The sequence below is a fragment of the Ascaphus truei genome, unplaced genomic scaffold, assembly GCF_040206685.1.
Source record: "Ascaphus truei isolate aAscTru1 unplaced genomic scaffold, aAscTru1.hap1 HAP1_SCAFFOLD_378, whole genome shotgun sequence".
In the NCBI taxonomy this organism is placed as follows: Eukaryota; Metazoa; Chordata; class Amphibia; order Anura; family Ascaphidae; genus Ascaphus; species Ascaphus truei.
This window is the reverse complement of record NW_027456709.1, coordinates 143,059-287,237: the sequence shown is the minus strand read 5'-3', so window position 1 is coordinate 287,237 and position 144,179 is coordinate 143,059. Positions and strand designations below refer to the sequence as shown.

Below are 144,179 nucleotides of genomic sequence, written 5' to 3'. Positions count from 1 at the left end.
CTCACCCCCACCTACTCACCCTCCCACCTACTCACCCTCCCACCTACTCCCCTACTCACCCTCCCACCTACTCACCTACTCACCCTACCACCTACTCACCCTGCCACCTACTCACCCTCCCACCTACTCACCCTCCCACCTACTCAACCTCCCACCTACTCACTTACTCACCTTCCCACCTACTCACCTACTCACCTTCCCACCTACTCACCCTCCCACCTACTCACCCTCCCACCTAGTCACCCTCCCACCTAGTCACCCTCCCACCTAGTCAACCCTCCCACCTAGTCAACCCTCCCACCTAGTCAACCCTCCCACCTAGTCAACCCACCCAACCAGTCACCCTCCCACCCAGTCACCCTCCCACCTAGTCACCCTCCCACCTTGTCACCCTCCCACCCCCTACTAACCCTCCCACCCCCTACTCACACACTCACCCCCTACTTACAACACTCACCCCCTACTCACACACTCACCCACCACTCACACATTCACCCACCTGACTAGTCACACACTCACCCACCCGACTAGTCACACACTCACTTCTTAGTAGCAATTACGCCTTTTTTTAAAAGTGGGGGTGGTGCTACGGGCGGGACTAATGGCAGGCTGGGGGAGGGGCTAGGTGGCTAGTAGATTTTTTGGTTGGGCGAGTAGATTTTTGGGTGATTTGTCGAACACTGTGTATATATATATATATATATATGTATATATATATATATATATATATATATATTTATATATATGTGTGTGTGTGTGTGTGTGTGTGTGTGTGTGTGTGTGTGTGTGTGTGTGTATATATATATATATATATATATATGAAAAACAAAAAAGAGAGCGCACGCCCCATAGTGTAACACTGTAACATTTAATAATAGGGAAGGGTGGAAGGGGGGATTAAAAACACTCAGAAAGTAAAGGTTAATTAAAAGCAGTATGTGATTTATTATCACCACCAAGGCAAGTCCAAACCGCAGCAGGGAGTCCAAGATTCGCTGGAAATAGTCTCTCAAACAGCGCTGTCCCTCCATGTGAGAGCTGCTGTGGACCCCTGGATTCTGTATATTTTTCTGGTGCTATCTGTCAGGACTCATCCTAGGGTTTGAACATTGGACTTTGATTTTGTTATCTTGTGTATCCATATGTTTGTTTAAGTATAATGCTGTTTACAGTATATTATTATTAATGCTTATCAATTTTTTAGGGTAATTATTTAATAACATTTATTGTCATTATTTGGTTTATACACTGGCGACACACTTTATTCGAGCTCGGCTAGTCCCACGAATTCGGGTATACCCGGGTGTATTGAGGTTTGTGACTGTTTTCTGCCCGAGTGCATTGAGGTATTTTCCAGGCAGGGATTGAAGCATTTTATTCCCGCTGGCTGCAATACTGCACAGTATATATATTTATACTGCATTACAATTCATGAATTTATGCCATCTGGTAGACACGCGAAGCATTGCAGCCTATTAAATCCTAATCATTATCATTTAACAGATCAGCCGCCCGTCAGCCAGGCATGAACCCAGGCTGGGAAGGGAAACGCAACGGGGCTTGTCAGAGGTGAGGAGCGGCGCATTCCAGGTATCTGCCAGGTACATACTGGGTATTTGCTCGAATAAAGTGTGTCGGTGCAGTAATTGAATACCTTTTGGCGCTACTTTCTTTTCTTTTATATATATATATATATATATATATATATAAGCAACTGAGAGAAAGCAACCTTGTAGAAAGCACACGGACATAGATTAAAGTGTAACAATATATATATATGCAAATACAACTGTATGCTCATCTGCATGTCTTAGGCAGGTCTGCAACCCCGCCTTTCCCCATTATCACCCAGCATACAGCACTTCCACTGCAGCAAGGGATTCTGGGAAATGACATGCAAATGAGCACACAGTGTCACTTTTTGCCTCAAAAACCATTTTTAACATGGTTCCCTATAGGCTTAAGCTTGCTGCATGGTCACAGCTTTGAGCACAGCCAGGGTTAAGGTGCATACCCAGAAAACCTCCCACAGACAGATGTTTCAACCTTAATGGGTCTCATCAGTGTGGGGTTGATTTTAACTGGGTATGCAAAGAGGCTATGGGATAGGCTATACCATAATACTGCCTAAGACATGCAGATGAGCATACAGTTGTATTTGCATATTTGCTTTCCTGTGGAGGGTTTTTGTCACTTTTTTTTACTCACCATAACTTAACTCAGTATTATGGTATATATATATAATATATATATATATAAATAAATATATATATATATATATATATATATATATATATATAAACAACAGAGGGAAAGCAACCTTTAAATAGCACACGAACATAGATGGAAGTGTAACAAAAGAAATTTTATTTTAGCCTAAACCAAGCATTGAGATGCATAGTAGCTGGGTGAGTCACCAGTGTGTGCTGGTACTGGTGTGTATCGCAGGATCACAAAGTTCATTAGTTCCCCGAACGGCCCACAGAGGAGATGGTGTAGCTACCCATGAGATGCTGAGGAGTACAGACAAGGGAGAGCCCCAACGCGCACGTTTCGCTGCCTGATTAATCCGTGCTTCGTACAAGCACACAAGTGATTGACCCAGCTACTGTGCATCTCAATGCTTAACCCACGAAGATGCCGCCAAGGTGAAAGGCGTAGGGTGATGTCATTGGAGCTAGTAGCCAGGAGGCGACACAGACGGAGACCGGACAACACATAGAGAAGGAGCTGTTTTCCAAGTTGAACAGTGGAGAAATCTTGCGAGAGTGGAGTGATGCGGGAGGACATGACACAGTCGGTGGAGAGATCAGACGGTACACAGACTGAGAATCTGGTAACGTGGAAGCGTGGATATACATAGAAAACACGGATGCCCAAAGTTACCAACGAAGATTCAGACCACAGAGACTGGTAATCTAAGGCTAAGGCCCCAGTAACTCCGCTGCAACGCCCGCCCGCGAGATTGGCAGCACGTGCAGCCGATTCCCTGGTCTGCAGCTCACTGCAGGAAGAGAGACCGGGGGGGGGGAGGCGTGGCGGGGGAGTGACGGGGGCATGGCCATGACATCACCCGCAGGTTCGCCGTCATTGGCTGAACCGCCGGGGGGTGTGCCGTATCGCTCATCGTGAGTCCTGCTCTCAATTCTATTGAGAGCAGGAGCAACTCTCGCCCCAGCGCTGCGGCCCTCCCTTGCAGTGGGCCCGGCGCCATTGAGGGGAGGGCTCTCGTCCGTGCAGCGTCCGCCACAGCGGGCGCTGTAGTAGGCAGCGGGGGCAAGGCCTAAGAGTTGAGAGTCATACAACGTGCATTATCTCCCACAAGAACGTGGGTGATTGCTCCCAGAAGGGGAACCCAGTGGTGAGATTAATCCCACTCCGCTATACAGTACAATAGTGTGCTTCCCCTCACGAACTGTGTTACTATGTGAGGCTCTGATTCAGACTCAATAAACAGGCTAAGCTTGTTAACAGACTAACAGGAGACTGTTTCAATACACATTAATAGCATTAAGTAATAGCCAATACCCATTAATAGCATTAAGTAATAGCCAATACCCATTAATAGCATTAAGTAATAGCCAATACCCATTAATAGCATTCTGTTGGGTTTGAGATTGTATTGTTCAGAGGTTCCGATTAGTGTGTGATATCTAGCATATTCCATTTTATTCTCACCAAATAGTGAGGTTTTTTATTACACCAATTAGGTGTTTTTTTCTTAAAATAGATAGTATTATACTAACCATCCTTGTCCAGTATTAAATTAGATTTTTTGCTTTGGAAAACTTTTGGAAATTCGAGTATCCCAAAGATTCTGACCTACTGTACTTGTAAGAAGACCCAAGAATAAGAAATTGCGTTCATTACAGTAGGTTGCTGGAGAAGAATATTCTTGCAAATGTTCCTGATCCACAATATTGGATCAAAGTTCTAAATATACTCATCTTCGTGCAAGTGCAATATAAAGCACTTTACTGCTGCGGCAGCTTTTATTCTAACAAATCACCGGGTTTTCCCTGGCATTTTCCTGGAATGCGAATAGGCTGCAATTCTTCGCGTGTCCGCCAGATGGCAGATATTCATGAATTGTAATGCGCATGCGCTTCAGTAATGTGTCGACTTGCAGGTGTTTCGTTTAAAAAAGATACCACAGTGTGCTATTGTAACTTGGCCTTGAGACTGAAGAAAGAGGTTGCAAAAATGTATCAATTTAGGCTTTTCATATTAAAGAAAGACAAAGACCAGTTTCGGTTACAGTATTCTCTAGAGACCCGCCCGCCATGAGTGTTCAAGTGCAGCCCGCTTTCCAAAAACCCGACAGAAGTTACGCGTATTTGATATGGGCCGCGATTAATGCAACAGAGGATAAGATGGCAACAGTTGTTCAAATTTATCAGTATTTTATCGAAAACTATGACTTTTACAAATTTTCTCCAACTCCTCATACGTGGAAGCGTGCAATAAGGAAAAGGTTATGTAGCGATCCCTGTTTTTATCGTATTGAGCCACAATTTGTTGGAGGGTATTGGTGTGTATCACCGGCTTTTTCCTGTATCTATGATCATGATGACGGCAAAAGGCGAAGGGTCGTGTTAAAACCAACTAAGAAACGACAGTCTCTGCCAAGCAATGCACCAGCACCGGCTTCCAATGCCGTCAGTAACAACCCTGAGCCTGAGCCGGATTTCGCGTGCAGTTTCGCTCAAGCTTGCATGTAACTAAGCAATTTCCAGCCTCATCAGCTGACTACAGGTGGACTAGTCCCACTGCAAACTATCGACGTGGATGATCAAGAACGCTGGACTGGCAGTGGACCGGCGCCGGCTTCAGCTGAATGGGAAATACTATGGTGAGTATTGTTGCCGTATTATTTTCTGTGGTTTTTTTATTTTGACAATACAGTATCAATATCGGTGCGATTCCAAAGTCAAGCGATTCTCCTGTAAGCAATTATCATTGGCTGAGCGGCTTCTACAGTACTGTACTGCAGATACTGAACAATTGGTGGAACGCTAGGCGCAAGCGCAATAGAACCTTCTTGAAACGCATATGCGTGTCATCGCGGTAGGCGCATGCATGCGCATGTGAACAGGAGAAAATTATTGGTGGGACTGGCTGGGAACTTCTTTAGACCATTACAGTAAAACTTTTCTTTTTGTTTTTCCTCAGAAAAGAAAACGGCTAATGGAGGGATTTTGATGGATAATATCGCTTTGTGTAACAATGCCTGCATATTGCTGAATCGGATTTAAAAACCCACGTACCGGAGTCTACAGTTTAGTTGCCGTTGTTATTGATTAGGATAGAATACTGTACCTGAAATAGTATGCTGATGTTTTCCGGCCGTACAGTATACTGTACAATACTTTTTATATACAGTACAGTAAACTGTGTAATAAACCCGAAAAAATTTAAACTATGCATTTATTCTACATGTATCACATACATTATGTGTCTTCTACAGTATACAGTGCCAGTACATACAATACAGTACAGTTTGTGTATTTCTATTCTTCTATTTTTTTTTTAGCGCGAAAATAACGCAGTTCACTCCGGGCGAAAACGACACAAATCCGCACATAACCGGGATAATCTGAAATTCGCGGATCTAGCCGATTTAGAATAAAGGTTGTCGCCACTGTAATTTCAATTGCACAGATATACTACTCTGTGTCCCGCCTTCTTTTTTCCCCTTTTCTTGTGCACCTAGGTCACCTTCTACAACATATATATAACAAACAGCGCAAACCAATACAATGTGTTTAAAATAATAAACACTGGTGTAAATAGTCCAAATGTCCAACTGTAGAGGATGAGGGTGTAGTATATCTAAAAATAAAGAGAAGAAGCCAATATGGTGAAGTAAGTATATTCTGGACTTTCACAGCATAAGCACTGATTCTACTTACAAGATAGTAAATAAAATAAGCCTATCTGTAGGAGTACAATCTTTAACCGCAGACCACGAAGCTCTGGTGTAGGTTTTTAAAAAAAATATATGTGTGTGTGTGTGTGTGTGTGTGTGTGTGTGTGTTTGTGTGTGTGTGTGTGTTTTTCTTTCTCTTTGCGTTTAGAGAAATGCTTATTAATGAGGATGAGCCTCTAAAAATTGGGTTTTGGTATTTAGAAAAAATTATAGAATATTTTTTTTCGAAATCTGAACTAGTAATCATTTTTATATATAAATATACAGTGCGCCTTTGTATATATATTTAGTTATCTACATTATTTATCTATCTATTTTTGCAAATTGGAGAATCCCCTTTCTAACATTGGATAGAAAAGAAAGGGGTTTAGTAACCGGAGACAAATAATGGCTGTGAACCAATTTGTCGGCTAATTTTGTTCCCCAAAACTGCACTGAGATCCCGGTGGTTACATATTACCGTTTTGTTCATTACATTTTGTAATGTATCTGACCAGCAGGTCTAGTGTTTTGTGTGTGTGTGTGTGTGTGTATATATATGTGTATAGAAAAAAAGAGAAAAAAGCGCACTCCCCTAGTGCATTATCTTATAATGCAGATGAAATTACATGTATTTAAATAAATGTAAGGTAGATAATACACACTTACAAGACATAACGAGTAAAATTCACGTAAAGGTATCTTTACACACAGACTCCTGGTACAGATCAGCTGAGATGGATGGGGGAGACCTTTATGTATACCCACTGAAAGCCAGTTGCCTTTAGACCTGCTGCTGGATCGCTCACACACAGCAGAAACGACCGCAGACAGAGTCATCTACCTTACATTTATTTAAATACATTTTATTTCAGCTGCATCATAAGATACTGTACTAGGTAGAGTGCTTTTTCACTCTTTTTTCTATACAGTACTGGTTTGGGAATGATTCTCCTGTGGATGAGCAGCCCCCCTCCTACAATTTGGATTGGATCTGGCTATTGGGAATCTTTCCCCTTTGTTTTTCTAATCAATACCCTTTTTCACTGGACTTGTGTTTGATGGACTGAACTCTGGGATTTGTACCTGGTACTTAGAGATAAGTGTATTAGTGCATGACCTGTATGTGTTAGCGCTGCTTTGTTTTTGTGTGTATATGTATCTATATATAATATAATCTATATATATATATATATATATATATATATATATATATATATATATATATATATATATATACAGAAAAGGACTGCGCTTGGGTATGGTGTGACAGCAATAGTATAATAATAAATAATCAGAAAATGTATAAATATATAAAAAACCTAAATGACAATAATAATATTTAACTGTGCAATCAATACGTTCACCAAATGCATATATAGTTATAAAATTTTGATTCATTGTTGATTTTGTCTATTTTAGGTTATATTTATATTCATTTTTCCTTTTATTTTATATATTTTTTTATAATTTTCTTTTTATTTTTATATAGATTATAGATCTAGTATTATTATGAAGTCCATTCTCCTCAAGCTAATTATTGATAACATTGCAATGTTTTTTTCACTGTTCACTCAGTTGATTTCAGATATTTATTATATATAGATATTTTATGGACTGTTTACCTCAGAAATATTTTGACAATTGCAAGCGTAGTAATTTTATGTATTATACATTATTTACAAGTTTATTCTGTGTAAGATTAAGATTGTTATGGTTTAAATCTACAGCTGCATATGTTTTTCTTATGTGGGGGTATCAGATTCATTCTCATTATGCTAATTGTTTACACCTGATTTTTTAATCTATCTTTGCATAGCTAATTGGATGTGTGGGTGTATATATATGTGTCTAGCACACCCATAGTCCATCCCCTGATGAAAACAGTTTAGCTGTTGAAACACGTAGGGCCAGGTGTGCTGTGGATTCCTGCAGCATTGATTTATGAGTTCTGCCTGACTTTCTCCTGCTTGCCATCTCCGTGCACGGCGTGACGTCATCTGTTCGTTCCGCCGCAAACATTGTCCCCGGTGGGAACCTAAACTATCTGGAGGTGTGTTCCCAGGGAAAGAATACTGTGAGGAGACTGATGACGTGAGTTCCTGCTGGCAGAGATACACGAGGGCTATACTGGTTGCAGTGGTGTCACGGAGCAGAGTAGCAGAGCAGCAGCGCTTAAAGATTCTTTGGAGCATGAGTATTACTCATACAATGCTTTTTTATCTTTTATGTTTGTGAGTTCATTTTATGAGCCTTTTATTGGGAATTAAACCATTTTTTGCACAGTAATGCACTAGGATTGGGCGCTTTTTTCTTCTATTTTATATATATATATATATATATATATATATATATATATATATATATATAATCTTTTGTGAGCACATTCACATCTTGGACAGGTCTGCAACTCTGCAGCAAGTGATTCTGGGAAATGACATGGAAATGAGCACACAGTGTCACATTTTGTCTCAAATCCATATACTATGTATGCATGTATGTATATATGTGTGTGTGTGTGTGTGTGTGTGTGTGTGTATATATATATATATATATATATATATATATATATATATATATATATATATATATATATATGTATATGTATGTATGTATGTATGTATGTATGTATGTATGTGTGTCTAGGTGTATATGTATATGCAGTGTTCGACAAACCTATACATTTGCACGCCCAGGGCGAGTGGATGTAACATCGTGGCGAGCTCCTATTGGCCCAAGCAGCACACGTGTGGTACTAGGTGGCGAGTAGATTTTTTTGTTCGGCAAGTAGATTTTTTGGTGATTTGTCGACCACTGTGTATATGTATATGTGTATATACTTAGTTAAGTTATGGTGAGTAAAAAAAGTGACAACCCCTCCACAGCAAAGCATATAGCAAATGGAAATATTACTGTATGCTCATTTGCATGTCTTAGACAGGTCTGCAACCCCGCCTTTCACCATTATCACCCACCACACAGCACTTGCACTGCAGCAAGGGATTCTGGGAAATGACATGCAAATGAGAACACAGTGCCACTTTTTGCTTCAAAACCATTTTAAACATGGTTGCCTATAGGCTTAAGCTTGCTGCATGGTCACAGCTTTAAGCACAACCAGGGTTAAGATGCATAGCCAGTAAACCCACCCACAGACAGCCATTTCGACCTCAATGGGTCTCATCAGTGTGGGGTTGGTTACACTGTCTATGCAAAAATGAAGCAATGAGGATGGGTTTTACCATACTTAGTTAAGTTATGGTGAGTAAAAAAAGTGACAAAAATCTGCGACAGTAAAGCATATAGCAAATTGAAATATTACTGTATGCTCATTTGCATGTCTTAGACAGGTCTGCAGCCACGCCTTTCACCATTATCACCTAGCACACAGCACTTCCACTGCAGCAAGGGATTCTGGGAAATGACATTCAAATGAGAACATAGTGCCACCTTTTGTCTCAAGCTCACATTACATGAACAACTCTTAAGCCAAGCTGCTTTAAACAGCTTTTAAACATAGCCTGGGATGAGATGCAAAGCCAGTAAACCCACTCACAGACAGACTGTTTCGACCTTGTGGGTCTCTTCAGTGTGAGGTTGGTTGTACTGGCTCTGCTTGTTTGAGACTAAGAGTAGGTACAACCTACCTAAGAGTACAACCTACTCTTGGTAGACTGCAATCTATATGCCGCAGAGACCACAGGAAATGGATTCCCATAAGAATTGTGACTCCTGTTTTGAATACGCCAACCGACGCTGTGGAGGAACAGAACAGTTCTAATGGCTCCGAGAGACAGGGGAGTCCTGCAACAGTACCCACGGCCATGAGACCTGAAAGGCGGATGAGCCTACCCCTCGTGGAGGTGTCCAGAAGCCGATCCAGGGATTCTCCGGTACAGATGGAGGTACCTTCCGGTGCCGATGTCCATGTGGCAGAAGCTGACAAAGGCAAAGACAGCACCCCTACGCTGCGGCCAGATGTTGATGCCCTTCAGGTGTGGGTCCTGGACTTACAGCAGGATCCTGCGATATCTTCTGGCAATGAAGCCACTGCTATGGTGATCGCTGGGGCGGATGAGAAGCCTTCGATTCCCGCTTCGGTGAGTACCACTATAGCTCCGGTGAAAGGAACTGTTGCCTTTATCTAATCCATGAATGAATGTTTGGCCCGTAAACAAGCAGCTGCTGCCGTGGCCAATATGGCATTGGCCCCTGAGACTTATAGTCCTTCGTTGCGGCCGGATGTTCTCACTTCTGCTTTTCTGGCCCGTTATCAGAAATAGCTAATGGCTCATAGGCCTATGCCCAAACCGCCCTGGGACAGTGAGATCATGGTGGGGTACCAGTCGTATGAGGGGTTAGGAGGATCGCCTACTCTGTCTACATGGGAAATGGACGAGATGCTTCACAAGATTCCTGGATGGGATATTGATAGTTCTGAGGTAATTGGGGGTCCAATAGTTCTAGAGAGAACTGGGATTCTGAGGTCTCCAACAAGAATTGGTATAGTGCAGAAGGAGGGATGACAGCCCAGGAGAATGCCCCCAGACCCATAGCATCCATGCCTAAAGTATTGCCTGTTGTGGGTGTTCAGTATGCTACCACAAATATCGTTATACTCTTGCTTTGAGCCAGGTGGATCATGCTATGCACAGACCACAATAAGAGGGTATTTTCAGTAACAGTGCCCGACAGTACTGGAGCACTAGAAAAACCCCAGAACCGGAGCACTATTATTGATAAAATGGTTCTCCATGTTGGGAGGAACCTGTGTTTCAGTATGGCAACCATTTTGTGGATGTATATGTATTCACAGGGAATGTATATCATGCATAATAATGTGATATTAATTATGTGAAGTGTTATCTTGTTTTGTCAGGTTACATTCTAGGATGGTACCCGAAAATGTAGAACCCAAGCGGGTTTGTTGGGATTCCACCAGAGGGAGAGTGTAGCCAGGCTACCTAATGACTACTATTCTTCCCTTGGGCTGGCAGTAAACCCTGGTACAATCAGGTTGCCAGTAGTTGATATGAGGTTTTCCCCCTCCGAGGAGCTGCATTTGAGTGACAGTAGGAGGCGGTGACATCATGCCTGGGCATGACCAATCATGAGCAAGACTTGGTGCCCTCCTCCTGGCAGTACTTAAAGGCCGGACTGCTCTAAATTTGTAGAGTGTCCTTCCCCACTGAGGAAGACAGGTCACACAACTGGTAGCCTGAGATTGGGGCCTTCCCTTGTACTCTTCCCTCCGGGGGAGAGTGAGTGTGGATCATACATCTGTATCTGCTAGGGAGGTGGGGAAGGGCTAGGACGGCTGCGGGTGCCCTTGGCCTGTAGTGGCGGTTCAGGGACCATAATTCAGTGACAGCTGAGAGTACTGCATCGGCAGATGCCTGCCATGTAACTGTGCTGTACAGAATATAATACACTGTTCCTGTTGTTATATACCACCTGCCTGGTGTATGACCTTACTCGGGGGAGAGGTAATAAGTTCTACCGTGGGAGATCACCTTCAGTTAATGGAGCCTACGGTCGATGGAGGCGCTGCACTGCTAAAGAGATATGTGGGGTTTGAACCCGAGAAGCCTTGCCCTGTGTCCCCACTACCATCGGCGGAAGACTCAGCCCTCCTGTTACCAGCAGGTATATGCACCATACACCGTAGTAATGGACAAATCTCCCACTGGGTAGGTATGCAATATGGCATCTCACAGAAGTGGTCAGAAAACCGACACTGGACAAAGAAATAGAGGGGAAAATTGTAGGGTCTGCATGGGTTAGCTGCCAATCAGACATCCTGTGTATCCTGCTTCCCCTGCTGATTGGATCCTGATGTTAGAGGAGGCGGGGTCAGCACCATACAGGAAGCATCAGACAGAGCTGCAGATGTTAGTGACCAATGGAGATGGTTCAGGTTCAGGTTTGGGGAGTTTTGGATTTTGAACCTGCAAATGTGTTCTTCCTTAGTTATTGGTGGGATGGACAAACATGTCAAATCATACCTTCCAATCCTGGATGTCAGGACTGGATGACTGGGTTTTCTTACCCTATAAAACAGATGAGATTTGGATAGTGACCTGCAACATAAATACCACTTGTATCTAGGAGGTTGTTGCCATTCTATTCACGTGGCTGTTACTCTGTTTTTGTCTTTTCTCAGGGGTAGCTGACTGAGCTGAGTAAATGGCCAAGGATGCACATAAAGTTGGGATCTTCTCAAGAGGTGGAAGAGACCACTACAACTGGTTGTATCTCCTGCTACTTTCAGGGTTTTTCAAGAGTGTGGTGACAGAGGTTCACCCCATATACATCGCCAATGATAACTTCCACCAGTTCATGAACAATGTCTCCCAGTGCACGTTCACCATCCTGTACCACTCTCGGAAGAGAGGTAGACTGAACGTCACCAATGTGACTGACTCTTTGTATGATGAGGAGCTGGAACATTTAAGTACTTCACTTTGTGAGAAGTAATTTTCTTATACAATCCCCCACCTACAGTATAAGGGAGGGTAGCAAAATGTATTTTAGACAACTGTTTGACAGTAAATAGCACAGGGACAGTAACTTCTTGCCTGTAAGATAACCTAATTTTGGGTCTTGATACGCAAGAGATAGATTGAAAATGAAGATGCCAACATTTGAACAATCTCTCTGCCATTTTATCCTACATAATGCAAAATATGAAATTTACAGTATTAGAAATATGAGTGTAACTGCTGTTCCTCATTCAACATCGGTTTATCTTACCAATAATACATATACACTAATATCATTATTTATTAGCACACTGCATAAACCATTAAATCAATGACAAGAAGTGACAAATACTACAAATAATATATTTGTACTCAGCCCTTGTTACTGCTGCGGCAGAGTTTATTCGAGCATTTGCCCGTTCTCTGCCGCAGCAGTAGCCTGGCGCGCGCCCGAGAGTGACGGGCGCGCGCCGAAGCAGCGGAAGAGCGCCCTCCGATCGGGGCGCTCTCCCTACCGCTGCCGGGTCCGCCGGGTCCCCCGGAACCCCCTGCCGCTGTCCCGCGATCGCGGGACACCAGGGCTCCCTCGGGGAGCCCCTGGACGCGCGTGCAGGGGGCGCACGCTCCCAAAGACGCGTGACCGCGCGTCTATGACGCGCGGCACGCCGAGGGGCGGCCACTAGCAAGCCGGGAGATTTCCCGGCTTGCGGTACCGACCACACTCGAATAAAGTGTGTCGGTACTGTATATTTCAGAACATTATGAGTCTAACAACTGTAAATTCACTATATAAGGATCTACATTTGCATGGAATCCATCCATGTATCCTTCTTTCCGAGGTGTGAGGATTCGCCATCCTGGCGGTCGCAGACCGTCTCCTCACCCCAACAAGCCTTCCGTGACGGATACCCAGGATGCGCGGATTTGTGGTCCCAGTACGCGCGCGGACGTTGTGCGTCCTGATCCCCCGCCCGCTGATTCGGATCCCGCCCCCACCTCTGTCGCACGATGGGTGCTTTCGGCCAGCCTCCGTGCTGAAGCTCGAGTCAAGCCCTGCCCCCACTCTGGGGAAAGTCAGGACCACCATGGGAATGACACATATTCTCGGCTCTGCCCCTGACCTCCGTGAGGTGCGCAGGTCGGCGCGGGATTGGTCCCGCCCCCTCTTGCCTCAAGAATCGGCATGGGAGTGACACTCGCTCCAAGCTCCGCCCCCTGACCCAGATTAGGCTGAATCATAGGGCACACCTGTGTGCACCAGCAGCCTATTGGCTTACTTTCTGGTTCCGCCCTGGCTGGCTATTAGAGGCTCCTCCTATATATAGCTTCAGTCTGCTCTCTATCATTGCTGAGCATATGACTGAGTGTGACACTGTGCCTTGCTACATCCTTGTTCCTGAGACCTTGCCTTCCCTTGCCTGCCTGTTAACCTCTTGTTGCCTGAACCCTGCTAGTATCTTGGACTCCGCTTCTCTCCACTCCTGATCCGCTTCTACGACCATTCTCCTGTCTCCAGTCCTGACCTTGGCTAAGTACTCCTACGATCCGATACTCTCCTATCCGGAACCTGGCTACGCACCCCGACGATCCACAACTCTCCGCTCCTCAACCTGGCAAGTACTTTAACCATTCTCCAATCCGTAATCCCTACCTGGTTTGAATGACTACTCTACATCCTAGGCGCGCCCGTGTGGCTGTGGGTCGGCGTTAACCAATCCCCTACCTCAGCACCGCGATCGCGCTTAGTTTGTAGTGAGCTACGTGTTACAGTATGCTCAGCCACACAAACTTCGACCCCGCTGAGGTAGGAAGAGTCCTGCGCATACACGCAAGCTACCTAACTACCTTAGGATCATGCTATGCACAGACCACAATAAGAGGGTATTTTCAGTAACAGTGCCCGACAGTACTGGAGCACTAGAAAAAAGCCAGAACCGGAGCACTATTATTGATAAAAGGGTTCTCCATGTTGGGAGGAACCTGTGTTTCAGTATGGCAACCATATATGTATTCACAGAGAATGTATATCATGCATAATAATGTGATATTAATTATGTGAAGTGTTATCTTGTTTTGTCAGGTTACATTCTAGGATGGTATCCGAAAATGTAGAACCCAAGCGGGTTTGTTGGGATTCCACCAGAGGGAGAGTAAAAAATTGTGGGTAACTAGCAAACCATGCTCTCCCTTCAGGAGGATTTTCACACCCTTTCTCGTGCCTTACAGGAACCGCATTCCCCTCTTGTGCCTGCTGCTCCTGATATTCCCACTACTCCAGCTTTGCCTTTCTCTCATGAACCTCGCTTACATACCCCCAACCATTATGGGGGCGACCCTCATGAATGTTGTTTTTTTTTTAATCAATGCTTTATACAATTTGAAATTAACCCTTCACGCTTTACTGCACCCCACGCCAAGGTGGCGTAAATTTTTTCTCTCCGTGTAGATGACGCTCTTGCCTGGGCATCTCCCATCTGGGAGCGAAGATCCGACCTCACACAGGATATCGGAGACTTTGCCCAGGAATTCTGGAAGGTGTTTGATACACCCAGTCGCAAGGTATGTGCTTCCTCTGCACTTTTTCATGTTTCCCAACGCTGTTGTTCGGTCGCCAAATACGCTCTTGAGTTTAGGACTATTGCTGCCGAGACCGACTGGAACGACGTAGCCCTGGCTGCAGTCTTCTGGCAGGGTTTAAAAAAAACTTTAAAGGATGAATTGGCAGCCTACGATCGTCCCACCGATTTGGAGGAACTAATTGCTGTCTGTATCAAGGTGGATCGTCGCCTCCTTGAGAGACGTTCAGAGAAGGTTCAGTCCTGGTCAGGTGAGCTCCACTGAGGTTTCCATCCCGGACACATCCGAACCTATGCAATTAGGGGGTACTAGTCTTTCCAAATCTGAGAAATTACATCTCAAAAATGCTAGCCTTTGTCTTTACTGTGGTGTTTCTGGACATTTTGTCCCCAAAAGTCGGGAAACGCAAAGCTCCCATGAGTCCTGGGGGAGGCTCATTGGGAACGCTTTTTCTCTCCCCTATTTCTACTGACAATCCATCTCGCATTCTTGTCCCCATTACACTCTTTGGGGAGGGATCTCAAGAATCTACGCTTGCTTTCTTCGATTTCAGGTGCCGGAGAGAACTTCATAGATCAAACTTTCGCATCTGGTTCCTATCAGGCACTTGAATCCATAGACGGAAGACCTCTGCAGCCGGCATTCATCTCCTTGGAGACAGAGGTGCATGACACACACCTGGAAAAGATCCAATTCAACGTTATCCATACTCCTTCCATCAGCGTGATTCTCGGACTACCCTGGCTACAGATCCACAACCCACGGGTCGATTGACTCAACAAGGAACCCATCCAATGGAGTGCCTTTCGCCATAAGAACTGCATTCTGGAAGCAAGTAGCATAGGGGGTACCAACGTGTCCGAGGAGAAGGTACAATTGCCAGACGAGTACGCTGAATTTCGGGACGTCTTCGATAAGGTCAGATCGGAGGTTCTTCCTCCTCACCGCCCGTTCGATTGTCCCATCGATCTGCTCGAGGCACTACACCCGCCAGAGGGACTTCCTATCCGTTGTCAATGCCTGAGACCAAGGCAATGAAAGAGTACATTGCAGAGAACTTACAGAAGGTGTTTATCCATAAATCCACCTCTCCTGCGGATGCAGGGTTTTTCGTTGTGAAGAAGAAGGATGGGACCTTACGCCCTTGCATAGACTACCGGTCCCTTAACAAAATCACGGTAAAAAAACATTATCTCTTGCCCCTCATCAATGAACTGTTTGATCGACTACAAGGAGCAAGTATCTTTTCGAAGTTGGAGTTACACTGGCGACACACTTTATTCGAGCTCGGCTAGTCCCACGAATTCGGGTATACCCGGGTGTATTGAGGTTTGTGACTGTTTTCTGCTCGAGTGCATTGGGTTATTTTCCAGGCAGCGATTGAAGCATTTTATTCCCGCTGGCTGCAATACTGCACAGTATATATATATATATACTGCATTACAATTCATGAATTTATGCCATCTGGTAGACACGCGAAGCATTGCAGCCTATTAAATCCTAATCATTATCATTTAATAGATCAGCCGCCCGTCAGCCAGGCATGAACTCAGGCTGTGAAGGCAAACGCAACGGGGCTTGTCAGAGGTGAGGAGCGGCGCATTCCAGGTATCTGCCAGGTACATACTGGGTATTTGCTCAAATAAAGTGTGTCGGTGCAGTACGAGGTGCTTAAAATCTGGTAAGGATTCATCGGGGTGATGAATGGAAGATGGTTTTCAACACCAAAGATGGACATTATTTGTACTTGGTCATGCCTTTTGGTCTGTGCAATGCCCCAGCCGTGTTTCAGGATTTCGTAAATGAAATTTTCAGTGATCTCCTCAACTCTTTTGTAATCGTTTATCTTGATGACATTTTAATTTTCTCCAAATCCAGACAGGAACACATCTCCCATGTGAAACAGGTGCTCCTTCGCTGATGCCAGAACAAACTTTTTGCTAAACTGGAGAAATGTCATTTTCATCAAACATCCACCACATTTCTAGGCTACATGATTTCGGCCTCAACATGGACCTGCCAAGGTCAAACCCGTCCTAGATTGGCCACAACCTACCACCCTGAAGGCAGTACAATGCTTCCTTGGATTCTCAAACTATTACCGTAGTTTTATCCAATTTTTTTCTTCTCTAGTGGCTCCGCTTACGGAATTAACCAAGAAGGCAGCAGACACTGCTTCTTGGTCCGCTGACGCCATTCAGTCTTTCACCCATCTCAAAAGAGACTTTGTATCCGTCCCATTTCTCATTCATCCTGATCCCAAACTTCCTTTTACCCTTGAGGTCGATGCCTCAGATGTGGGCGTAGGCGCCATTCTGTCCCAAAGGAAGAATTCCCGGTCCAGGTTGCATCTTTGCTCATTTAAAAAAAAAAATTCTCCGGCCCAATGCAACTACGATGTCAGGAACCGGGAAGTGCTGGCCATGAAGCTAGCTCTCGAAGAATGGAGACACCTGCTTGAGGGCACTGACGATCCGATAACCATCCTCATGGATCATAAGAACTTGCTTTATATTGAAGGTGCACGCCGCCTGGAAGCCCGTCAAGCCAGATGGCCACTGTTTTTGTCTAGGTTTAATTTCATAATTTCCTACTTTCCCGGATCCAAGAATATCAATGCTGACGCTCTTTCTCGACAATTCTCCCTGGACAACAAGACTTAGGATCAGCAAAAACTCATTTTACTGCCCAAATATATTCTCTCGGCCACATCATTTGCGGCACTCAAGGACATCGTCTGCCAACAAAGCCACATCCCTCCTCGCATCTAGCCTCCACAAGACCATCTCTTCATTTCACCCCTACACCATAAATAAGTCCTCGAATGGAGTAATTCGTCCAGATTTGCAGGCCATCCCGGCACCAAAAGGACCTTGGACCTCATCTCTCGCACCTTTTGGTGGCCAGGAATGCAAAAGGACATAAAATTTTTTGTAGCTGTGTGCCCTACGTTTGCCAGGACTAAAACTCCCAGGATATCTCCTGCAGGCCTCCTTCAACCTCTACCTGTTCCGGATCGGCCATGGACACATCTGCCTATGGATTTCATTGTGGACTTGCCTTGTTCCAGGGGTATGGACACGATTCTTGTAGTAGTAGACCGTTTTTCGAAGCAGGCCCATTTCATACCACTCAAGGGCCTGCCCGACTCTCCCAGATTAGCTGACATCTTTATCAGGGAGATTTTTCGGCTACATGGAGTACCCTTGGAAATAGTTTCAGATAGAGGATCGCAATTCATTTCTCGTTTCTGGGGCTCGTTTTGCCTTCAGCTAGGAATCGTCCTTCATTTCTCGTCGGGGTAACACGAAAGTAATAACCTACCTGCTAACTTTTATTGTCATCTTCTGAAGTGGACAGGAATAAGAGGATGATGCTGGGTATGCACCTAACGAAACCCTTTAAATGCAAGGACAAGGGCATCAACACTTTGTGTGGCACTGGGAAGGTTAGCAGAACGTAAGGGGTACCAATGGTCAAACAGATAGGACCAATGGTCAAACAGATACAGTAGGACCAACCAGTCCCTGGAACAGTATCTACGTTGCTTTACGTCGGATTCCCAAGATGACTGGGCGGAACTCTTACCATGGGCAGAATTCGCCCACAATAACGCACGAAGCAGCTCGACCCTGGAGTCACCGTTCTTCGAAAATTACTGTTTAAACCCTTCCACTCTTCCTCTTGTTTTACCTTTCTCAGGGGTCTCAGCGGCGGATGACAGGATTAAAACCTTACAGGACCTGTGGAGAAAGATTCAGGTTAACAAGCTGTCAATAGGCAAAAGAATCAGGCAGATCGCCATCGCAGGCCTGCTCTTGACCTTAAACCTGGCGACAAGGTCTGGTTGTCATCCAGGAACATCAGGCTGAAAGTACCCTCTATGAAGTTTGCACCTAGATTTCTTGGACCTTTTGCGATTTCCGAAAGGATCAACCAGGTGGCATATCGTCTCGCTCTCCCGCCTTCCATGAAGATTCCTTCTTTTTTTCACGCCTCTCTTCTCATACAGGGGGGGGGGGGCGGGTACTGTGAGGAATCGCCATTCTGGCGGTCGCAGACCGTCTCCTCACTCAAACAAGCCTTCCGTGATGGATACCCAGGATGCGCGGTTTCATGGTCCCAGTACGCGTGCGCGGACCCTGCGCGTCCTTATCCCCCGCCACGGATTCGGATCCCGCCCCCCCATCTCTGTCGCACGACGGGTGCATTCGGCCAGCCTTCCTGCTGACGCGGGAGTCAAGCCCCGCCCCCGCTATGGGGAAGTCAGAACCGCCGTGGGAATGACGCACGTTCTAGGCTCTGCTCCCTGACCTCCGTAACGCGAGTCGGAGCACGATTGGTCCCATCCCCTCTTTTCCCAAGATTCGGCATTGGAGTGATGCTCTCTCCAAGCCCCGCCCCCTGGCCTCCGGGACGGCGTGCGAGCAGTTCCTCCCTCATCCCCGATTAGGCTGCATCATAGGCTGCTGGTGCACACAGGTGTGCCCTATCGGCTCTTGCTGGTTCCGCCCTGGCTGGCTATTGGAGGCTCCTCCTATATACAACTGTGGCCGCCTTTATCCTAATGCGGCCGTAGCGGCGCAACTCTGATAACCGCGGGCAGATGCAGTATATATATATATATATATTTTTCGGAATATGTTCCGGTATTTTAGCGCTCGTAATATTAGCATATTTTTAGCGTTGTCTGCAATACTGCAATACCGTCTAAAAACTCATGTGGGCGTTCGTGAGCTGTTGTCTTCAAAGTCTAATACTGTAGCAGTTCAACCTACGTCAGTACACAGTCTGTGTGTGCGCGCGCAGTAATTGTAAATTTGCATATTTACTGTATACATACATGTATGTCTCATTTGAACATTGTTGAAACGCATAGGCGTGTACTGTAATAGTATCACATTTTGGCGTATAAAGCGCTCTTCCCTCGCTCGCCCCCACACACACAGGATAATGTACTGCACTGTAGTATTTCAACTTCTTATCTACAGTACACCTCTCCCACGCCATTCCTTTGAACGGATGGCTTTCTGGTTTCAATCACATTCCTGTCATCACATTCCTGCGTGTATAACGTTCAGTTTTGATTTACTGTATTCTTCTGTGTTGATTATTAATGCTCATTGGGGGAAAAAAAGTTCAAGAGTGACCAAAAAAAAAAATATTTTAATTTTCCTATTGTTGGCTTTGAGTCACCTCTCTGCGCCTGTGTGCAGTCCTCTTTGGGAAGGGAGCTGTAGTTGATTCTTATTGCGCATGCGTGCATTGCTTGCAAAGTTCAAGAGTAACCCCAAATTTTTTTTTCTCGTCATTTTTTATTATTATTTTCTCAGCATGAATGAACATTTTCCTGCCTCAACCATCTTGACATTACGATATTCAATATGTGCTGTAGCTTTTGACTGTGACACTGCGTTTGTCTGCACATGATTGATTTGTGTGATTTTTATGTATTTGGGGGGGTGGGGATCAAATTATTATGATGACCTGCCTGTTGCAAATATGTCATGTCTTTGAACGACAGTACAGCTAATCCTTCATGCAGCTTTACCCACCTCCCCCATGCACACACATACAAGGCTCGTCAAGGATTTGAACCTTTTATCGACACCTCTACAAAACCATTCATTAATTTTCCTATTGTTCGCTTCAAGTCACCTCTCTGCGCCTGCGTGTAATCCTCTTTGGGAAGGGAGCTAGCTGATGATTACATGGCATGACTCACCCATCAACCCCCCCAAGCCTTTGAGGCTTTGTTTACGGTAACGCTTGTGATAATCCCTTCTCGAATTTGATATGTAAATCTGATTTGCATAGCACTGTGAAATTGAGAGTAAAAAAAACCATAATCTGATTCATGTTTTTGATGCAATAAGTTACCAATTTTTGTCATTCTTTCTTTTTCTTTGGTGTAGAGGGGGGGGGGGGGGTCAATGATTATGATTATCATGAATGTAGAAAATGCAGTCTTTATTCAGTTTTCTTTTATCAGTTGAAAATTGAGGGCCGGTGGATAATCATGAATAATGCACATTGACAATAATATTAATTAATAATATATAATATATATAATATATTTATAATAATATAACATTTTCCGTCTTTATCTTCTTCCTCATTCTGTGTAGTTCATTGAGAAAGGGGAGGTTTTCTGTAAATCATGACTGCACTTTAGATACACTTTACAGTACACACAGTTCACACAATGTACACATGATACGCCCCTCCCCCTTTCCATCCTTTTTTTCTCTGAAAAGACAAGAAAATAAAAAATTGGTGCAGTTAGGTGCATATTATGGCATTGTGTACTGTATAGCTACTCCATATTGGACTACAGTATGCAGTTAGTACTGTCAAACTAGTCTATACTGGAACTACTGTATACTGTAACTACTGTTAAATACTTTGTAACCAGATGGCTAGTGCTGCTCTCTCATGAAAGAAAAAATCTGTGCCATACTTACCTGTATCATACAGTACTGTACTTGGTGTGTTTGTACTTACCATACTACAATACAGTACTATACCATACTACCTTCCTGATGCTTGCCCATTACGTTCGATCACAATGGGCAACACAGTCGCAATATGGTCAATATATTTATTGCATCGCTCCACGGTGAGTACATCGTTCCAAAAAGTCATTATGCCTTGCGCCAACTCATCCTTTTTGGAGGGTTTCACGACTTTTCGGATATGATCCTTCAGCTGATGCCAGACCATTTCGATAGGATTGAAGTCTGGCGATCTGTCATTGGAGGGGGGAAAAAAGGACAATTAGTTAAAGAGATACAGTACACAGTAAAAACAGTGGGAAAAAATGAGACACGGTTACCGCACTTACTCCGCTGGCGTCTTCACCCAGTTGATACCGCGCTCAAGAATATGCGCTGTTGATGCGGTGTGCTTCGGATCGTTGTCCTTGAAGAAACGGTGACCATCTGGGAACTCACGTGTGATGTATTCCACAATCTCAGGCACAATTTTCTCTTGGAAAAAAGCTTTATTCATGATTCCTATAACAAGAAAAGAAAAGTGCTCAAAAAACTGCACACTAGTACAGTGCATAAGGCAAAAGCGTGTGACTTATTTTACCTTCAAAGATGACAATGCCTCCTGGTCTACGCCTAGAGATGGCACCCCACACATGCATCTTCACTGGGTGTTTTGGACGCGGCTTCATAGATATGCAACATTTTTTGTGGAATGCAAAGGTTGCAAATCTCTCCAGCGATTCAGTAGACTCGTCAGTGAAGATGCAATGCTGGAAAGTTTCTCCACTGTCGATCCATGCCTTGGCCTGGACCATTCTCTTGATCTTGTTAACGTCCCTTATCATAGGGTACGCTCTGTAATGACAAGGAATAATTTTATAGGTACAGTACAGTTTCTTAAACAACACTTTAATCTCCTGTTCTGTCCAGTACTAACCTCACACGTCCATATTTCCATCCAATTCTGCGTCTCATCTTCTTTATGCTGGTCTCGGATACAGTGAGATTGTGATTTTGCTGCAGAGTGTATTTGACCCTTAATGCACTCTCCTCATCCTTCTCTTCACTTATTTTGTCGACCAGATGTGTTGTCTCCCTACAGTGTACAGAAAAACAACAATCCGGTAAGTTACAGTGCAGTAGGCCACAAGTACAGCACATCATTTACAGTAAACAATTATAGATGCAGCAATATAAACAATAATAGATAGATATACTATCTTATATAGTAATATAAATAAACAGAAATAACCATAATGTTTGATAGATCTATACTATATAGTTATATTTATATGCAGCAATATAAACAATAATAGATATACTATATTATATAGTAATATAAATATACTTATGCGTTAGTTACCGTTGTTGTCCTCGTGCGTTGTTTGGTCTTTCCGTGTGCATGATAGCACACGGTGGTTGATGGCACAAAGAGGCCAGAAGCAGCTAACCAGCGTTGGATATTATAGGCATTGCTGCGAGTAGAGGGCGGACAGTTTCCCCATCAGAATCTGTAATGGAGAAGTTTACCTACCTGATGTCCCTACTTCTGGACCTGAAGATGGCGGCAGCCAGGAGGCGGTTGGAGTGTCATGCTGGAATGCAGACCCCGGATATCCAAGTGGCTGGGGAGGAGAGCACACGCTTACCTCCAGCCTGGTGCGAAATGGGATCCAAGATGGCGGAGACCGGACATCCTGTGACGTCAAGAGGCGGAGCGCGAGCGGCCATCTTGGAGGAGGCGGAAACAGCACCGAGCGGCCACAGATGCGGGCAGATCAGTGGCGGTGTCGTCACGGGAAGTAGCTGAAGAAGCTGATAGGCAGCGGACGAGTGGCGGAGGCAGCGGCAGACGTGGCAGCCCCGCACGTTCACGATACCGCAATCGCGGAGGAGCTAATGAGAGGGGCAACGAGTGGACAGGGGGGGGAGGTGGTTAACAACAGAACAGAGGTCGTTACGGAACTGACGACAGGCTGGGGGCTAGTTTGTAAACAGAAGAGGGAAAGGAGTAGAGTAGGGATATAAGCAGGTTAGTGGAAAGGTACGTGGTAGGTTGATAGAATGGCAGGGGAATGTAGCAGAGTTGGACGAGGGTAAGTTATGGTAGGTGAGACATGAGAGGGACAGGGGAAGTTGATCGGATATATAGAGGGAGTCAAGGGGAGCAAGTAGAGGCGGGCAAGGAAGGAAGGAGGGTCAAGGGAGAGGCTTGGAGGGAGTAGGAGTGGGGGGTAGGCAGAGGGGGTGGAGGGTGGGAACGGAAGGGTCAGATAGGAAAAGAGCAAGGAAGTTATGAGAAGACAGGTATAGCAAGTGATAGAGGGAGTAGAAGGACAGCAGCAGCACGTGATGAGAGAGATAGATGCAGAGGAAAGGCAATGAGTAAGTGGACAAGTGTCACAGACATATAGGTATAAAAAACAGAGGGAGCGGAATGGGTAGAAGGAAGGAAGAGGGGGAGTAGCAATCTGGACGAAGCAGGTCGCCTCAAGAAAGAAAGAAAGGCAGGAAAAACAGGTGGAAGAGGGAATTATGCAGAAGGGCGAGATAGTACAGCTTAATACGGTAGACTTACAAGCAGCACGGTAGATCTAATAGTCTCAGGGGAGAGAGAGGGGAATAGTTGCAATAGCCAAAGTTAGTGGCGATGTTACATAAAGTGTTGGGGTAGTAGATATAGTTAGCGCTACAGTTAGCAAAGGTTTTTTGTACATAAAGTACTGGAAGCGGGGCAGGGGTATCGAAGCAGGGACCTGCTCCCTGGTCCATATGGGCCAATGGCCTGAGCCTGGTGAATTTCTTATCCAGTGCTCTGGTGAAGTCCTTTGGTGGGGGGGGGGGGGGAGGAGAGGTGCAGAACGGGGAGGACGGTACCCCACCTTGGCCCTCCTGCGCCCAAAGGCGATGAAATCGGACTCCAGTTGGCTGGGCCAGGGACCCAAGGACATTATTTGTGTGTTTACTTTGTGGTAATCTGTTTGTCCCTCCCCACTTTCCCTCTTGTATTTCCCCAGCCCCCATCCTATCCAGGCCAAAGATGCCCGAAAGGGGAGAAGAATGAAGGAGTTACCTCACAGATGGGAAATCACAGGTGCAAAGTCAAGGTACACCACGGGAGCAGGTCATAACTATAACATAGATGAGTAAGGAAATACCCCTAATCTCCCATAATTTAAAAGGCTTCAATAATCCCATTAAAAGAAAAATTGCATTTAGGGATTACATCCGCAAAAGGGCTGATATCGTCTTCCTACAAGAAACCCACTTTTCACTGAATAATCACCCCAAATATTTAGACAAACATTACAGGACATATTATCTGGCCTCGGCGCCTGTTAAAAAAAGAGGGGTGGCCATCCTAATACATAATCGGTTATCCTTACAAGTAGCTAAGACTTATTTAGACGCTGACGGTAGATACATCATAATAACAGGGACACTACAGGGTCAACTGTTAACGTTAGCCTCAGTGTACGCTCCCAGCGAGCAAGCCCCAGAGTTCTTCACGCAATTCTTCAATACACTACACAAGAAAGCACAAGGCAGTATTCTGTTAGCGGGGGACTTCAATAGAACGTTGGACCCTGACTTGGACAGATGTACGGGGGCTAACCAATCACAGAAACAGGACATACTAACAATAACCCAGGGGATGAGGGAGTGCCAGCTAATTGACATCTGGAGGGAACAGACCCTATAAAGAGAGAATATACCTTCTTCTCTCATCCCCACAATAGATACAGCAGGATAGATTACTTCCTGATATGAAACAGGGTGGTTCCGGTGGTCTCCCGTACAGGGATTCATGACATTTCTTGGTCAGACCACGCGCCTATAGAGTTGCGGTGCCCACTAAGTTCATTGGACAGACCCGGAGGGAACTGGAAACTGAACGAGCTCCTACTTAAAAACCCGATATCCGAGAGGGAAATAGGGGATAAAATCAAGGAATATTTTGAGATCAACGAGGGGAGTGTTTCTTCACACTCGACACTCTGGGAAGCCCATAAGGCGGCCATGAGAGGGATTCTGATTAATTTGGCCGCCAAAAAAAAGAGAGAAAAGGAGACTCGGATAAAGGAGCTGCGAGAGAGGCTAGCACACCTCTCAGCGCTTCATATAGTCAATAAACAGGACAATATCCTGAAGGAGATCTCGGACACTAAAATCAAACTTAATCTGTTGCTGACCTCCCATGCCGAAAGGGAGTTGACCTGGTCTAAGGGTAAGTTTTATGAAAAAGCCAACAAGCCAGATACCTTACTTGCCAACAAGCTACGCAACAGGCTTCCAAATTACTGTATCTCATCAATTCGAACTCGGGGGGGGACCTTACCTCCAATCCTAGATTGATTGTGGAGGAATTTAAACGGTACTACGAAGCTCGCTACGATGGAGATAAGGTCAGCCACACATAACAAACAGGAGAGAGACTAAAAGATTTTCTAAAAGAGGCACAATTATCCAAATTGAGCAGAGGAGAGAGAGAAGCGCTACAGGGGGACTTTACCCTAGAGGAACTAGTAGAGGTAATAAAATCACTCAAGCCGGCCAAGGCACCAGGTCCAGGTGGCTTCTCAAATTTATATTATAAAAAATAGCTGAAAACTCTAGCCCCACAACTATTGAAATTATTTAATGAAATTCTCGCAGGGGCCTCCTTCCCAGCTCAAATGCTCCAAGCCTCCATCTCACTGATCCATAAGACTGGCAAAGACCCGGCAGAATGTAAGAGCTACCGGCCCATCTCCCTGATCAATTCTGATGTAAAAATATTCTCTAAACTATTAGCCAACGGGGTGGGTATCGTCCTTCCCAGATTAATACACCCGGATCAGGTGGGGTTTATCAGAGGCAGGCAAGCGGCAAACAATACCAGATGGATAATAGATTTGATCGATCTGGCTAAGAAACGTAACATCCCGTCAATGGTATTGTGACGGTTCAGGGGATTCCTTCCCCTCTATGTGTCCCTGACGTTCCGCTCATGCCTGCCTCTCCTGTACCTTCCTTGCCCGTTTGCCCCTCTGCGGCAGCCTCTGATGCTCTGTCGGCGTCTGCGCGCGCTCCCCGCAAGACACGCGCACCTTCTCGCTCTCCCGTTCCCCGTTGCGGTGCTTCCCGCTCACGGCCCCCCTCAGCTCCCGTTCCTGCCTCCTTACCTACTGCGGTCTCCCCTCCTGTCCTTCCTCCACCCTCGGTAGATCTCCCCGCGGCGCTCCAAGCACCTCGTGACGCAGCCTGTGCGCGCGCACTCTCACCTTACAGAGGGCGCATGCAGACGCTCCTCTTGTAGGCTCTCTCAGATCCTTGGCTCCTCCTCTCATACTCTTCAGGCTATCTCCCTCACTGGCTCACCTGTCTCCTCCTCACCTATCCCTGCTGTCTCCCACTTCACCTTCTGCTCCTCCTCTCTCTTGCATTGGTGTTCCCTCCTTTATTCCCCTGTCTGTCCTTTCTATCATTGCTTTGCATAGTTCTATGTAACCTCTGTGTGTGCAGTCCTATGCTTGGCTCTCCTGTGTTTTCAAGCTTCTGTTCCTGCTCCTGCTTACCCCTGGACTTCCCTGGCTTGACTTCTGCTTGTACTGGATTACCCTGCTCGCTACTGCCCTTGGACCCTGCTTACGAATACGACTCTGCTGACTTCTGTGATCCCTGGACTCTGGCTTATGAACATTACGATCCTGATCTCTATATCCCTGGACTCTGGCACACGGACACCACTACTCTTACTCTTAACCCCAACGGCATTGCAAGTATTATTAACCATCTTTCTACAGGCCCGGCAACGCCATACCACACTCCGGGCACGCCCTCACTGTTGTGGGTGCGTGATAATACCCTTCTGTCAGGAATCGGCGTTCTCCTCGCTCCCCACACAGAGCACTCCCTCCCCGCAGGGAGCCCCTGGACACACAAAACAATCCTGCCTTACCGGCCTCCACGGCTCCTCGCCCCTGCCGCCGTCGCGGGATCACTCCCCTCGGCGATTCCTCTGCTCAGCGCCGGGCGTGCCCACGCCCTCCTGCACGCACACCTGCACGCACACCTGCACCATCCACTGGCTCGGTTCACATGCATACACGATTTACGGAGCACGCTCAGTCTGCACACTCTTATTCCCATCCCCCGGACCTCAGGCTCCGCCCCCGCACACTGCACGGGCATACTCAGGTTACCAACAAGACTCACCTGGCCTGTTATGCCTGCACCAATCTGCAGTGTCTCCCTGTAGCTCTTCCTGTCCCGCCTCCGTTCCTAATTGGACCTTCCTGCTTTATCTAGCTCCTCTCTGCTCTCAGTCTTTGCTCGACATAGTCTCTGTATGGAAGTACTTCTGGATTCTCTCAGTGTTTTCACAGGTTCTGACGTGGCTTGTACGACTACCCCCTCTGGCTCTCGATCTCGGCACTCCTTGGACAATGCACACTCTGGTAACCCCTTGAACACGGCTTGGACAACGACCTATCTCCACTCTCCACTCCCTGACTTCGGCGAGGCATCCTTCACTCTATCTCTTCAAATGTTACCGGCAAGTATTGTCTACCTTACTACACCTGGCCTGGCAACACTTCATACCACACTCCGGAGACGCTCCCTTTTGCTGCGGGTGCGTGTATTACCACTTCCCCTTCAGCTCAGGGGACGGGTCTGGTCTGCGGGCAGCACCGGGGTAACACCTTCCCACCTCAGTATTGGGGACTGGTCAGATCTGCGGGCATACAGGCGTTACAGGTATTAAGTCTGGACGCGGAGAAGGCCTTCGATAGGATAGACTGGCCATACCTGAGGGAGGCATTGAGAGCATTTGGCTTTGAAGGATGGATACTTGAAGCCATCCTGGCATTATATAACGGCCCTACAGCAAGGGTTCGACACCAGGGCTTCCCCTCGGAACAATTCAATATCTGTAGCGGGACAAGACAGGGGTGTCCCCTGTCCCCGCTGTTATTCGCCCTGTGTGTCGAACCTCTGGCGGCCCATATTCGCTTAAGCCCCGATATCTCAGGGATAGAGGTAAAGGACCAAGACCACAAGGTGACATTGTATGCAGATGACGTGATCCTGACACTGTAAACCCCTCAACTCCCTGCCCAATATCTTTGAGATTCTGGGAAAATTCAATCAAATTTCAGGGTTCAAAATCAATCAGACCAAATCAGACGCCCTCAACATAAACCTACCACGTCCGGTAGAAAAATTAATAGAAATACACTTTAATTTCAAATGGCAAGCCTACTCTATCAAATATCTTGGGTATACATTACCAAAGATTATAAATCACTCTACAAAGCAAATTACCCGAAACTGTTTAAGACTCTACGGGAGGATCTCAGAGTATGGGCAGGATATGGCATTTCATGGTTCGGGAGAATTCACAGTATTAAAATGAACCTCCTCCCAAAGGTGCTTTATCTGTTCCAGACCCTACCGGTACCTTTAGTTCATGCTGACATCCTATCCTTACAGTCTCGAATACTGAATTTTATTTGGAATAACAAAAGCCTGCGAATCGCGAAGGGCATCCTAAAAAGGCCAGTGACGAAAGGGGGGTTAGCGGTATCTTGCTTGTTGGCATATTACAAGGCAGCCCAATTGAGCCAAATTGTCCAGTGGCACTCAGACCTTTCCTTGCGGAGATGGGTGGCACTGGAGAGAGACTGCTGTGCACCAGTTGAGCTGCACGATTTAATCTGGCTACCCAAAAGGTGTGGAAACACAATAAAGATGCTGCTACAGGCCGTGGGGGAATACCAAATTTAGACATCAGCTCACCACCAAACAATCCCTGATGACCCCGTTACTAAAGAATCCGGATTTCAATCCGGGGATGCTCAGTAATAATTTTCTAATCTGGGCACAGTTGGATTATAAACGACTAAAAAATCTGGAGGGGAGAAAATTTATTAAAACATTTGGGCAAATCCAATCAGAAAAAGGGGTGCCAATCACTGAACTATTTAGATACCTCCAGATCAGAGCTTTTTACAATAAATCTTCAATTCCGCCACCTAGAACAAATTTTGAGCAGCTGTGTTCTAGGGGAACGGACACAAGGGGACTGACCTCTAGGATCTACATGGAAGTGATCTGTCCTGGGAGGACTGACGAACCCTGACTTAACTACATGACGAAATGGGAGACAGACTTAGGGGAGACACTAAAAGACGAAGACTGGGATCATATCCTACAGGCTGCAGCCAAAAGCTCAGTTTGTGCCACGTTAAAGGAGAACGCATATAAGGTCCTTATGCGTTGGTACCACACCCCACTAAAGCTATCTAAATTTGTTAAGGGGTAGTCGCCGCTCTGCCCAAAGCAGTGCGGGGAGTCAGCGGACTTAAAACATATGCTGTGGTCCTGTCCGAAGGTGGTCCCGATTTGTGAAAACATTAGGGAATGGTTACAGAGGATTCTCAATTTGAAGATCCCCCTGGATCCGTGGCTGTTCCTACTAGGCAGGCGGATCCAGGGATTGCCGAAAGCGGCACACAAGCTGGTTGCGCATTTCGCAACCACCACCCGATGCGAGATCACAGCAGTATGGAAACAGAATGAAATACCAGTTATCCCCAGAATTCGGAATATAATTTGGCATGTTTGCCAGATTCAACAGTTGACTAGTTGGGTCAACGACACTGGCTTAAATTTCCTAAAAGTCTGGGCACAGACAGACATCCCAGGGGTAGAGGCTGATGCAATCCTGCATTAATATCAATACGTAAATGCGTTCTCCGATGACTTGGCAAGACTCATGACCAATTGATTAGGAGACAGGTAGGATCCACCCCGAGACCAGCTGACAGGGGAGCTAAGCAATGAATTATAGGAAGGATTCAGCCAAAACGATGCAGCCGTAGAAGCAACATTAATTCACTGGGCTCAAAGCGGTCCCGCCCTACCCCTCCCTCCCCTTCTCGTTTGTACCTTTTGTTGTCTTGTCCAGGTCATGTAGGTCAGGTCTGTCACGTCTTGTGAATAAATGTTGTTTGTCAAACGAAAAACATATTGGTACACTATCCCAGAATATGTTGGGATAGGGGCAGTACTGATATGGGTAATGTGGTACTAAACAATGGATTGTGTCACATTGTATGCTCTGTAAAAACCAAATAAAAATTTCAAGTTGAAAAAAAAAAAAAAACTCCACCTTCTCCGTTTACCTTAAGTATCTAGCTTCTTAACCTCTCCCTGTACCCTTCCTCCATTAACCTATCACCTATAACTTGTCTGAATTACGCTGCCTGTTTTTCCTAGTCAACCCTATTTAACTCTACCTAACGCTATGTCCAAGTCTGTATCTCATCCTACTGACCTCAGCCCCCCGCGGACCTTGCCTCGCTCCCTCGCGGCGTTCTAGGGGTCTCCTCTCTCTTTATGCCTCCATTTTCCCTGCCCTCCCCTCTCTTCGTCATAGTCCCGCTCTTGCTCTATTTAATTTGGTTTCTCCGCCCCACTCCCGCTATTGGGCCGTGTAGAGGGAGAAAGGGGGTGGCCCGGTATTAAAGGGGTTGCACCCCATATGGCCATCCCTTGACCTCACCAGAGAGACAAGGGGTTAACTGGACTGCGGTCCAGGGATGTGGTTTGCACCTTGTTATACCTTGAAAATGTATGTTCCCCTGTTCCCATGTTTCACCTTTAATGTTGTTTCCCAAGGCAGGGATAAAATCCTGCAGAGATTCCTTTGCAGACGCCATCTGCTAGGCTAATAGGTCATGAAGGGCAGCCAGCTGAGTAGCCTAAGCACGGTGATCAAAAAGTTAACTGCCCTGATTGTTTACCCAATGTCTAGAGATTAAGTATTAATCAACAAACTCTGCCAGTCTAATTGTTACCTGAGGGCGGAGAATCATCAAACTGGAGTGGTTTGTAAGTGTCATGTCTACACCTACAAACAATGCAGATACTTAATTTGGTAGACTGGTCCTAGCCCCTGATTTAATTATGGGGCTTCCCATAGAGTCCCAGTACACCTTGGCTAATTAGCTGGGGGGCATGGGTTAATCTGTGTCTCCACGTTAGGGATTGGATACAGATAATTGTTCACCAATGGTCTGTATTCAATGTTAAGAATAGGGTTGCACAGGTATATAAACTGTGTCAACCCTACAGTTTTTAGTTGTGCTTCTGATTCCACCTGGAATGTCACCGGATTGATGGAGAATTGCTAGCTGATACTTCTCCATTCCCCAACCCTAAGTAAGTGTTATCTTCTTGCCTGTTAATTGTACTATATTGCGGTGTTCACCTTCTTTAAGGAATAAATTATATTTTATTATATCTAAGCCTCGTTCAGTTCAACACAGATATTTGGTGTTCATTATATCTTGTCATAAGCTACCGTGACAAGCTCTATAATTAACTGGTGGCAGCGGCGGGATTGAACTGAACCTGTATTACAGTGTACTGTAATTACCCTGTAATGTAGTGGGAACTCGAAGGGAATTGCGAGTTCCTGGGACTAAAGATATTGAACACACAGTAGTGCAACAGTTAACACAAGTTGTAAACACCCCCTCACTGCTGCGACCGCGAACCATGAGCGAGGCGGAAGGCTCATCCAACATGAGGACCCGAGCTCAGCTGAAGGACAAGTGCCGTGAATATGGACTGCCCTATGAGAACCAGGAGGTCGCAGACATGGTTGACGCAATCGGTAACTATGAAGCCCGGCTTGCAAAGCCTCAGTATACAGCTCAGCTTGCCTTTATACAGCCACCCGGAGATCAGGGTAGGAACCCAGTGCCGGGGCGGCGGAATCTCGGGGAGGGAACGAGTGCACCTCCCGGGAGCAGTGCAACAGGAGGTGTACTGGTTGCTGCGGCTACCAGTCCGTTCACCCCTGAAATGTTGGCACTGATTACTGCATGGGGAGACAGAGGGACACCGGAGGAGCGGCTGCAGTTTATCACTATGCCAGTGAACAGACCCGCTTATTGCCCCCCTGTCCAACCCAACACAGATGAACTCAAACTGGATCAGCACAGTCTCACCAAGTTCGTGGAAGGTACTAATCAGATAGACAGTTTTCTAAAGAACTTTGAGACACAGTGTCGGCTGTACAAAGTGCTTCCCCAGCATAGGGTTGCACGCTTGGACCCCTTACTGTCCGGATTGGCTAAGCAGACGATGATGGCACTTCCAGATGAGTATGCTGATGACTATGACCACCTGAAAGAACTGTTATTGTTTCAGTACGGTTTTACCCCTGAAGCCTACCGGGGTAAATTCCGGCAGGAAGAGAGGCAGCCCCAGGAGTCCTATGTTACCTACGTGACCCGCATGGCTTTGTACGGGATACGTTGGGTGGAGGGCTATGAGGCACGGACTTACCAACGCCTGATGGACCTCATCTTTCAGGAGCAGCTCTTTTTGGATTGGGGGAGGGCCAGGGTGTGCGGGAGGTGGGGGTTTTACCCGGTTTGGATGCTGAAGTTCTTCTTGGCAACGATCTGGGTCCGATGACCTGCACCTACGACCGAGTGCCCAAACCCGCTGCAGTGGCGGCGGTTACCTGGAGCCAGACAGCGACAATGGCGGCGGCGCCAGTCCCCCAGCCTTTGGGATCAATGTTAGCGGAGGGCGCAGAGGAGCCCGGGGAGGTAAGTCAGGATCAGTTGCAATCACAGACTGACTTACTGTTCCCCCTCACCCTTCCCCATTCTCCGGACAATGACATGACTGGGGGGTGGCCAGATTTAGGAGCCCAGTTTAGGGAGGCAGTGAAGACAGAGCCTACCCTGGCCGGCGTGAGACTTCGGGCGTCCGAATCTCAGGCAGCGGAAGGCACTGAGCACTGCCTATGGTATAAGGGACTCCTGTATAGTGAAGAAGGGAACCCAGGGATAGAGGAGGGATTGACCAGTAAGCGACAGCTAGTAGTGCCCCAGGGGTACCGGCAGCAACTGTTACGGGTAGCTCACTCTATTCCGTTAGCGGGACATCAGGGGGTCAACAGAACGCGTGCCCGGTTATTACAGCGTTACTACTGGCCGGGGGCATCTCAAGATGTGGGCAATTTCTGCCGCTCTTGTGATGCCTGCCAGCGAGTGGGTAAGGCGGGCGACCGTGTGAAGGCACCCCTGAAACCCCTACCGATAATAGGGGAACCCTTCCAGAAAGTAGCGATGGATCTTGTAGGACCCCTTATGATTCCTAGCAGGTCAGGGAAGCACTACATCCTCACGGTGGTGGATTTTGCCACCCGGTACCCTGAGGCGGTAGCGCTTGACACCATAGATGCCAAGACAGTGGCAGCAGCTTTGCTGAACATTTTTACTAGGGTAGGTTTCCCTAGTGAGGTCCTAATCGATCAGGGGTCGCAGTTCATGAGTGGACTGTTACATTGTCTCTGGGATGCATGCGGTGTACAGCACCGGCGCACTACCCCTTACCATCCCCAGACAAACAGATGTGAGAGGTTTAACGGGACCCTGAAGCAGATGCTTCGGACCTTTATAGAGGCGGAGGGGAAAGACTGGGAGATTCATTTACAGCACTTGCTGTTTGCCTACCGAGAGGTACCGCAGGAATCTACAGGCTTCTCCCCCTTCGAGCTACTATATGCCCGCAGGGTACGTGGACCTCTGGACCTATTCCGTGAGGGATGGGAAGGGGAGACTACTGCTACTGATGCTTCAGTGATCCAGTATGTAGTAGATCTCCGAGACCGGTTAGAGATGCTCATGGGGGTGGCCCAGGACCACCTCAGGGCCGCTCAGACCAAGCAAAAGCAATGGTATGACCGGAATGCCCGAAGCAGGGAATTCATCCCAGGACAGCAGGTGCTTGTTCTCAAACCCACTCGGGAGAACAAGTTGATGGCTGCCTGGTCGGGACCGTACCCGGTTATCCGAAAGGTGAATGAGTACAACTATGTTGTACAGGTAGAGCCTGAGAGGCACAAGACATATCACATTAACATGTTGAAAGAGTATAGAGCACCGAGTATGGGAGCAGTGATGGCCATTTGTAGCCCACTGCTGGAGGATCCGGCGAGCAATGCTCTGCCTGATCTCCTAGGGGAGGCTAGGCAGGGAAACACTGTGAAGCAGGTAGAGATAGGGGCACAGTTGAGTGCTAGGCAGCAGCTAGAAGCCAGGGACATGCTAGCTAAATATAGGGCCCTCTTTACTGACATGCCAGGGACCACACATCTCACAAAACACCCAGTGCACACAGGGGACCTGCAGCCTCTGCATAAGCACGCTTATAGAGTGTCAGCAGAGGTCAATACCAGTATGGAAAGGGAGATACAGGAGATGCTGACCCTAGGGGTAATTACTCCGCCCCAGAGTCTTTGGGCAAGCCCGGTAGTTCTAGTCCCTAAGAAGGACAAGACCACCCGGTTTTGTGTGGACTACCGCTTGCTCAACGCTGGAACGGTGTCAGATGCCTACCCCATGCCCCGCATGGATGAGTTACTGGATGAACTCGTGGGGGCAAAATATCTGACCACTATGGATTTGAGCAAAGGCTACTGTATTGGCAAATCCCCCTGACCCTGGAGGCTAGGGAAAGGTCAGCATTCATTACTCCAAGTGGCCTCTATGAGTTTTTAGTGATGCCATTTGGGATGAAGAATGCCCCGGCTACCTTCCAACGCCTGGTCAATAGGTTACTGGAAGGGATGCAGAGCTATGCCAGGGCTTACTTAGATGACATTGCTGTCTTTAGTAATTCCTGGGACTCCCATTTAGGACATGTAGCTGCGGTGCTAGATAGGATCAGGGAGGCTGGGCTTACCTTGAAACCCACTAAGTGTATGGTAGGGATGGCAGAGGTCTTGTACTTAGGGACAGGGTGGGTGGAGGGCACCTCAAACAAGAGCCAGCCAAGGTAGAAGCCATAGTTCAGTGTCCTGTTCCAAAAACCAAGAAACAGGTCATGGCATTTTTGGGCACCGCAGGGTACTATAGGAAGTTTGTCCCACAGTACAGCGCCGTGGAAAAACCCCTGACTGATTTGACTAAGAAGCAACTGCCTGTGCTTATCACCTGGACTCCTGCCTGTGAAACTGCTTTCCAGGCACTGAAAACTGCGCTTGCTGGGGCCCCCATACTGGCTGCCCCAGACGATACCAAACATTTCCTCATACAGACTGATGCCTCGGACTATGGCATTGGGGCTGTGTTGAGCCAAGTGGGGGACGACGGTAGAGAGCACCCTGTGGTGTACCTCAGCCGAAAACTACTCCCCAGAGAGGTGGCCTATGCCACCATTGAGAAAGAGTGCTTGGCCATTGTGTGGGCACTCAAAAAACTGCTGGGGGTATTTGACTTAAAAGGGGTCCCGCTAAGCCGGCGACCCTCAGTCTAGCAGAAGTGTCAGGGATGAAAAGCCCCAGAGCACCAAACTATAAACATGTCCGGAATTCTGAAAAGTACCAGATTCTGGGCCATTGACACCGTAGGGCCAAACCCCAGACTCAGGGACGCCAAAAAGAGGGTGTATCTCAGGTATGCAAAGTTGCATAGGTGTCAAGCTTACACATGCGCCTTGCTAACCGGAAAGCCTTTTTGCCCGGTTTTGCCAACTGCGGCCAAAACGGTGATTGGTAGGTTAAGAAATCACATGGCGGGGATTGGGTGTACATGTTAAGGATACCCTGGATCAGCCTATAACTGTGCCCCCCGGACTATCCTCAGTGTGATCCAGATTTGATTCATGATGTAACTACGCTTCACACAGGATTTCATTCAAGCACTGTGGTAGCGGTTCCAAAAGAGAAGGGGTTAATAACATCGCAACTAGGGATTTACGGAATTCGTTAGCCCTGGTGACTCCCGAACAAATTCTAACATAGTTCTACGAAATTCTTTGATTTAGCCAAGTTATTAGATCGGCAAGTTGTGATCTAGCAAAAGTGGACTTTTAACAGAGACTGCATTTCTTGCGCTTTCACGCAAAGGAGAATTTATTTTGTTTCCCCATACCAGTAAGTGTTGTTTTAAGTGTATTCTTAAGTTGTCGTGTGTTTGTCTATCAAGGAAATAAATCACAATTTATTTTGCGTCTTGTTCTGTTCAATCGAGTACCCAGAAATATAAAAGTGTTGGAAAAGTTGTGCCCACCGTGACTATATAATATTGGATAAAGGATTCTCTATGGACCCGGCCAAACTCAAGGTCATATTAGAATGGCCACAACCCACGTCCTTGAAAGCCATCCAGCGATTCCTGGGATTCGCAAACTATTAGCAGAAATTCATCAAGAACTTTTCTTCTACTGTGGCTCCCATCACACTTCTGACAAAGAAAGGAGCGAACACGACAGTCTGGCCACCTAAAGCACTTCTAGCCTTTGAGACCCTTAAAAGGACATTCTCCACCGCCCCGATCCTACGCCACCCAGATCTCAGACTTCCCTTTACCCTAGAGGTTGACGCTTCGGATATCGGTGCTGGCGCCATCCTTTCTCAAAGGCAATCCCTACAGGATAAGCTCCAACCCTGCGGGTTTTTCTCAAAAAAAATTCTCCAGCAGAACAAAATTATGATGTCGGCAATAGAGAACTCCTGGCCATCAAACTCGCCCTACAGGAATGGAGACATGTCTTGGAAGGTTACTGAAAACCCCATTTCAATCCTTACCGACCATAAAAACCTGTTGTATATAGAGAGGTGGTCTCTTTTCTTTTCTAGGTTCAATTATTTGATCTCTTTCATCCCCGGGTCGAAGAATCAAAAAGCGGATGTGCTCTCATGGCAATTCATGGTCGAAGACAAATCCGAGGTGGTTTCTGAAACGATTCTACCCTCCATTTCGGCCAACTCTTTCAATGTCTTGGATAAGGTTCTGGCAGCACAGGTTAATCTTCCCAGAGATCTCAAGGTGCCAGAGGGTCGTTTGTATGCTGCTCCATGCTTCCAAATGAAGATACTAGAGTGGGGTCACTCATCCAAGTCCGCCAGTCATCCAGGTACCAAGAGGACTTCCGACCTCATCAAACAAACCTTTTGGTGGCCCAGCATGCTGAGAGACACGGAAGAGTTCATCAAATCCTGCCCAATTTGTGCCCAGGTCAAGACGACTTGCAGCAAACTGCCAGATCTTTTACAGCCATTACCCATTCCGGAACGCCCATGGAGCCACCTATCAATTGATTGTATTGGAGAACTTCCCACTTCTAGAGGGATGAACACTATCCTGGTGGTCGTGGATAGGTTTTCCAAGCAGGTCCATTTTATTCCCCTCAAAGGGTTACCCAATTTTGCCACCTTGGCAGATGTCTTCGTCAAAGAGATTTTCCGCCTCCACGGGGTCCCACTGAACATTGTTTCCGACTGAGGCTCGCAGTTTATCTCTAAGTTCTGGCGAGCCTTCGCCCAAAGGATGGACATCACCCTTCACTTTTCTTCAGGGTACCACCCTCAAACAAACGGGCAGACCGAGAGAACAAACCAAACACTGGAGCAATACCTGCGCTGCTTTGTCTCCGATAGTAAGGATAATTGGGCTGACCTCCTCACTTGGGCAGAGTTTGCCCACAACTCTTTAAAAAACAGTTCCACACAGGAATCTCCGTTTTTTTGTAAATTACGGCTTCCATTAAGTACGACTTCCGATTTCTACAATCCCATCCGAGATCCCGGCAGCAGACGACCGTATTCAAATCCTACTGGAATCTTGGAGGAAGATCCAAAAGGCACTGGCAGAGGCAATTCATAGACAAAAGGCACAAGCGGACCGTCACCGCTGAGAGGTGCCTGATTATAAGCCAGGGGACAAGGTATGGCTCTCATCAAAAAACATCAGGCTGAAAGCTCCAAGCCTGAAACTAGCCCCCAGATACCTGGATCCTTTTAACATCTCGGAACGGATTAATCCTGCTGCATATCATCTCCAAATTCCTCCATCTATAAAGATTCCATCAGTCTTTCATACCTCCCTCAAGAAACCCATGTCCCAGAACCCGAGCTTCCATAAAACAAATACGATTCGCAAACCCGTGATAAAACAGGGCCAAAAAGAATACGAAGTCTAATCCATTAGAGATTCAAGAAACTCGAGGGGATCCGTTCAGTACTTGATCCACTGGAGGGGTTTTGGACCTGACGAGAGATCTTGGTTACCCCATCAGCAGATACACGCCCCCAGGTTATTGAAACTCTTTCATACTAGGCATTCCCACAAGCCATATTGGAGCCGTCCTGAGGCTGCACCTCAAGGGGGGGGTACTGTAAGGGATCTGGAAGCCTCCTCCCTTACCTACAGCCGCTCGCCACCCAGGTGATGCTCCTCTGACAGCACGGACCTCCTCCCTGCAGGGCAGACTCGTGCATTCTGTGCTACGCGCACAGCCCTGGACTCTTCAGCCTCTTGGCTGAGCATAGTTTCATGGTCCCTCCATGTTTCGTCTCCTCTGCCTCACCTTGTGCTTTAACCTTGTTATCTCCGCTCGTGTACCGACACGGGCTTGGCTTTAGGACCCCTCTTTGGATTTCGACCCCGGCTTGCCCTTGACCATCCGCTACTCTCCAATCGTCGATCACGGCTCTCGGACTACTACCTTCCCCCTGGCTCCTACCCACGACCTTGGCTCTTGGACTACGACCTCTCTCTCGGTTTCGCCCAAGGATTTGGCAAGTACCATACCATTACCTTCTCCCACCCGCACCCGGCAATCTCAAACCATCCGCCTACCAAGCCTGCTCCTGTTGCCGTGGGTGCGTGGTGTCTATATCCCCACCTCAGTACCGGGATCCGGTCTAGTTCGTGGTGAGCGCCGCCAGACATTATGCTCAGCCCAACGAACATGGATCCCGCTGAGGCAGAACAGCCAAGCCCCCTAGACTGACTCTACCGGTTGGAAACGCTAGTCTCTTCTCTTACCTCTGAAATCTCCAAGTTGGTTCTTTCACAGCACCCACCTTCTCCCGCTGCTGCGAGCGCAGCAGCTCAACCTCCTCCGGACTCTCCTCCATCCTTGAAGCCACAGCTACCTACCCCAAACCACTACGCAGGAGATCCCCACAAATGTAGAGGATTCATCAACCAGTGTGAGGACCTCATCTCTGTGTGTATCCGGGTGGATAAGCGCCTCCAAGAAAGGAAGGTTGAACGCTCGCTTCGTCGCGGTGTTCCTACTAGATCCACTAGTCGCAGCCTGGTTCCACATGTCCCTCCATCTCCCGACGATCCCGAACCTATGCAACTGGGAAGTCACCGCTTATCCGTGACAGAGAGACAGCGCTGGCGGGACGTCGGCTTACGCCACTACTGTGGTCATCCTGGACATTGTTACGCTTGTGCTCCTACAAACAAGCCGAGAGAAGGGAAGGGACCCGATAGCGAGGTGGGGAAGCCATAGGAGACACGAAAAAGGAGTAAGTTGCACAGTAACGGTGCACATAGTCTCGTGAGCGCGCCGCGCGCAGGAGAATGTGCAACACGTCCGGAGGAGCAGAGCCAAGCTCCGTGACACGACTAGCCCAGCTGCCAGTGCGCGCATGCTCTGGCAGCAGAGCGGGGATGCGTGCGTTCTCAGGCACCAACGCGGGGGTGTGAGTTTAACACTAGTGAGGAGCAAGGGAGGATAGAGTCCAGAAACAGAAGGGTGCAGCAACACTAAATATAAAGAAAGGGTTCTTAGTTTAATCCTTTGGCCAAAGAATTATAAGCCTGCTACCACGTCAAGGTAAACCCTAATCAGCAGGTCCTACACTACCCGCATGTTAAATTAACCTCAGCAGTAAAATGAGTGACTGTCCCAGTCTTCCGGAAACCAAAGGAGATGAGTAAGTGTCCCAGAGGAAGTCCAGGCAGGAACAGCATGTGATGGCAGGCACGCGAAGCATAGAGTACTGGGGTAGTACTATGCAGGACCCAGGGCAGGTAGCAACTGACAGTATTTATAGGCAGCGGCAGCTATTAGCAATGAGGAAGTCAGAAAGAGGCTTACTTCCTGTCAGGAGGAAGAGGGCAGGATTTGACAGAAAGCAAGATGGCGTCGCTTGCCTCAGAATACTTGAAGACACAGAGGAACTTGACTCGCAGCTAGAGGGTGGCGCACGCCACACAGAGAGACATACTCTCAGCTAGAGGGTGGCGCACGCCATACAGGGAGACATCAGAGAATCTTGACTCGCAACTAGAGGGCGGCGCACGCCGTCACATGTACGCGCCACGCGTGAATGCGCGACATGACCGGGGGCTGGCCGGGCTCCGTGGTACGAGTAGAGGAACCGCGGGTGCGTGAATGTTCTATAAAGAGAGCGGGAACTGAGATGTGCCAGGTAAGGAGGGAACACGACGCAGGGGGCGAGTTCTCCGATTCCTTACAGTACCCCCCCTCCCTTTAGGATCAAAATCTGAGCGATCCTTACTAGACTAGGGGGGATTTATTCCAGGGAGAGTTCTTACCAAAGGCGGCAGGCACAGCTGGGTTCTGGAAGATTACAAGGGCGGTCAGGCCGGAGTCCAGCATGCTGTAGGGACAGGAACTAGAAACAGCACGGCCTGGATACTCCCGGGGACGGCACTCATGGTCCGTGACTCAAGGCGCCCTCCTGGAGTATGAGGAAAAAAAATTCTGGAGAGAAGAAAGCAGAGAAATTCAGATTTCCCAATGGTGAAGGGGTTCAGGAACAGCAGACAAGGCGGGGCCAACTCTGGGGGTCCGTTTGTTTTTTGGCCGAGCATAATGTTACGGTTATGCTCCTACACACAAGCCGAGAGAAGGGAAGGGACCCGTTGCGAGGTGGGGAAGCCGCAGGAGACATGAAAAAGGAGTAAGTTGCTGCGCAGCTGGGGAACGGTGCACGTAGTCATGTGAGTGCACCGCACGCAGGAAAATGCGCAACATGTCCAGAGGAGCAGAGCCAAGCTCCGTGACACGACTAGCCCAGCTGCAAGTGCGCGCATGCTCTGGCAGCAGAGCGGGGATGCGTGCGTTCTCAGGCACCAACGCGGGGGTGTGATTTTGCCACTAGTGAGGAGCAAGGGAGGATAGAGTCCAGAAACAGAAGGGTGCAGCAACACTAAATATAAAGAAAGGGTTCTTAGTTTAATCCTTTGGCCAAAGAATTATAAGCCTGCTACGTCAAGGTAAACCCTAATCAGCAGGTCCTACACTACCCGCACGTTAAACTAACCTCAGAAATAGAATGAGTGACTGTCCCAGTCTTCCGGAATCCAAAGGAGATGAGTAACTGTCCCAGAGGAAGTCCAGGCAGGAACAGCATGTGATGGCAGGCACACGAAGAATAGAGTACTGGGGTAATACTAGGCAGGACCCAGGGCAGGTAGCAACTGACAGTATTTATAGGCAGCGGCAGCTATTAGCAATGAGGAAGTCAGAAAGAGGCTTACTTCCTGTCAGGAGGAAGAGGGCAGGATTTGCCAGAAAGCAAGATGGCGTCGCTTGCCTCAGAATACTTGAAGACACAGAGGAACTTGACTCGCAGCTAGAGGGTGGCGCACGCCATACAGGGAGACATCAGAGAATCTTGACTCGCAACTAGAGGGCGGCGCACGCCGTCACATGTACGCGCCACGCGTGAATGCGCGACATGACCGGGGGCTGGCCGGGCTCCGTGGTACGAGTAGAGGAACCGCGGGTGCGTGAATGTTCTATAAAGAGAGCGGGAACTGAGATGTGCCAGGTAAGGAGGGAACACGACGCAGGGGGCGAGTTCTCCGATTCCTTACAGTACCCCCCCTCCCTTTAGGATCAAAATCTGAGCGATCCTTACTAGACTAGGGGGGATTTATTCCAGGGAGAGTTCTTACCAAAGGCGGCAGGCACAGCTGGGTTCTGGAAGATTACAAGGGCGGTCAGGCCGGAGTCCAGACTGCTGTAGGGACAGGAACTAGAAACAGCACGGCCTGGATACTCCCGGGGACGGAACTCATGGTCCGTGACTCAAGGCGCCCTCCTGGAGTATGAGGAAAAAAAATTCTGGAGAGAAGAAAGCAGAGAAATTCAGATTTCCCAATGGTGAAGGGGTTCAGGAACAGCAGACAAGGCGGGGCCAACTCTGGGGGTCCGTTTGTTTTTTGGCCGAGCATAATGTTACGGTTGTGCTCCTACACACAAGCCGAGAGAAGGGAAGGGACCCGTTGCGAGGTGGGGAAGCCGCAGGAGACATGAAAAAGGAGTAAGTTGCTGCGCAGCTGGGGAACGGTGCACGTAGTCATGTGAGTGCACCGCACGCAGGAAAATGCGCAACATGTCCGGAGGAGCAGAGCCAAGCTCCGTGACACGACTAGCCCAGCTGCAAGTGCGCGCATGCTCTGGCAGCAGAGCGGGGATGCGTGCGTTCTCAGGCACCAACGCGGGGGTGTGAGTTTAACACTAGTGAGGAGCAAGGGAGGATAGAGTCCAGAAACAGAAGGGTGCAGCAACACTAAATATAAAGAAAGGGTTCTTAGTTTAATCCTTTGGCCAAAGAATTATAAGCCTGCTACCACGTCAAGGTAAACCCTAATCAGCAGGTCCTACACTACCCGCACGTTAAACTAACCTCAGAAATAGAATGAGTGACTGTCCCAGTCTTCCGGAATCCAAAGGAGATGAGTAACTGTCCCAGAGGAAGTCCAGGCAGGAACAGCATGTGATGGCAGGCACACGAAGAATAGAGTATTGGGGTAATACTACGCAGGACCCAGGCAGGTAGCAACTGACAGTATTTATAGGCAGCGGCAGCTATTAGCAATGAGGAAGTCAGAAAGAGGCTTACTTCCTGTCAGGAGGAAGAGGGCAGGATTTGCCACAAAGCAAGATGGCGTCGCTTGCCTCAAAATACTTGAAGACACAGAGGAACTTGACTCGCAGCTAGAGGGTGGCGCACGCCACACAGAGAGACATACTCTCAGCTAGAGGGTGGCGCACGCCATACAGGGAGACATCAGAGAATCTTGACTCGCAACTAGAGGGCGGCGCACGCCGTCACATGTACGCGCCACGCGTGAATGCGCGACATGACCGGGGGCTGGCCGGGCTCCGTGGTACGAGTAGAGGAACCGCGGGTGCGTGAATGTTCTATAAAGAGAGCGGGAACTGAGATGTGCCAGGTAAGGAGGGAACACGACGCAGGGGGCGAGTTCTCCGATTCCTTACAGTACCCCCCTCCCTTTAGGATCAAAATCTGAGCGATCCTTACTAGACTAGGGGGGATTTATTCCAGGGAGAGTTCTTACCAAAGGCGGCAGGCACAGCTGGGTTCTGGAAGATTACAAGGGCGGTCAGGCCGGAGTCCAGACTGCTGTAGGGACAGGAACTAGAAACAGCACGGCCTGGATACTCCCGGGGACGGCACTCATGGTCCGTGAAAAGGCGCCCTCCTGGAGTATGAGGAAAAAAAATTCTGGAGAGAAGAAAGCAGAGAAATTCAGATTTCCCAATGGTGAAGGGGTTCAGGAACAGCAGACAAGGTGGGGCCAACTCTGGGGGTCCGTTTGTTTTTTGGCCGAGCATAATGTTACGGTTGTGCTCCTACACACAAGCCGAGAGAAGGGAAGGGACCCGTTGCGAGGTGGGGAAGCCGCAGGAGACATGAAAAAGGAGTAAGCTGCTGCGCAGCTGGGGAACGGTGCACGTAGTCATGTGAGTGCACCGCACGCAGGAAAATGCGCAACATGTCCAGAGGAGCAGAGCCAAGCTCCGTGACACGACTAGCCCAGCTGCAAGTGCGCGCATGCTCTGGCAGCAGAGCGGGGATGCGTGCGTTCTCAGGCACCAACGCGGGGGGGGGTGATTTTGCCACTAGTGAGGAGCAAGGGAGGATAGAGTCCAGAAACAGAAGGGTGCAGCAACACTAAATATAAAGAAAGGGTTCTTAGTTTAATCCTTTGGCCAAAGAATTATAAGCCTGCTACCACGTCAAGGTAAACCCTAATCAGCAGGTCCTACACTACCCGCACGTTAAACTAACCTCAGAAATAGAATGAGTGACTGTCCCAGTCTTCCGGAATCCAAAGGAGATGAGTAACTGTCCCAGAGGAAGTCCAGGCAGGAACAGCATGTGATGGCAGGCACACGAAGAATAGAGTACTGGGGTAATACTACGCAGGACCCAGGCAGGTAGCAACTGACAGTATTTATAGGCAGCGGCAGCTATTAGCAATGAGGAAGTCAGAAAGAGGCTTACTTCCTGTCAGGAGGAAGAGGGCAGGATTTGCCAGAAAGCAAGATGGCGTCGCTTGCCTCAGAATACTTGAAGACACAGAGGAACTTGACTTGCAGCTAGAGGGTGGCGCACGCCACACAGAGAGACATACTCTCAGCTAGAGGGTGGCGCACGCCATATAGGGAGACATCAGAGAATCTTGACTCGCAGCTAGAGGGCGGCGCACGGCAAAACATGTACGCACCGCGCGTGAATGCGCGACGCGACCGGGGGCTCCGTGGTACGAGTAGAGGAACCGCGGGTGCGAGAATGCTCTATAAGGAGAGCGGGAACTGAGATGCGGCAGGTCAGGAGGGAACACACAGCAGGGGGCGAGTTCCCCGATTCCTTACAGACATCTGTTGGCAAACTGCCCTCTCCGGCCGGAAAATGCCAGAACCCAATGAGGTATAAGGGGATCACATTGGGTACCATCTCTCCTTCCCCTTCTCCCCAGGAAAAATTCCCAAACCGAATCATGCTGCCCATTCTGCTCTCTGGAGACAAATTCCAAATCTCTACTTCTGCATTTATCGATTCTGGTTCCGGTGGCAATTTTATTGATCAGGAATTCACCACAAAAAATAAGATTCCCCTTCTCTCCAATTGGAGACGATTCTACCCTCCAAATACGTCATTTCGGCCAACTATTTCAATGTCTTGGATAAGGTTCTGGCAGCACAGGCTAATCTTTCCAGAGATCTCAAGGTGCCGGAGGGTCGTTTGTACGCTGCTCCACGCTTCCAAAGGAAATACTAGAGTGGGGTCACTCATCCAAGTCCGCCGGGCATCCTGGTACCAAGAGGACCTCATCAAGCAAACCTTCTGGTGGCCCAGCATGCTGAGAGATATGGAAGAGTTCGTCAAATCCTGCCCAACTTGTGCCCAGGTCAAGACGACTCACAGCAAACCGCCAGGTCTTATACAGCCATTACCCATTCCGGAACGCCCATGGAGCCACCTGTCAATGGATTTTATTGGAGAACTTCCCACTTCTAGAGGGATGAACACTATCCTGGTGGTCGTGGATAGGTTTTCCAAGCAGGCCTATTTTATTCCCCTCAAACAGTTACCCAATTCTGCCACCTTGGCAGACGTCTTCGTCAAAGAGATTTTCTGCCTCCACGGGGTCCCACTGAATATTGTTTCCGACCGCGGCTCGCAGTTTATCTCTACGTTCTGGCGAGTCTTCACCCAAAGGATGGACATCACCCTTCACTTTTATTCAGGGTACCACCCTCAAACAAACTGGCAGACTGAGAGAACAAACCAAACACTGGAGCAATACCCGCGCTGCTTTGTCTCCGATAGTCAGGATAATTTGGCTGACCTCCTCCCTTGGGCAGAGTTTGCCCAAAACTCTTTAAAGAACAGTTCCACACAGGAATCTCCGTTTTTTGTAAATTATGGCTTCCATCCAGTACGACTTCCGATTTCTTCAATCCCATCCGGGATCCCGGCAGCAGACGACCGTATTAAAATCCTACTGGAATCTTGGCGGAAGATCCAAAAGGCACTGGCAGAGGCGATTCGCAGACAAAAGGTACAAGTGGACCGTCACCACTTAGAGGTGCCTGATTATAAGCCAGGGGACAAGGTATGGCTCTCATCGAAAAACATTAGGCTGAAAGCTCCAAGCCTGAAACTAGCCCCCAGATACCTGGATCCTTTTACCATCTCGGAACGGATTAATCCTGCACATATCGTCTTCAAATTCCTCCATCTATGAAGATTCCATCAGTCTTTCATACCTCCCTCCTGAAACCCGTGTTCCAGAACCTGCGCTTCCATAAAACACCTACGATTGCCAGACCTGTGATGATACAGGGCCAAAAAGAATACGAAGTCCAATCCATTAAAGATTCAAGAAACTCGAGGGGATCCGTTCAGTATTTGGTCCACTGGAGGGGTTTTGGACCTGAGGAGAGATCTTGGATACCCCATCACCAGATACACGCCCCCAGGTTATTGAAACTCTTTCATGCTAGGCATCCCCAGAAGCCATATTGGAGCCGTCCTGAGGCCGCTCCTCAAGGGGGGGTACTGTAAGGGATCTGGGAGTGCACCGCTCCAAGATGCCTCCTCTCTTACCTACAGCCGCTCGCCACCCAGCTGATGCTCCTCCGACAGCACAGACCTCCTCCCTGCAGGGCAGACTCGTGCATTCTGTGCTACGTGCACAGCCCAGGAATCTTCTGTCTCCGCGTGGGACTTAGCTCCGTCCCCTTCTGTGATGCGTACCCGCTCCCTCCACACAAGACGCGCGCAGGGGATGCACACACCGCTCCTAAGCTGCACACCCACACAATCAGTCCCAAAGCTGATTCCCCTGTCCTGACCTATCCCTGGCATCCTGTGGCTGCTCATCCATTTCGCCCCTTTACCCAATTGGACCCTGGTACCAATATTATGCTGCTCAGCCTTCTCTTCTTTGGCTGAGCATAGTTTCATGGTCCCTCCGTGTTTCGTCTCCTCTGCCTCACCTTGTGCCTTGTGCTTTAACCTTGTTATCTCCGCTCTTGTGAACCGACCTGGCTTGGCTTTAGGACCCCTCTTTGGATTTCGACCCCGGCTTGCCCTTGACCATTCACTACTCCCCAATCCTCGATCTCAGCTCTCGGACTACTACCTTCCCCTTGGCTCTTACCACCGACCTTGGCTCTTGGACTACGACCTCTCTCTCTTGGCTTCGCCCCACGATTCGGCAAGTACCATACCATTACCTTCTCCCACCCGCACCCAGCAATCTCAAACCATCCGCCTACCAGGCCTGCTCCCGTTGCCGTGGGTGCGTGGTGTCTATATCCCCACATCAGAACTGGGGTCCGGTCTAGTTGTGGTGAGCGTCGCCTGACATTATGCTCAGCCCAACGAACATGGACCCCACTGAGACAGAACAGCCAAGCCCCTTAGACCGACTCTACCAGTTGAAAACGCTAGTCTCTTCTCTTACCTCTGAAATCTCCAAGTTGGTTCTTTCACAGCACCCACCTTCTCCCGCTGCTGTGGGCGCGGCAGCTCCACCTCCTCCGGACTCTCCTCCATCCTTGGAGCCACGTCGACCTACCCCAAAGCGCTACACAGGAGATCCCCACAAATGCAGAGGATTCATCAACCAGTGTGAGATCCAGTTCGAGCTGACTCCCTCCCGATTCCCTTCAGCAAGGTCCAGAGTCGCTTATATCATCGCCCTGCTGACTGGTGACGCTCTGGCTTGGGTATCTAGAGACCCTAAATCACGCACGACTACCCTCGCTTCCTCCGGGAATTCAAACAGGTATTCGATACTCCCGGCCGCAAGTTCATGGTGGTCTCTTTTCTCTACCAGGGTTCCCGATCTGTTGCTAAGTATGCTCTGGAGTTCCGGACCATCGCATTCAAAACCGCCTGGAATGATGAGGCTTTATCCGCAGCAGGGGCTTGCAGAGCCTATCAAAGATCAGCTGGCGGCCCAAGAAAGACCCACCAGATTGGAGGACCTCATCTCTGTGTGTATTCAGGTGGATCAGCGCCTCCAAGAAAGGAAGGTCGAACGCTTGCTTCCTCGCTCTGTTCCTACTAGGTCAACTAGTCGCAGCTTGGTTCCCTATGTCCCATCATCTCCCGACGATCCCGAACCTATGCAACTGGGAAGTCACCGCTTGTCCGCGACAAAGAGACAGCGCCGGCGGGACGGCTGCTTATGCAACTACTGTGATCATCCTGGACATCTGTTGTCAAACTGCCCTCTCCGGTTGGAAAACGCCAGAACCCAATGAGGTATAAGGGGATCACATTGGTTACCATCTCTCCTTCCCCTTCTCCCCAGGAAAAATTTCCAACCCGAATCATGCTGCCCATTCTGCTCTCTGGAGACAAATTCCAAATCTCTACTTCTGCATTTATCGATTCTGGTTCCGGTGGCAATTTTATTGATCAGGAATTCACCACAAAAAATAAGATTCCCCTTCTCTCCAAAGCAGTTCCCGTCAGGTTGGAAGCCATTGACGGACGTCCCCTTCAACCTGCTTACATCTCTTTGGAGACTTGTGCTCTTTCCCTCAGTACTAAGGACGGCCATCAGGAAAAGATCACCCTAGATGTAATCCATACCCCATCGTTTGAGGTGATACTGGGGCTCCCATGGTTGCAACTACACAACCCTCAGCTGGACTGGACCAACAAGAAATCCATACAGTGGAGCTCCCAGCGCGCCAAATCCTGTCTTCTTTCCAAACAACAGATCGGCAGGTTGAAGATACCTGAGGGGAAGAGAGCCTTGCTCCCAGTCGTTTACGCGGAATTCACAGACGTATTTGACAAGGTACGCTCCAAGATTCTTCCTCCCCACAGACACTTTGATTGTCCCATCAACTTCTACCAGGTGCAGTCCTTCCCAAGGGCCGATCATACCCCTTTTCCATTCCCGAGACCGAAGCCATGTCTGAGTATATTCAGGAGAATCTGAAAAAAGGGTTTATCAGGAATTCCTCTTCTCCAGCCAGCGCTGGATGTTTCTTTGTAAAAAAGAAAGACGGCACCCTTCGCCCCTGTATAGACTATCGGGGTCTTAGTAAGAACACGGTAAAGAACCGCTACCCGCTTCCACTTATTTCTGAACTCTTTGACCGATTACAAGGGGCTACCATTTTTTCTAAACTCGATCTCAGGGGAGCCTATAACCTTAATCGTATTCGCCAAGGCGATGAATGGAAGACAGCTTTTAACATCTGGGATGGGCATTACGGATATCTTGTTATGTCTTTCGGTCTCTGTAATGCCCTCGCTGTCTTCCAGGAATTCGTTAATGAGATCTTTTGGGACCTCCTCAACACCTTCGTCATTATTTATCTTGATGATATTCTTATTTTTTCAAAATCTCTTGCAGACCATATCCAACACACCAAGCTGGTTTTGACACATCTTTGAGAATATTTCCTGTATGCCAAGTTGGATAAATGCTTATTCCACCAATCCTCTGTTGCCTTCCTAGGCTATATCATATCGGATAAAGGATTCTCCAAACTCAAGGCCGACTTAGAATGGCCACAACCCACGTCCTTGTGTCGGGAATCCACTCCTGGCTTTTTAGGATTATCCCTCATGGAACTTTCTGTACTACCTCATGTGTTCTCTCTGAATTTCACGTTGTCATCATCAAAGACTACAACGCTCCTATTGGACTTCCTTGCCTTGCCTGAGGTGCCCGTCCCTGCTTCTTGTGCTCTCACTCTGGACACGGGCATGCTTCTCTCTGCTTTTTCCTTCGTGCCTACTGCGTTCTATGTAGATGCCCAGACATCGGTCCTGATATTCTCTAAACCTCACCTACCTAGGGATGCTGACCTCCTATTGATTGCAGTGCCACTGCTTTTCTGTTTGAAAAAAGCGCTCATTGACAAACGCCCTTGGCGCAGTTCTACAACTATACCCAGAGGGTTCAGAAATAATTCCATGTCGCCCAGACGTCTGTGGGATCCTATCTCTGCTCGTCCGGAGGCCTCGCGTGAAGGGGTGGTAATGTCAGGAATCCACTCCTGGCTTTGGCTGGAGCCCTTCCATCCGGAGCTTTGCAGGTTCCAGACAATCTATTCCCTGCTTCTGCAATCACCTGCCTCTTGCTGCCTCCTGTGCAGCTCTGGCCTGATTGGCCTCCTGTCCTATTTAGTGCCTGCCCCGCCCTCAGGAAGTTGTTGGACATAGACTTTGCAATCCAAGTTGCAAGTGACTGTGCTTGTCACAGACTCCGTTTGGCCTGCTAGGCCTCCTTGTGCCTGGTATCCTGCTTCCAGTCCCCTGCTTCACAAGGCCTTCTTGCTTAGCAGCCCTGGCGCTGCTTTCCTTGTTCCTGGCAGACTTCGCTGCCGCACTGAAGCGGCTACGCTGGTGTCCCCAGTGTTTCCTGTGGCGTGTCTGCACCCCTGGTTCCTGTGGCCTTCCTGTTGGCAGTCCTGTTCCCAGTGGTCTCCACCACTCTCGGCTGTACCCGGCTAGGGGGTGCCGTTTTGTGCTGAAGCACTGGATTCTGCAGTCCCTGTTCCCATTGGTCTCCACCACTCTCGGCTGTACCCGGCTAGGGGGTGCCGTTCTGTGCTGAACCACTGGATTTCCAGTTCCTGTTCCTATCCCTGAAGTACCTTCACCCAAGATTTCCTGTTGATGACCTCGGCTTGTTTCCTCAACCACCGCTCCTGTGCCGCCTGCCTTGACCTGTGCCTGGATAACGTTAACCCTACCTTCTCCAATCCTGACCTGGCTATGTCTGATTATGGAATCCGCACTCCGGACCTGACTCCGTGGCCTAAGGTCGGTGTTTATATATCCCCACCTCAGCCCCGCGGTCCGGTACCAGTTTGTGGCAAGCACGTACGTTACACCTTGAAAGCCATACAGCGATTCCTGGGATTTGCAAACTATAATCGGAAATTCATCAAGAACTTCTCTTCTACTGTGGCTCCCATCACACTTCTGACAAAGAAAGGAGTGAACACAGCAGTCTGGCCACCTAAAGCACTTCTAGCCTTTGAGACCCTTAAAAGAACATTCTCCACCGCCCCCATCCTACGCCACCCAGATCTCAGACTTCCCTTTACCCTAGAGGTTGACGCTTCGGATATCGGTGCTGGCGCCATCCTTTCTCAAAGGCCATCCCTACAGAATAAGCTCCAACCCAGCGGGTTTTTCTCAAAAAAATAAATTCTCCAGCAGAACAAAATTATGATGTTGGCAATAGAGAACACCTGGCCATTAAACTCGCCCTACAGGAATGGAGACATCTCTTGGAAGGTACTAAAAACCCCATTTCAATCCTTACCGACCATAAAAACCTGTTGTATATAGAGAACGCACGCCGTCTAGGAGCCCGTCAGGCCCGGTGGTCTCTTTTCTTTTCTAGGTTCAATTATTTGATCTCTTTCATCCCCGGGTCGAAGAATCAAAAAGCGGATGCGCTCTCACGGCAATTCATGGTTGAAGACAAATCCGAGGAGGTTCCTGAGACGATTCTACCGTCCAAATACGTCATTTCGGCCAACTTTTCAATGTCTTGGATAAGATTCTTGCAGCACAGGCTAATCTTCCCAGAGAACTCAAGGTTGCCAGAGGGTCGTTTGTATGCTGCTCCACGCTTTCAAAGGAAGATACTAGAGTGGGGTCACTCATCCAAGTCCGCCGGTCATCCTGGTACCAAGAGGACTTCCGACCTCATCAAGCAAACCTTTTGTGGCCCAGAATGCTTAGAGATACGGAAAACTTCATCAAATCCTACCCAACTTGTGCCCAGGTCAAGACGACTCACAGCAAACCGCCAGGTCTTTTACAGCCATTACCCATTCCGGAACGCCCATGGAGCCACCTGTCAATGGATTTTATTGGAGAACTTCCCACTTGTAGAGGGATGAACACTATCCTGGTGGTCGTGGATAGGTTTTATTCCCTTCAAAGGGTTACCCAATTTTGCCACCTTGGCAGACGTCTTCGTCAAAGAGATTTTCCGCCTCCACGGGGTCCCACTGAACATTGTTTCCGACCGCGGCACGCAGTTTATCTCTACGTTCTGGCGAGCCTTCACCTAAAGGATGGACATCACCCTTCACTTTTATTCAGGGTACCACCCTCAAACGGGCAGACCGAGAGAACAAACCAAACACTGGAGCAATACCTGCGCTGCTTTGTCTCCGATAGTCAGGATAATTGGGCTGACCTCCTCCCTTGGGCAGAGTTTGCCCACAACTCTATAAAGAACAGTACCACACAGGAATCCCCGTTTTTTGTAAATTACGACTTCCATCCAGTACGACTTCCGATTTCTTCAATCCCATTCGGGATCCCGACAGCAGACAACCGTATTAAAATCCTACTGGAATCTTGGCGGAAGATCCAAAAGGCACTGGCAGAGGCAATTCGCAGACAAAAGGTACAAGCGGACCGTCACCACTTACAGGTGCCTGATTATAAGCCAGGGGACAAGGTATGGCTCTCATCGAAAAACATCAGGCTGAAAGCTCCCAGCCTGAAACTAGCCCCCAGATACCTGGATCCTTTTACCATCTCGGAACGGATTAATCCTGCCACATATCGTCTTCAAATTCCTCCATCTATGAAGATTCCATCAGTCTTTCATACCTACCTCCTGAAACCGTGTCCCAGAACCTGCGCTTCCATAAAACACCTATGATTGCCAAACCTGTGATGATACAGGGCCAAAAAGAATACAAAGTCCAATCCATTATAGATTTAAGAAACTCGAGGGGATCTGTTCAATGCTTGGTCCACTGGAGGGGTTTTGGACCTGAGGAGAGATCTTGAATATCCCATCACCAGATACACGCCCCCAGAATATTGAAACTCTTTCATACTAGGCATCCCCACAAGCCATATTGGAGCCATCCTGAGGCCGCACCTCAAGGGGCGGGGGGCTCCTGTAAGGGATATGGAAGCGCCCCGCTCTAAGAAGCCTCCTCCCTTACCTACAGCTGCTTGCCACTCAGCTGATGCTCCTCAGACAGCACGGACCTCCTCCCTGCAGGGCAGACTCGCGCATTCTGTGCTACACGCATGCGCACAGCCCAGGACTCTTCCGCCTCCGCGTGGGACTAAACTCCGCCCCCTTCCGTGTCGCGTACCCGCTCCCTCCACAGAGGACGCGCACACCACTCTCAAGCTGCACTCCGACACAATTAGTCCCATAGCTGATTCCCCTGTCCTGACATATCCCTGGCTTCCTGTGGCTGCTCCTCCGTTCTGCTGCTTTACCCCATTGGACCCTAGTACCTATATTATGCTGCTCAGCCTTCCCTTCTTTGGCTGAGCATAGTTTCATGGTCCCTCTGTGTTTCGTCTCCTCTGCCTCACCTTGTGCCTTGTGCCTTAACCTTGTTATCACCGCTCTTGTGTATCGATACAGCTTGGCTTTAGGACCCCTCTTTGGATTTCGACCCCAGCTTGCCCTTGACCATCCGCTACTCTCCAATCCTCGATCTCGGTTCTCAGCCTACTACCTTCCCCCTGGCTCCTACCCACGACCTTGGATCTTGGACTACGACCTCTCTCTCGGCTGCGCCCCAGGATTCAGCAAGTACCATACCATTACCTTTTCCCACCCGCACCCGGCAAACTCAAACCATCCACCTACCAGACCTGCTCCCGTTGCCGTGGGTGCATGGTGTCTATATCCCCACCTCAGTACTGGGATCCGGTCTAGTTAGTGGTGAGCGCCGCCTCACATTATGCTCAGCCCAACGAACATGGACCCCGCTGAGGCAGAACAGCCAAGCCCCCTAGACCGACTCTACCGGTTGGAAATGCTAGTCTCTTCTCTTACCTCTGAAATCTCCTAGTTGGTTCTTTCACAGCACCCACCTTCTCCCGCTGCTGTGGGTGCGGCAGCTCCACCTCCTCCGGACTCTCCTCCATCCTTGGAGCCACGGCTAACCTACCCCAAACCGCTATGCAGAAGATCCCCATAAATGCAGAGGATTCATCAACAAGTGTGAGATCCAGTTCGAGCTGACTCCCTCCCGATTCCATTCGCCAAGGTCCAGAGTCGCTTATATCATTGCCCTGCTGACTGGTGACGCTCTGGCTTCGGAATCTCCAATTTGGGAGCAGAGACCCGGAATCACGCACTACTACCTTTGCTTCCTCTGGGAATTCAAACAGGTATTCGATACTCCCGGCCGCAAGATCATGGTGGCCTCTTCTCTCTTCCTTCTCTCCCAGGGATCCCGATCTGTTGCTAAGTATGATCTGGAGTTACGGACCATCGCATCCGAAACCACCTGGAATGATGAGGCTTTATCCGCAGCCTTCTGGCAGGGGATTGCCAAGCCTATCAAAGATCAGCTGGCGGCCCAAGAAAGACCCACCAGATTGGAGGACCTCATCTCTGTGTGTGTCCGGTTGGATCAGCGCCTCCAAGAAAGGATGGTCGAACGCTCGCTTCCTCGCTCTGTTACTACTAGTTCCACTAGTCGCAGCCTGGTTCCCTATGTCCCTCCATCTGCCGACGATCCGGAACCTATGGAACTGGGAAGTCACCGCTTGTCCGCGACAGAGAGACAGCGCCGGCGGGACGGCAGCTTATGCCCCTACTGTGGTCATCCTGGACATCTGTTGGCAAACTGCCCTCTCCGGCCGGAAAACGCCAGAACCCAATGAGGTATAAGGGGGCCACATTGGGTACCATCTCTCCTTCCCCTTCTCCCCAGGGAAAATTTCCAACCCGAATCATGCTGCCCATTCTGCCCTCTGGAGACAAATTCCAAATCTCTACTTCTGCATTTATCGATTCTGGTTCCGGTGACAATTTTATTGATCAGGAATTCACCACAAAAAATAAGATTCCCCTTCTCTCCAAAGGAGTTCCCGTCGGGTTGGAAGCCATTGACGGATGTCACCTTCAACCTGCTTACATCTCTTTGGAGACTTGTGCTCTTTCCCTCAGTACTAAGGATGGCCATCAGGAAAATATCACCCTAGATGTGATACATACCCCATCGGTTGAGGTGATACTGGGGCTCCCATGGTTGCAACTACACAACCCTCAGCTGGACTGGACCAACAAGAAATCCATACAGTGGAGCTCCCAGAGCGCCAAATCCTGTATTCTTTCCAAACAAATGATCGGCGGGGTGAAGATACCCGAGGGGAAGAGAGCCTTCCTCCCAGTCGTTTACGCAGAATTCACAGATGTATTTGACAAGGTACGCTCTGAGATTCTTCCTCCCCACAGACCCTTTGATTGTCCCATCGACCTTCTACCAGGTGCAGTCCTTACCAAGGGCTGATCATACCCCCTTTCCATTCCCGAGACCAAAGCCATGTCTGAGTATATTCAGGAGAATCTGAAAAAAAGGGTTTATCAGGAATTCCTCTTCTCTAGCCGGCGCAGGAATTTTTCTTTGTAAAAAAGAAAGGCGGCACCCTTCGCCCCTGTATAGACTATCGGGGTCTTAATAAGATCACAGTAAAGAACCGATACCCCCTGCCACTTATTTCTGAACTCTTTGACCGATTACAAGGGGCTACCATTTTTTCTAAACTCGATCTCAGTGGAGCCTATTGTATAACCTTATTCGTATTCGCCAAGGCGATGAATGGAAGACTGCTTTTAACACCCGGGATGGGCATTACGAATATCTTGTTATGCCTTTCGGTCTCTGTAATGCCCCGCTGTCTTCCAGGAATTCGTTAATGAGATCATTCGGGACCTCCTCAACACCTTTGTCATTATTGATCTTGATGATATTCTTATTTTTTCCAAATCTCTTGCAGATCATATCCAACACACCAAGCTGGTTTTGACACGTCTTTGAGAAAATTTCCTGTATGCCAAGTTGGAGAAATACTTATTCCACCAATCCTCTGTTGCCTTCCTAGGCTATATCATATCGGATAAAGGATTCTCCATGGACCCGGCCAAACTCAAGGCCGTATTAGAATGGCCACAACCCACATCCTTGAAAGCCATCCAGCGATTCCTGGGATTCGCAAACTATTATCGGAAATTCATCAAGAACTTCTTTTCTACTGTGGCTCCCATCACACTTCTGACAAAGAAAGGAGTGAACACGGCAGTCTGGCCACCTAAAGCACTTCTAGCCTTTGAGACCCATAAAAGGACATTCTCCTCCGCCCACACCCTACGCCACCCAGATCTCAGACTTCCCTTTACCCTAGAGGTTGACGCTTCAGATATCGGTGCTGGCGTCATCCTTTCTCAAAGGCAATCCCCACAGGATAAGCTCCATCCCTGTGGGTTTTTCTCAAAAAAAAAATTCTCCAGCAGAACAAAATTATGATGTCGGCAATAGAGAACTCCTGCCATCAAACTCACCCTACATGAATGGAGACATCTCTTGGAAGGTACTGAAAACCCCATTTCAATCCTTACCAACCATAAAAACCTGTTGTATATAGAGAACGCACACCGTCTAGGAGCCCGTCAGGCCCGGTGGTCTCTTTTCTTTTCTAGGTTCAATTATTTGATCTCTTTCATCCCCGGGTCGAAGAATCAAAAAGCGGATGCGCTCTCATGGCAATTCATGGTCGAAGACAAATCCAAGGAGGTTCCTGAGACGATTCTACCCTCCAAATACGTCATTTCGGCCAACTCTTTCAATGTCTTGGATAAGGTTCTGGCAGCACAGGCTAATCTTCCCAGAGATCTCAAGGTGCCGGAGGGTTGTTTGTACGCTGCTCCACGCTTCCAAAGGAAGATACTAGAGTGGGGTGACTCATCCAAGTCTGCTGGTCATCCTGGTACCAAGAAGACTTCCGACCTCATCAATCGAACCTTTTGATGGCCCAGCATGCTGAGAGATACGGAAGAGTTTGTCAAATTCTTCCCAACTTGTGCCCAGCACAAAAGACCGCAGCAAACCGCCAGGTCTTTTACAGCCATTACCCATTCCGGAACGCCCATGGAGCTATCTGTCAAAGGATTTTATTGGAGAACTTCCCACTTCTAGAGTGATGAACACTATCCTGGTGGGCCTGGATAGGTTTTCCAAGCAGGCCCATTTTATTCCCCTCAAAGGGTTACCCAATTCTGCCACCTTGGCAGACGTCTTCATCAAAGAGATTTTCCGCCTCCACGGGGTCCCACTGAACATTGTTTCCGACCGCGGCTCACAGTTTATCTCTAAGTTCTGGCGAGCCTTCGCCCAAAGGATGGACATCACCCTTCACTTTTCTTCAGGGTACCACCCTCAAACAAACGGGCAGACCAAGAGAACAAACCAAACACTGGAGCAAAACCTGCGCTGCTTTGTCTCCAATAGTCAGGATAATTGAGTGGACCTCCTCCCTTGGGCAGAGTTTGCCCACAACTCTTTAAAGAACAGTTCCACACAGGAATCTCCGTTTTTTGTAAATTACGGCTTCCATCCAGTATGACTTCCGATGTCTTCAATCCCATCCGGGATCCCGGCAGCAGACGACCGTATTAAAATCCTACCGGAATCTTGGAGGAAGAGCCAAAAAGCACTGGCAGAGGCGATTCACAGACAAAAGGCACAAGCGGACCGTCACCGCTGAGAGGTGCCTGATTATAAGCCAGGACAATCTGAAAACAACGGTTTATCAGGAATTCTTGGTGGGGGCCTCTCCTATCGGCCTCTCCTGCACCCTATCCATCGCCACAGGGCTCCAAGAACGTTCCCCCCTCTCTGCCTTGGCCCCTCAGATGCATTCACATGGGCTCTTCTCCCCAGCCTGGGGAAAGGGAAGCAGCACTTGAGTCCAAATCTCACAGGCTCTTCCTCTTCCTCGGCTTCTTCCTCTTCCTTGGCTCCCTCCTCCTCCGCTTCTTGCTCCTCTTCCACCGCTTCTTCCTCTGATTCTTCCTCCTCGGCTTCCTCTTCAGTTTCCTCCTCCTCTTCCTCATCCTCCTCCACAGCTTCTTGCTCCTCTTCCTCCGCTTCTTCCACTCCTGCAGCTTCGTTGTACTCACATTCCTCTTCATCCCCATAATCCACAGATGGTATATCGTGCACTATGGAGCTGGAGCCGGAGCTGCCGCAGTCCCACGTTGATAGGCTGAATGTCTCTACCACCGTGTGCTCCCCGACCTGCAGGAGACATAACGTGTGTGTAACCAGGACAGAAATATTTTGTATCACAAGAACTCCTGTGCGACTAATACCCCACTCCCAAGACTATATCTAAAAGACACTAGATGGCGCTCAAACACTATATCTAAATTAAACCGTGCAGTAAATTTACCCATGAAGTGAAACAGTGATAAAAAAACAAAAATTATATTAAACAGTAAAAAATAAAAAATATAAACATTCAAACCCTTAGAGGACTGTTTCAAGGTCCACAATCACAGCACAAAAATAAGAATCAGGGGAGCGTCAATACCTGGAAGAAAATAAATAAAACTACCATAGTGCATAACGTATTAAATAAACACATAAAATGGCAGAGCTCCTAAAGGAACATATATGCTAGATGATGAAAAAATGTCCATCCATAGATAGCAATCAGGATCAAAAGTAGGAGGTTTAGTAGACCCAGAAGAGAGACACAGAGCCAAAAAATTACAAATGCCAAAACATTTATCCGACAATGATAAAATTGGAAGCTTACAAGATACCAGATGGTTTACAGCATTGGTGTAGTGTAACGTTGTTAAACCGAGTCGCGTTCTCGGGAACTCTGCACACCGACGCTTCCTCCACCGGTCTCCGTCCTGTACTGCTGTTTGGAGCCGATACGTCACTTCCAGTTTTTCACACGTGTAGCAGACGCCACCGGAACTCCAGCCGCAGACTCTCTCCCTCTGGATCTCACACTGAGGGTTACGCTCTACGCGTTTCGCCGTGCGGGATGACGGCTTCGTCAGGAGTAACGTTAACCCATAAAAGGATACCTTATATACCTTCTTTACTTACAATGACCTTTCCTCCTATAGGTCAATGTACAATTGGATCTAATTAATTGGGTGATTGGCTCTATTAGCCCTCTCCCACATAAAAATATCACAACAATGTTATACAATTTATATTAAAATACAGCCTTTATACTTTAATGTAGCTTTTATACATAGTTTTCAATTATGGTATTAAAATACCTACTCGGTATTAAATTAACACATACAATACGTATTATAAAATTTAACACATATCACTAATAAAATATCCCCATTATCTCTCAAATAAAGTAAAAACGACGATCGATGAATCTCAAAAACAAGAGAAAAAAACAAAGTCAGTACAAAATATAACAATAAAACACATTAGCACGACCCTATCTCATACATATTATTTATTGCATACACATCCATACAAGAAGTATACAGATAAAAAATGCCTTAAATCTAAAGGAAAGCGCTTAACTCAAAATCCACATTTAAACCTAATGGTACAAGTGATTTCAGAGTGAAACTCCAGAAACTTTCTCTCTTTCTCAGAGCAGTAATTCTGTCTCCACCTCTCCAGTGTGGTAACACTTGTTCCAATACTGTGAATTTGAGACCTGATGTATCTCCATTATGCTTTTGAATAAAATGGTTTGACAAATAATGTGTGGTAACACCTCGTCTCACATTACCAATGTGTTCGAGTATGCAGGTTTTAACTGTTCTTGAAGTTTGACCTACATACTGTAGCCCACATGGGCAGTAAACAAGGTATATGACATACTGTGATTTGCATGTTAAAAGTTGTTTAATATGAAACCGTTGTCCTGTTATGTTAGATACAAAACTGAATTTGTCATAAACATAGGTCTGATGACAAATTCAGTTTTGTATCTAACAGTATGTAGATCAAACTTCAAGAACAGTTAAAACCCGCATACTCGAACACATTGGTAATGTGAGACGAGGTGTTACCACACATTATTTGTCAAACAATTTTATTCAAAAACATAATGGAGATACATCAGGTCTAAAATTCACAGTATTGGAACAAGTGTTACCACACTGGAGAGGTGGAGACAGAATTACTGCTCTGAAAAAGAGAGAAAGTTTCTGGATTTTCACTCTGAAATCCCTTGTACCATTAGGTTTAAATGTGGATTTTGAGTTAAGCGCTTTCCTTTAGATTTAAGGCATTTTTTATCTGTATACTTCTTCTATGGATGTGTATGCAATAAATAATATGTATGAGATAGGGTCGTGCTAATGTGTATTATTGTTATATTTTGTACTGACTGTCTTTTTCTCTTGTTTTTGAGATTCATCGATCGTCGTTTTTTCTTTATTTGAGAGATAATGGGGATATTTTATTAGTGATATGTGTTAAATATTATAATACGTATTGTATGTGTTAATTTAATACCGAGTAGGTATTTTAATACCATAATTGAAAACTATGTATAAAAGCTACATTAAAGTATAAAGGCTGTGTTTTAATATAAATTGTATAACATTGTTGTGATATTTTTATGTGGGAGAGGGCTAATAGAGCCAATCACCCAATTAATTAGATCCAATTGTACATTGACCTATAGGAGGAAAGGTCATTGTAAGTATAGAAGGTATATAAGGTATCCTTTTATGGGTTAACTTTACTCCTGACGAAGCCGTCATCCCGCACGGCGATACGCGTAGAGCGTAACCCTCAGTGTGAGATCCAGAGGGAGAGAGTCTGCGGCTGGAGTTCCGGTGGCGTCTGCTACACGTGTGAAAAACCAGAAGTGGCGTATCGGCTCCAAACAGCAGTACAGGACGGAGACCGGTGGAGGAAGCGGCGGTGTGCAGAGTTCCCGAGAACGCGACTCGGTTTAACATCGTTACCCTACACCAATGCTGTAAACCATCTGGTATCTAGTAAGCCTCCGATTTTATCATTGTCGGATAAATGTTTTGGCATTTTTTATTTTTTGGCTCTGTGTCTCTCTTCTGGGTCTACTAAACCTCCTACTTTTGATCCTGATTGCTATCTATGGATGGGCATTTTTTCATCATCTAGCATATATGTTCCTTTAGGAGCTCTGCCATTTTATGTGTTTATTTAATACGTTATGCACTATGGTAGTTTTATTTATTTTGTTCCAGGTATTGACGCTCCCGATTCTTCTTTTTGTACCCCACTCCCAAGGTCGAGTACCCCTTTATACCCCCCTCCCCAGGCCCAGTACCCTGTTATACCCCCCTCCCCAGGCCCAGTACCCTGTTATACCCCCCTCCCCAGGCCCAGAAGCAGTAAGTGCTGGTTGTTGAAAGTGTGTGCAGTTAGAATCAGAAGCAGTAAGTGCTGTTTCTTGAAAGAGTGTGCAGTTAGAACCAGAAGCAGTTTTAACAAGGAAGCGGTTAAACAAGGTATAGTTTATTGAAGTACAGTTTACTGTTAATACTTTTAAACTTCATAGTTGCTAGAATGAGCAGAATTGAAAATGCCACTCAATGCACATCTTGCCACATGTATGTGCACTTGGAGCAGCTGTTCCAAGGAGCATACCGCTGTGAGAGGTGTGAGCGTGTGGTCTCTTTAGAGTCAGAGATTGCTGATCTGAAGAGGCAACTTGCAATATTTAGGGACATTGGCAATCTTGAAAGGAGTTTAGAGCTCACTGAGCAGGCCCTTGCTTCAACTAGTTGTGCAGATGGTGGCGCTGTTAGTGAGGAGCAGGTAGGTAGCTTGGTTGCTGTTAGTGAGGAGCAGGTAGGGGTCACCATATCATTTAAAATTCTAGCTGCTTCTTTATCATAATAGCTCTTGTTCATGATAACCACTCCCCCTCCTTTATCCACTTGTTTAATAACAATACTATCATCGTCCATCAGTTGTTTGAGAGCCGTCCTTTCAGCGGGACCTAGATTATTATAAAAAGCTTTCTTATCACTTTGTAATTTTTCAAAGCCTTTCACTACTAGATTATAAAAAGTATCTAGATAGGTACCCTTATTAAAGCTAGGGTAAAAGGTTGATCTGTTCTTAAGTTTTGTATGGATTTAATGTGGGCCTTCATTAATATCTACTGTAGTGTTAGTATTGTATTGTATGTTTTATTTATATAGCGCCATTAATGTACATAGCGCTTCACAGTAGTAATACATGTGGTTATCAAATAAATAACAGATAATATAAATAACAGATCATGGGAATAAGTGCTTTAGACATAAAAGTAACATTAAGGGAGGCGCATGCGCGAAGCCGAGCTGCATGGAAGTTTGAGCCGTTAGCTCCGCTCACAGCCTGCGGCATACTTAATAAAAATAACCCTAAAGTGAAAAAAAAAACATCCAAAACCTCCCCTAGATCTGCCCCAACTACCCAGGATGTCCCGATCGACCCGATCAAAGCGAACCTCCACGGTTCTGACGGACTATTTTGCCAAAGGAGTTTCAGCCAGGAACAAAAGCCAGGAAGAAATGGTGCGAAGCGACTCTGAATCGGAGGAAGAAGCCGACAGAGAGGACACAAGCAGGGACAACCAGATCATGCGAAGAAGGGACATGCGGGAGTTCTGCTCAGACATTAAGAAATACTTCCAGTCTGAAGTGGCAGCCTTAAGGGCAGACATCCGCTGGATAGGGGATCGCACTGACTCCCTGGAAAAAAAAATGGACTCCACCATCAAAGCCCTCCACAAGACTGATAAACAGGTGGCACAGGTGAGGGACATGGTTCGTGATCTGCTGGACAGGCAGGAGGACGTGGATAACAGGGACAGCAGGAACAACGTGAGGGTCCGGGGGGTCCCAGAGACTGAGACAGACCCAGAGGAGTTCATGGGCCGATGGCTCCAAAACCTAATGCCAGACCGCTCGGAGCAGGACCTTCACCTAGACCGCTGCCACAGAGCCCTGAGGTCAAAGCCGCAACAAGGAGACTCCCACAGAGACATCATAGCAAGATTCCACTTCTTCAAAGTAAAAGAGACATTCTGTCAAATCACAAGGAGCCAAGGGGACTTTGAGGGATATAAAATACAAGTTTACCAAGATATTTCTCCTACTACCCTGCTCAAAAGGAAACAACTTGCTCCGATCACCAAAGTCCTAAGAGAAGCAGGGACCCGGTACTGCTGGTTATACCCCTTTGGCCTGCTGGTTATTCAAAATGGAGCAGCCAACACGCTGCAGGGCCTGGAAGATGGCGGAAACTTCCTAACCAGGCTGGGGCTCCAGGACAAGATCCCTGAAGAAGCGAGGGCAGGCGAAGCAGCACCGGATCCCTAATGGAAGGAAGCCAGGAAGGGCGACAAAAAGAAGCAGCCCCGCAGCCCAAAGTAAGCTGTCGAACGGACAACCTCCACCTACATGTTCCAGTTGTAGTTCCCCCAGTTGAAGCCCTTCCGTCCTGAGCCCAGGTTGAGACCCGCTAAGGTCAGTGAACTCACCGCTCCCCAGCTCCTGCAGCGATCCTCCGTGAATGGCGGCCATCTTGGATCGACTCTCAACCCTCACTGACAGCGGGGTGGAGCCGGGTGACGTCAGATGAGGTTGGGTCAGATCTCGCGAGAGCCCCACAAGGATCAAAGGCATGGGAGGGGCAATGGTCCTGGATCATTGAGTCCCTGCCAACTACATGTTTTTTCCCTTATGTATCTTATGTACCTTCTGTGTCCCCCTCCCCCCACCCTACTTTCTACTTAGGTGGTGCAACGCTGTAGTCTGCTGAGCTGCGGGATGTCGCAGGGGGAGGAAGCCCCCTGGTGGCTCCCCAGCACGTGCATTGGGTACTCATCGAAGGATAGGTGAGAACAGAACCAAACCATGACACTGACAGTTATATCCCATAACGCCAAAGGGTTAAACTGCCCCCGTAAAAGGAAGGTGGCCCTCATTGATTATAAAAGAAAAAGGGCAGACATAGTCCTAATCCAGGAGACACATTTCAGCACCTCCAGCTTCCCGAAATATTTGGACAAGCACTTCAGACAGGTGTTTCTATCCTCTGCAAAGGAGAAGAAACGTGGAGTTGCAATATTAAAACATAACAAGGTGGGGCTGGTGGTGGATACAGTAAGAAAAGATAAGGAATGAAGGTTCCTTTTACTGGTAGGGACTATAAACCAGCAACCTATTACGATAGCGACAATCTATGCCCCGAACGGACACGACTCCGCTTTTTATACCGCTACATTCTCCTCTATCCAAAAACATACAAAAGGTGCCTTGATAATGGGAGGCGACTTCAACACTGTACTAAATCCGGTCCTCGAAAGATCATGCCCACCCAGATTGGGCACGCCACAAGGTCCAAGGCCCTAGAACAGGGGCTGAGGGACTTGGGGCTGGTGGATATCTTGAGGAAATGTCACCCCTTAGACAGAAATTACACTTTTTACTCACACCCCCATAACTCCTTCAGCAGAATCGATTATTTCTTTGTCACTAGTAGACTGGTCCCACAGATCTCCCATACTGGGATCCACGATATTTCGTGGTCTGATCATGCACCAATAGAGCTTAGGTGCGCATAAATAGGGCTGGACAGGCCGGGAGCAAATTGAAAATTAAACGAGTCTGTAACGGGAGTAATCCCTGTTCAAGTAACGTGCCTTTAATCTAGCAGTGTGGTGGTTAACTGCTGGTAGTCAATTAATAAACACCACCTGCCTGATTTAGATTGCTTACAAAAGCCTGTCTGTTGAGACAGGAAGTGACTCCTTAGCTCACGTGAGCTGAACTTTGGAGACAGAGCAGAGGTTCTTGAGTCTCCCAGGAGAGACGGACCAAGAGAACACAGATCTCTGGAGCTCACAAATAAGACTTCTAAACCTGGATGCTGACATTTTCTGTGCACACACGGGTGCGGTTCCAGGAGAGCAGAGAAGCTTACTCTACAGCAGCTAACAGATAAGACTTTTATTAACAAGACTTTTTATATCTGTTCATTTCATGCTATGTGTTTGGGGCTGGGAGACATGCTTATCTAAGGGAGTTGTGAATTAATTGCATAGTATTCACTAGAAATACTCCCAAGTGAATAGAAGCTTTGTTCCCCCTCCCCCCCTGTGTTTGGATGATTTCCTGATATTAAGGAAAAGGCACAATAAAGCCTTGTTATAATTTCACCTTACAAAAGTCTACAATTGTGTACCTCTGTGAGCGTCCGTCTACATATGGTGTCCGAAGTGCGACGAGAGGTCGTCTTTGAAGTTAGAAAGGACCGGAGATTTTTTTGTGAATTTTTTTATGCTTTTTGCCTACAAACAGTCTGAACAACTTAAAAAAAAAAAAAAAAAAAACCTCTCATGCAGCAGAGACTAGAGTTAAAGGGATACACACCACTGAAACTTACAAAACCACAGATGGACTCTTTTCCCCAATCTCAAGAGGAGAGAGACTGCTGAAGCAGCTAAACCTTATTTGCCTATCACAAAGTGTAATATGGTCATTGAAATAGGGGTTTTGCCTTCCAGCCATAGTCAGGGTTCAAGAAGTGAGTCAGCCCTTAAAAAGGGATAGGTGTTTGTTGTTTTCAAAAGTTTCGCTGAAGCAGTGAATACAGATGGTGACCCACGAGTGGTACTGATTTTGCAAATAAAGGTTGCCACACCGCATAGGGCTACCAGCTGTGAATGGAGTATATGCAGAAAAGTGTGAAAATTGATACAAGACTGTGCTGAAGCAGGGGAATTTTTAGCAAACAAATGCTGACCGTAAAATTGCCCTATAGGGGAAAAAGGGATTGCTGAACTGTGTAAAAGGTATTTCAAAGCCAATTGCTGAGTGTTGAGTCACCCTGCCGGGAATGAAAGAAATAGTCCACTGCAAAGAATGTTTTTTTTTCTGCAAGTAAAAAAGTCTGCCTATATATATCTTGGGAGAAAAACAGACACCCAAAGTGTGAAGTGTGAATGCCATAATACCCAAAGATGAGACTGAAAATTACTGAACTCAGGCAGAAAACCAAATTCTGTTGCTGAAGCGGAGGGATTGCACCTAGCAAGTAAATGGTGAAAAGCAAACAGAAGTTTTTACCTAGCAACCACACATTCAGCATACCTAATGAGAGATTACACCTAGCAAGTAAATGGTGTAAAGCAAATACAGGCATACCCCGCATTAACGTACGCAATGGGACCGGAGCATGTATGTAAAGCGAAAATGTACTTAAAGTGAAGCACTACCTTTTCCCACTTATCGATGCATGTACTGTACTGCAATCGTTATATACGTGCATAACTGATGTAAATAACGCATTTGTAACAGGCTCTATAGTCTCCCTGCTTGCGCACAGCTTCGGTACAGGTAGGGATCCGGTATTGCTGTTCAGGACGTGATGACATGTGCATGCGTGAGCTGCCGTTTGCCTATTGGGCGATATGTACTTACTCGCGAGTGTACTTAAAGTGAGTGTACTTAAAGCGGGGTATGCCTGTAGACGTTTTTACCTAGCAACTGCACATCTTGTATACCTGATAAGAGAAAATGCATGCACAGTACTGCTGATATTGAAAAAAAAAATTTTTACCCAAGAAAGAAAAGTCTACAGAGATGCCTGTGAGAGCTACGACCGCTACAAGCAAAATATGCCCACCTGTAGGACTATCACAATTGGGGGTTCTAGCAAATACAGTGGCAACAGCTGCAATAGCGCCTCCTGAGGTCAGGAAGAAAATTACACCTGATAGCCTAAAAATGGAGGACAAGATGCAGCGTTCCTGTAATGAACCCTACCCCACGGAAGAGTGGCCCTTCCAGTCCAATAAAGAGGAAGACATCTCTTACGGGGAACCCGAACCGAGTCACACCCACAAAACACCCCAAGAATGGTGGGGGTGCCTGAACTCGGCACGAACAGAAAAGACCGCTCCTTATGATGATGAATATGATCAGCAGGAGAAAGAGCGGGAGCAGTGGATCACCGAATATTTCCGTCAGCTATTACAGTTGCAAGAAAAGCCGGGTGGATCCAGTGACGCTGCTAAAATTATAAATAAAGGAGACCCCAGTATTCCTGATGGGACGGAGTCATCCAAAACAAAAAAGCAGAAAAAGAAAAGCGGTTCTTCACTTACTGTGGAAGGAACAGACATGTCCGCAGATCGTGTGGAGGAAAAGGGGGACCGAGTTGCCCTGCAGCCTAGAGAAAATGGAGAATTCGTCCCGCGGTTAACCGAATATCCAGAGGGCCCAAGGCAGAAATCGTGTACCCCAAAGAAGTGTCTGTCCGGTGCCAACAGTGAGGAACCCTCAACCAACCATCCCAGGGAAGTGGAGCCGGAACTAGTGAGTGACGATCCCTTGACCAGCCCTGAAGATGCCCTGAAAAATGCCAGGCATGACTGTGATATGCTCCGTGAACAATTGAAACAAAAGGAAGATGGTTACACAGAGCTACAGAAAAATAACGTGAAGCTACAGGAATATGTGCTTGCAATGTACTCTTTAGCCAGGACAGAATTGGATGATCTCAAGACTGAGCTAGATACTGCAAATGCTACTATTTCCGCCATGAATGAAAAGCAGAGCCAATCTGATAAAATGGTGGCTACGCTAAAGCGGAAGTATGAGGAGGCACTGAAGCAGATGACAATCTTCCAGCAAGAGGTTCACACTCTTCGCATAGAGCTGAATGCCTCACGACAGGAGGTCAACAGTGTCCGGATAGAGGGGGACGTATCTCAGAAAGAGGTTCAGACACTATGCAGAGCACTGGATGCCTCACATCATGAGACCAACAGCTGCCGCACAGACCTGGAACTTTCCAGAAAGGAACTACACAGTTTCACTGAGGAGCTGGACATTGCTAAAGAAACTATTGCCAATCTTAATACAAATCTCCAAGTCTCCCAGAAGGAGCTTCAGACCCTCAATCTAGAGAAGAATGTCTCACGCCAGGAGACTGTCAGTCTCAAAGCAGATGTGCGTAAATGGAAGGAGGACTGCAAAGAGGCCCTGAATAATACAGAGACTGAAAAAGAAGACCATTTAAGATTACAAAGAAAAAACGTAAAACTCAAAGAAGAACATTTTAATTTGACAAACGACGTCAAGGAAAAAAATGAAAAGCTGCACGAGCTTAAAGAAATAAATAGACTTTTGGAAGGTGAGAAGTTTGAAGCAGAGCACCGACTGCAGAACCAACTGCAAGGTCTGCGTACGCACCTCAAGAAGGCAGAGGAGAAGCAGCGAACTATGCAGGATGACAATCTGCAGGCTGTTAAAGAAATTCAAGTGCTGCAGGAACGTCTGATGACCCAGTATGTCCCCGCAAAGCAGCATGAGAAACTGAAGGCTACCCTGAGCATCACCAAAGCAACGCTAAAAGCCAAGCTTAGAACTCAGGTGACGCGGCACAAAAGGGAGCACAAGAAGGTCCAGAAACTGAAACAAGTAACTGTGGCCCAAGCAAAGAAGTTCATAGTGCTTCAAAATGCAATAAAAATGTGGAAGCAAGCTCAAAAAAAGCAAAGCATGCAGATAAATTCCCTGAGAAGAGACTTGAAAGACGCACTCAAAAAACAGGGATCTCTCGCGGATGAGATTACAGTCCTACAAGGACAAGTATTGACCCTGACTAAGCGTCAGTATCCCACAGCCTCAAAAACCCATGAAGGCAAGGGTACAGTGAGAGCTGGGAATACCGCTCATCTGAAAGACAGGGTTGCAAAATTTGAACCACCTAAACAAGCACTAGCAAAACCTTCAGCCACTCAGAAGGCAACAAAAGAAGGTACACGTGCTGAATTAAAACCAGAAGAATCCTTAGCTGATGAAGCTGAAAAGATGGGACATTCTCTGGAAGTGGGTGTGGAATTGCAACTTAATCTCAAAGAGGCTGAACTAGCAACCCCATTGAGTGGGAAAAGGGCAGAGAGATAGCTTCAAGAGCGGAAAACTCAAAGGGCTGTTTTTAAACGCTCTGCAACTGTTGCCATACAGTATGCCTACAATAAGACGAGCACCCGACGCGAGGGAAATCTCATGACCGCGCACATAGAAAAAAGACTATACTTGGAAAAAGTCCTCCTCGAGCGACTGAGGGGTGCTGATCTCAAGCACCTTCAGGAGGAGACACTAATAAACTGGAGAAAGGGCTCCAATCCCAGCAGGACTGAGGGTTCTCTTCCTCCATCCACTCTCATTCAAGTCACAGAGATATCTAGAATGAGAGTGGAAGGATTGGCTTTGGCCGTGGCAAGCCCGAGCTTCCCACAAACAGGGGAGGTATGTAACAGGGGAGTAATCCCTGTTCAAGTAATGTGCCTTTAATCTAGCAGTGTGGTGGTTAACTGCTGGTAGTCAATTTGTCCATTGTTCAGAGAAAATGAAGGTAGTGTCCGCTCTCATATCACCCTCTAGGAGGCGTATAAAGCAACACCAAGAGGGGCTCTCATTAGTCTAGTGGCCAAGAGAAAGAGAGAGAGAAACGCAAAAATTAAGACAGTTCAGGAGGAATTGAAAAATTTATGGGATCAACATAAGAGGTCTCCAGACCCAGTTATCCTCCAAAAGATTAGAGACACTTAGACAAAGCTGAATCTGTTGCTGACAACCCAAGCCGAGAGGTCGCTGACTTGGTCAAAGAGGAAATTTTTTGAAAAGGCAAACAAGCCAGATACCTTATTGGCCAAGATGCTTAATCCCAAAGACAAGTCCAATCATAGCCAGGCCATACGAACCAAATCCGGCATAACCACCGCCAATCCTAAACACATAGTAGGAGAATTTAAGCACTTCTATGAAGATCTATATTATGAAGATCTATATGATGGTGGAAAGGTGACCCGCTCCACAGGTACAGAGAAAGCCCTGAGGGACTTCCTAGGGGGCTCGAACCTACCTAGTATGAGCGAGGATGATAGAGAGGTGATGGGCAGAGACTTTACAGCAGAGGAGGTCTCCGAGTTTATCACAAACTTGAAACCCTCTAAAGCCCCAGGCCCTGACGGATTCTCAAACTTATACTACAAAAAATTCATGAAACAATTGACCCCTTATCTTCTCCGAATGTACAATCAAGTACTAGAGGGCACCCCCTTCCCCCAGCACATGCTCCAAGCGTCAATCTCAGTGATTCACAAACAGGGTAAGGACCCGCTGGACTGTAGAAGCTACAGGCCAATATCCCTGATAAATTCGGACATTAAAATTTACGCTAAACTGATGGCCAACCGTTTTAGTCTCATCCGCCCAGACTAGTGCATCCATATCAAGTTGGGTTTATCGCGGGTCGACAAGTGGCAGATAATACCCGACTAATTATTGATCTGTTAGAAATAGCCAATACACGATCAATACCGGTTATGGCGCTTAGTCTGGATGCTGAAAAAGCGTTCGACAGGATAGACTGGCCATACTTAGAGGCCACGCTTGGAGCATTTGGGATGGGCACGAAATTGACAAAAGCCATCCTCTCATTATACTCTGCACCGTCAGCCAGGGTGACCCACCAGGGATTCGCTTCCGACCCCTTCATGATTAAAAGCGGAACGCGGCAGGGCTGACCCATCGCCCCTACTCTTTGCATTATGCATGGAGCCCTTGGCCGCTCAGATTAGAGATAGTAACGCTATCTCGGGTATTGGCATTGGAAACCAGACGCATAAGGTGGCACTATATGCGGATGATGTATTCCTGACAATATCGAGGCCCCTCACCTCTCTGCCAAACTTGTTTGACCTCTAGGGGAGGTTTAACAGGATCTCCGGTTTCAAAATAAACCAGGCTAAATCTGAAGCCATGAATATAAATTTACCAAAACACATGGAGAAACTGACCACCCTCAATTTTAACTTCAATTGGCAACAGAAACAAATTAAATACCTGGGAGTCAATGTCACCAAGACTACTAAACAGTTGTACCAGGCAAATTACCCAAAGCTTATACAAACCTTGAGAGAGGATGTTAGGCGCTGGGCCAAATATACAATCTCATGGATAGGGAAGATTCACTGCATTAAAATTAACCTGCTGCCTCGCCTACTATACCTTTTCCAGACCCTCCCAGTGCCGCTAGGATTGAGGGATATCGTCTCGCTTCAATCCGAGATAGATAAATTTATCTGGGGAGGGAAAAGAGCGCGAGTGAGTAAGCAAATAATGCGCAAACAAACAGGGGCGGGAGGGCTAGCGGTACCTTGCTTGTTATCCTATTACAAGGCGGCACAATTATGCCAAATTGTGCAATGGCACACCAACCCGGACTCAAAAAGATGGGTGGCTCTAGATAAAGAACTCTGTTCCCCAGTTTAGCTGGAACACTTAATTTGGCTCCCCAAAAAGATGCAATTAAGCACCAAACAGCCGCTTTCCTCAATGACCAACTCACTCACGGGGTGGGACAACACCAGGCTCAAATGCAACCTGACCCATAAATCATCGGGAATGACCCCACTCTGGGGGAATCCATTATTTGCTCCAGGGCTGACCAGTATGGATTTCACAATCTGGAAAACGAATCACATTTACAGATTGGTAGACCTGGAGGGCAGAAAAGGCATACAAACTTTCGAAATCCTAAAAAGTAGCAACAATATCCCAAATGCCGAATTCTTTAGATATCTCCAGGTCAGGGCATTCTATCAAGCCAAGCAACCTATAAATCAACTATCGAATTTCGAAAAGGTCTGTTGCTCAGGAACGACCACTAAGGGACTCACATCGCAGTTATACAAAGACAACGGATTCTGGCTCGACTGTGACAGAGAAACTTAGCTACATGACCAAATGGGAGGCGGACCTAGGGGAGACACTCGACCCGGAAGAGTGGACAAAAATTGTGCAAGCAGTGTCCAAGAGCTCCATGTGCACGACCCTAAGGGAGACGCATATAAAGTTATGATGAGATGGTACCATACTCCCTCAAAATTGGCTAAATTTCTGCCCAGTTACTCCCCATTGTGTCCTAGACAATGTGGACAACAAGCAGACCTGTTGCATATGCTGTGGTCTTGCCCCAAACTGACCGGGACATGGGACTTAATCAAAGATTGGCTAACAAGAATTATAGGCATACAAATCCCGTGGGACCCGTGGGTTTTCCTACTAAATAGAACGTTGCAGGGCTTCTCCAAAGCAACAAATAAATTGATAACGCACTTCGCGACGGCGGTGCGTGGAGAGATCGCAGCAAGATGGAAACAAAATGAGATTCCACAGATTGCTTCCATTCGGAACAGAATTTGGACAGTATGTCAGATGGAGAAACTGACGAGCCTGGTCAATGATACCGGTGAAAATTACCTAAAAGTCTGGTTACCTTGGCTGGCCCAGACAGACATACCAGGGATAGATGGGTCCACGATTTGGCAATGATAGGATGAAATGCGTTCTCCCTTGGTGCCTAGGCACAGCACCATACACATAGCACAAGTTCGAAGTGAGGGGATAGTATCAGATGGGGCCCCGTGGCGCGGGTAGTTGGAGCGGCCAGGGATACATCCGACCCCCCAAGAAGCAATGAGCCGGAAGACACGGAACTCCCAGCGGAACCACAGCGGAAGGTTTCCCCCCCTCCCCCTCCTACCCTCCCCCCCTCTATCCCTCAGGTTTGTCTAGGTTATATGTCGGTCTGTCCCCCCCAGTCTGTCCTTTCAGTCGGTTGAAAGTTTGGACACATGAACAATGGACACTACAAAATGTTGGCTTTATATGGAAATGTTTGAAATGTCTGTAGAACATGTGACTTACTAATAAAAAAAAAATTCCAAGTTGAAAAAAAAAAAAAAATAACATTAAGGAAGAGGAGTGATAACAATAGAAAAGAGTGATAGTGCGCAGCTAATAACTAGTGACAACAAATATCAAGTGAACTGTGCACTGTGATTAAACAAACAATGTTGTGGACCCTAAATGTGGATCTGGCACTAATCGTGGGTCTGCAGCCTTTCTTGGAGGTGGCTCGACACCCCAGGAACAAAACAAAAAACAAAAGAACAAGGCGCACAACGCACATAGTGTATTAAAGTATAAAATGTGACTTTATGGTTAAAAGTAAATAGTTCTGCGTACATCAAGTGAGAATAAACAAGCAGTTGGTATATAGGTTTACCACAGCAGGAGATGACACTGTGCGACACCCTCGGATGGATCTCAGCATGCAATGGGTCTGGAGTCGTCTCATCTGTCCCTTACAGCGTCCTCCATTTAGGGATGGTAGGTGGATGAGTCCCTTGTGTGGAAAGCCCCACAGCACACAGCTCACAGGGTGGTAAAGAAGCCACAGGAATCAGCGTTCGTGGATCACTGCACCGTTTGCCGCCACTCCTCGTTCTGCGCTCGGCGATGACGTCACGAGTCGCTCCTCCACTTCCGCAATGCCTCTCGTCCACGAGAGGCATTGTGGAAGTGGAGGAGCGACTCGTGACGTCATCGCCGAGCGCAGAACGAGGAGTGGCGGCAAACGGTGCAGTGATCCACGAACGCTGATTCCTGTGGCTTCTTTACCACCCTGTGAGCTGTGTGCTGTGGGGCTTTCCACACAAGGGACTCATCCACCTACCATCCCTAAATGGAGGACGCTGTAAGGGACAGATGAGACGACTCCAGACCCATTGCATGCTGAGATCCATCCGAGGGTGTCGCACAGTGTCATCTCCTGGTGTGGTAAACCTATATACCAACTGCTTGTTTATTCTCACTTGATGTACGCAGAACTATTTACTTTTAACCATAAAGTCACATTTTATACTTTAATACACTATGTGCGTTGTGCGCCTTGTTCTTTTGTTTTTTGTTTAGTTCCTAAGGAAGAGGAGTCCCTGCCCCGAGGAGCTTACAGTCTAATTGGTAGGTAGGGAGAACGTACAGAGACAGTAGGAGGGAGTTCTGGTAAGTGCATCTGCAGGGGGCCAAACTTTATGTATCATATGTTCAGAATATCCACAGTGCTATTCATATGCTTCTTTAAGCAAGTGTGTCTTAAGGTGGGTGTTAAAGGTAGATAGAGAGGGTGCTAGTCGGGTACTGAGGGGAAGGCCATTCCAGAGGTGTGGGGTAGTCAGTGAAAAAGGTTTAAGACGGGAGAGGGTTTAGATACAAAGGAGGTAGAAAGAAGACATCCTTGAGAAGAATGCAAGAGTCTGGATGGTGCATAACGAGAAATTAGGGCTGAGATGTAAGGAGGGGCAGTAGAGTGTAAAGCTTTAAAAGTGAGGAGAAGAATGAAGTGTGAGATGCGGGATTTGATCGGAAGACAGGAGTGGGATTTCATGAGGGGAGATGCTGAGACAGATCTAGGAAAGAGTAGAGTAATTCTGGCAGCAGCGTTTAGGATAGATTGTAGGGGAGACATGTGAGAGGCAGGAAGGCCGGACAGCAGGAGGTTACAGTAATCAAGACGGGAGAGAATGAGGGCCTGAGTCCGAGTTTTAGCAGTCGAGCAACAGAGGAAAGGGCGTATATTTGTTATATTGCGGAGGAAACAGTACTCTGTAAAACAATGGTACCCGTCAAGGACTGATCGATATTCCCTTTCAATAAAAATAATCTTTTAATTGCTAATTTTCTCAAATATTTATTCGCATCAATAAAAAGCTCAAAATTGCTAGGTCCTATTGTGGGAGCAAAGTTGAGACCTTTACTTAAAAAAGAATTTTGTGCGGAGTTAAAATGACAGAACTTAGGTTAAAAATGCTACTTAATGGTTTATCTTCTTTAGCCTTTTGCCTCCCTCCTCCTCTCTTTCCTCTAGGTTGATTTATATGTTCTATTAGTTTTAATCCCACCAGGTGACTGGGTTCTATTATTATTTTAGTTGTCTGTTTTATCTACACGAGAGTACCTTTATTTTAGGACCATTTTAGTATATTCAGACAGGGTTGCACTATGTGTGTGTTTTCTGTTTTGCATATTCCATATCGGTGAACTGCGCTCCCTGACTCCGCTCCACAAGTACACTCCAAGGATCAACTAGGAAGATCCAGTGAAGGTTGAGCTGCATCGTGTTACCGTCTGTATTATCTCTTTGTTTTCATTATTGTAGTTTATTGCTGTTTATTCATTCAGCCAAGACACCTGTGGGAGCGCCTGGTAAATTTCTGCTTCTACCCCAGGTCCAGTACCCAGTTATACCCACCTCCCCAGACCCAGTACCTGTTATACCCCATACACTGGCCCAGTACCCCATGATACACCCCTTTCCTGGTTCAGTACCCCGTTATACCCAGTCCCAGTACCCCGTTATACCTCCTCTTCGTCGGCCTCCTCCTCACACTCCTCATCGTCTTTATCCTCCCACACTATTGATGGCATATAGTGCCCTGAAGAGCTGGAACTGGAGCTCACAGGGTACCACACTGACAGGCTGAACAGCTCCACCTCCGTATGCTCCACGACCTGCAGGAGACATAAAGTCTGTGTAACCAGGACAGTGATATGCTGTATCGCAAGAGCTCCTGTGACACTTATACCCCACTCCTCGGGCCCAGTACCCCGTTATACCCTCCTCCCAAGCCAAGTACCCCTTTATACCCCCATACCCAGGCCCAGTATGCTGGTATACCCCCAAGCTCTGGACCAATACCCCTTTATACCCCCAGGCCAAGTTCCCCATTATACCCACCTCTCCAGACCCCAGTTATCCCCCTTCCCCAGGCCAGTACCCCATGCTACCACCCTCCCCAGGCCCAGTACCCCATTATAAATGAGGCCCAGTAAACCATTATACCCCCCCTTCCCCAGGCCCAGTACCACATTATACCCACCTCCCCGGCCCAGTACCCCTTTATACACCCATCCCCAGGCCCAGTACCCTGTTATACCCCCAAGCCCTGGACCAATACCCCATTAAACCCCAAGGCCAAGTTCCCCATTATACCCACCTCCCCAGACCCAGTAGCCTGTTATCCCCCCTCCCCAGGCACAGTACCCAATGCTACCACCCTCCCCAGGTCCAGTGCCCCGTTATAAATGAGGCCCAGTACCCCATTATACCCCCCCTTACCCAGGCCCAGTACCCCGTTATATCCACCACCCCAGGCCCAGTACCCCTTTAAACCCCCTCAACAAACCCAGTACCCCGTTATACCCCCCTCCCCAGGCCCAGTACCCCATTATACTCCCTCGCCAGGCCAAGTACCCAGTTATACCGTAACGTACTATTCTATAAATAGTGTCCTGTACAACAGCTAAAAGTACTATATGTGCGGCTGATTCACAGCTCAGTGATTCCCATTTACCTGTAAAGTGCTACTTTCAACATCCTGTTGAGGGGTATTCTCCGCCCATGCCTGTGATACAGAGGATAGTAATGTGAGCACATGTATTCCTCACTCATAAGCATGTCCTGGTGCTGTATGGGAGGTTTGATGGTTAAACCAATTGTCCACAGCACTCAAACAGTAACAATCTTCGCAACGCAACGTTGCTTTGCAATGTTTGCAACTATTCGGAGTAATAGACCCCTTCAAGGCCCATTTACACATCACACTAATGGATTGTGGTACTTCCTTTAATTAATCCTATCTAAGGAACCTGAATGGTCCATTTGACTCTCCCTTGCAGTCACATATAGGGGCCTATGCTAGTAGCCTTCATAAAGGTTCTATTACGCCGGAGCAGAACCGTGTTCATTTGAGGTCCGGGACCCACTGCTTCCTGAGATACTGGCCCCGTTATGGGGTGCATGTATCTCCTATGCATTTAAATGTCTTGTGTCACATGACCGTGGGATTTAAATGCATAGGAGATACCGGCACGGCATAACAGGGCCTGTATCTCAGGAAGCATGGGTTCCCGGACCTCAAGTCAACGTGGTTCTGCTCCGGAGATCTCCTGCTCACACGCACTAGTATTACATTTTTTATTAAAACAGCTTCATTTCCTTAGTGGGTAGCCGCTAAGAAAGGAAGGGATTCAACCTCAATAGCCTGTTTATTGGGGGCAGAGGGGGTGGATGAAGGGGTTAGTAGCCCCAGGGACGGTAATTAGGCTTGCCTGGAAGGTTGCGGGAGGAGTTAACCTGCGGAACCGCTATGGTAATGAAGGGGTTAACCAGTGCTAGCGGTAGGCCTAAACATCCATCCTTGGGGCAACTACCCCCTTCATCCAATCCCTATACCCACAATAAACAAAAACACACAACAACCCTACTACCCACTCCTCTACCTCCAACAACTCACCCCCCCCCCCCCAACACATACCGCACAGTAATGGGCACAATTACTATTATCGAGATATGGATAATAGTGCATTTGCCCATTCTAAAACCAAAAATTAGCGTCATGATGTCACATAGCATCCGGTTGCCATGGCAACACAGTGTCATTTGACGCTGCGCAGTCATGTTCACTGCAATTGGAGGGGGAATTGCAGAAGAATAACGGAGAATGCCGGAGTTGCCTCCACCACACCACACCGTCACCCGGAGATTGACAACGGCAACCCGTAGCCCGGAGGTAAGTGCCCAAAACCCGGAGTCTCCGGGTCAAACCCGGAGAGGTGGCAACCCTGGCTATTATCCATATCTGGATAATAGTTATTTTGCCCATTACTGTACTGTATGTGTTGGGGGGGGGGGGTGTGTTGGGGTTGCCATGGCAATCGGATGCTACGTGACTTCATGACGCTAATTTTTGGTTTTAGAATGGGCAAATGCACTATTATCAATTTTCGATAATAGTAACTTTGCCCATTACTGTACTGTATGTGTTGGGGGGCGGGGGGGTGTTGTTGGGGGTAGAGGAGGTGGGTAGTATGGTTGTTGTGTTTATTTTTCTTTATTGTGGGAAGAGGGTTTGGGTGAAGGGGGCAGTAGCCCCAAGGATGGATGTTTAGGTCTATCGGGTGGTATCGGGAGTGGTTAACCCCTTCATTACCTTAGCGATATTAACCGCTAAGGTAATGAAGCGGCTGACTCCACCTGCAAGCCCCCAAAAGCCTAAACACCCACCAAGGGCCAAATACCACCTTCACCCACCCCCGCTAAACGCTCACTTGGCGATTTGTTTTTGACAGCTAAAAAAATTGGCGATTCAACCCACTTATCGACACTTACTGAATTGCTGTAGGCTTTTTTGGCCGATAACAGCTAAAAAGCCTTGATAAGTGGGTTATGAAGGCTAATAGGCCCCATAATCTCCTATAGTCAGTAACAGCACACCTCCTGGAGGTCACATGGGAACGGGCCTTGAAGGAGTCTCTTACTCCGAAGCGTTGCCCCCTATTATAATCACTGGTTTCTGTTTGTGTTTCCATAGTTGTATAGTGTTTTCTCCCTGTGTTAGTCCTGTACTCCTCATTATGTTTCTGTACCATTTATTGGTGATTTGCTGTATAATACATCTTTTCTTTGCACCTTTCTCTTCATGTTCTGGCATTTAGGTGGCGGATGTGCACTGCAATTCTGTTGGTATATCTTATGGCTTTCAGATACCTTATAGCAGGGGTGCGCAAACTGGGGGGGCGCTACATTTTCCAGGGGGGCGCGTGCGGTTGCAGAGGCCCTGCGCTCTCCGCCAAAGCATTTAAATGAAATACCGAGGATCGCGTGAGGCCAAGGTAACTCACTTACCGGGATTCAGATGCATGGTGTGACAAGTCGCCATGGCAACGTAACATCACATGACCCGTCGCCATGGCAACGCGGCGTCAAATACCGCTGCGGGGTCACAACGGAATGTCACATGACCTGGCGGCGTCATTTGACACTGGAAAACGAGGTAAGGAGGTGCGAGCACCGGGGGCAGCAAGCAGGGGGGCGCAGCTCCAATAGTTTTCGCACCCCTGCCTTATAGTATACTGTGATTTATTTTAGTGTTCCTTTACCCAGTCTCATCAGTATGCTCCTGTATGCTCTGGGTAATTACACTTGCAGCAGTTAGGCTCATTGTAGCTAGTTCTTCTGTGTATAACTTACACTTATAACTATGCTGTGAGTGGTGTACTATAGATGGTGTACTGATGGCTATTTGTGTGCATTTTAGGCACTTGATTATGCATTAAGGTTGATAGCACAGATTGTATACTGGGTGTGTTGTACTTTCCACCTGTTATCATTGTACAGCTTTATTATAGATGTGTTGTTTATTAAACTCTTTTCATTTAGAATACTAGTATTTTTTTATTTCGGGGGTCTTAGTTACCCCAGTGAGATTGTTACAGCATGAGTGCTGTGGACAATTGGTTTAATTCTATATATTGCTGGAGGAATTAGGGATTCCTCATGTACACTGGTACCGATTCTCATCTTTAAGATTCTTTGTTACTTGCTGTAACAGGGGACTTATCCCTGTTCACAAAGGTGCCTCTAATCCAGCAGTGTGGTGGTTAACTGCTGGTAGCAAATCAACTAGCACCACCTGCCTGATTACAGGTAGTAGAAAAAGCCTGCCTTTGAGACAGGAAGTAACTCCTCCCTAGCTCTGACTGAGAGCTGACCATTGGAGAGACAGAGCAGAGGTTCTTGAGTCCCAGGAGAGACTGACCAAAAGAAACCCAGATCTCTGGAGATGAGTGGTCTTGAGCTCTGCACAGCAGAGCTGAATTCAAGACACAGGGAAAACTACTGCACCTGAAGCTGAACCAGGAAGTGAGATTTTCCCTCCAAGAAACAGATGAGACTTTTATTCTTAAGAGACTGCTTATATCTGCTTATTTTCATGCTATATGTTTTTGGGCTGCGAGAACTGCTTGACTAAGGGAGATGTGAACTAATGGCATAGGATTTCACTAGAAATACTCCCAAGTGAATGGAAGCTTTGTTCCCCCCCCCCTGTGTTTGGATAATTTCCTGATGAAAAGGAACAGGCACAATAAAGCCTATTATAATTTCACATTATAAAGCCTCCTAATTGTGTACCTCTGTGAACGTCCGTCCACATATGGTGTCCGAGGTGGGACAAGAGATGTCTTTGTAGTTAAAAAGGACCGGAGAGTTTTATGTGAAATTTTTTGTTATGCTTTTTTGCCTACAAACAAGTCTGAGAAACTTAGAAAAAAAAAAAAAACCTCATGCAGCAGAGATCAGAATTAAAGGGACACACCACTGTACTGAAACTTACACTGCATTGAAACTTACAAAAACACAGATGGACTCTTTACCCCAATCCCAAGAGGAGAGAGACTGCTGAAGCAGCTAAAATCTTATTTGCCTATCACAAAGCGTAATATGGTCATTGAAATAGGGGTCTTTGCCTTTCAGCCATAGTCAGGGTTCAAGAAGTGAGTCAGCCCTTGGTAAGGGATAGGTGTTTGTTGTTTTCAAAAGTTTCGCTGAAGCAGTGAATACAGATGGTGACCCACGAGTGGTACTGATTTTGAAAAAAAAGGTTGCCACACCGCATAGGGCTACCAGCTGTGAATGGAGTATATGCAGAAAAGTGTGAAAATTGATACAAGACTGTGCTGAAGCAAGGGAATTTTTAGCAAACAAATGCTGAGTGTAAAATTGCCCTATAAAGAAAAAGGTTTTTCAAAGCCAATTGCTGAGTGTTGAGTCCACTGCAAAGAATGTTTTTTTTTCTGCAAGTAAAAAAGTATGCCTATTATCTTGGGAGCAAAACAGACACCCAAAGTGTGAAGTGTGAATGCCATAATACCCAAAGATGAGACAGAAAATTACTGAACTCAGGCAGAAAACCAAATTCTGTTGCTGAAGCGGAGGGATTGCACCTAGCAAATAAATGGTGTATAGCAAATAGACTTTTTTTTACCTAGCAACTGCACAATCTTGTATACCTGATAAAAGAAAATGCATGCACAGCACTGCTGATATTGAAAAAAAAAAAAAAAAAATTACCCAAGAAAGAAAAATCTACAGAGATGCCTGTGAGAGCCACGACCTCTACAAGCAAAATATGCCCACCTGTAGGACTATCACAATTGGGGGTTCTAGCAAATACAGTGGCAACGGCTGCAATAGTGCCTCCTGAGGTCAGGAAGAAAATTACACCTGATAGCCTAAAAATGGAGGACAAGATGCAGCGTTCCTGTAATGAACCCTACCCCACGGAAGAGTGGCCCTTCCAGTCCAATAAAGAGGAAGACATCTCTTACGGGGAACCCGAACCGAGTCACACCCACAAAACACCCCAAGAATGGTGGGGGTGCCTGAACTCGGCACGAACAGAAAAGACCGCTCCCTTTGATGACGAATATGATCAGCAGGAGACAGAGCGGGAGCAGTGGATCACCGAATATTTCCGTCAGCTATTACAGTTGCAAGAAAAGCCGGGTGGATCCAGTGACGCTGCTAAAACTTCAAATGAAGATGGAGACCCCAGTATCCCTGAAGGGACGGTGTCATCCAAATCAAAAAGGAAGAAAAAGAAAAGCGGTTCTTCACTTACCGTGGAAGTAACAGACACGTCCGCAGATCCTGTGGAGAAAAAGGGGGACCGAGATGCCCTGCAGGCTAGAGAAAATGGAGAATTCGTCCCGCGTATAACCGAATATCCAGAGGGCCCAAGGCAGAAGTCGTGTACCCCAAAGAAGTGTCTGTCCGGTGCCAACAGTGAGGAAGCCTCAACCAGTCATCCCAGGGAAGCGGAGCCGGAACCAGTGAGTGACGATCCCTTGACCAGCCCTGAAGACGCCCTGAAAATTGCCAGGTGTGACTGTGATTTAGTCCGTGAACAATTGAATCAAAAGAAAGATGGTAACGCGGAGCTACTGAAAAATAACATGAAGCTACAGGAATATGTGCTCGCAATGTACTCTACAGCCAGGACAGAATTGGACGATCTCAAGACTGAGCTAGATACTGCAAATGCTGCTATTTCCGCCATGGATGAAAAGCAGAGCCAATCTGATAAAATGGTGGCTACGCTAAAGCGGAAGTATGAGGAGGCACTGAAGCAGATGACAGTCTTCCAGCAAGAGGTTCACGCTCTTCGCATAGAGCTGAATGCCTCACAACAGGAGGTGAACAGTGTCCAGATAGAGGTGGACGTAGCTCAGAAAGAGGTTCAGACACTCCACAGAGCACTGGATGCCTCACATCATGAGACCAACAGCTGCCGCACAGACCTGGAAGTTTCCAGAAAGGAACTACACAGTCTCACTGAGGAGCTGGACATTTCAAGGAAAACTATCCTACATCTTAACTTAGATCTCAAAGTCTCTCAGAAGGAGCTTCAGAACTTAAACCTGGAGATGGAAGTCTCACGCCAGGAGACAGCCCGCCTCCAAGCAGATGTGCAAAAATGGAAGGTGGACTGCAAGGAAGCCCTAAATAGTAGAGAGACTGAAAAAAGAGAAAATTTAAGATTAAAAAAAGAAAATTCTGAGTTGACAGAATACGTCAAGGGAAAGAATGAAGAGCTGCAGGCTCTTAAAGAAATAAATAAACTTTTGAAAGAGGAAATGTTCGAAGCAGAGCACCGACTGCAGAACCAACTGCAAGGTCTGCGTACACACCTCCAGTATGCTGAGGAGAAGCAGCAAACGCTGCAGGAAGAAAAGCTGCAGGCTGCTAAAGAGGTACAAGCGCTGCAGGAACGTCTGAATACCCAGTACGTCCCCACAGAGCAGTATGAGGAGCTAAAGGCCACGCTGCATGTCTTCAGAGCATCATTGGAGGCGGAGCTTCGATACCAGGTGACTCTGTATGAGAGGGAGCGTGAGAAGGCTCAGAAACTGGAGCAAGAGCTGGAGAGACAGAGAGACTGTTCCATTCCCTTGAGTCAGTACACCAAGGAGGAAACAGACGCACCGGCAACCTTGACAACAAAAATTACGGAGCTCCAGAATATGAAGGAGACTCTAATACAGCCACCTAAGAAAGCACTAGCCAAACCTACAGCTGCCCAACAGGCAACAAACAGAGGTAGGAGTGCGGAATCAAAGCCAGAAGAATCCTAAGCTGAGGAAGCTGAAAAAATAGGACGTTCTCTGGAAAAGGAGGTGGAGGTGCAACTCAGTCCCAAAGAAGGTGAACTGGCGACTCCGTGGTGTGGAGAAGAGCAGAAAACTCTAAGGGCTAGTCCTAACTGCTCTACAACTGTTGTCATACACTTTGTCTATAAAAAGAGGAGTGCCCGACGCAACAGAAATCTCATGACCACGCAGGCGATAAAAAGACTTTACGTGGAAAAAGTCCTCCTCGAGCGACTGAGGAGTGCTGATCCTTCGGGAGGAGACAAAAATAAACTGGAGAAAGGGCTCCAATCCCAGCGGGACAGAGTGTTCTCTTCCTCCATCCACTCTCATTCAAGTCACAGAAAGATCTCGAATGAGAGTGGAAGGATGGGCTTTGGCCGTGGGAAGCCCGAGCTTCCCACAAACAGGGGAGGTATGTAACAGGAGACTTATCCCTGTTCACAAAGGTGCCTCTAATCCAGCAGTGTGGTGGTTAACTGCTGGTAGCGAATTAACTAGCACCACCTGCCTGATTACAGGTAGTAGAAAAAGCCTGCCTTTGAGACAGGAAGTAACTCCTCCCTAGCTCTGACTGAGAGCTGACCATTGGAGAGACAGAGCAGAGGTTCTTGAGTCCCAGGAGAGACTAACCAAAAGAAACCCAGATCTCTGCAGCTGAGCGGTCTTGAGCTCTGAACAGCAGAGCTGAATTCAAGACACAGGGAAAACTACTGCACCTGAAGCTGAACCAGGAAGTGAGATTTTCCCTCCAAGAAACAGATAAGACTTTTATTCTTAAAAGACTGCTTATATCTGCTTATTTTCATGCTATATGTTTTTGGGCTGCGAGAACTGCTTGACTAAGGGAGATGTGAACTAATTGCATAGGATTTCACTAGAAATACTCCCAAGAGAATGGAAGCTCTGTTCCCCCCCCCCCCTGTGTTTGGATAATTTCCTGATGAAAAGGAACAGGCACAATAAAGCCTATTATAATTTCACATTATAAAGCCTTCTAATTGTGTACCTCTGTGAACGTCCGTCCACACTTGCCAAGAGGGTAGGGCTGTTTTTGTTTGTATATATATGTATATATACATACATACATACATACATATATATATATATATATATATATATATATATATATATTTATATATATATATATATATATATGTTAGGTTTGAGGGTGTTAATCTCAACATTCGTGGGCCTACACAGATAAACCATTATGATGGAAACATACTCACTACAAACTGTAGCGTCACATGTGCTACACAGAATGGGTACGTGTGTAGTGAGAATGAGGGAGCATGTGTCTGTATATAACCATAAGTGTGTGTATCTGAGGGAGTGTGTGCTACTGTCTAATAGTTACTGTTTTTGTAAAGCATAACGAGAAGTGTGATTGTGTATTTATATATATTTCTTGTGGTGTGTTTGGGCTTCTACAAGAGTTTCAATCTGTGGCATTTTAGTGTGATTGTGTGTGAATATAACTGATTGTGCGTTTGTATTTTTGGAGCAGGAACCTGTTAATTCTCCGTTCCTGCAGTTATTTTAGGAGCAGGTGTCTGTGTGTATCCTGAAACTAGAGTCACGTATTGAGGTACGAATAGCTTCAGTTAGCTTTAACTCATGTCTTCCCTCTTCCAAAGCATGACAAGTCCTTAATGTCTTTCTTAACTTTATTGCAGACGTAGAAAACAACAGGAACTTGTAGGTGTAGTGTAGGCAGAGAGTGCTTCTCTATGTGGAATGCTTCTATGAGGTTAGACTACGGTAAGACAGAAAGGCCTTACCAGGGGTGGATGCAGACAGATCTGTACTCACTGTGATCTTAGGTGGAAAAGGAAGTGAGGGGGAATGTGGGTAGCAGGAATAGCCTTGGGACAGACTATCTGGAGACAAACAAGAGGGGAGAATCTCAGAGGTTGCTGTAGCAACTCACTGGCTGCCTGCTCACAGGCAGAAAGGGCAACATACAGTATTGATACATCACACAGGCACGGTGTGTGTATGTGGAACAAATGCCTGCAGCTGAACTTAAGGAGCTGACAAGCAGAAGGGGGGTCGGGCAGAAATGTGATCCTTGTTCCATGATAGTGTGTGTGTAAGTGGGAGAGAGTGTGCGTGTGTAAGTGGGAGAGAGTGTGCGTGAGCGTGTGTGTGTGTGTGTGTGTGTACGTATACAGGACCGAAACTCTCATGCTGTGCCAATATATTCTCTCTGTGTGTACTGCTGCGGCACAGTTTATTCGAGCATTTGCCCGTTCTGTGCCGCAGCAGTAGCCTGGCGCGCGCCCGAGAGTGACGGGCGCGCGCCGAAGCAGCGGAAGAGCGCCCTCCGATCGGGGCGCTCTCCCTACCGCTGCCGGGTCCGCCGGGTCCCCCGGAACCCCCTGCCGCTGTCCCGCGATCGCGGGACACCAGGGCTCCCTCGGGGAGCCCCTGGACGCGCGTGCAGGGGGCGCACGCTCCCGAAGACGCGTGACCGCGCGTCTATGACGCGCGGCACGCCGAGGGGCGGCCACTAGCAAGCCGGGAAATCTCCCGGCTTGCGGATCTGGCCGCAGTGTAATAAACTGTGTCGCCAGTGTATGTATATATATATATGTATATGATATATATATATATATATATATATATATATATATATATATATATCAGTGCTTTTCAACCGGGGTTCTGCGGCCGCCAGGGGGGGAGAGCTTGGACTCTCCCATGCTGTCCCAGACCCAGCGAAACCCCCACATAGCAGTGACCCGGAGCTCAGCAGCAGCAGCCGCCCGGTCACTGCTATACTTCCTCTTCCTGCCTGCTCCAGTCGGTGCCACTGAATAGAGGGAGAGAGCGGATTGGGAGCGTGCGCTCTCGCAGGGGTCTGTCTGTGTGTAAGTGTGAGAGTGTGTGTGTGTGTGTGTGTGTAAGTAGGCGAGTGTGGGTGCACGCGCAAGGAGGAGAGTGTGAGGGGTAGAAGGAGCATGAGGGGGAGATGGAGCATAAGGGAGAGTGTGTGAGGGTGAAAAGGAGCATAAGGGGGAGAGTGTGAAGGGGAGAAGGAGCGTAAGGGGGAGAGGGAGGGGGAGAAGGAGCGTAAGGTGGAGAGTGAGGGGGAGAAGGAGCATAAGGGGGAGATGGAGCGAAAGGGGGAGAGTCTGAGGGGGAGAAGGAGCGTGGGGGGGGAGAGTGTGAGGGTAGAAGGAGCGTAAGTGGGAGAGTGTGAGGGGCAGAGCGTGAGGGGGAGAAGGAGCGAAAGGGGGAGAGTGTGAGGGGGATAAGGAGCGTAATGGGGAGAGTGTGTGGGGGAGAGGGAGCGTAAGGAGGGAGCGTAAGGAGGGAGAGGGGTAGAGTGTGAGGGGGAGAAGGAGCGTGAGGGGGAGAAGGAGCGTAAGGGGGAGAAGGAGCGTAAGGGGGTGAAGGAGCGTAAGGGGGAGAGTGTGAGGGGGATAAGGAGAGTAAGGGGAAGACTGTGTGGGGGAGAGGGAGCGTAAGGATGGAGATGGGGAGAGTGTGAGGGGGAGAAGGAGAGTAAGGGGGAGAGTGTGTGGGGGAGAGGGAGTGTAAGGAGGGAGATTGTGAGGGGAAGAGGGAGCGTAAGGAGTAAAGTGAGGGGGGAGAGAGACTCGGCGACAGACAGGGGGCGAGGGTTGGGGTCCCCCATTATTTCAAATTCAAAGTGTGTGTGTATAAAGAATATCACTTGTGAGCACATTCACATGTCTTAGACAGGTCTGCAACCCCTGCCTTTCAACCATTATCACCAAGCATACAGTGCTTCCACCGCAGCAAGGAATTCTGGGAAATGACATGCAAATGAGCATATATATATAGAAAAGAGAAAACAGTTGGCACACTACTAGCCACGCAAAAACAGATGCTTATCCCATATGAATAGAACAAAAAGTATATTTACCAGATTGGGGTCCAAAAAGAGACAGCCCACTGTCAAAAAACTGTATTGAATCACAGGGCACTGCAACCAGCGTTTCGGTCACCCAGAGGGGCAACCCTGATGAAGGTCCTTCTGGGTGACCGAAACGTTGGTTGCAGTGCCCTGTGATTCAATACAGTTTTTTGTCTGAAGACTACATACAGTGTGCTGTCTCTTTTTTTGCTGGACCCCAATCTGGTAAATATACATACATAGATACATACATACAGTACATACATACATACATACATACATACATACATACATACATACATATATTACCATGCAGCAGGGCAGTGGAACAGCAAAGAGAGGCAGCACTCAGAGGTAAGTGTACAAAGAATTGTATTGTATTACAGATACAAAAATCCAATGTTTCGATCCCACAGAGAATTTTCTTCCTGGGGTGCGCCTCTCCCTGCTGTTCCGCTGCCCTGCTGGATGGTAATGTACTCTTTACATTATTTATGGGACTAGCACCAGGCTTATTTGGATTACAATGTTGGAGTGCTTGCTGTTTTCTTTACCCATATATATATATATATATATATATACAGGTAAACCCCGTTATAGCGCGGTCCTCGGGGTCCACCCCGAGACCACCGCGTTAGTAACGGGGTCGTGCTAATTTTTTTTAAAAATGGCCGCCGCGCGCCTGATCGGGAGGGAGTGAGGAGGGAAGGAAGGAAGAGGCCTGCACAACATGCAGCCCGTCTGGCCTCTTTGTGGGGCCCGCGATGACTCAGGCCGGGCGCCAGTTAATTAAATAATTAAAAAAAAAAAAAGTTTAAAAAAAAGTTTTAAAAAATGGCAACGATTCATCCCTCCCCCCTCCCTCCCAGCCCCCTCCCTCTCCCTCCTCCCTCCCTCCCAGCCCCCGGCAGCCGTGTGTTTTTTGTTTCTTCCGGAGAGGTCAGAGCATGAGGGGGCGGGGCTTACGGGCTGGTGGGGATGTGTGTGTGAAAAACAGGCTGGTGGGGGGTGGGCTGCTGACATGTGAGGGGGGGTGGGCTGCTGACATGTGAGGGGGGGGTGGGCTGCTGACATGTGAGGGGGGGTGGGCTGCTGACATGTGAGGGGGGGTGGGCTGCTGACATGTGAGGGGGGGTGGGCTGCTGACATGTGAGGGGGGGTGGGCTGCTGACATGTGAGGGGGGGGTGGGCTGCTGACATGTGAGGGGGGGGTTGGCTGCTGACATGTGAGGGGGGGTGGGCTGCTGACATGTGAGGGGGGGTGGGCTGCTGACATGTGAGGGGGGGTGGGCTGCTGACATGTGAGGGGAGGGGTGGGCTGCTGACATGTGAGTGTATTGTGAGAGGTGTGTGCAGTGAGTGTGTGTGCAGTGAGTGCTGGGAGTGTCTGGTGTGTGCAGTGTGCAGTGGGAGTGTGTGCAGTGGGAGTGTGTGCAGTGGGAGTGTGTGCAGTGGGAGTGTGTGCAGTGGGAGTGTGTGCAGTGGGAGTGTGTGCAGTGGGAGTGTGTTCGTGCAGTGCGACTGTGTGCGTGCAGTGCGACTGTGTGCGTGCAGTGCGACTGTGTGCGTGCAGTGGGACTGTGTGCATGCAGTGGGAGTGTGTGCGTGCAGTGTAGAGTGTGTGCGTGCAGTGTAGAGTGTGTGCGTGCAGTGTAGAGTGTGTGCAGTGTGCTGTGAGCAGTGTGCAGTGAGAGTGTGTGCAGTGAGAGTGTGTGCAGTGAGAGTGTGTGCAGTGAGAGTGTGTGTGCAGTGAGAGTGTGTGTGCAGTGAGAATGTGTGCAGTGAGAGTGTGTGTGCAGTGAGAGTGTGTGCAGTGAGAGTGTGTGCAGTGAGAGTGTGTGCAGTGAGAGTGTGTGCAGTGAGTGTGTGCAGTGATTAGTGTGCAGTGTGTGCAGTGATTAGTGTGCAGTGTGTGCAGTGATTAGTGTGCAGTGTGTGCAGTGATTAGTGTGCAGTGTGTGCAGTGATTAGTGTGCAGTGTGTGCAGTGATTAGTGTGCAGTGTGTGCAGTGAACAGTGTGTGCAGTGAGCAGAGTGTGCAGTGTGTGCAGTGTGCAAAAAAAAACGGGAGCCACGTGAAAATCGCGTTATAACCGATTCGCGTTATAACGGGTCGCGTTATAACGGGGTTTACCTGTATATATATATATATATATATATAGAGTGGTCAACAAATCACCAAAAAAAATCTACTCACCACCTAGTACCAAACGTGTGTTGCTTGGGCCAACAGGAGCTCGCCACAATGTTAAATCCACTCGCCCGGTGCGTGCAAATGTATAAGTTTGTCGAACAATATATATATATATATATATATATATATATATATATATATATATATATATATATATATATATATATCCATTTGCTATATGCTTTGCTGTGGAGGGTTTTTGTCACTTTTTTTACCCACCATAACTTAACTAAGTGTATATATATATATATATATATATTATATATTTGTGGGAGAAAAGGAGGACCCCGCATCCACAAGATAAATAAATGCAACTAAATACCGACACTAAAATTTCATCAATATACAGTGATAAGTCGGTGGTGCTATAAGGGCAAGTAAATACGGTGAGAGAAGGAAAGGGCCCCAAACAAAAGCACTCTAGTATGCCTGTAAAGTACAAATTCACATAATCTTTATTAGAAGGTTGTCACAGAACAAAAGTTAAAAAAGCACAGAAAGTATAAAATTGGGCATGGATCCCCTGTACGTAGCAAAACTTGACAAATCCTCCAGCAGTTAAATCCCAATGGGAACAAAACCAATATCAAAATTGACAACAATTGCACTCTAAAGTACCTGACAAGGTTAACAGAATAAAGCAGACAACAGGCCAAACTGGGGTGGCTATGGCTAAGTGGTCAAATCACATTGTAACAACACACTCTTATCCCCATAAGTCTCTAGGGTATGTCTAAAGCAGTGGTGGGAAACCTTTTTTCTGCCAAGGGCCATTTTGATATTTATAAAATCATTCGAGGGCCATACAAAATTATCAACTTAAAAATTAGCCTGCTATATTTGGTCAAACATTTAATGAACTCACCACTAATGAAATGGCTGGAACTGCTTCTCTTTGGGTGACTGACTGACTCTTGGGTGGTGGGTGACTATGACTGACTGCAAGTTGGTGTCTGTGCGCGCGCACACACGCACACACACACACGCACACACACAGACACACAGAAATCGGGCAGGGGGGAGGGAAATCGGACTCTCAGACCCACTCTCTCTCTCTCAGACTCTCAGACTCTCAGACCCACTCTCTCTCTCAGACCCACTCTCCCTCAGGCTCTCAGACCCACTCTCTCTCAGACTCTCAGACCCACTCTCTCTCAGACCCACTCTCTCTCTCAGACTCTCAGACCCACTCTCTCTCAGACTCACTCTCTCTCTGACTCTCAGACCCACTCTCTCTCTCAGACTCTCAGACCCACTCTCTCTCTCTCTCTCTGACTCTCAGACCCACTCTCTCTCTCAGACTCTCAGACTCTCAGACCCACTCTCTCTCTCTCTCTCTCTCTCTCTCTCTCTCAGACTCTCAGACCCACTCTCTCTCTCTCTCAGACTCTCAGACCCACTCTCTCTCTCTCTCAGACTTTCAGGCCCACTCTCTCTCTCTCAGACTCTCAGGCCCACTCTCTCTCTCAGACTCTCAGGCCCACTCTCTCTCTCTCAGACTCTCAGGCCCACTATCTCTCTCTCTGACTCTTAGGCCCACTCTCTCTCTCAGACTCTCAGGCCCACTCTCTCTCAGACTCTCTCTCTCTCTCAGACCCACTCTCTCTCTCTATATATATATATATATATACTTAGGGAGGATTTGTTCCTGTAAAGTACCCCTAGTTTGGCATAGGTATGAGATAGGCCCCCCTGATGAAGTCATCATAGATGACGAAACGCGTAGGGCGTGGTTAGATAGAAGCTGTCACTTGTCAACGAACTCTACTGCTGCTGTATGAGAGACTCTGTAAGCTGTGAGAGAGACGCTGGTTCCTATTCCCCTGGAACATTGTTGCCAGCACGGAGAATTTGGAGTTGCTGGTTTCCGGAGGGATTTCTTGTGCTGGGTGCCGAGATGGAGGGACGTCACTTCCGGCCATCCGGCAACACAGAGGAAAGACACGAGAGGACGCCATTGCCTATTTCAGACGGTGTTGCTGGCACATGAGAGCCTATCTCATATCTGCTTTTAAGAGTGGGCATTTGATCGATTTTAATGTTTTATAAACACTTGTTATTACGTTAATGCACTAGGTGTGCGCCTGTTTTGTTTTCTTTTTTCATAGGTACAATCAGGGAGTTGTGAACCCTTTTGAAACGAGTTGCCAAATACCTGGATGTCATTATTTTTGGAACGGGACTTGGGTTTTTCAGAGGTTATTTACAAAGGTTTTTTTGTGTAATATGTTTTATTATTATTATTATTGATTTTTATCCTTGTTATATTATTAAACTATTAGGTTGGTGTTTTAATAACATCACACATAAATAAAAAAAAAATTATATTTATTTTTAATACATTTTTTTAAATTTCTTTGAAATACTGGTTCACAATTTTATTTTTGTTATCTTCTTATCAACCCACTGGATGCACTTACAGTTGGGCTAATTGATTTACAGCTTTGATTAGGGTCATTTTTATTTTTATATATATATATATATATATATATGTAGCCCCCTGTAAACAGCTCAGGTTATACCTATCTTCCTTCTACTGTGGTAAGTCCTGTTAAGATCAGGCGCCAGTAATCATTATGGGTTTTCCCCCTTCATAGCTCTAACCTGAATGGTAGATGCCGACCTGGACTCTGCTGCAGGCGTGAGCAAGAGGGAGGTTCTGCTGACACCAAGATGGGAGGGGCTAGCTCTATATTTAGCAGCCCACTCCGGCGAGTAGTTGGTTCTTCGTCCTTGCTGTGTGCCATGTTCCTCTCTGATTGATGGTTCTTCAATAGAGATAGTAGCGTGAGAAGAGTTCGAGTGAGCAGTGAGACCAAGAGTCTAGAGCGCGGAGTATAAGGCCGTAAGCCACGAGTCCTGCGGAACGGTCCGAGGAGTATCAGGAGGCTACGGGCTCCCTGGCGCAGCATGCCGGTTGAGAGCGAGAGGAATCAAACCGATCAGCGTCTATAATTAGAGCTGATAGAACCATAGACTGGTGGACCAATGCCCTCACCCCGCTGCCAGGGGTGATGGGAAGAGAATTCAAGACCCACCTCGAGGCTAACCTCGGGGGTGGGCCATGGGGTATTGCTGCCCTAGCTCAGACCATCCTGTCGGCCGAGTGACTTGGAGGGAAGGAGAGGAGGAGGTCGTGGGAGTTGAGCAGGTTGTACTTGGCCCTGGCGATTTATGTGTGGCTTCTGGAAGCCTTATCGTTGGGATATCGTTGCATTGTCAAATAAAGAGACTGTTCTGCACCCGTAAAGACTGTGTGTGATTTGGAGAGTATAACCCTGGGACCCGAGGGGTTCTTCTATACCGGTCCTATCCCATTACCCTGGGAGTATAGAGGATGGAGGCGCTGCACCACTAAGATAATATGGAGGCTACTACCCCAGAAGCCCGGTCCTGGCTCCCCCACAACATCGCGGGAAGCTCAGGCCCTCCTGTTCCTCACAGGTACGCACCACACCGCATGTAACCAGCCCCCATGCACCCCTCACACTCCCGTAGAGACTGGGGGGGGGGTGAAACAGCAAGTATATTAAGCAGGTAGCGTGAGGCAACTGGGGGGGTCATAGCGGTAACCAATCCGGGGACCATGGACCAGGGCCGCGTTACGGTGGGGTGGATAGTTGGAGCTGATCAAGTCCCTTGAGGCGGGTAGCGTGAGTCACTGGGGGGGGGGGTCAGCCTGGTAACCAGACTAGGGACCATAGCCCGGGGTCCGCTATAGCGGCCAAAAGCAGGAGACGCCCGTACCTAGACAAGAGGTATCTTAACTATCACACACACCACCGAGCACTTGCAAGTAGATATGGGGAGTACAGTGTAGGAGAGGAGTTCCGTTGAGCCTGGGGTACCAGCCACCTCAATTCAGTGGGTCACATACAGTATGAAGAAGCAGCGTTCACATTTGAAGGGAAAGCATGGACTAGGTACGAGATACCCGTCAGACATGGAGAGTAGGGCACAGGTACATTTGGAGAGAATACCCAAGATGGCTGCCACCCCTACATGTGCTTCGCAGAGAAGCGAGCTAAAATGGCGGTTCCCGCCGAGCCTGGAGCAAGCACGTAAGGTTTGCAAAAGGACTGTGAGACAGTTGTGGCGGGACATGTGCAGGAGTCTGGCGCCAAACCCAGATTCCTTGCAGAAGGAGCTGAGTGGCACGAAAGCTGACCGGCCACGTCATGCTGACAAGGAAACGACCCCGCCTCTGGATTCCACCAGAGGGAGGGGGGCCACCCAGAACCAATCAGGAAGGTCCACCCCCGCCCCAGCGAAGGGAGGGACCGGAGACCTGAGTGAGGAGCGTGACTTATGTCTGGCGTTCAAGGAGCAAGGAGCTAGAAACTTGTGTTGTCTTCCCTCCGAACGAACTATGTCAGAAATAAACACCTCTATTCACAAAGTACCGGGAGGCCTACTGGTCGTGGCCGTAGCGGAGCAGGAATATGTCCGGTGCTTGTGTGTGCACTGCGGATTGCCCGGCGCAGTACCGAGTACCAAGGCCCGATGCGCCAAGTGTGGCACGTTTTACTTGTGGCCAACCGAGCCGCGGGATTTGTTCGGCACGCCCCGGGGTGCCTCTCCAGGAACTTTGACGGAGGTGGCGGACGACAAAGAAAAGACTGCTTTGGGTCCCCGGTATACAATATCGGGAGGCACCAAGGCTCAGCTAGTTATCGAACTCAGCAAGCTGGCCACCCAGACAAGCACGACCGCAGTGGAGGTACACAAGCGAGGACATTTTGTACCTATATCCACTGGTTGTATCACTGAAGAGCCAGGTGACTCCCCAACAGAGGAACCGATCGTGATTTCTTCAGAGGAGGAGGAGATGGGTGTGACATTGGTGGCGATGCGCCTACCGGCGAACCACCCCAAAGGCATCAAAAGAGAGCAGACAAGCCCAGGGACAATCCGACGGCGAACACTGGTGCGGCCGGAGGCCCGTACGAGTCCCACCGCCGTGGTGACTCCCAGTGCAACGAAGACGGAGGCCGAGACGATCCTCGCGGAACCAGATGTCATCAAAAAGCAGCAGAGTGGTAAGGAGACCCCACCACCCCCTTACTCCCGCCAGGCACAGACCGCACTCACGGTGAACGAGAGAGGCTTGAGGCCTACTTGTTCGATCGTGTACCGGAGGTGTCACCCCCGCCCCCACCGGTCCTCGACGCACGGCCGGTGCGTGACCCCGGGGCGGATGGGAGCTCTGCAGGCAAGTCGGATAACCGCTGTTCCCGTTTCACTAAGGGAAAGAAAAGTCTGGGCGGAGTGTTCTCCTCCCAGCGCATAGACGGCGCCATTGCCCTGGCTATTCTACAGAGTCGAGGTCCCTCTCGAGAAACCCAAAGCCTGAGGGGGAGTGCCGCTAAGAAGAAGTTCATTGGGCGGGGTGTTACCCGGTTGCTGGACAATGTTCTGGACGTTTCCCCTACCCCGGCCCTTAGCCCCCCTGCCCCGGCCCCGTCACGAGTGGTGCCACCGGGACCTACCAGGGATAAATTATGTAAATCCCCCAAATACGCTAATGACTTGTGGGATTGGGAGTTGAGTGATGGGGCCTCTGAAGGAGAGATACCGTATTCGAGCGTAATACCTGTGCCTAACCCTGTACCGTTTTGTCCTACAGCTAGAGGGAAAGCCCGTGGATCACCTACACTTGCAGAGGCTGGGTCTACTAGTCCAGTATTGTCCAAGATGAATCCCACAAGGTATTATAATGCCAAGGGACGGAGAGACTGCTCGCGATCTACTGATGTGGGTACATCCGGGGTATCATCACAGGTAAATTCTGATGCTGAGCGCACTAGTCAGGCCGCTAAGTACGAGCACCGCGATAAATGGTGGGCGCCTTTGTTCACCGGTTACCACGAGGGTATGGATCGTACGCGATTCTTATTGATTAAGAACGATGTGGTAGACCACTGGTGGGCGGCGGGTTCTTTCACTCCGCAGGAGATGGGGGATGAGTTGGATCACTGTTTGAGGGAGATAGAACAGAAACGTATTGTACCTCAAGGCCCCAGTATACTGTATGACGAAGTAGCCCCCGAGGAACCATTGTTTTGGGTACTGCCAAGCAGGGCAGGGCAGCGTACGCTTACCAAGCTAAGTCGAGCTGACAGGGCCATAGTCGCTAGGTACCGGCAGTCACACGGTTATGAATATCCCTATGTGCCGGAGCCCATCATTAGAGAGGTTGAGGATAACCGGGACAGTTGGCTTAGGGAGGCAGTTCAGGAGTACCTGCGGACCAAGTACGGTCGGGCGGGGTATCACAATGAAGATAAGATTAGTGAGCTAGTGCGTATATGGAGCATCGGGAGGTGTATTTATATGCATGGTGTCACATACAAGCCTGAGCATGGTGCGGTTCAGTCGTTCGCAGTGACTGTCACTGACCACAATGGACGACGGCTTAGGAAGCCTGATCCGAGGCACTATCTTTAGGGTTCCCCATGTTGGGAGTACCCGGATTGTACTTACAATTATTACCTCATTATGCATGTATTCTATTGTTATGTGTGCTGTTTCCTAGGTGGTTCGCCGCAGGATGGTACTGCTAAAAGATACTGTAGGTCCAAGTGGGGACCATTGGATTCCACCATAGGGAGTGTAGCCCCCTGTAAACAGCTCAGGCTATACCTATCTTCCTTCTACTGTGGTAAGTCCTGTTAAGATCAGGTGCCAGTAATCATTATGGGTTTTCCCCCTTCATAGCTCTAACCTGAATGGTAGATGCTGGCCTGGACTCTGCTGCAGGCGTGAGCAAGAGGGAGGTTCTGCTGACACCAAGGTGGGAGGGGCTAGCTCTATATTTAGCAGCCCACTCCGGCGAGTAATTGGTTCTTCCTCCTTGCTGTGAGCCATGTTCCTCTCTGATTGATGGTTCTTCAATAGAGATACAGTAGTAGCGTGAGAAGAGTTCGAGTGAGCAGTAAGACCAAGAGTCTAGAGCTGCTGAGTATTAGGCCGTAAGCCACGAGTCCTGCGGAACGGTCCGAGGAGTATCAGGAGGTTACGGGCTCCCCGGCGCAGCATGCCGGTTGAGAGCGAGAGGAATCAAACCGATCAGCGTCTATAAGTAGAGCTGATAGAACCATAGACTGGTGGACCAATGCCCTCACCCCGCTGCCAGGGGTGATGGGAAGAGAATTCAAGACCCACCTCGAGGCTAACCTCGGGGGTGGGCCACAGGGTATTGCTGCCCTAGCTCAGACCATCCTGTCGGCCGAGTGACTTGGAGGGAAGGAGAGGAGGAGGTCGTGGGAGTTGAGCAGGTTGTACTTGGCCCTGGCGATTTATGTGTGGCTTCTGGAAGCCTTATCGTTGAGATATCGTTGCATTGTCAAATAAAGAGACTGTTCTGCACCCGTAAAGACTGTGTGTGATTTGGAGAGTATAACCCTGGGACCCGAGGGGTTCTTCTATACCGGTCCTATCCCATTACCCTGGGAGTATAGAAGATGGAGGCTCTGCACCACTAAGATAATATGGAGGCTACTACCCCAGAAGCCCGGTCATGGCTCCCCCACAACATCGCGGGAAGCTCAACCCTCCTGTTCCTCACAGGTACGCACCACACCGCATGTAACCAGCCCCCATGCACCCCTCACACTCCCAGACTGGGGGGGGGGAAACAGGGTTACACACACATACATACAGAAGCACGCGGATGCACACAGATGCACAGATACGCGCACAATCAAATACACACAGACACACACAGACATACAGTCATGCACACAGATATACATACACACACATACTGTACAGAAATATATACACACACACACACACACACACACACACAGACATACACAGTGATGCACACAGATACACATACACACCTAAATTTTTAGGACTGTAGCAGTGAGAGACGGAGCAGACACAGAGATACAGTGACACATGAAAAGAAACACACAATATACACTCAAAAGGAATATGAAAAGTGACAGATCTAGTATAACAAGTGACAGACATACGCAGGGTTAATAAGAAAAGAGACAGTCGGATACACACAGAGAAGTGATCATATAGATAACCTGTATCGGTGACAGACTTCAGGAGAAGTTACAATAAAAGCCAGACACACACGGGTAACAACGTTTTATTTAAACACCTGGAATCTTGACCCTCCACCTGCAGTTTGGGAAAGGCTGAGGTTTTTGGATCTGTGTGTGCGGGGTTTGCTGAGTCTGGGGAGACCCCTAAATGTTCTTTTGTGCGACCCCTAAATGTTCTCTCTGTGTCTGGGAAGACCCCTAAATGTTCCCCAGTGTCGCTCGCTTCAAAATAACCCAGAAAAGTAGCCTTGAGCACTCGGTGACAGGGCGCTATGCCCAGAGGGATTAGGCTCCCCCTACCTGTGAGTGTGGACTGCGTCCCCCCTGGCCTCTCTCCCCCTCTGGCAGCAGGGCTGACGTGGCAGGGGGAAGGGTCAGGGAGGTTAGAAATAGACAGAGGCAGGGGCACGGGGTCAGTCTGCACCCGGGCATGAGATTCCCGCCCACCCTGCCCTTTAATGTGAATACTGTTAAATATGTTGGTTGTACGTGTTTAAAATAAAAAAAAGGAATAAATAAATAACTAGAATTTATACTGAGTTTGTGTTAGTAACTCCCTTAACTTCTCCAACAGCTGCTGAGATCCCCTTTGGCGCTAAACGTGTTAGAAACAAGTGTCACTATTTCTCTGCATTAATTTGCAGGTCATTGGAAGAGTTGCACAGTGACAGCAATTTGTACACTCACCATCTTCCCCCGAGCCGGCTCCTGGCTGAATACCGCCGGCTCCTCCTTTTCAGCCATTGTTTGCTCCTCCTGGCTGAATTGCGGCTGCGGGCTTATCCCCTCTCTGCCTCCGATCTGTATGAAGGACAATGCTTTTAGAGATATTCTGGGCCCTTCCAACTCCTCCATCGGACCCTTCCTCTCCCTGACCTTGCAGCGCACAGAATTACCTGCTATCATGCCTCTCAACGTACCATGGTAACTCATTCTGAACATACATGTGTCCTTTCTATATGTTACACAGCTTGAATGACCAGGGCTGCAGACAGCTTTCTTGAGACCCAGGACTAGAGCTTCCACCGGGGCCCCCCACCCACGTGTCGGCAACCTTGCGAGAACCCAATCTCTCCGTTTTCTCTTACACTGCCCCCTTCTCACACATCACCTCGCTCTCACCCCCTCTTAAACTCCCACTGTCACTCTTTCCTTTTCATACCCCCAGACCCAGTACCCCATTATACCCACCTCCTCAGACCCAGTCCCAAGTCATACCCCCAAGCCCAGTTCCCCATTATACCCCTATCCCAAAGCCCAGTACCCCCTTATACCCCTTGCCCCAGTACCCATGATACCCCCCTCCCCCAGGCCCAGTACCCCGTTATTCCCCCCTCCCAAGACCCATAACCTTTAATACCCCCAGGTCCAGTACCCAGTTATACCCACCTCCCCAGACCCAGTACCTGTTACACCCCCTATATTGGCCTAGTACCCCATGATACACCCCTCCCCTGGTTCGGTACCCCATTATACCCAGGCCCGGAACCCCGTTATACCCCCTCCCCAGGTCCAGTACCCCATGCTACCACCCTTCCCAGGCCAAGCACCCTATTATAAATGAGGCCCAATACCCCATTATACCCCCCTTCGCCAGGCCCAGTAACCCGTTATACCCCCTTTCCCAGGCCCAGCACCCCGTAATACCCCCTCAACTGGTCCAGTACCCCGTTATACCCCCTCCCCAGGCCAAGTACCCTGTTATACCGTAACGTACTATTCTATAGTGTCCTGTACAACAGCTAAAAGTAATGTATGTGCGGCTGATTCACAGCTCAGCGATTCCCATTTACCTGTAAAGCGCTACTTCCACCTTCTTGTTGAGGGGTATTCTCCGCCCATGCCTGTGATACAGAGGATAGTAATGTGAGCACGTGTATTCCTCACTGATAAGCATGTCCTGGTGCTGTATGGGAGGTTTGACGGTTAAACCAATTGTCCACAGCAATTAAACAGTAACAATCTACGCAACGTTGCTTCGCAATCTTAGCAACTTTTCGGAGTAATAGACCCCTTCAAGGCCCGTTTTCACGTCACACTAAGGGATAGTGGTACTTCCTTTTAATTAATCCTAAGGAACCTGAATGGTCCATTTGACTCTCCCTTGCAGTCACATATAGGGGCCTATGCTAGTAGCCTTCATAAAGGTTCTATAACGCTGGTTCTATTACGCCGGAGCAGAACCGCGTTCATTTGAGGCCCGGGACACCCTGCTTCCTGAGATACCGGCCCCGTTATAGGGTGCAAGTATCTCCTATGCATTTAAATGTCTTGTGTCACATGACCGTGGGATTTAAATGCATAGGAGATACTGGCAACCCATAACGGGGCCTGTATCTCAGGAAGCATGGGTTCCCGGACCTCAAGTCAATGCGGTTCTGCTCCGGAGACCTCCTGCTCACACGCACTAGTATTACATTTTTTATTAAAACAGCTTCATTTCCTTAGTGTTTAGCCGCTAAGGCAATGAAGGGATTCAACCTCAATAGCCTGTTTATTGAAGGCAGAGGGGGTGGATGAAGGGGGTAGTAGCCCCAGGGAGGGTAATTAGGCCTGCCTGGAAGGTTGCGGGAGGAGTCCCTGATGAAGAAGCTCTTTTGGTAGCTTCGAAACGCGTTGGATAAAGATTGGCAGGGTCTGGTTCCCCATCCTAGCCTCCCTAACCTATTTTTAGCGATTTTCTGAATGTGCAACTTTTTTTGGGACTTTCTCCATTGAAATCCTCATCGGGCGTCATCCGTGACGTCACGGGAGTGCGCGAGCGCCGGAAGAAGATCCCACGTGGGCCGCGCGGTGTGTATAGTGAGAGGAGAGCCCTGAGGCATTACTGTGTCCTAAGGACAGCCAAAAACGAACTGCCACGAGCCCAGCAGATGCCATTACCAGTGGGGGAACTCTGAACAGCTCAAGGGCTGCAGCTGCCACTTGCAGGGGTCCAGGATAAGTGAGAGATATCACTGTGACTTGCCAGAAGACAGCTGCTGCACCAGAGGGCTACATCACTCCATCCAGAGGCTTTCCATTGTGGTAACATTGTGCTGATGTTTGCACAGATATGGTTTTATTCTTCTGCTTAAATGTACGCTTAATACTCACCATTTTTTCACAAATATAATTTGTACCTATTTACTTCACTATTGCGTTTTGCGCTGTTCTTTTTGTCTTTTTCTCCTAGTGTTTTGAGTGCCGAGCCACTCTTTCAGTTTAGCAGCATACGCCTCCTATATGGTTTTGTATATAAATTTATATATGAGTACACCCTATGCACATATAATATTGCACTTCAACACCATAGTGTGTGGATTTTGTTGTAAGGTGAATTTTGGGTTGCGCACTTATTTTTTGTATCACTGCGGGAGGAGTTAACCTGCGGAACCGCTATGGTAATGAAGGGGTTAACCAGTGCCGCTAGCACACGGTAGGCCTAAACATCCATCCTTGGGGCAACTACCCCCTTCACCCAATCCCTCTACTCACAATAAAGAAAAGCACACAACAACCCTACTACCCACCTCCTCTACCCCCAACAACACCCCCCCGCCCCCCAACACATACAGTACAGTAATGGGCAAAGTTACTATTATCGAAAATTGATAATAGTGCATTTGCCCATTCTAAAACCAAAAATTAGCGTCATGAAGTCACGTAGCATCCGATTGCCATGGCAACCCGGTGTTATGATGCCGCGCAGCCATTTTCCCTGCATGTGGAGGGGGAATTGCAGAAAAATAACGGAGAATGTCGGAGTCGCCACCACCGCACAACACCACCACCCGGAGATTGACAACGGCAACCCTTATCCTGAGGTAAGTGCCCAAAACCCAGAGTCTCCGGGTCAAACCAAGAAAGGTGGCAACCCTGGCCAGTATCCATATCTGGATAATAGTTATTTTGCCCATTACTGTACTGTATGTGTTGGGGGGGGGGGGGGGTTGTTGGGGGTAGTAGGGTTTTTGTGTTTATTTTTCTTTATTGTGGGTAGAGGGATTGGGTGAAGGGGGTAGTAGCCCCAAGGATGGATGTTTAGGTCTACAGGGTGGTATCGGTTAGCCGCTAAGGTAATGAAGTTGCCTGAAAGTGCATTTTTCATGAATCTGATTCATGCCGGGGGCCTCCTCCGGTGCTGATATTAATGTGTAATCTGATGCCGTGGGTCTCCCTCTCTCGCCACCGCCTCAGAAAAATTCTCCCTCTCTCGCCGCCGCCTCAGAAACTTCTTGGCAGTTCCATGCCAACTTTTAAAGGCGAGGAGATTTTGGGAGTAAATCGCCATTCTAGAGCCTCGATGAGCCTCGGGCTACTAGAATTGCACCAGTTAGAAAACTGGCGATAAGTGGCTTATCGCCGCTCACTTGGCGATTTGTTTTTGACGGCTGAAAAAATTGGCGATTCAACCCACTTATCGACACTTACTGAATTGCTGTAGGCATTTTGGGCCGATAACAGCTAAAAAGCCTTGATAAGTGGGTTATGAAGGCTACTAGCATAGGCCCCATAATCTCCTATAGTCAGTAACAGCACACCTTCTGGAGGTCACATGGGAACGGGCCTTGAAGGAGTCTCTTACTCCGAAGCGTTGCCCCCTATTATAATCACTGGTTGCTGTTTGTGTTTCCATAGTTGTATTGTATAGTGTTTTCTCCCTGTATTAGTCCTGTACTCCTCATTATGTTTCTGTACCATTTATTGGTGATTTGCTGTATAATACATCTTTTCTTTGCACCTTTCTCTTCATGTTCTGGCATTTAGGTGGCGGATGTGCACTGCAATTCTGTTGGTATATCTTATGGCTTTCAGATACCTTATAGCAGGGGTGCGCAAACTGGGGGGCGCTACATTTTCCTGGGGGGCGCGGGCGGTTGCAGAGTCCCTGCGCTCTCCCCCAAAGCATTTAAATGAAATACCGAGGATCGCGTGAGGCCAAGGTAACTCACTTATCGGGATTCAGATGCATGGTCTGACGCGTCGCCATGGCAACGTAACGTCACATGACCCGTCGCCATGGCAACGCGGCGTCAAATACCGCTGCGGGGTCACGACGGGACGTCACATGACCTGGCGGCGTCATTTGACACTGGAAAACGAGATAAGGGGAGGGGGTTGGTACTAGCACCGGGGGTAGCTAGCAGGGGAGGCGAAGCTCAAATAGTTTTCGCACCCCTGCCTTATAGTATACTGCGATTTATTTTTGTGTTCCTTTACACCGTCTCATCAGTATGATCTGGGTAGTTACATTTGCAGCAGTTAGGCTCATTATAGCTAGTTCTTCTGTGTATAACTTACACTTATAACTATGCTGTGAGTGGTGTACTATAGATTGTGTACTGATGGCTATCGGTATGCATTTTAGGCACTTGATTATGCATTAAGGTTGATAGCACAGATTGTGTGTTGTACGTTCCTCCTGTTATCATTGTACAGCTTTATTCTAGATGTGTTGTTTATTAAACTCTATTCATTTAGAATACAAGTATTACTTTATTTCGGGGGTCTTAGTTGCCTCAGTGATATTGTTACTGTTTGAGTGCTGTGAACAATTGGTTTAATTGTATATATTGCTGGAGGAATTAGGGATTCCTCATGTACACTGGCACCGATTCTCATCTTTGGAGAGTGAGGGGGAGAAGGAGCATAAGGGGGGGGGAGAAGGACCATAAGGGGTGGGGGGGAGAAGGAGCGTAGGTGGGAGAGTGTGGGGGAGAAAGAGCATGAGGGGGAGAAGGAGCGTAAAGGGGAAAGTGTGAAGGGGAGGGGGAGAGTGTGAGGGGGAGAAGGAGGGGGAGAGTGTGAGGGGGAGAGTGTGAGGGGGAGAAGGAGAATAAGGGGCAAAGTGTGAGGGGGACAAGGAGCGTAAGGGTGAGAATGTGAGGGGAAGGAGCGTAAGGGAGAGAGTGTGAGGGGGGGACAAGGACCATAAGGGGAGAGTGTTAGGTGGGAGAAGGAGCTTAAGGGGCAGAGTGTGAGGGGGACAAGGAGCGTAAGGGTGAGAATGTGAGGGGAAGAAGGAGCGTAAGGGAGAGAGTGTGAGGGGGGAGAAGGACCATAAGGGGGAGAGCGTGAGGGGGGAGAAGGAGCGTGAGGGGGAGAAGGAGCGTAAGGGGGAGAGTGTGAGGGGGAGAAGGAGCGTAAGGGGGAGAGGGTAAGGGGGAGATGGAGAGTGAGGAGGAGAAGGAGAGTGAGGGGGAGAAGGAGAGTAAGGGGGAGAAGGACATAAGGGGGAGAGTTTGAGAGGGAGAAGGACCGTAAGGGGGAGAGTGTGAGGGGACAAGGAGCGTAAGGGGGAGAAGGAGAGTAAGGGGGAGAGCGTGAGGGGGGAGAAGGAGCGTAAGGGGGAGAGCGTGAGGGGGGAGAAGGAGCGTAAGGAGGAGAGTGTGAGGGGGAGTGTGTGTGGGGGAGAAGGACCGTAAGGGGGAGAGTGTGTGGGGGAGAAGGACCGTAAGGGGGAGAGTGTGAGGGGGAGAAGGAGCGTAAGGGGGAGAGGGTGAGGGGGAGAAGGAAAGTGAGGAGGAGAAGGAGAGTGAGGGGGAGAGTGTGAGGGGGAGAAGGAGAGTAAGGAGGAGAAGGACCGTAAGGGGGAGAGTTTGAGAGGGAGAAGGACCGTAAGGGGGAGAGTGTGAGGGGGACAAGGAGCGTAAGGGGGAGAAGGAGCGTAAGGGGGAGAGTCTGAGGGGGACAAGAAGCGTAAGGGAGAGAGTGTGAGGGGGGAGAAGGAGCGTAAGGGGGAGAGTGTGAGGGGGACAAGGAGCGTAAGGGGAGAAGGAGCGTAAGGGGGAGAGTGTGAGGGGGACAAGGAGCGTAAGGGGGAGGAGCGTAAAGGGGAGAGTGTGAGGGGGAGAAGGAGCGTGAGGGGGCGAGAGCACAAGGGGGAAAGTGTGAGGGGGAGAAGGAGCATAAGGGGGAGAGTGAGGAGGAGAGTGTGAGGGGGAGAAGTAGAGGGGGAGAAGGAGCGTAAGGGGGAGAGTGTGAAGGGGAAAAGGAGCGTAAGGGGGAGAGTGTGAGGGAGAGAAGGAGCGTAAGGGGGAGAGAGTGAGGGGGAGAAGGAGAGTGAGGGGGAGAAGGAGAGTGAGGGGGAGAAGGAGAGTGAGGGGGAGAAGGAGAGTGAGGGGGAGAAGGAGAGTGAGGGGGAGGAGAGTGAGGGGGAGAAGGAGAGTGAGGGGAAGAAGGAGAGTGAGGGGGAGAAGGACATAAGGGGGAGAGTTTGAGAGGGAGAAGGACCGTAAGGGGGAGAGTGTGAGGGGACAAGGAGCGTAAGGGGGAGAAGGAGCGTAAGGGGGAGAGGGTGAGGGGGACAAGGAGCGTAAGGGGGAGAAGGAGCGTAAGGGGGAGTGTGTGAGGGGGACAAGGAGCGTAAGGGTGAGAATGTGAGGGGGAAAAGGAGCGTAAGGGAGAGAGTGTGAGGGGGGAGAAGGACCATAAGGGGGAGAGCGTGAGGGGGGAGAAGGAGCGTAAGGGGGAGAGCGTGAGTGGGAGAAGGAGCGTAAGGGGGAGAGTGTGAGGGGGAGAGTGTGTGGGGGAGAAGGACCGTAAGGGGGAGAGTGTGAGGGGGAGGAGCGTAAGGGGGAGAGGGTGAGGGGGAGAAGGAGAGTGAGGGGGAGAGTGTGAGGGGGAGAAGGAGAGAAAGGGGGAGAAGGACCATAAGGGGGAGAGTTTCAGAGGGAGAAGGAGCGTAAGGGGGAGAGTTTGAGGGGGACAAGGAGCGTAAGGGAGAGAGTGTGAGGGGGGAGAAGGAGAGTAAGGGGAGAGTGTGAGGGGGACAAAGAGCGTAAGGGGGAGAAGGAGCGTAAGGGGGGGAGTCTGAGGGGGACAAGGAGCGTAAGGGAGAGAGTGTGAGGGGGGAGAAGGAGAGTAAGGGGAGAGTGTGAGGGGGACAAGGAGCGTAAGGGGAGAAGGAGCGTAAAGGGGAGAGTGTGATGGGGAGGAGCGTAAGGGGGAGAATGTAAGGGGTATAGTGTGAGGGGGAGAAGGAACGTAAGGGGGAAAGTGTGAGGGGGAGAAGGAGCATAAGGGGGAGAGTGAGGAGGAGAGTGTGAGGGGGAGAAGGGGAGGGGGAGAAGGAGCGTAAGGGGGAGAGTGTGAAGGGGAAAAGGAGCGTACGGGGGAGTGTGAGGGAGAGAAGGAGTGTAAGGGGGAGATTGTGAGTGGGAGAGGGAGTGTAAGCGGGAGATTGTGAGTGGGAGAGGGAGCATAAAAGGGGGAGTGAGGGATGAGAGAGACAGGGTGACAGACAGGGGGTGAGGGTTGGGTTCCCCAGAAATTCAAAATCAAATTCTGGGGTTCCCTAACCATAAAAAGGTTGAAAACCACGGTGTGTGTGTGTGTTCACACGGCATTCAGTATCCTTGTACAATATGCGTAACATTGGTCATTGTGTGCTATTTTTCAAATATACTTTTGAAACTAATGTAGGGGTGTGCTGTGAGAGTGTCCGGAGGTTCCGCGGCGGCCCGATAGCACAGGGCGCCGCCATGTTGGTAGAGCATTGCGCAATACCCCTGCGCGGCCGGAGGCACGAAGAGAGTTCGCGCATGCGCAGTGTAAAGCGCGCGAACGGCTGGCCAATCACCAGGAGGCTCTGCAGTTAAACTACAATCCCCATGAGCCTCAGCAGAGCCACCTGACACCAGGGAACGAATAGGAGTGCAGGGTTTGCTGGCAGGCAGGAAAGGGAAGCGTGGGGGAGAGACCACGCTAGCAGAGGGCACCGGAGGAGCTAGGGGAGAGGTCGTGTGTGTGTGCAGGGGGTCAGTGACCCACCTGTGTAGGCCAGATTTCCCCTCAGGCCCTGTGCAGACCCTGAGTCACCCTTAGCTTGTGGTGCTGTCAGGGAAAGCCATAGAGAAAGATACATTCATTCCCTTACTGTAGCAACAGATAGGGACACAGTGTTCTTCTGGAGCTGCGGTGTGTGAACAGTGGTTTGGGCTCAAGCTGCTGGACATCCCCAACTCGTGAGAGACTACGCTGGATCGGCGGATCGTTTTTGAAGTCTGTTACGGGCTGCTGGAGTAGCCGGAAGGTATTTAATAAGTGCACCAACACGGTACCTTCAGGCGCTGATCCCGCCTTGGGGGAGCGTTCTTTGGGGACACTAGGTTGAGTGACCAAGGGACTGAATTACACATTGGACACGGTGTGGGGTGCACGCGGTGGTGGCAAGTGACATTACTCAATGAGTAGAGTGGCCAGGCCACTGGTGTGTAATTACTGAATATCAGCTATTCATGTACTGTATTATGTGTGTTATTCCTGCTAAGTGGATGCTAAGGTTTTGCGATTACTTATTAGTAAAAGGTTACAACGTTGAGGCTTGTTATCATTATTCTTACCTTGGGGAATCTTACTTATTGGGGATCCTGGGTAAGTGGAGGCGGTGACAAGACCATATTGTTACCCCAGGCTCCCCATTAGCGGAGGCCCAGATCTCGCTGAGCAAGCAGGTACATACAGCACTAGTAGTCGCTCTATATCAGCAGGAAAGAGGGCTACACTGATATATATATATATATATATATATATATATATATGTTAAGTTATGGTGAATAAAAAAAGGTGACAAAAACCCTCCACAGAAAAGCAAATAGCAAATGGATATATTACTGTATGCTCATTTGCATGTCTTAGACAGGTCTGCAACCCCGCCTTTCACCATTATCACCCAGTACTTCCACTGCAGCAAGGGATTCTGGGAAATGATATGCAAATGAGCACACAGTGCCACTTTTTGCTTCAAAACCACTTTAAACATGGTTTCCTATAGGCTTAAGCTTGCTGCATGGTCACAGCCAGGGTTAAGATGCATAGCCAGCAAAGTGGGTTTATTAACACACACAAAAGGAATATGAAAAGTGACAGATCTAGTATAACAAGTGATAGACATACGCAGGGTTAATAAGAAAAGAGACAGCCGGATACACACAGAGAAGTGATCATATAGATAACCTGTATCGGTGACAGACTTCAGGAGAAGTTACAATAAAAGCCAGACACACACGGGTAACAACGTTTTATTTAAACACCTGGAATCTTGACCCTCCACCTGCAGTTTGGGAAAGGCAGAGGTTTTGGGATCTGTGTGTGTGGGGTTTGCTGTGTCTGGGGAGACTCCTAAATGTTCTTTTGTGTGACCCCTAAATGTTCTCTTTGTGTCTGGGAAGACCCCTAAATGTTCCCCTGTGTCGCTCGCTTCAAAATAACCCAGAAAAGTAGCCTTGAGCACTCGGTGACAGGGCGCTATGCCCAGAGGGACTAGGCTCCCCATACCTGTGAGTGTGTACTGCGTCCCCCCTGGCCTCTCTCCCCCTCTGGCAGCAGGGCTGACGTGGCAGGGGGAAGGGTCAGGGAGGTTAGAAATAGACAGAGGCAGGGGCACGGGTCAGTCTGCACCCGGGCATGAGATTCCCGCCCACCCTGCCCTTTAATGTGAATACTGTTAAATATGTTGGTTGTACGTGTTTAAAATAAAAAAAGGAATAAATAAATAACTAGAATTTATACTGAGTTTGTGTTAGTAACTCCCTTAACTTCTCCAACAGCTGTTGAGTTCCCCTTTGGCGCTTAACGTGTTAGAAACAAGTGTCACTATTTCTCTGCATTATTTTGCAGGTCATTGGAAGAGTTGCACAGTGACAGCAATTTGTACACTCACCATCTTCCCCAGAGCCGGCTCCTGGCTGAATACCGCCGGCTCCTCCTTTTCAGCCATTGTTTGCTCCTCCTGGCTGAATTCCGGCTGCGGTCTTATCCCCTCTCTGCCTCCGATCTGTATGAAGGACAATGCTTTTAGAGATCAGGACAGTGATACACAGCACACACTGGACAGCAAGAGAATTTTTTTGCAGGGTGCAACGGACTAAGGAGAACCCAATTCCTCCAATTTAAGTATATAAGCAACACAATAGCCCAGCACACACTGTCTATAGATAATAGAACAAAGGAAAGGGATAATGCCAAAAGAAATGAAATGACATTTAATGTATAACACAAACCACCATAAGCAGAACCACATACCCTACATCAAATAACGATAATACGCAATAATAAAAACATATAACAGGCAAAACCAGAAGGAGTGGTGGAGGGGGGAGGGGGCGGAGAATAGGGTACGTGAGCACAAATACAATATAGGGTCAAGACATATAAATTTATCCTGCTCTGTTTGATTTTGCCATTTTCACTTACCATATTGGTTATTCATTTGCACTTTATTGTACTATTTGTGTGGGGTTGTTTAGTCTCCTATTGGGTGACGTTATTATTGTTGGTCTGGGGGCAGGGAAGTCCCATTGGAGAGAGGGGAAACGGGCCTGACGAAGGGGTGTTTCCCCGAAATGTTGCCCCCCTGATGTTTCCCCATTTTTTTGTACCCACCTATGTGTTGTCTTGACCCTACAGTATATATATATATATTTATTTATTTTTTGTGGGAGAAAAGGAGGACCCCGCATCCACAAGATAAATAAATGCAACTAAATACCGACACTAAAATTTCATCAATATACAGTGATAAGTCAGTGGTGCTATAAGGGCAAGTAAATACGGTGAGAGAAGGAAAGGGCCCCAAACAAAAGCACTCTAGTATGCCTGTAAAGTACAAATTCACATAATCTTTATTAGAAGGTTGTCACAGAACAAAAGTTAAAAAAGCACAGAAAGTATAAAATTGGGCATGGATCCCCTGTACGTAGCAAAACTTGACAAATCCTCCAGCAGTTAAATCCCAATGGGAACAAAACCAATATCAAAATTGACAACAATTGCACTCTAAAGTACCTGACAAGGTTAACAGAATAAAGCAGACAACAGGCCAAACTGGGGTGGCTATGGCTAAGTGGTCAAATCACATTGTAACAACACACTCTTATCCCCATAAGTCTCTAGGGTATGTCTAAAACAGTGGTGGGAAACCTTTTTTCTGCCAAGGGCCATTTTGATATTTATAAAATCATTCGAGGGCCATACAAAATTATCAACTTAAAAATTAGCCTGCTATATTTGGTCAAACATTTAATGAACTCACCACTAATGAAATGGCTGGAACTGCTTCTCTTTGGGTGACTGACTGACTCTTGGGTGGTGGGTGACTATGACTGACTACAAGTTGGTGTCTGTGCGTAAAACAGAGCAGGATAAATTTATATGTCTTGACCCTATATTGTATTTGTGCTCACGTACCCTATTCTCCGCCCCCTCCCCCTCCACCACTCCTTCTGGTTTTGCTGTTATATGTTTTTATTATTGCGTATTATCGTTATTTGATGTAGGGTATGTGGTTCTGCTTATGGTGGTTTGTGTTATACATTAAGTGTCATTTAATTTCTTTTGGCATTATCCCTTTCCTTTGTTCTATTATCTATAGACAGTGTGTGCTGGGCTATTGTGTTGCTTTTAGAGATATTCTGGGCCCTTCCAACTCCCTTCCTCTCCCTGACCTTGCAGCGCACAGTATTACCTGCTATCATGCCATGGTACAGTAACTAATTCTGAACATACATGTGTCCTTTCTACATGTTACTCACCTTGTATGACCAGGGCTACAGGCAGCTTTCCTGAGGCCCAGGACTAGAGTTTCCACTGGGGCCCCCCACCCACGTGTTGGCGACCTTGCGAGCACCCTCTCCCCCCATTTTCTTACACTGCCTCCTTCTCACACACCACCTTGCTCTTTCACCCCCTCTTACTCTCCCACCTCTGTCTCTCACTCTCCCCCTCCATCTTACACCCCTCTGTCTCAAACTCCCCCCTCTGATCCCACACTACATAACCCCCATCCCAGTACATACACACACACACACACACAATAAGCCACCTCCCCAAATACACACACAAACACAGTAAGCGCCCCATCCCAAATACACACACACAATAAGTGCCCCTTCCCAAAAACACAAACAAGCACAGTAAGCGCCCCTTCCCAAATACACACACAATAAGCCCCCCGCCCCAAATAAACAATGACACAAATAAATTAGCTTATAATTCAAAATTTGTAGAGCGTGGGATCCCTTTTTTCCTGACCCCTCCCAAATACACACACACACAGTAAGCCCTCGTTCCCAAATACACACACACAATAAGCCCCCCTTCCCAAATACACACACATACACAATAAGTGCCCCTTCCCAAATACACACACATACACAATAAGCCCCCCTTCCCAAATACACACACAGTAAGCGCCCCTTCCCAAATAGACACACACAATAAGTCCCACTTCCCAAATACACACACACACACACACACACACACACACACACACACAATAAAGACCCCTCCAGAAATACATACACACACTAAGCCCGCTCCCTAAAGGTTGTCCTTTAATCAGATCTTACCCGAGGTGTCTCTCTCCCTGGGGAAAGTGCGCCTTTACGCTGGGAGGCTCCTTCCGCTCTGAAATGTCCAAGTTTCCGCTCTCCAAGTAGCTCACGTTGGGAGGAAACTATTTGCAGACGCAGTCAGCAGCTGTGCAGGTTATTGCAGTCAGCAGCAAGTGGTAACATCACAAGCCCAGTGACATAGGACTCAGGTACAGGGCGGTTGGGCTGTAACCACGGAAATCAGGTAGCACATAAACATGGCATTTTTTGAACTGTAGAATGATGATGTGCGGCACATTCTGGGCTCAGCCCCTGAGCGCTCTCAGCTGTTACCAGCGTGTGATAATAGGAGATATCCATATACTGGGATATGATAAAAAAACATGATGGCCATTTAATACTGTGCCCAAAACCTGCTTTATATGAAGTGTCATTAACACTAACTAGTAAAGATGCTAAACATTGAAAAATAGCTTCTGGCAGCTTGGCTCATTTTCTCTACAAATGTTCAATGAGAAAGTTGACTTAAACGTCTTATGATTCTTCAAACTGGCTAATGTGTTAAAATAAACCCTCTGGGAGGTAAGAGCTTTACCTAAGGCCTTGATCATACCAAAATCTGCGGCCGCGCGCACTCCCTCAGGGCGATGCGCCCGGCCCAAATCTGCCCTGCAGGCAGGAGGCATCGGGAGGCGTGGCCATGACATCACACGAGCGCTTCGCCCTCATTGGCTGAACCACTCAGTGATGCGGCTGTCGCCCGGTAAGATCAAATTCTGAGGTCTGTTCTAAATTGCAGGGCGTGATGGCGCGGGCGCTTACTGCACGCTCATTGGAATACTGCAATGTGTTATGGCGGCGCGCGGTCTGACGCTTTCAGTATAATCACGGCCTTCAGCAGAGGTCGGCAACCTGTGGCCCCCGAGCTGCACGCGCTTTTTCCGCCCCTACTCGCGTCTCTCTGCAGGTTGCGCAGTGGTGAGATTCAAAATTTTTAGCAACAGGTTCTCTGAAGGGGAGAGAGCGGGGGTGGGGGGAGAGAGCGGGGGTGGGGGGGGGAGATAGCGGGGGTGGGGGGGGGGAGATAGCGGGGGTGGGGGGGGGGAGATAGCGGGGGTGGGGGGGGGGGAGAGAGCGGGGGTGGGGGGGGAGAGAGCGGGGGTGGGGGGAGAGAGCGAGGGTGGGGGGGGAGAGAGCGAGGGTGGGGGGGGAGAGAGCTGCAGGGGGGGAGAGCGAGGGTGGGGGGGGAGAGCTGCGGGGCGGGGGGGGGGAGAGAGATCCGGGGGGGGGGAGAGAGCCTGGGGAAAGGGGAAAGAGAGAGCCGGGGGGGGGAGAGAGAGCCGGGGAGGGGGGGGGAGAGAGAGCCGGGGCAGTGGGGGGAAGTGAGCCAGGCAGGGGTGGGGGTGTGAGCCGGGGCAGGGGAAGTGAGCCAGGCAGGGGGGGGGAGTGAGCCAGGCAGGGGGGGGGAAGTGAGCCAGGCAGGGGGGGGGAGTGAGCCAGGCAGGAGGGGGGAGTGAGCCGGGGCGGGAAGAGAGACTGTACTGCCCTTTTATTGTGAAAAATGAAAATCACAATATTTGATTGAAATAAATTATTTATTTGTCTTTCTTAAATATTTCCATATCACTACTTGATTATCATTATACTGTTTCTTTTGCCGCAGAGAGAGACCAGGGAGGGGGGGAGGACAGAGAGGGGGGGGGGAGGAGAGAGAGGGGGGGGGGACAGAGAGGGGGGGGGGAGGACAGAGAGGGGGGGGAGGACAGAGAGGGGGGGAGGACAGAGAGGGACAGGGGGGGGGAGGACAGAGACAGGGGGGGGAGGACAGAGAAAGGGGGGGGGAGTACAGAGACAAGGGGGGGGGGGAGAGTCCCTCTCACATTTCCCCAGTCCCCCTCACATCTCCCCCAGACCCCTCACATCTCCCCCAGCCCCCTCTCACACCTCCCCCAGTCCCCTCACACCTCCCCCGGCCCCCTCTCACACCTCCCCCAGTCCCCTCTCACACCTCCCCCAGCCCCCTCTCACACCTCCCCCAGCCCCCTCTCACACCTCCCCCGGTCCCCTCTCACACCTCCCCCCGGTCCCCTCTCACACCTCCCCCGGTCCCCTCTCACACCTCCCCCGGGTCCCCCTCACATGTCCCTCTCATCTCCCCCCGTCCCTCTCACATCTCCTCCAGCCCCCTCTCACACCTCCCCCGGCCCCCCTCATATGTCCCTCTCATCTCCCCCAGTCCCTCTTACACCACTCCCAGTGCCGACCCCCAGCTGCTGCCTCCCCCCTCACTATACTGCCGGCAAACCTAATCTGATCCGCAGAGGGGGCCTGCTGGGAGGTGTCCTTGCCGGTGCCTGACTGGTAGAAGGGAGGTTCCCCTGACAGGCACCTCTGTGGGCACCTTTCAGTAGGCAGCTCGGCAGGCCCCCTCCACAGGCCTCTAACAGGCCCCCTCCCTCCCCCAGGGCAGCAGCTCACTCAGATCCTCTCCTCTCTCCCTATCCCTGTCCCCCCTCTCTCTCATCCACTATCCCTGTCCCCTCTCTCTCATCCACTATCCCTGACCCCCCTCTCTCTCATCCATTATCCCTGTCCCCTCTCTCTCATCCACTATCCCTGTCCCCCCTCTCTCTCAACCACTATCCCTGTCCCCCCTCTCTCTCTCATCCACTATCCCTGTCCCCCCTCTCTTTCTCATCCACTATCCCTGCCCCCTCTCTCTCTCATCCACTATCCCTGCCCCCCTCTCTCTCTCGTCCACTATCCCTGCCCCCCTCTCTCATCCAATATCCTGCCCCCCTCTCTCTCTCGTCCACTATCCTTGTCCCCCTCTCTCTCATCCAATATCCCTGTCTCTTCCCATCTTTCTCCTCCCCCTCTGTTCCTCTCCCCCCCCATTCTTTGTCTCTCCCTCTCTCCCCTCTCTCACTCCTCTCTTCCCATCTTTCTCCTCCCCCTCTCTTCCTCTCCCCCCCTCTCTCCCTCTGTCTCTCCCCTGCTCCCCCTTCTCCTCTCCTTCCTCTTCTCTCCTTCCTCCCTTTCTGTCTCTCCCAACATCTTGTTTTCCCACCCCTAAGGAACACACACACTACGCTGTGCAGTGTGGGGTTTAATGGCGGGAGGGGGGAGAGGGGGTGAGATGTGGGGATTACAAAGGGAAGATGGGCGGATTAATCAGGGGGGGGGGGTGCTCCTTTAATTTGTCCTGGGCCCCATGATTTCTATTGGCGGATATATTCCAATAAATAATTTCACTTGTGAGCACATTCACATGTCTTGGACAGGTCTGCAACCCTGCCTTTCAACCATTATCACATAGCATACAGTGCTTCTACTGCAGCAAGAATTCTGGGAATTAACATGGTAATGAGCACACAATTTTGGTTTGACTGGCTTTGCATCTAATCCCATGCTGTGCTTAAAAGCTGCGAACAGCAGAGCATTTGCTAATATGGGTTCCATGTAAAATGGATTTCAGGCAAAAGGTGACACATTGAGTGCTCATTTGCATGTCATTTCCCAGAATCCGTTGCTGCAGTGTAAGCACTGTATGCTAGATGATAATGGTGAAAGGCAGGGTTGCAGACCTGTCTAAGGGCCCGGGCATGGTGTGGAAGACAGCGCTGAGCCGCGCTGAGCCTCCTGTCTTACCCCCTGCATCGGCACAGTGGGTGGCTTTAGTGTATGCCGCCGCATGCTTCCGCAGCCGTGCGGAGTTGAAGCCGACAACATGTTTTACGTTTCGGCGCGGAGGGCTCATCACGTGACCGGGAACCAGCGAATAGGAAGGAAGCACCCAAGTTTCTACAAGTAGCTGCAGAGAATTGTGAGTATATTGATTTTACAGACTGGTAAAGGTAAAATGGATCCTGCACTTATTGAACTACTGATAACAGAGGTCTCGGTGAGGGATTCATTATACAACCAGCGTGCAAAATTATACCATGACAGGCTGGTGCATGACAAGCTCTGGAAAGAGATAGGGCTCAATCTGAACATTGCACGTAAGTATTTTCCATACCCCCTACAGCGTCCGCACCCCCCTCCCCCCCTGTGGTAACAGATTTTCCATACCCCTTACAGCGTCCGCACCCCCCTCCCCCCTGTGGCAACAGATTTTCCATACCCCCTACAGCGTCCGCCCCCCCTGTGGTAACAGATTTTCCATACCCCCTACAGCGTCCGCCCCCCCTGTGGTAACAGATTTTCCATACCCCCTACAGCGTCCCCCCCCCTGTGGTAACAGATTTTCCATACCCCCTACAGCGTCCGCCCCCTACAGCGTCCGCCCCCCCTGTGGTAACAGATTTTCCATACCCCCTACAGCGTCCGCCCCCCTTTTGTAACAGATTTTCCATACCCCCTACAGCGTCCGCCCCCCCCCCCCCCCTGTGGTAACAGATTTTCTATACCCCCTACAGCGTCCGCACCCCCTGTGGTAACAGATTTTCCATACCCCCTACAGCGCCCGCAGCCCCCCCCTGTGGTAACAGATTTTCCATACCCCCTACAGCGTCCGCCCCCCTGTGGTAACAGATTTTCTATACCCCCTACAGCGTCCGCACCCCCTGTGGTAACAGATTTTTCATACCCCCTACAGCGCCCGCAGCCCCCCCCTGTGGTAACAGATTTTCCATACCCCCTACAGCGTCCCCCCCCCTGTGGTAACAGATTTTTCATACCCCCTACAGCGCCCGCACCCCCCCCTTTGGTAACAGATTTTTGAAGTGAAACTTCCTTAGTGGCAGCTCATTCGAACTGGGGCAAAAATGAATTGTGGAGACAGAAATGAAACGGATGTGACATCAGTGCTGGCAGTTGAGGCCGGGCTGTGTTCTGGCTCAGCCCGACCCCAACACTGACATCACACCCGCTCCACAAATCAGATGCGGCTATCGCCGCCGGCGCCGCTCCTAATGGCCCCCGCTCCCCCCACATGGCTGATAACATGCGGCGGCGATAGCCGCCGGCGCCGCTCCTAACGCCGCCATTCCCCCCGCACATCCGCTGCCAAGCCGCGCATGCTCAGTAATGATGGGGACTGGAGGAAAGCCACGCATGCGCAGAAGCGGTTGGCAGCGGCGCCGTTCCCCGCCCGCTGCCACGGCTGTTGACATGTGTCCCCGTCTGCTGCCCGGGACAGCAGAGACCGCCCGACCGGGACAGCCCCCCACCCACCCTTTCCTTACCCGAATGGGACCTCCCTCCCTGCCCACACATGGGCCCGCCTAACTTCCACTACCGCTGCCATGCCGCGCATGCGCAGAAGCGGCTGGCAGCGGCGCCATTCAGCCCTCCAGTGACGCGGGCGTTTGCGGGCCCCCCAGGAAGCGGTGGTACAAAAACCCGGGCGCAACCCGCGTGGACCCCCCCCGGACCCCCCACACACTGATGGACCCCCCCGGACCCCCCACACACTGACGGACCCCCCCACACACTGACTGACCCCCCCACACACTGACTGACCCCCCCCCCCGGCCCTCTCCACACACTGACAGACCCCCCCAGGCCCCCACACACACTGACTGACCCCCCCAGACCCCCACACATACTGACTGACCACCCCAGACCTCCACACACACTGACTGACCTCCCAGAGACCCACACACACTGACTGACCCCCCCAGACTCCCACAGACACTGACTGACCCCCCCAGACCCCCACACACACTGACTGACCCCCCCAGACCCCCAAACACAGACTGACCACCCCAGACCCCCACACACACTGACTGACCCCCCCAGACCCCCACACATACTGACTGACCACCCCAGACCCCCACACACACTGACTGACCCCCCAGAGACCCACACACACTGACTGACCCCCCCAGACCCCCACACACACTGACTGACCTCCCCAGACCCCCACACACACTGACTGACCCCCCCAGACCCCCAAACACAGACTGACCACCCCAGACCCCCACACACACTGACTGACCCCCCAGAGACCCACACACACTGACTGAACGCCCCAGACCCCCACACACACTGACTGACCCCCCCAGACCCCCATACACACTGACTGACCCCCCCAGACCCCCACACACACTGACTGACCCCCCAGAGACCCACACACACTGACTGAACGCCCCAGACCCCCACACACACTGACTGACCCCCCCAGACCCCCATACACACTGACTGACCCCCCCAGACCCCCACACACACTGACTGACCCCCCCAGACCCCCACACACACTGACCCCCCCCAGACCCCCACACACACTGACTGAACCCCCCAGACCCCCACACACACTGACTGAACCCCCCAGACCCCCACACACACTGACTGAACCCCCCAGACCCCCACACACACTGACAGACCCCCACACACACTGCCTGACCCCCCCAGACCCCCACACACACTGCCTGACCCCCCCAGACCCCCACACACTGACCCCCCCAGACCCCCACACACACTCACAGTCACACGTACACTCAGTCACACTCACAGTCACACGTACACTCAGTCACACTCAGTCACACGCACACTCAGTCACACTCAGTCACACGCACACTCAGTCACACTCAGTCAGACGCACACTCAGTCACACTCGCAGTCAGACGCACACGCAGTCACACGCACACGCATAGTCACACGCACAGTCAAACGCACACGCTCAGTCAAACGCACACGCTCAGTCACGCGCACACTCTCAGTCACGCGCACACTCTCAGTCACGCGCACACTCTCAGTCACGCGCACACTCTCAGTCACGCGCACACTCTCAGTCACGCGCACACTCTCAGTCACGCGCACACTCTCAGTCACGCGCACACTCTCAGTCACGCGCACACTCTCAGTCACGCGCACACTCTCAGTCACACGCACACTCAGTCACACGCACACTCAGTCACACGCACACTCAGTCACACGCACACTCAGTCACACGCACACTCAGTCACACGCACACTCAGTCACACGCACACTCTCAGTCAACACGCACACTCTCAGTCACACGCACACTATCAGTCACACGCACACTCTCAGTCACACGCACACTCTCAGTCACACACACACTCTCAGTCACACGCACACTGTCACACGCGGAATTCACACTGCCTGACCCCCCCAGACCCCCACACACACTGACCCCCCCAGAGCCCCACACACTCTGACTGACCCCCCCAGACCCCCACACACTGACCCCCCCAGACCCCCACGCACAGTCACACGCACACTCAGTCACACGCACACTCACACGCACACTCACACGTACACTCAGTCACACTCACAGTCAGACGCACACTCAGTCACACTCGCAGTCAGACGCACACGCAGTCACACGCATAGTCACACGCACAGTCAAACGCACACGCTCAGTCACACGCACACGCTCAGTCACCCGCACACTCAGTCACCCGCACACTCAGTCACGCGCACACTCAGTCACGCGCACACTCAGTCACACGCGCACTCTCAGTCACACGCGCACTCTCAGTCACACGCGCACTCTCAGTCACACGCACACTCTGTCACCCGCACACTCAGTCACACGCACACTCAGTCACGCGCACACTCAGTCACGCGCACACTCAGTCACGCGCACACTCAGTCACACACGCACACTCTGTCACACGCACACTCTGTCACACGCACACTCTGTCACACGCACACTCTGTCACACGCACACTCTGTCACACGCACACTCTGTCACACGCACACTCTGTCACACGCACACTCTGTCACACGCACACTCTGTCACACGCACACTCTGTCACACGCACACTCTGTCACACGCACACTCTGTCACACGCACACTCTGTCACACGCACACTCTGTCACACGCACACTCTGTCACACGCACACTCTGTCACACGCACACTCTGTCACACGCACACTCTGTCACACGCACACTCTGTCACACGCACACTCTGTCACACGCACACTCTGTCACACGCACACTCTGTCACACGCACACTCTGTCACACGCACACTCTGTCACACGCACACTCTGTCACACGCACACTCTGTCACACGCACACTCTGTCACACGCACACTCTGTCACACGCACACTCTGTCACACGCACACTCTGTCACACGCACACTCTGTCACACGCACACTCTGTCACACGCACACTCTGTCACACGCACACTCTGTCACACGCACACTCTGTCACACGCACACTCTGTCACACGCACACTCTGTCACACGCACACTCTGTCACACGCACACTCTGTCACACGCACACTCTGTCACACGCACACTCTGTCACACGCACACTCTGTCACACGCACACTCTGTCACACGCACACTCTGTCACACGCACACTCTGTCACACGCACACTCTGTCACACGCACACTCTGTCACACGCACACTCTGTCACACGCACACTCTGTCACACGCACACTCTGTCACACGCACACTCTGTCACACGCACACTCTGTCACACGCACACTCTGTCACACGCACACTCTGTCACACGCACACTCTGTCACACGCACACTCTGTCACACGCACACTCTGTCACACGCACACTCTGTCACACGCACACTCTGTCACACGCACACTCTGTCACACGCACACTCTGTCACACGCACACTCTGTCACACGCACACTCTGTCACACGCACACTCTGTCACACGCACACTCTCAGTCACACGCGCACACTCTGTCACACGCGCACACTCTGTCACACGCACACTCTCAGTCACACGCACACTCTCAGTCACACGCACACTGTCACACGCGGAATTCACACTTAGTGCAAATAGCTAATACAGGGGATGTGTGCCGAGCACGCGCATTCTAAGTCAAATTTATTTGCGTTTTGTCATTGAGATTGTATTTTGATTTTTAATTAAAACATCACCAACACCAACACAAATACAATTTCTGTGACAAAAGTCAAAGAAGTTTCACTTACTATGCGCGTGCACAGCACACACAGCTTTTTTTCATACCCGCTACAGCGTCCGCACCCCCCTGTGGTAACAGATTTTCCATACCCCCTACAGCGTCCGCCCCCCTGTGGTAACAGATTTTCCATACCCGCTACAGCGTCCGCAACCCCCCTGTGGTAACAGATTTTCCATACCCGCTACAGCGTCCGCAACCCCCCTGTGGTAACAGATTTTCCATACCCCCTACAGCGTCCGCCCCCCCTGTGGTAACAGATTTTCCATACCCCCTACAGCGTCCGCCCCCCCTGTGGTAACATATTTTTCATACCCCCTACAGTGTCCGCCCCCCCTGTGGTTACAGATTTTTTATACCCGCTACAGCGTCCGCACCCCCCTGTGGTAACAGATTTCCCATACCCCCTACAGCGTCCGCACCCCTCTGTGGTAACAGATTTCCCATACCCCCTACAACAATAATGTAATATCTTATATGTATTCCAATAAAATATTATTTTTTTATTTCTATTTGTAGCGGATGTTGCCAAAAATAAATGGAAGAATTTTAGAGATGCTTTCAGCAGAGAGTTAAAGAAAGTGAAGCCACCACGATCAGGGGACCCCAGTCCAAGCACCACCACGGAATATACATCAACGTGGCCTTACTTTGCTAATATGATGTTTCTGAAAGAACAAATGCTCCCAGCAAGAGCCGAGTCAAACCTGGAGGAAACAAGTACACAGGATGACAGCTTCGTTGAAATGTCCTTCGTTGAAGACGAGGTAGTTCCTGTGTGTGTGGCGGCTGCTGAACCAGTCGCCAAAAAATCCAGGAGCACTAACGATTTACATCGTAAAATGATTAATATCGAGGAACAGAAATTTGGACTTGTACATGAAATGATGGCGGACAGCAATGAGGACATGGATTTTTTTTAAAAGTTTTTTACAGTACATCACGCCACTGGACATAATGTCATAACTTCGTTTCAGACGAAAGTTTCAGGAACTTGTTCATGATACTGTGGAGGAATTTGACGCCTCCCAGTAGAAATGTATTGGCATGAAGTAATTTGAAATACGTTGGGAATCTTTATTATTTTAGTTTAAAGAAAAAGTTATTTAAAAGTTTACTTAAATGTTGTGTTTTCAATTGTTAATACATTTTTAACTGGTTTATAAAATTGCCTGATTCTCTTCTTAATATATATTTGACTTGTAACATGAAAAATATATAAGGACATAGATATCGACAAAATGACATACAGGCACACACACACACACATATACACACACACATATACACACACATATACACACACACACCAACACACACACATATACACCGACACACCAACACACATACATATACAGCGACACACCAACACACACACACACACATATATACACCGACACACACACACATATACACCGACACACACACATACATATACACCGACACACACACACACATATATACACCGACACACACACACATATACACTGATACACACACACACAATGAAGTACAGTGAAAAAGAATGGTGGAGCACTGCCTGGAAAAACAAAGGGCTGGAGGCTGGTAGCAAATAGATTAAAAATGCTTTATTCTAGGGCATAAGTAGACCAAGCTACAAAAAACAGGTTCTCTAACGCGTTTCGCGCTGTCGTAGCGCTTTGTCAAAGAGTAACCAGTGTTCAGAGAAATGTCCTATTTATGGATGCTTGAATGAGGAAGTGAATTCGCGCCCAAAACACCCCTACCGGTCACATGGTCGGATAAAAACTACGGGTGCCTCAGCCCGAAACACCACTCCATTCAAGCACACACAAAGTGTAAACAACATTGTAAAAACAATAACAACAACAGACTTACTGAATGTCTGTCTTGTCAGCAGCTGTTTCGTCACCGAGTGCCTCCCCTGAAACCAAAATGGCGATCGGGTCAAATGACTACGGAAGCCCAAGGAGGACAAAAGTGCTCACTGAACAAAACAGAAACAACAAAACAAATGAAACTTTATCAACTAAAAAAACAAAACACAATCATAAAAAAATAAAAGAAAGATATTACACTTTGTGTGTGCTTGAATGGAGTGGTGTTTCGGGCTGAGGCACCCGTAGTTTTTATCCGACCATGTGATCGGTAGGGGTGTTTTTGGCGCGAATTCACTTCCTCATTCAAGCATCCATAAATAGGACATTTCTCTGAACACTGGTTACTCTTTGACAAAGCGCTACGACAGCGTGAAACGCGTTAGAGAACCTGTTTTTTGTAGCTTGGTCTACTTATGCCCTAGAATAAGGCATTTTTAATCTATTTGCGACCAGCCTCCCGCCCTTTATTTTTCCAGGCAGTGCTCCACCATTCTTTTTCACTGTGATTTACCTACTACTGGAAGGAGGCACGCTGTACTTTCCAGGACATTTACAACCGTGAGTGAATTCTTTTCTTCAATGCTATGCAGTTTTTCAAAGCAGTCAGGCTATTCATTTGCTCTAGCCTAGGGATGTAGGTGTCCTATTCCCATCAGTGGGTGTGTGGTGGGCTCCCTTTGTTGGCTTCTCATTTCACACATTCACTGTGGGGCTCTTCACCCTTTATTTGATATCCCACATTATGGCTACAATGTGAGCATCTATACTTATATACTGCAAATTTTTCAGAAGATATATTACTTCCTGGACGTTTTGGCTATATTGCTATTGTTATCCTGATATTGGAAGCACCTACTGGGGATTTACTTCCCATCTTTATTCTACACAATGAAGTACAGAGGCAACGACGGATGTGAGTGACTGGAGGGGTGGAGGGGAGAGACGAAAGTAATTATTCATCAAACAAAACACGTTTATTACGATTAACAATGTTAAATATATTCAGTATATCAAAGATGGACATGTGTAAATTTTCAGAAAAAGAAACAGATTTTTTACAGGTCATTTTGCCATGGCACGGCTCCCTCAGCATTAAAGTAATCTTTGAAGGAATCACGTATGCATTTTGCCATTTTCCCTGGTACAGTACATTATTGGCTTTATTTCCCTTGAGAGAACCAGGAAGTACATCTACAGAATCCATTATACTGTAGACAGATCATTACAACCTTCCAAATTTATGATCACATTGTGCAGGACAGTCACACATTTCACAATACTTTTTGCATTTGGCACAGATGTTTCTATTGCTTTCAATAGTATTCTCCATTTAGCAGACATTATACCGAATGCACACTCCACGCAATGTCGGGCCCTAGATAGTCTGTAATTGAATATTTCTGCCTCTTTTGTTAAGTCTTTCCTGGGGTACGGCTTCATGAGTTATTTCAACAAAGGATAGGCCTCATCCGCCAAAAGTACATGAGGCAACTTTTCTCTGGTACTTGATGGCAATGTTTTTGCAGCTGGGACCACAATTGTACTATTTTCGATCAACCGTATAGTGAAGATGCTCTAAACACCCCATCGCTTTGCTTTCCATATGCTCCAACATCGATCGCTATAAAGCGACATTTTGCATCAGCAACAGCTTGCAACACTATGGAATGATAATGTTTGTAGTTGTAGAACATTGTTCCGGATTTTGCGGGGAGTTTAATTCTAATATGCTTGCCATCTATACACCCTACACAATTTGGGAAGTTCTATTTAAACTCAAATCCCTTTGCTACATCTTCCAAATTGTCCACTATTGGGAATGGCATTTGCTCTGCTTGCAGCGAGTTGTAAATAGCAACGCAGGTGCCATGTACTATTGATGCCACTGTGCTTTTTCCCATCTTGAATGAGAAGGCCAAGGCACGAAAGGATGTTCCAGTAGAAAGAAATCTATAAAGAAACAAAGAAATAAGAGAACATTTATTACAGCATCACAACTGAACAAATAGACAAAAAAGATATTAGACTTATGTAGCCATGCATGTAGAATGGTCTGCCGTTGTCTCCTCTACTGGCAGTAAACCTGGTAAGTACAGGGATGCCAGCAGTAATCATGGAGGTTTGCCCTCACACCCTGGTGAGGTGCCCTATGTATGGGTGGGAGTGGCTACATGCTCTGAGTACACAGTTAGTGACATCAGAGCTGTGACAGCTCCTGAAGTATATAAGGCACAGCACTGCCCAAAGTTAGTTGGTTGCTGAGTTGTTGGAGTGCGTTGGGAAGAAAGGCACCAATAGTACCGTAACTAGTGGTCCATTTCTACAGCAAGCTGAATAAGAGCCATACTGTGTCCAGGGACCTGGCACAGGGGTGATCTCCCTATGGGGAGAGGGGATCCCACTCCATTGGGAGTGCGTACCTGTCAAAGGGACAGCAAAGCAATATGTGCGGCTAAGACAGCTGGCTGTGGAGGGCAGCTTGCCCACCAAGCAACAATAAAGATGTCTTGTTCAATGATACCTCCACTGTGTGAGTGTGAAGTTACTCTACAGTGGAAGGCACCACCAAGAAGGAGTTCCTCATCAGGGCCCTCTCCCTGTGGATGCATAGATCCTGATGAGGTGGAGGCGCTGCACGTGATATTGGTAGGACTCGCACACTCTACCTCAGCTGCCTGTCTGGACTGACATTCCCCGAATACCATCATGCGGGAGACTCAGGAGTCCTGTTGCCTACAGGTGCACCACCAGACACGACCATGTAATGGGGGCTGGTTAGACCACACGGGCCAATATGAGATTGGGTGGGTCAGACTAGAGGGAATACCCGTTACACTTATATATTATATATATATATATATATATATACTCCCCCTTTGGCGGGATCTGTCGCAGGTGGAGGCGCTGCACCCATTATAAGTATTGTGCGCAACCCAGGCTCTCCGTGGCAGAAACTTAGGCCCTGTGAGCCGGCAGGTAATACAGCACAGAGTAGCGGCTTGCTAGTGATAGGAAGCAGGGCTACATATATATATATAACCATAATACTGAGTTAAGTTATGGTGAGTAAAAAAAGTGACAAAAACCATCCACAGGAAAGCAAATATGCAAATATAGCTGTGTGCTCATTTGCATGTCATTTCCCAGAATCCCTTGCTGCAGTGGAAGTGCTGTATGCTGGGTGATAATGGGGAAAGGCGGGGTTGCAGACCTGCCTAAGACATGCAGGTGAGCATACAGCTATATATATATATATATATATATATATATGTAGCCCTGCTTCCTATCACTAGCAAGCCGCTACTCTGTGCTGTATTACCTGCCGGCTCACAGGGCCTAAGTTTCTGCCACGGAGAGCCTGGGTTGCGCACAATACTTATAATGGGTGCAGCGCCTCCACCTGCGACAGATCCCGCCAAAGGGGGAGTGGGTCTTTGCAGGACGTATATGCAAGAATTACACTTACACAGCCAAGTTATACAGCCAATCTCTTACTTGCTGACCAAACTCACAATACAGTACATGCCATAACATTCCTACATATATATATATTAGGTAGTGCACCACCGAGGACGCCAACAATATCTTGCGCCACGGCGGACGCCCCACAACATGCGCCACGGCGGACACCAACAATACTTCCCACTCCCAACACTGGGTGATCCCACCCCGTGTCCGATCCTTACGGATTAGTCCTCACAGCAGGCCCTATGTGTGTGTATGGGTGACTGCGCAGCGACTGTGTCTCGGGTAAATGAATGGTGCAGTTGGTGCACTTGATGAAATACCTGCTGAGCACTCCGGTGCTCGGGACTGACACGATCTTCACAAAGGGTCTCGATACTTCGACACCGCTCTATCTCTCTCTCTCTAGGGTCCGGGGCGATCCCACCCGGACTCCGGCAACACCAATGGGGTCTGAGCCCAGACCTCCCGTTCGAAAGCATAGTCCCGGTCAAGGCTTACAAATACTATGGGAACAGGAACCTCACTAAGGTGTTCCCTGGCTCAGCTTGTCTCTAAGGTGACTCAGGGCTAACTGGGCCTGGGGCACGCGGCCTGCACCGGGGCGGTTCAACCTCCCCTCACAGCCTCTCCGTCTCCTCTCTGGCTCCACGTGCGCGCAACCACTGCCTATATCTCCGGTACCTCCTCCTCTCATTGGCTAGCCTCTCTCACCTGACCCTCCCCGCAGGGCTGCTGGGTCAAGGGACTGCTTTCTCCCGCCAAATGCACTCTCCTCCTTCGCGGGCTTTATGCAACTATTATTTGCAAGCGCAACCTCCCGCTCTTTTGGGGTGAATCAGGGGCCACGGCTACATATACATACACATAAGGACACAAACCTGTTTTTCTGTTTCCATACCCACTTATACATACACAGAAATATATATGGACACACACACACAGATGCGTATGTGTACACATATATATATATATATATGTACATAAACATACACCTATATTCACATACATACAGTATATATGTATAGCTATACAGACACACACACACATATATATATATACTAATAATAATAGCATGTTCTTGTATAGCGCTGCTAGTTGTATGCAGCACTTTACAGAGACATTTTGCAGGCTGAGGTCCCTGCCCTGTGGATTTTACAATCTATTTTTTGGCGCCTGAGGCACAGGGAGATAAAGTGACTTGCCCAAGGTCACAAGGAGCCGACACCGGGAATTGAACCAGGCTCCCCTGCTTCAAACTCTCAGTGCCATTCCCTCTTATATATATATATATATATATATATATATATATATATATATATATATATATATATATATATATATATATATATATATATATATATATATATATATATATATATATATACAGTATATATATATAGGCATTTGGACACATATTAACACATTGACATCATTATATCAGTACATATTCAACGTACAACATACCGTAAAGTCAACATGAATCTCTCCTCGGCACGAATGATTTGGCAGAAATTTGTTTGGACTGGTGTAATCATTCCCTCAACATTTTGCAATATATAGTCGAAAGTTTTAATAGACATTCTCATGTACTTTTATTTTCATGCAAACGAAGCATTGGATATAAGGTGGCAAATTCGCCTAGTGTCTTGCGCTGGCGATTCATCTCGTGGAAACCTGTTGTCCTCCCGCCCAAAAGTCAGTTTTTACTTACACATTTTCCAATAAAAAAAAATACAGAGTTTTTTTGACATTGACATAATCAAATGATAATATAATAATACTAATATATACAGACACTAATAGTACATGTATATGTATATACTTTGAACTAGTTACTTTAAGGTTGTGCTTGTATTTTACCGTACAGTACAGTATATATAAATACTAGCTGATATACCTGGCGTTGCCAGGGCTTGCATGGGCGGGGGGCGTGGAAGGGTGGGGGGGCATGAAGTGGAAGGGCGGGGAGGCATGCAGTGGAAGGGTGGGGGAGTCATGGAGTGGAAGGGCGGGGGGGCATGGAGTGGAAGGGTGGGGGGGGCGTGGAAGGGAGGGGAGGAGCAAAGGGAGGGGAAGGGCTAAGGGCAGGGAGGGGTAAAGGGCAGGGAGGGGCAAAGGGCAGGGAGGGAGGGGGGGCAAAGGGCAGGGAGGGGGGCAAAGGGCAGGGAGGGGGGCAAAGGGCAGGGAGGGAGGGAGGGGGGGCAAAGGGTAGGGAGGGGGGCAAAGGGCAGGGAGGGATGGAAGGGGGGCAAAGGGCAGTGAGGGCGGGAGGGGGGGAAAAGGGCAGAGAGGGAGGGGGCAAAGGGCAGGGAGGGGGGCAAAGGGCAGGGAGGGAGGGGGGGGCAAAGGGCAGGGCAGGAGGGGGGCAAAGGGCATGGAGGGAGGGGGCAAAGGGCAGGGGAGGGAGGGAGGGGGAAAAAGGGCAGAGAGGGTGGGGGGGAAAGGGCAGGGAGTGAGGGGGGCAAAGGACAGAGAGGAGGGGGCAAAGGGCATGGAGGGATGGGGGCAAAGGGCAGGGAGGGAGGGGGGCAAAGGGCAGGGAGGGGGGCAAAAAGGAGGGAGGGGGGGCAAAGGGCAGGGAGGGAGGGGGGCAAAGGGGATGGAGGGGGGGCAAAGGGGAGGGAGTGGGGCAAAGGGCAGGGAGGGGGGGCAAAGGGCAGAGAGGGGGAGCAAAGTGCAGGGAGGGGGCAAATGGCAGGGAAGGGGGGTCAAAGGGCAGGGAGGGGGGCAAAGGGCAAGGAGGGGGGGCAAAGGGCAGGGAGGGGGGCAAAGGGCAGGGAGGGGGGGCAAAGGGCAGGGAGGGGGGGAAAAGGGCAGGGAGGGGGGGCAAAGGGCAGGGAGGGGGGGGGGAAAGGGCAGGGAGGGGGGGCAAAGGGCATGGAGGGGGGGCAAAGGGCAGGGAGGGGGGGGGGAAAGGGCAGGGAGGGGGGGCAAAGGGCATGGAGGGGGGGGGCAAAGAGCAGAGAGGGGGGGGAGTCAGGGACTCATTCCCCTGCGTGTCCTCACCTTGCACCCGGCCGAAAGAAGAGATCAGTGTATCTCGAAAGCTCACACAAATAAAAGCATTTCGTTAGCCACAGAACGGTATCATCTATTTATTTTTTGATTATATTTATATATATATATATATATATATATATATATATATATATATATATATATATATATATACACACATCTGTCTCAATCATGCCAGTCTGATCAATGCTTATCCTAACATCCAAGAAATCTACGGATGTAGGACTGCACAGAAAGGTAAGTTTGATGTTGAGTTCATTGTGGTTGAGCGCATCGATGAAATCTGCAAATGCATCACTGGTGCCATGCCAGACCACCCAGATGTCATCGATGTATCTCAACCGCAACAAGCCCAAATCACTTAAATGACATATTGATCCGAGAAAACTACCTCTCTCTCCCACCAGCCCAAAAATAGATTCGCATAGGAGAGTGCACAAGCCGCCCCCATTGCTGTGCCTCTTACTTGCAAATAATATTTATTTTTTAAAATAAAATAATTACGAGTAAGGATAAATTGGAGTAAATCTATTATGAAATCAATCAAATCAACAGAAATGTCCTGCATAGATAAATAAAATTTTGATGCTTGGAGACCCTCACGGTGGGGAATACTAGTGTACAGGGACTCCACATCTCAGGTCGCGAGGATAGTATCCTCATCGACCGTAATGCAGTCGACCCTGGACAAGACCTCCATCGTGTCTCTCAAATAAGATGGTAAATTAACAACAGCGAGGCACAGGAATGAATCAATGAGGCGGCCAGCAGGTTCACACAACCCCCCCTATACCTGAAACCATGGGGCGACCTTGTGGGCGAGAGGCATTTTTGTGGATTTTGGGCAACAGATAAAAGGTTGGGACCACAGGGAACCTGAGAATCAAGCCATCATAATTACGCTTAGAGATAGTGTTGTTATCCAAAGCAATGCGTAATATGCGATCCAAGTCCGACCTGAACTGCAAGGTAGGGTCACATGAAAGCTCAGAATAACTTGAAGCATCATGTAACTGTCGATATGCTTCACGTTCATACATGAGCTGCGGCCAGATTACAACATTTCCCCCCTTGTCAGATTGCTTAATTTCCACGGACGGAATCCGTTGTAGCTCTTTAATAGCAAACCACTCTTCCTTACCCAAATTCGTAGGTTTATGTACTGTGGGTAGTTTGAGGATCTCCTCCGTTACAAGCGTGGCAAAAACATCAACTGGCGAACAGCTCTGGATAGGTGGACAGAAGGTAGATTTGAGTTTTGTCCGCAGCATGATGTCATTGGTGGTTGTACTGTGAATTAAAGTGAATAAAGGCGCTAGCTACTTAATATTAAGTGACAATAAATGCAAAATTCAGTGCAGTGAAACAGTGAGCTAAATAAAATAAAACCAAAATTGGTAGACAAATATTATAAAACCCTGCTCAGACCCTCTGGTGGAACCTATTTCACGGGTTCCAGGGAGAAAGATATGTTTCAGACAGTCCAGGGGGAGCACATGTGGGAAACAAAAGACAAAATAAAAAACAATTTAAGTGCAGACGTTTTGAATAAGGAGATCAATGATGTGTTGAGAATCTTGGCTCTAAAGATGAATCTACTCACAAGATGGTTGTGGTTTTAAATGCAGTTAGCAGATAGGACTGCTACCCATAAGGATATACTGATGTGTGGGATTCCCTCCAGGCGCGTCTCATCAGTTAGGAGATGGTATATGTAGAGGAGAAAAACAGCACTACATAGCGCAATCTGATATAAACTTTATGTAAAAATTGATAAACATATAAAATGTGCACTTACAAAGTGCTAGTTAAAAGTAAGCATTTATCACAATCAATGTGAAATCTGTGGGTACTGTGCAGCTCTCACCGCCTCCCCTCGCCGTTCCGGAGCTCCTTCGCCTGCACCTCAAGAGTCCAGCTTCTCTCAGTGTTTCCTCCGGCTGCGTGTGACATCACGGCTCTGTGGGTGGTGAAGCTACGGGTCCCTCACTGATCCAAAAAGCCACTCTACACGTTTCGCCCAGCTCTTGGAAGCTGTGTATGGCTTCGTCAGCGGTTTTCTGGTTGTTTCGCCCGAAGTGAACAGCGTTATTTAAGCGCTCGTGATTTTAGCATTTTATTCTCGCCGTCTGCAATACTGCAATGCCGTGTAAAAACTCAGGGGGGCGTTTGTGAGCTGTTGTCTTGGAAGTCTAATACCTTCGCGGTTCAACCTACGTCAGTACACAGTCTGTGTGTGCACGTGCAGTGATTGTAAATTTGCATATTTAAAGTATACATGCATTTGCAGTGCTGTGCTGCTGTACGGTATGTCACATTTGAAAATTGTTGAAACGCATAGGCGTGTACAGTACTGTAACAGTGTCACATTTTGGCATATACAGCGCTCTCGCCTCAATCAGGATAATTAACTGCACTGCAGGGTATTTCAACTTCTTATTTTCTCTACAATGCAGTACATCTCTCCCACACCATTCCTTTGAACGTGTGTCTGGTTTCAATCACATTCCTGCTTGACAGCAGGTGATTACTACGCATGCGCCTGTAACTTCGCCCACCACTCCTTGCTTGCTTGAGTGAGTGACCAAAAAAAAAAAAAAAATTATTTTTATTTTCACAATCTGTGCTGTAGCTTTTGACTGCGACCTTACTGTATTTGGGGGTGTATTATTATGATAAACTGCCTTTTGAAATTAAAGTATGTCTTTAGCTTTGAACTTCATGCAGCTGTACCCTGTAGCCCCCTCCCCCACGAACGCTAGCTCAAGGATTTGAAATTCCACGGAGTCGTTAATTTTCTGAATCTTGCCATTGTATTCTTAATCCGTCCATAGCCGAGCTACAAAGCCTCACTGCGCCTGCGTGTAATCCTTTTTGAGATGGGAGCTAGCTGCTTACTGCGCATGAGTCACCCAACCCCCCTCTCCACAGAGTCGTTAATTTTCTGAATCTTGCCATTGTGTTCTTAAGCCATCCATAGCTGAGCTACAAAGCCTCACTGCGCCTGCGTGTAATTCTCTTTGAGATGGGAATTTTGAGGCTTTGTTTACAGCAACACTTTGGAAAATCCCTTCTCGAATTTGATTTGCACAGAGCATCACCTCTCTATGCGCCTGTGTGTAAACCTCTTCTCGGATGGGAGCTAGTTGATTCCTGCTCATGCGCCTGTAACTTCACCCACCACAGCTTGCTTGAGTGCCCCAATAAACTTTTTTTTTAATTATGATTTTTTAACTGTTATTTTATCTACAAGCCTGCAAAAACAATCTTGATATTACGATATTCAATCTGTGTATTTGCCTGCACATGGTTGATTTGTGTGCTTTTTATGTACAGTATTTGGGGTTTTAGGGATCAAATTATTATGATGAACTGCCTTTTGAAATTACTGTACTCCACTCTATGTAGTTTCTTTGAACTGCTGCACAACTAATCCTTCATCCCTCCCCCACGCACACACAAACTCTTATCGGCAACCACCTCCACAGAGTCATTCATTTTCTGAAGTTAGTCATTGTGTTTTTAATCCGTCCCTAGCTGAGCGTCAATCGCCTCACTGCACCTGCGTGTACTCTAATCCTCTTTGAGATGGGAGCTTGCTGCTTACTGTGCATGAGTCACCCAACCCCCCTCCACAGAGTCGTTAATTTTCTGAATATTGCCATTGTGTTCTTAAGCCGTCCATAGCCGAGCTACAAAGCCTCACTGCGCCTGCGTGTAATTCTCTTTGAGATGGGAGCTAGCTGATTACTGCACATGACTCACCCCCCCACCCCCCACCACCCCACCCTTTGAGGCTTTGTTTACGGTAACGCTTTGGAAAATCCCTTCTCGATTTTGAAATGTAAATCTGATTTGCACAGCATTGTGAGAATTGAGAGTTAAAAAAAACCATTAACTGATTCATGTTGTTTTGTCATTCATTCTTTTTCATTGGAGTACTGTAGGGGTGGGGGGGTGTTGTCAATAATTATGATTAGCAGGAATGTAAATAAATATTTATTTTATTTTATCAGGAACCAAAAAATACAAATATAAAAATAATCATGAATAATACATAATGCAGTCTTCATTAAGTTCTTCTGGCAGATTGAAATTGGATAAACATTTAGAAAACATTTGCAAAACATGGACAAACATGAGTAATGCACATTTATAAGAATATTATTTAATAATATATACTGTAATGTATATATATATATATATATATATATATATATATATATATATATATATATATATAGTAATATTATTTTTTCCGTCTTTATCTTGTTCCTTATTCTGTGTACAGCACAGTAGTTCATTGAGAGGAGATGTTTTGTGTACATCATTACTGCTGTTTATATACTGTACATTTGAGTGTACAAACAGATTAGACTGGACACAACACCCCACCTCCCCCCAGGCCACACTTTTCTCCTGAAACGACAAGAAAACAAAAAATTTGTGCAGTTATGTGCGTATTGCATTATGGCATTGTGTGATGTGTAGTACTACTGTAGATGGCTGGTGCTGCTTTCTCTGGAAAGAAAAAAATTGAGCAGTTAGTAGGCAGTTACTGTACTACTGTCAAACTACTGTAGTCTATACTGGAACTACTGTATACTCTGACTACTGTTAAATACTATGTAACCAGATGGCTGGTGCTGCTCTCTCTGTAAAGAAAAAACTGTAACTACTGTATACTCTGACTATTAGGAACGAAAAAATCTGTGCCATACTTACCTGTATCATACTGTACTTACAATACTACAGTAAAGTACTACTTTCCTGATGCTTGCCCATTACGCGCGATCACAATGGGCAACACAGTCGCAATATGGTCTATATATTTATTGCAGCGTTCCACGGTGAGTACATCGTTCCAAAAACTCATTATGCCTTTCAACAACTCGTCCTTTTAGGATGGTTTCACCACTTTCCGGATATGGTCCTTCAGCTGATACCAGACCATTTCGATCAGATTCGAGTCTGGCGATCTGTCATTGGAAAAAAAGGACAATTGGTTTAAGAGATACAGTACACAGTAAAAACAGTGGTAAAAAAATGAGACACGGTTACCGCACTTACTCCGCTGGCGTCTTCACCCAGTTGATACCGAGCTCAAGGATATGCGCTGTTGACGCGGTATGCTTCGGATCGTTGTCCTGGTAGAAACAGTGACCCTCCGGGAACTCACGTGTGATGTATTGCAGTATCTCAGGGACAATGTTGTCTTGGAAGAAAGCTTTATTCATGATTCCTATAGCAAGAAAAGAAAAGTGCTCAAAAAACTGCATAATAGTACAGTACAGTGCATACAGTAAGGCTACACTAGTAAAGTACAGTGCATAAGGTTACATTTTATTGATATATTTTACCTTCAAAGATGACAATGCATCCTGGTCCACCCCTGAGATGGCACCCCACACATGCAGCTTCACTGGGTGTTTTGGCCGCGGCTTCAAAGATATGCGGCCATTTTGTGGAATGCAAAGGTTACCAATCTCTCCAGAGACACAGTAGACTCATCAGTGAAGATGAAATCCTGGAAAGTTTCTCCACTGTCGATCCATGCCTGGGCCTGGACCACTCTTTTTATTTTGTTTACATCCCGTATCATGGGGTACGCTCTGTAATGACAAGGAATAAATAATTTTAGCGGTACAGTACAGTTTCCTAAACAACACTTTTACCTCCTGTACTGTCCAGTACTAACCTCACACGTCCATATTTCCATCCAATGCTGCGTCTCATCTTCTTTATGCTGGTCTCTGATACAGTGAGATTGTGATTTTCCTGCAGAGTGTATTTCACCCTTAATGCTCTCTTTTCATCATTCTCCTCACTTATTTTGTCCACCAGAAGAGTTGTCTTCCTACAATGTAAAGAAAAACAATCCAGTAAGTAAAAATATTAGAGACAGTAGATCAACAGGATACAATATATTGTTATATTAATATGCAGCAATATACAATATATATATATATATACTGTTGTAATATAAATATAAATATACAAAATATATATACGGTTGTAATATAAATATAAATATACAAAATATATATACTGTTGTAATTTAAATATAAATATACAAAAAAATTATACTGTTGTAATATAAATATAAATATAAAAAATATATATACTGTTGTAATATAAATATAAATATACAAAATATATATACTGTTGTAATATAAATATAAATATACAAAATATATACACTGTTGTAATATAAATATAAATATACGAAATATATACACTGTTGTAATATAAATATAAATATAAAATTTATATATATACTGTTGTAATATAAATCTAGAGAAATAACAAAGATATTAGATACAGTACTGTAGATCTACAGTACATTTTTTGATATAATTTTTTTTAAGTTGTATAAATATACTTACGCGTTAGTTACCCTTGGTGCCCTTTTGCGTTCTCTGTTTTTTCCATGTGCATGAGAGCTCACGGTGGTTGCTGGCACAACGATGCCAGAAGTAGCTAACCAGCGTTGGATAGCAGCACTTCGGTGTCCGCTCGTGTACATCTCCTTAATTCGCATGCTGAGATCCTTGGAAATCTTTTTAACAGGCATTGCTGCGAGTAGAAAGAAATACAAGCACAAGAATGTATATTCGATGTTTAGTCGATGTGTATTCAATGTGCAGTGAATCCACAAAATGTTTAGTGTGAAAAACAGGAAGAGTGCATGACAGCCCTGCAGTGAGGTGCCATCAAAGACACCTCCCTCCAGAGGACACTCACGCTTGCCCGTGTGAGTGGATGCAGCATTTCTCTGCATTTTGATTTAACACAACCGTCTACCCCAGAACTATACACTTATTCTGTCTTGTCCCTCACGTATTTGTTTTTTACTGTATTTTACTCTGAGGACAACACCACGAGTTATTCCTGCAGAGAAGACTAGAGAAGCCTTACTTCAGACCAGAGGAGAAGAAACGACCGTGCGGAGAGAACATAGAAGAGAGAGAAGCAAAAGTAAAGATACCTTGATGTGAAAGCATTTACACAAGGCCGTGTAAGTGTTTATGATATTTTACACTTTATTACACATCACAGTCATTAACCATCATAGTGTTTGAAACGTCTGTGTAGTCCCTCAACCTGTGCTCCCCCTGTTTTGCTTGTTTTTTTCTGTACTATCAAGGATCCTGGATAGGTCCTTTTTTGGGGTCTTGAGCAGCAGGAAGAGATTTGGAGATTTAGGGGGGATCCTTATCCACTTCTTAAGGTTGTATTGTTCTATCTTAAGAATTTCATCACCCCACCAATTTATTCTTTAGGGTAGCGCCCGGGCTTTTTCTTGCATCACATTTGAGTACGCCCACTTTCAACACCTGTACCTCGCCGCAATGCATAAAAGGTTACACACTTTGCATAGCCCACCACTCGATGATCTTTATCTGAACTTGCCATTGTCCAGATACTGCATTATGCCATCTGCTTCCATGGATCAACCCCGATTCTACGGACACAGGAACCCACTCGCCTCTGCCGTGCCTGTCATGCAGAAAAAGCGAAAGGCGGTTGCCGTTTCCACGCCAAGGCAAAAGCGACAGGCTAAGGCCAATAAAGAAAACCTTCTGCTGACCCCAAAGGCTAAGGATTTTCATAGACGTCAGCCTTATTATGTCAAGAAGATATACGGTGATGTACTCTCGACGCAAAACGATTGGCAGCCAACCCATCGAACCCGCAGACCACCTCCTCCCATACGCTTCGCCGTTTCTATCCGACGACGCTGTCGCTGGTGCCTCTGAAATCCACGAGTCACTTTCTCCTTTGCTCTTAAACGACTCTGCTTCTCGCCCGGAAATCCAAAGGTCACTTTCTCCATCCCTCTTCGACGACGCTGCCGCTTCTCCTATACCGGATATCCACAGGTCACCTCCTCCACCCTTCTTCGATGACGCTGCTGCTTCTCTCCATGGAACCCCCATCTCATCCTCTGTTGCACCCATCCACCCAGATGTCCACACGCATGCACAAGAAGCAGCTCGTTAGACCGGATGCTGATGGGATAAGTGTGGATATCCCCGGGAACTCTATTGTGCTGGCAAAGATAGATCTGCTTCTGGAGACCATGCTAAATGTGGAGCAACGGATGCTACATATGGATCAACGGATGCTAGATATGGATCAACAGATGCAACATATGGATCAACGGATGGATCGATGGATGGAGAAGATAGAGGCTGACATAGCAGGTATACATCATTTGCTCGGTGTTCATGCCCCTGTTTCCCCGACGCCGGAGCAGGAGGGTGACATGGATGTGATGAATGGGAGCATCGACCCCCTTCCATCACCAAGCACACCCCTCCACCAGAAGATGTAGTGTACATGTATGCCGTTGAGGAGGACATGACAACCCCATCAAGACCACGCCAGGAGACAACACAGCGACCAAGACCGGAGGAAAGCTTCCTCCCAGACAACCTACCATCGCCCGTCGCCTCAAGCACACCCACTCCCAGAAGACCTACATTCGCTCGCATCGATACGGTCCCCGACATCACCCTGTGCGATCTGCCACCGGCGCTCAGGGAGAAGTGTAGGGTGATGAGTGCTGGTGCACCCCACAAGTATGCCTTGTTACTTTTTAAGCACCATGTGCCCTACTCGTACTGCGACTGGGCCTTCAGAGTGAACTACGAAGGAAATCTCGTAAAAAATGCGCTTCCTGCCAATTTAAGAAAGAACATTCTGGATGAAATCCAATTACAGATCCTGTAATGAAAGGCGTTCGAGACTGCATTAATGGCATTTTGCGCCATGCAAGGAATCGGCCATGGACGGACAATCTGGTGGACTTTCTGGTTTAATCACGGGTACTGTAAGACCATACTGTTGTGCTGAACTGTACTGTACATGTTTTGACCTGCTGTACTTAAATAAAGGAGATGTTGTTGTGTGTTTTTTAATTTGTATTTATACAGAAATGTTTTAACTTGCTGTACACACACACAGGACATGCGCAATTCCAGTCCCTGAGGGCCGCAAACAGACCCGGTTTTCAAGGTTGTCCTGAAAACCGGGCCTGTTTGCTGCCCTCGAGTACTGTAGTGGTGCAGGCCTGACTGACTGTTTGGCACACCATCCCACTGTACTGTATATGTTTCTTTAATAAAGTAGATGTTGCGTTTTGTAAACTGTATTTTATGAATAAAGATTTTTTTTAATCACAGGTAAGACCATGCTGTTGTACTGTACATGTTTTGACCTGCTGTACTGTATTTAAATAAAGGAGATGTTGTGTGTTTTACTGTAACTGGTATTAATAAAAAAAGTTTGTAAGTTTTAACTTGCATTTATACAGAAATGTTTTAACTTGCTGTGCACACACACAGGACATGCACAATTTCAGTCCCTGAGGGCCGCAAACAGGCACGGTTTTTGAAAGGTTACCCTGAAAACCGGGCCTGTTTGCTGCCCTCAAGAACTGTACTGGCGCAGGCTTGACTGACTGTTTTGCACACCATCCCACTGTATTCTGTATGTTTTGACTTTCCGTTCTTTGATAAAGGAGATGTTGCGGTTTGTATATTATATGAGTAAAAAATTTGTTTTTAAAACATGTGACTGTAAACCATACATTTACTTTCTATACATAAATGTTTTCACTACTGTAGCAGTAAACCATACACCTGTTGATGTTTTGAATTGCTGTGCACTTAAAAAATTTCTACATTGTACAGTATTTTTAATAAATATTTTTGTACTTACTCCACCAATAAAATAACATGTTGATTTGTTTTACATAGTTCCATTGGCTCCTTTGCTACTGTAACAAAATACAGTGTTTCTAGAATGTACACTACTGTCCAGGCATACTGCACTGTATACTGTAGGCATGCTCAGTATAAGAGTATTAAAAAAATAGAATACACATACTGTACTGTACTGTATGTACTGGCACTGTATAGAAGACACATACTGTTATCTTTTTTACACGAAACACCTGCAAGTCGACACATTACTGAAGCGCATGCGCATTACAATTCATGAATATCTGCCATCTGGCGGGCACGCGAAGAATTGCAACCTATTAAATCCGAACCATTCTCAATAAACGCATCAACCGCGCGTCAACCACGCATGACCCGCGCATGACCCGTGGCTGAGAACGCAAAATGAATGCGGCATGCTCCCGGTGAAGTGCGTCGCATTCCAGGAAAAAGCCAGGGAAAAACCTGCGATGTGTTAGAATAAAATGAGCCGCAGCAGTAAGCTCCTTTTTTGCAATCTCAATCTTATCAGTCAATTCTGCCAACACAAGTTTATCATGTTCAATTAGAATGACTATCAGCTCCAATGAGCATCTAGTAAGAGATGCTTCCCAACGTTCTTTCAAAGAGATATCAAATAATTCAAAGGCAGGGAAAAGCTTAATCCTCAAACCTCTTGGGATTATTTTGTATAAGAGATAATTATCGAGTGCCGTGCGTTCCACCAGCTACGCAGTCTCCTCTGTGATAGATATTTAAACGTATTCAGAGCATCTGTCTCTGTAGATCCAGAGACAGGGGTATCAGTACTGTTGTCAGCTAAATCAGTGCGTGAAAATGAGAAAGCTGCTTTGGCGCTGGCAATTCTCTGCTCTTCCTACGCACTAAAATTCATACTAGCTCTTGCATGAAAAAGGAAGGGAAGGTATTTAATTAAAAGTGGAGCTAGTATAAGAATTGCTATAGAGAGAAAGCAAAAGACATATAATAGAACACCCAAAAGTATACCACATCGACACAATATATCACTGTTGCCCCAAAACTGTAAATATGTAGTATAATAACACTAGACAGTGGTGCTAAAGGATGCTAGAAATATATAGCAACAAGGAAAGCAACCTTTCAAGAAGCACACGGCATACCAAGGGAATATTAACAATGAGTTAATTATAGTGGGTTAAAAACAAGGGAAGAAAATTAAAAGAGGAGGGGGACTCACATCTACCAAGCATATATACCTAGAGGCAAAGGTACAAGGATAAGGCAAATCAAGCACCAGAGGATGTTCAACAAACACAAGAAGCGCTCAATTGAGCATATATGTATTTCATATGCACACACTGCAGATTAGTGCACATCCAGTAAAAAATCACTGTTTGTTGTAGAGAGATAACTGCAGAAAGTGGAGGCAGTAATAGCACATGTAACAATATTATGTATACATCACCACTTAAAGCATAGGTGTCAAGGGCCAAATAAAAAATGATCAGAGCCTCTTGTCAGGAAAAGCGGTAGGGGTCCCACTTCACAGACTCCCACTCCAACGCGTTTCGACTTAAAACGGTCTTCTTCGGGGAGTGGTGAGGGGAGTAATAGTAAAATTGCATATTTAATTTATTTTAAAGTACAGTACTGTACATGCTCGGACCCTGTTGGGGTGAAGTGAGGGGGTTCTTTATTTCTAGGTGCCCTAGAAAAGAAGTTCCCACACCAATTGGCCGTGAACTTGACCGAGGCCCTAAGTAGTTCCCACGCCAATTGCGCGAATATATATATATAATATATATATATATATATATAATTTAAAATAACCCGTTCTGTGGGTCTGAGCGGGTTGAAATTCGCCTGGTCCTCATGCGGAAGGACCCTTGCCATAGTGGCGAAATATCAGCCTTGCACGACCCCCGGAACCGGAGATACCAAAAGACAGTTTAAAGCACATTACCAAAGTGGCTATTTTTCTGCCATGCAAGTCAATGGCAGAAACCTGAAATTTAACATTACCCTGACTCCGTTCTGTTGCCACGAGAGGGTCGCAATTTGCCATGCAATCCTGCCGCAACTAGGACTACATGGTGACCAAATCTGAGCCCTCTAGGTTGAACAGAACCGGAGTTGTGGGTTCCAGGTTTCTGCTCATTCTGACAGCCGTTTCAAAGCTTTCTCCGCCATTACGCTCAATGGTAGGACCCTCCTCACCGGCGTGACCCTTTCTTGTCGCCATTACTGCTCGGACCCTGTTGGGGTCAAGTGAGGGGGTTCCTAACATCTAGGGGCAAATTTTTTTTATCTCTAGGTGCCCTGGAACAGAAGTTCCCACGCCAATTGTCCTAGTTCCCACGCCAATTGCGCGCTCATTGCTCTTTTTTTACAATGTTGCAGAGCTTGCGGCTTTGCGGTCAGGCAGTTAAAAAAACAGTGCAGCAAGCCTCTACATTTGTTACACTGTCAAAGGAGCAAATGGAAACAATGTGAGACAATTCAACATGTTCTTTTATTGGTGGAGTCAGTACAAAAACATTTATTTACAAATACTGTACAATGTTGAAACATTTAAAATGCACAGCAATTCTAACCATCAACACACAATAATACATACTGCAGCCTTTATTAAATTCTTCTGGCAGATTGAAATCGGAGAAACATTTACAAAACATTTGTAAAACATGGAGATACATGAAAAATGGACGTTTATACTGTATGAATATTAATTTATAATACAGTATATATGCAGTGTATATATATACTGTATATAAAATCTACTGTTTGTTTTTGGTGCATGGGGCACAGGGAGTTAAAGTGACTTGCTTTTTATGTACTGTATTTGGGGGTTGTCTTTGGGGGTTTATTCATCAAATTATTATGATGAACTGCCTTTTGAAATTACAGTGCTGTTAACTATTTCAGCCACACACCTCCAGAGTTTTTAATCCCTCCCTAGCCAAGCGTCAATCGGCTGAGTCACCCTATCCTACCAACCCCCTCTCTCCACTGGGTCGTTAATCTTCTACATATTGCCATTGTGTTCTTAATCCGCCCATAGCCGAGCTACAAAGACTCAGTACGCCTGCGTCTCATCACACAACCCCCCTCCCCCAACCCTTAGAGGCCTGTTTTGTTAACGGTAACGCTTTGGAAAATCCCCTCTCGAATTTGAAATGTAAATCTGATGTGCACAGCACTGTGAGAATTGAGAGTAAACTGATACTGTATTTCATCAGGGTGTGAAAACATTTGTCAGTCAGTATGGTTTACAGTCACATGTTTTTTTTTTCCAACCAAAAAAGTTTTTATTGAGTGCATGGTACAATTATCACATTTTCTGCCAACCCATTGTCTTATACAACAGTACCCATACCAACTCATTTTATAAGTAGACTCACGTAAGACATACCGGGGTTACGTACAGACCAACAAGACTGACAATCATACGACACCAGGGGGAGGAGGAAGGGAGGGGGGGTGAGGTTGCCCCAGAGAGGCTTCAGCTCCGTTGGGCTCATCTTGGAAACTACGGTTCCATCAAGGCTCTGGATCTCTTGGGCTTTGAAGACTTCCGGTCCGACAGATCTCAGGTTAACTGCAATCGTAATGTTGGCGTCTAATCTCACGTATGTATCCTAGTCCCTGCTCGCTCATTTTGCTTCCGAATTTAGTTATCCCCTCTTGTTGATCGTATTCTATGTCTCCCCGTCCCCTACACTCATCAAAGGAGAACGCGCCTAGAGCTATTAGAGCAGTATGTTGGAGGCATTGATCCCTGGGATATCGTTCAGGTCTAGCAATGGAGACCAGACTTTTAGAAAGTTTGTGCCGGTGTCGTTAACCAGACTCGTTAACTGTTCCATCCGGCAAACGTGCCAAATTCTGTTCCTGATTTTTGGGATATTTGGTAGTTCCGACTGCTTCCACAATGCTGCGATTTCGCACCTCAGGGCAGTTGCAAAATGTGCAATCAATTTGTGCTCCGACCTGTTTAACCCCGGGGTGCGTCTGGCCAGCAGAAACAACCAGGGGTCTAAAGGGATCACGCAGTCGAGAATTCTCTGGAGCCAATTTCTGATAACTTCCCAGATTGGGAGTATCTTGGTGCAACCCCACAGCATGTGCAGCAAGTCTGCCTGCTCCCCATATTGTTTAGGGCACAATGGAGGGTAACCCCTGACAAACTTTGATAATCGTAATGGGGTCAAATACCACCTCATCAGGACCTTATACGCGTTCTCCTTCAATGTCGTGCAGATTGAGCTCTTAGCTGCCGCTAAGACAATATAGTCCCAGTCCTCGTCCTCTAGTGTGTCCCCCAGATCTCTTTCCCATCTATTCTTATATTTTAGTGTCACGTCGGCGTCAGAAGTCGGACAGACCACCGCCTTGTACATCGTAGAGATAAGTCCCTTGGTTCCTGTTCCAGTAGAACAGAGCTGTTCAAAATTAGTGCGTTTAGCTCGAATGGGAAATTTATCATAGAAAGCTCTTAGCTGGAGGTATCTAAAGAATTCAGAATTTGGAATTGATTTTTCAGACTTAATTTGCTCAAACGGTTTGATAGATATTCTACCCTTCAGGTGTAAAAGGCGAGTATAGCCCTTCTGTGTCCATGTAATAAAATCTTTCTTCTGCAGGCCCGGAGCGAAATCAGGGTTTCCCAAAATTGGGGTCATCAAAGAGTGTTGCCTCATCAAGACGTGTTTATATTTGCTTTTGTCCCATACTGCCAAAGAGCTGACAACCGCGGGGAGCGGGTGTGTGAAGTCCTTGCGGACCTTATTTGGGAGCCAGATCAGGTCCTGCAATGCCACCGGGGCACAGCAGGCCGCCTCCAGTTCCACCCATCGCCTCCGACTAGGGTGGGTGAGCCACTGGATAATTTGGGTCAATTGGGCCGCTCTGAAGTATGATAACAGGCAAGGTACCGCTAATCCTCCTCTTGTTGTGGGTCGAATTAGCGTGCTAGTTTTGATGCGGGGGGGTTTTATTACCCCAGACAAACTTCACCATTGTGGATTGTAACCGAAGGATCTCTTCCCTGATTATAGGGACCGGAAGAGTCTGAAATAGGTACAGAATTCTGGGAAGGAGATTCATTTTTAGAGATTGAATCCTGCCAATCCAGGATATGTTGTACCCTGCCCATTTCCGGAGATCTTCCTTCAGTGTCCGTATTAGTCTGGGGTAATTCGCCTTATAAAGGGTGCCTGATTGCTTCGTGATATTTATCCCTAAATATTTTATGGAGGAGGTTTGCCATTTGAATTCAAAGTTCACCGTGATCAGTTTCTCGGTGGCCTTAGGTAAGTTGATATTTAGGGCTTCTGATTTTGCTTGGTTAATTTTGAACCCAGATATCGCATTAAATTCCCCTAGCAATTGAAAGACGTTCGGTAGAGAGGTGAGGGGCTGTGATAGCGTGAGTATCACGTCATCAGTGTACAGGGCCACTTTATGTGGCTGGTCACTAATTTGGATTCCTGCTATATTCGGACTGAGGCGTATGTGCGCCGCTAGGGGTTCGATGCATAGCGCAAAGAGAAGGGGTGACAGAGGACAGCCTTGTCTGGTGCCGCTCTTAATCTGGAATTCTTCCGAGGGGAAGACCTGGTGTCTGACCTTCGCCGTCGGTCCCCGATACAGAGCGAGAATTGCCTCTATCATTCTCCCACCCAGGCCGAACGCCCCCAGCGTCTCCCTCAAGTAGGGCCAGTCAATTCTGTCGAACGCTTTTTCTGCATCTAAACTAAGCACCATAGACGGGATATGTTTTTTTTGCGCCAGATCAATCAAATCTATTATCCGTCTGGTGTTATCAGCTGCTTGTCGACCACATATGAACCCCACTTGATCAGGATGGACCAACTTGGACAACACCTGGTTAAGGCGGTTAGCTAAAAGTTTGGAAAAGATTTTGGTATCTGAGTTTATTAAAGAGATGGGCCTATAGCTTTTACAGTCCGCTGGGTCCTTTCCTTGTTTGTGGATTACTGAGATAGACGCCTGGAGCATCGGGCCCGGGATGGGGGCACCATTCATGAAGGAATTACACAGTTTTAGTAGATGAGGAGCTAGTATTTTGCGAAATTTCTTATAATAGAGATTGGAAAAGCCATCCGGGCCTGGGGCCTTGGCTGCTTTAAATGACTTCATTACCTCTAGGAGTTCCTCGATAGTAAAGTCTGCCTGTAGTGCGTCCCTCTCCTCTCTGGTCACTTTAGGCAATTGAGCCTCTGTTAAGAACGTCTTTAGTCGTGCTTTTGTGGTTGGCGTGTGTGCCACCTTCGCCCCGTCGTAGAGGGTTTCATAATATGTTTTAAATTCATTAACTATTTTTTTGGGGTCAGAGGTCAGATCCCCCTGCTCTGTTCGAATTGTCTGAATTTGGGAGACTTGGTTTTTGTCTCTTAGTTTGTTGGCAAGTAGGGTATCTGGCCTGTTTGCTTTCTCGAAAAATTTCCGCTTAGACCATGTCAGCTCCTTTTCAGCACGGGAGGTCAGCAAGATATTAAGTTTGGTTTTAGTGTCTAGCAGCTCCTTAAGGGTCATTGCATCTTTGCTATTTTTATGTCGAGCTGAGAGGACTGCCAATTCTTCTTGTAACTGATTGATTTTTTTGTCCTTCTCCCTCTTTCGCCTGCTTGCAATCCTTATGAGCTCTCCTCTCAGAGTCGCCTTATGGGCTTCCCATAGGGTAGCCTGCGAAGTCACGCTTCCCGTATTCTCTTGAAAATATTCCCTGATTCTATCCCCTATCTTTTGTGCAATTTCGGGGATTTTTATTAAAACTTCATTAAGTTTCCAGTTCGCTCCTGGTCTGTCCAGAATCAAATCGGAGCACCGCAGCTCTATCGGCGCATGATCTGACCATGAAATATCGTGGATGCCCCAGTGGGAGATTTGTGAAACGATTCTACTGGATATAAAGAGGTAGTCTATCCTACTATATCTGTCATGTGGGTGGGAGTAGAATGTAAATCCTTTGTCCTGGCGGTGTTGTTCCCGCCATATATCTAAAATTTTATTAGCTTTCAGCCCTCTATTCCAGGTTTATCTGAC

At 48.0% G+C, this 144,179-nt stretch overlaps 1 protein-coding gene and 1 long non-coding RNA gene across 2 annotated transcripts; both read right to left on the bottom strand.

The window, feature by feature from the left end:
* Window positions 1-57,170: 57,170 nt before the first annotated feature.
* LOC142483871 (uncharacterized) lies at window positions 57,171-90,731 on the bottom strand. The gene is made up of 3 exons (XM_075583799.1): window positions 90,648-90,731; window positions 75,098-75,247; window positions 57,171-58,130 (listed from the first exon to the last, which is right to left on the bottom strand). Exons 1-3 carry the CDS (start codon window positions 90,729-90,731, stop codon window positions 57,669-57,671), a joined length of 696 nt encoding a protein of 231 aa, XP_075439914.1. The 3' UTR covers window positions 57,171-57,668.
* Window positions 90,732-97,566: 6,835 nt separating this feature from the next.
* Window positions 97,567-111,211, bottom strand: LOC142483870 (uncharacterized). Its single transcript, XR_012797476.1, has 4 exons — window positions 110,204-111,211; window positions 107,518-107,631; window positions 98,666-98,716; window positions 97,567-97,673 (listed from the first exon to the last, which is right to left on the bottom strand). It is a non-coding gene; the product is annotated as an uncharacterized LOC142483870 (long non-coding RNA).
* Between the last annotated feature and the right edge of the window lie 32,968 nt (window positions 111,212-144,179).

Coding starts and splice junctions, on each gene's coding strand:
- LOC142483871 (XM_075583799.1), bottom strand. CDS start 90,731: ATGGCCGGAAGTGACGTCCCTCCATCTCGGCACCCAGCACAAGAAATC. Junction 75,248..90,647: donor ACTCCAAATTCTCCGTGCTG/GCAACAATGTTC, acceptor TGTCTCCTGCAG/GTCGTGGAGCATACGGAGGT. Junction 58,131..75,097: donor AGGAGGCCGACGAAGAGGAG/GTATAACGGGGT, acceptor TGTCTCCTGCAG/GTCGGGGAGCACACGGTGGT.